General features: G+C 42.4%; 2 protein-coding genes across 6 annotated transcripts; both read right to left on the bottom strand.

The window, feature by feature from the left end:
• Positions 1-27,210: 27,210 nt before the first annotated feature.
• On the bottom strand, positions 27,211-29,934 carry lenep (lens epithelial protein). Its single transcript, XM_060920474.1, has 2 exons — positions 29,069-29,934; positions 27,211-27,793 (listed from the first exon to the last, which is right to left on the bottom strand). The coding sequence occupies exon 1, from the start codon at positions 29,391-29,393 to the stop codon at positions 29,103-29,105; it is 291 nt and encodes a 96-aa protein (XP_060776457.1). The 5' UTR covers positions 29,394-29,934; the 3' UTR covers positions 27,211-27,793; positions 29,069-29,102.
• A 517-nt stretch (positions 29,935-30,451) lies between these two features.
• Positions 30,452-111,983, bottom strand: shc1 (SHC (Src homology 2 domain containing) transforming protein 1). 5 transcript variants are annotated; one of them, XM_060921461.1, is made up of 15 exons: positions 111,654-111,983; positions 107,828-107,924; positions 62,526-62,568; positions 48,861-49,025; positions 46,293-46,363; positions 45,475-45,538; positions 44,204-44,323; positions 39,695-39,748; positions 39,319-39,370; positions 38,898-39,024; positions 37,943-38,102; positions 35,439-35,496; positions 35,181-35,294; positions 33,339-33,571; positions 30,452-33,112 (listed from the first exon to the last, which is right to left on the bottom strand). In XM_060921461.1, the coding sequence occupies exons 3-15, from the start codon at positions 62,535-62,537 to the stop codon at positions 32,984-32,986; spliced, it is 1,359 nt and encodes a 452-aa protein (XP_060777444.1). In that variant the 5' UTR covers positions 62,538-62,568; positions 107,828-107,924; positions 111,654-111,983; the 3' UTR covers positions 30,452-32,983. The 5 variants fall into 5 exon arrangements, with proteins under 5 accessions (XP_060777444.1, XP_060777443.1, XP_060777445.1 ...); XM_060921460.1 differs by having other exon boundaries at positions 111,711-111,983; XM_060921462.1 differs by lacking the exon at positions 62,526-62,568 and having other exon boundaries at positions 111,711-111,983.
• Positions 111,984-127,586: the final 15,603 nt, after the last annotated feature.

Here is a 127,586-nt window from a genome sequence, read left to right as displayed (position 1 = left end):
ATCTAAGATATTTGGTATACTCTATAAGGTGCCATAATGTTTCGTGAAAAGTGATCGAAATTTTGTCATAAAAGTCATAAAATAGCAGCTTTTTCCATAACTTTGAGCTCCTGGTGCCACCATTAAACTTTTGAATTTTGTCAAAATATTTCACACAGTGTGTTTTCTTACCAAAAGGAACATAAAAACAAAAATGCATCATGATCGGAGGAACTTTTCATTTTTAGGGGGCAACTGATGCACCCTATTCAGCATTGGGATTCAGCATGCAGCTGTATGTATGCTTCTTGTTCTGCCACAGGGGTGCCAGATCTTTTGAACAAGGAAGATGCTAAAGAGAAAGCGAGTTCACGTGGTCAAATAGACCAGTCTATGCAAATACCAGCCTGTAGCTTATTTGCACTGAGCTTGTGAACAAATGTTCCCAGAGCCAGTATATAAAATCTAAGTGTATGTGTTAACCAACACCCACACACATACACACACACACACACAGAGAGAGACACACACATTTTGCTTATGATCACTAATTGCACGCTATTATCTCAACCTAAGTGACATCCAAAGTATATGCAGTGGGTTTGGAAAGTATAAAGTATCCCCCTTCACTTTTTATTGTCTTTGTATATTTCTTTGAGAAGGTGAAAACATGACCAAGACTCTTCTAGCACGGTTATTGAGTTTGGCTGGACATCCAGCTCTAGGAAGAGTCCTGGTGTTTCCAAAATTCTTCCATTTCACAATCATGGCACACACTGTTCTAGTGGAAGCATTCAGAAGTGTGTAAATCCCTTTGCTCAGGTCCATGTTATGACACAATTTGATCACAGATGTCTACAGAGAGTTCTTTGTACTTCATGTCTTGGTTTCTGGTCTAACATGGAAAGTGAATTGTGGGATCTGATATACACACAGGCGTGTGCAGGCTGACTCCCATCAAGCTCTGGAGACATTTCCAGATGATCAAAATAACCAGGATGCACATCATCACAATTTGGAGTGCCTTAGTCAAAGGTCTGGAAACTTTCATTTTTTGATACATTTCCAAAAATGTTTTAAAAGCACAGGGTTTGTTTTTTTTTTTTTGCTATGTCATGATGCACTATAGGGTCATTCCACGTCAATTCAACCGGGGCCCGCGCACTTAGGTCTCAAAAAATTCTGAAAAAAATCACCAGATGTACCCATGTTGCCTAGGAGAAACATTGTAAATTTATTTGAATGTAAGATGTATACTTTCCATGTTACAGCCAGTAATTTTGTTCAGACTCTTTTTTTTGTCAAAGTTCACAAGCCCATAGCTCAAGAACTAAACCATGTAGGAGGCTCAAATTATAGGAATAGTATGTTGCAAAACTGTCATTTTGGGTCTGGATGATCCTGCATGGTCATAGCACTCCCGCAAAGATGATCAAAATTTTATTGAGAGCAATATGTTTTCTATAACATTAATGTAAAGAGTAAATAACCAAAGGCCAATTTTGCCCTGACATGATCACCTGAGAGTGCCTGTGCAGGGGTGGAGGTATCCTTTTCAATTTCAATGATTCAGTGATTTTACTCTCAATATTGAGAGGAACCACAGGTGCTGAATCATTCACTGAATCATTGAAATTGAAAAGGATACCTCCACCCCTGCACAGGCACTCTCAGGTGATCATGTCAGGGCAAAATTGGCCTTTGGTTATTTACTCTTTACATTAATGTTATAGAAAACATATTGCTCTCAATGGTGCATTTTGCCCATGTTCAGGGTAGAAAATAAAAAAGAAAGATTCGAGTAAGACAAGCCAAATTGGTGTTTTTAAAAAGAAGGGATCATGGAGAATAAAGAAAAAAACACTTAAAAAATCTGCGCACATTTCCACAAGGGGCAGCACGGTGGTGTAGTGGTTAGTGCTGTCGCCTCACAGCAAGAAGGTCAGGGTTCGAGCCCCGTGGCTGGCGAGGGCCTTTCTGTGCGGAGTTTGCATGTTCTCCCCGTGTCCGCGTGGGTTTCCTCCGGGTGCTCCGGTTTCCCCCACAATCCAAAGACATGCAGGTTAGGTTAACTGGTGACTCTAAATTGACCGTAGGTGTGAATGTGAGTGTGAATGGTTGTCTGTGTCTATGTGTCAGCCCTGTGATGACCTGGCAACTTGTCCAGGGTGTACCCCGCCTTTCGCCCGTAGTCAGCTGGGATAGGCTCCAGCTTACCTGCGACCCTGTAGAACAGGATAAAGCGGCTACAGATAATGAGATGAGATGAGATTCCCACAAGGTGTTACGGTGCTCTGAAAATTACATCCAAAATGATTTGTCAGACTTGTGAGGTCTTCTGTTCAAACACTGATAGAGTTTCCTTTCTGTTTATTGCTTTTTTTGAGACTGTTTCTACTTATCTCAATAAGGGAAAAAAAATCAAGAGCCTATGTTGGGTAAAAATATGTCTTCTGAAGGCCTAAACAGAGCACAGCCAAAAACTCCAATAAAATTTGGATCATCTTTGAGGGAGTGCTATGACCATGCAGGATCATCCAGACATAAAATGACAGTTTTGCTACATACTATTCCTATTTATGTACCAGCATGCAAAATTTGAGCCTCCTACATGGTTTAGTTCTTGAGCTATGGGCTTGTGAACTTTGACAAAAAAAAAGAGTCTGAACAAAATTGACCCCCCCCCCCCAGTAAAACTGGCTGTAACATGGAAAGTATACATCTTACATTCAAATAAATTTACAGTGTTTCTCCTAGGCAACATGGGTACATCTGGTGATTTTTTCAGAATTTTTTGAGACCTAAGTGCACGGGCCCCGGTTGAATTGACGTGGAATGACCCTATAGTGTGTAGATTAATGGCCAAAAATGTACTTTTAATCCATTTTAAATTCAATCTTTTACCTTTACACTTTTACCTGTTTTGTATATGTATCTGCCATTGCTCCTATTTTCCATTTTTATTTTATTTATATGAATAAAAACATAAGGCCGGGGCGGCACGGTGGTGTAGTGGTTAGCACGGTCGCCTCACAGCAAGAAGGTCAGGGTTTGAGCCCCGTGGCCGGCGAGGGCCTTTCTATGCAGTTTGCATGTTCTCCCCGTGTCCGCGTGGGTTTCCTCCGGGTGCTCCGGTTTCCCCCACAGTCCAAAGACATGCAGGTTAGGTTAACTGGTGACTCTAAATTGACCGTAGGTGTGAATGTGAGTGTGAATGGTTGTCTGTGTCTATGTGTCAGCCCTGTGATGACCTGGCGACTTGTCCAGGGTGTACCCCGCCTTTCGCCCGTAATCAGCTGGGATAGGCTCCAGCTTGTCTGTGACCCTGTAGAACAGGGTAAAGTGGCTACAGATAATGAGATGAGATGAGATTTTATTTATATGAATACAAACATAAGGCCGGGGCGGCACGGTGGTGTAGTGGTTAGCACGGTCGCCTCACAGCAAGAAGGTCTGGGTTTGAGCCCCGTGGTCAGCGAGGGCCTTTCTGTGCAGAGTTTGCATGTTCTCCCCTTGTCCGCGTGGGTTTCCTCCGGGTGCTCCGGTTTCCCCCACAGTCCAAAGACATGCAGGTTAGGTTAACTGGTGACTCTAAATTGACCGTAGGTGTGAATGTGAGTGTGAATGGTTGTCTGTGTCTATGTGTCAGCCCTGTGATGACCTGGCGACTTGTCCAGGGTGTACCCCGCCTTTCGCCCATAGTCAGCTGGGATAGGCTCCAGCTTGCCTGCGACCCTGTAGAACAGGATAAAGCGGCTAGAGATAATGAGATGAGATGAGACATAAGGCCTCTTAGAGGGGCCTTTAAAAAAATCAAACAATCCATACTAATTTCAGAGTCTTCATGAAAGGCTGAATAGATCCTGATCCTGACACAGAATGAAATTTTCACCTGCACTTCGTTCCCAAAAGCCCCTATAACAGCTTGCTGTGATGGCACACTTAATGAGACACGATGACAAAATCTCAGAGTGAAGTTTCTTCTTTATTCAGGGCCAGGAAAGTGTATACATAAATCTTCCAACTTTCTGAATCCAGAATTCTGAAATTTTTTAGTCACACATACAGACGTGGACAAATTTGTTGGTACCTTTACAGCTTGTTGAAACAATGCTTTATTCCTCCTGAAAAGTAATGAAATTAAAAGCAATTTTCTCGTGTATACTTGCTTGCCTTGGGTAGGTCACAGACTTAGGTCTTCCAGTGGCTATTGGCACATTGGGCAGCAAGTTTCCGCCACTTGGATTTGTCAGCGGCAGCTTCAACAGCCTTCTCCCAGGGGATGTTCATTCTCTTTAGATCCTCCTGGAAAGTCCTCCTCCATGTGATCTTTGGCCTTCCCCTCCTTCTCTTGCTGACTGGTGGTGTCCATGTTATGGCTGTTTTTGTATGGCGGTGGTCTGGCAGGCGCAAGATGTGGCCTGCGAGCCGTAGTCTTCTTTTGGCGACAGTTTCACTCAAAGGTTGTGATCTGGCCCTCTGCAATATTTCCTCATTTGTAACATGGTCCTGCCATCTCACTTTTAGGATCTTCTTCAGGCTTCTTTGGTGGAAGACATCCAGCTTTTTGCTTACATGGACTGAATGTTTCCAGGTCTCACTGGCATAGATAGCTGTGGGGATAACTATGCTGTTGTAGAGTCAGAGTTTTGTGTCACATTCTATGGTGTTTGCTGTCCAAATGGTGCTCATTCATTTGAATACCGTAGCTGCTTTACCAGTTCTGCATTTGACAGCAGGCTGTACTTCACCGTATGTCACAGAGTAAAGCAAAAAAAAAAGTGAGAAAAGAAATGATTTTTTGATTATTTTACAAAGATATTCGAAAATAGCCTGGACAAATTTGTTGGTACCCCTAGAAACCCCCTAGCTTGATGCTCTTTTGATTACAGTTGCAAATATTATTAAGAAGTTTAAGTTCCATGGGACTGTAGCCAACCTTCCTGGATGTGACTGCAAGAAGAAAATTCATCACAGATTGAACAGAAGGATCGTGATAACAGTAGAAAACGAGCCGAGGACAGCTTCTAAAGAGATAAAAGTTGAACTCCGAGGTCAAGGTACATCAATGTCTGATTATACCATCCACCACTTTTTCAGCAACAGCAGGCTCAATGGAAGGACTCCATTGTTGAAAGAAAAACTTTTTTAAAAAGCCAGACAGGAATTTATTAAAATGCAGATTGACAAGCCACAGTGCTTCTGAGAACGTGTCCTTTGGACAAATGAGACAAAACTCAAGCTTGGTGGTAAGTCACATCAGCTCTGTCCACAGAAGGAAAAATTAAGCTTTCAAAGAAAAGAACACCATACCTACTGTGAAACACAGAGGAGGCTTGGTTATGATTTGACACTGCTTTGCTGCATCTGGCACAGGGTGCACGGCACAATGAAATCTCAAGACTATCAAGGCATTCTGGAGTGAATCATACTACCCAGTTTCAGAAAGCTCTGTCTAAGTTGCAAGTCATGGGTCTTCTAACAGGATAAAGACCCAAAACACACAGCTAAAAACACCCAAGAATGGCAAAGAATAAAACACTGGACTCTTCTGAAGTTGTTAGGACTAGGACTGTTTTGGCCTCTAGAGGCCGCTGTTATTTCCTTTTCATGTCATGTTTATTTTGGCCTCTAGAGGTCGCCACTGTTCCTGTGTTTTGTGTTTGTGTTAATTGCCTGTTTAGTTCTGATTATCTTCACCTGTGTTCAGTTTAGTTTGTGTATTTATACCCCCTGAGTTCAGTCCTCTTGTCACGGAGTCTTTGTGCTGTTATGTTTATCTCCAGTTTCCTCTGTACCGTGTTCTTTATTTTGCATTTTGCTTTTCTTTTGGACCTAGTAGTTACTGTGTTTTTTGGATCTTCTGAGCTTTGGTATTTTTGCCTTTTCTTTTCTGTTTTTTTGGCTTTTGTTTTGTACTTTTGGATTTTTTATTTTTTCCCTTATATCTTCTGAGCGTTTTTGTATTTTTACTTTTTGGATATTTTTTGTACATATTGTAAATAAACCTTTTTTGATACTTTTTCTACTTCCGCCTCACATCTCTGCATTTGAGTCATCCCCCTGGTGGCCTAGTGGGGGTTTGCTGGATTATCACACCAACGAACCAGGTTCGAATCCCAGCCAAACCCTAACAGAAAGACTCCATCATGACCGACTCAGCAGAGGCTGCTTCAACTGTCTACCCGGCCAACCTTCAGGGAATTACGGCAGCTTTGACACGCTTCGGAGCGACCATGGACGCTCATGGACGTACGCTCACCAGCCAACGTGAGGCCCTTGCTCGCCACGAGGAACTGCTTCAGCAAATTGGGAAAACCCTGGCACAGCTGACATCTCTGCCTGCATCTCCTGATCCAGCTCCCGCTCCTGCTCCTCCTGCCATGCTGCCTTCTTCACCTCGCGAACCCAGCCTTCCTGCACCACAGAGGTATGACGGCAAGCACAGTGAGTGCCGAGAGTTCCTTACCCAGTATCAACTCACCTTTGAGCTTCAGCCTACCACCTACACTACGGATCGCCGCAAGATTGCCTTTGTGATCACCTTATTAGCTGGTAAGGCGCGAGCCTGGGCTACTGCTATCTGGCAAAGACAGGGACCTGAGTGCCTTGATTTCCAGCTGTTTTCTGAAGAGATGCTTCGGGTCTTCGATCAGGCGGACATCAGTACTGACGCAGCCCGAAAGCTCATGTCCATCCGGCAAGGAGGAAGCGTCGCAGATTACGCCATCTCGTTCCAGATGCTCGCAGCAGTAAGTGGATGGAACGAGACTGCCCTGGTGTCAGCCTTCCACCATGGTCTGTCTGACCCCATCAAGGACGGTCTGGCCTCTATTGGATGCCCAAGTGACCTCGAAACCCTCATCTCACATGCTATTCGTCTGGACAACAGGATGAGAGAACGCCACCAAGCCTTGAGCCCCCCCAGCCTCCCTACCTCTACCTGGAGACCGTCTACCTCCTTCAGTGACTGTCCAGAACCCATGCAAGTGGGTCGTACTCGCCTCTCCGCATCTGAGAGGGAGCGCAGAAGGAGGGACAAGTGCTGCATCTATTGTGGCAAGCCTGGTCACTTCCGAGCATCATGTCCCGAACTCTTGGGAAAAGGACCACCCCGTCCAGCCGAGGGAGGGTTGTGATGGGGCCTACCCTCTCTCCCGGACTCCCTGGCCAAGGAATCTACATCCCGGTCTCCATCTCCTGGGGTGAGTCTGTCCACTCTTGTCAAGCTTTGTTAGACTCAGGGGCGGCTGGGAACTTTATGGATATTCACTTCGCCCAAAGCATCAATATTCCGACTGCGCCTCTTGAAGTCCCACTGTCTGTGTCTGCCCTCAATGGCCAAGCGTTAGGTGATGGAAGAGTCACCCAAGTTACTTCTCCAGTCTTCCTCCAGTCTCAAGGTCACAAGGAAGAAATATCCCTGCACCTGATTCCTTCACCTGAGTTCCCAGTTATTCTAGGCCTTCCTTGGCTTACTCGCCACAACCCTCGCATAGACTGGGTAACAAGCCAGGTTGTGGAATGGGGCCCTGCATGCCATGCCTCTTGTCTGCTCTCTAGCTCTCCTGTGTCTCCTGCCAAGCCCCCTGATCTCACCGAGTTATCTCAAGTTCCCACAGAGTACTGGGATCTCAAGGAGGTATTCAGCAAGAGCAGGGCCGCCGTTCTTCCTCCGCACCGGGCCTACGACTGTGCCATCGACTTGCTCCCTGGGACTACCCCTCCTCATGGCAGACTGTTTTCCCTCTCTCAGCCAGAACGCAAGGCCATGGAGGAATACCTCAAAGACACCCTGGTCTCTGGGTTCATTCGACCCTCCACCTCACCTGCTGGTGCCGGCTTCTTCTTTGTCGGCAAGAAAGATGGGGGGCTCCGACCATGTATTGACTACAGGGGCCTGAACAAGATCACTGTGCGCAACCGATATCCCCTTCCGCTGATGTCCACTGCTTTCGACCTGCTCCAAGGCGCCACCGTCTTCACCAAGTTGGACCTACGGAACGCATACCACCTCATCCGTATCCGACAGGGAGACGAGTGGAAGACTGCCTTTAACACCCCGTCTGGGCACTACGAATACCAGGTGATGCCCTTCGGACTCACCAATGCACCAGCTGTTTTTCAGGCCCTAATCAACGACGTCTTAAGGGACATGATTAACCTGTACGTTTTTGTCTACCTCGACGACATCCTTATCTTTTCCAAGACCGTGCAGGAGCACCACCACCATGTCCGCCAGGTTCTCCAGAGGCTGCTACAGAACAATCTGTTCGCCAAGGCCCAGAAATGCGAATTTCATGTTCCCGAGGTCTCCTTTCTGGGATTTATTGTACGGACAGGCCAACTCCAAATGGACCCTGCCAAGACCCTGGCCGTCCGGGACTGGCCTACTCCCAAGTCCGTTAAGGAGGTTCAGCGGTTCTTAGGATTCGCTAACTTCTACCGCAAGTTCATCAGGAACTTCAGTTCTGTAGCAGCACCCATGTCAGACCTTACCAAAGGGACAGGTTGATCTTATGTCTGGTCTCCTCAGGCGGAAAAGGCGTTCAAAAACCTCAAGGACCGCTTCTGCATGGCACCCATTCTGGTCCTCCCGGACACCTCCCAACCATTCATCGTGGAGGTGGACGCCTCGGACAGTGGTGTCGGCGCGGTGCTCTCTCAACGTTCGGAAGGAAAGCTGCACCCCTGCGCTTACTTCTCCCACCGCCTGAGTCCTGCGGAGTCCCGGTACGATGTGGGGGATCAAGAACTGCTAGCAGTCAAACTGGCCCTTGAGGAGTGGAGGCACTGGCTGGAGGGAGTGCAACATCCATTCCTGGGTTGGACTGACCACAAGAACCTGGAGTACCTCCAGCAAGCCAAGAGACTGAACCCTCGACAGGCTAGGTGGGCCCTGTTTTTCAGTCAGTTTGACTTCACCCTCTCGTACCGCCCTGGCTCCAAGAACACCAAACCTGACGCACTGTCCAGGCTGTTCTCTGCCACTAACAGGGAGAATGAAGTCGGGCCTATTATCCCTGTGTCCCGGATTGTGGCCCCTGTCTGCTGGGGTATTGAGGAGGCTGTCCGACGAGCTCAACGCCAGGACCCCGGTCCTGGGACAGGGCCACCGGGCCTCGTGTACATCCCACATCAAGCCCGGGCCAAGGTTCTCCAGTGGGGTCACTCTTCCCCTCTCACCGCCCACCCGGGAGCTCGGAGGACCCTGGACTTCCTGAAAAGACGCTTCTGGTGGCCTAACATGGAGAAGGAAGTAAGGTCATTTGTCCTGTCCTGTGAGGTTTGCACCAGAACCAAGAACCCATGACAGCGTCCCCAGGGTCTCCTGCATCCTCTGACCATTCCCCGGCGTCCCTGGTCCCACGTGGCAGTCGACTTCATCACGGGTCTCCCTGAGTCACAAGGTAACACGGTCATTTTGGTCATAGTTGACAGATTCTCCAAGGCCTGCCGCTTCATACCACTGTGCAAACTCCCCTCTGCTCTTGAAACAGCGAAACTTATGTTTAATCATGTCTTCCGAGTCTTTGGTCTTCCACAGGACATCATCTCAGACCGAGGGCCCCAGTTCTCCTCCCGAGTGTGGCACGGGTTCTGCAAGGTCATTGGAGCCACTGCCAGCCTCTCCTCTGGGTTTCACCCACAGTCCAATGGTCAGACGGAGAGGCTCAACCAGGACCTGGAAACCACCCTGCGAGGCCTGGCTATGGATAACCCAACATCGTGGAGCACCTGGCTGCCATGGGCAGAGTACGCCCACAACACCCTGCAGTCATCGGCCACCAAGCTGTCACCATTCCAGTGCCAATTCGGGTTCCAGCCACCTCTGTTCCCAGACCAGGAGGAGGACGCGGGGGTGCCCTCGGTCAACCAATATGTGAGATGGTGTCGCAAGACCTGGAGCAAGGTCAGGAAGACCCTCATACAGACCTCCAGAACCAACCAGACTCAGGCCAACCGCCATAGAAGACCTGCACACGCTTTCCGCCCTGGGCAGCGGGTTTGGCTGTCCACTAAGGATCTTCCACTGCGGGTGGAGAACCGCAAGCTTGCTCCTCGCTACATTGGCCCCTTCAAGGTGGTGCGCAGGGTGAACCCTGTCTCCTACCGGCTCCAGTTGCCCTGGACTCTGAGGATCAACCCCACTTTCCATGTTTCCCTGTTGCGGCCCGTACTGACGTCTACGTATGCCCCTGCCCCTAGGAACACCCCCCCCCCCATCTTCCAGGGTCAGACTGTGTTCACTGTGCATCGCCTGCTTGACTCCCGCCGGGTCCGCGGCGGGTTGCAATATCTGGTGGACTGGGAGGGCTATGGTCCTGAGGAGCGCTGCTGGGTTCCTGCTCGGGATGTCCTAGATAAAGAACTGTGTCGGGACTTCCATTCAGCCCATCCGGATCGCCCTGGGAACGTCAGGAGACGCTCCTGGGGGGGGGGGGGGGGGTCCTGTTAGGACTAGGACTGTTGTTATTTCCTTTTCATGTCATGTTTATTTTGGCCTCTAGAGGCCGCCACTGTTCCTGTGTTTTGTGTTTGTGTTAATTGCCTGTTTAGTCCTGATTATCTTCACCTGTGTTCAGTTTAGTTTGTGTATTTATACCCCCTGAGTTCAGTCCTCTTGTCACGGAGTCTTTGTGCTGTTATGTTTATCTCCAGTTTCCTCTGTACCGTGTTCTTTATTTTGCATTTTGCTTTTCTTTTGGACCTAGTAGTTACTGTGTTTTTTGGATCTTCTGAGCTTTGGTATTTTTGCCTTTTCTTTTCTGTTTTTTTGGCTTTTGTTTTGTACTTTTGGATTTTTTATTTTTTCCCTTATATCTTCTGAGCGTTTTTGCATTTTTACTTTTTGGATATTTTTTTGTACATATTGTAAATAAACCTTTTTTGATACTTTTTCTACTTCCGCCTCACGTCTCTGCATTTGAGTCATCCCCCTGGTGGCCTAGTGGGGGTTTGCTGGATTATCACACCAACGAACCAGGTTCGAATCCCAGCCAAACCCTAACAGAAGTGACCTGATCTGAATCCTATTGAACATCTCTGGAAAGAGCTGGAACATGCAGTGTGGAGAAGGCACCCTTCAAACCTAAGACAGCTGGAGCAGTTTGCTCAGGAAGAGTGGGCCAAACTACCTGTTGGCAGATGCAGAAGTCTTATTGAGAGCTACAGAGATCACTTGTTAGCAGTGATTGCTGCTAAAGGTTGTGCAACAAAACAGGGGTGCCGCTAGGGGGGGAAGTTAGGACGATTCTAAGGGCCTGGCACTGACAGGGGGGCCTGTGAGGGATATTATCCTCATCCCCATTCTCATTATCTCTAGCCGCTTTATCCTGTTCCACAGGGTTGCAGGCAAGCGGGAGCCTATCCCAGCTGACTACGGGCGAAAGGCGGGGTATACCCTGGACAAGTCGCCAGGTCATCACAGGGCTGACACATAGACACAGACAACCATCCACACTCACATTCACACCTACGGTCAATTTAGAGCCACCAGTTAACCTAACATGCATGTCTTTGGACTGTGGGGGAAACCGGAGCACCCGGAGGAAACCCACGCGGACACAGGGAGAACATGCAAACTCCGCACAGAAAGGCCCTTGCCGGCCACGGGGCTCGAACCCGGACCTTCTTGCTGTGAGGCGACAGCGCTAACCACTACACCACCGTGCCACCGTGAGGGATATTAATACTATTTTAATAGTATTGCCTTGTGTAAGTTTTTGAAATAAAATATTTCATTTCATCTGTTAAAATATGCAAATTATACATGATTATGATTTGCTATAACATTTTCCTTGAATTATTTATGATATTGTCATTTCACCTCCGATTCTGGGAGCAGGACACGTGAAATATGTAGCTCCGTGTATGCACAGCGCCGCTATTAGCGCAGCTCACATCAGCTGGCAGTTTTTCTACGTGCGCAACAGAAGTGTACATTCTAGAAGTGTGTGTGTGTGTGTGGGGGGGGGGGGGGGGGGGGTTATTTTAAGAATTTTGACTTTTCCATGTTTTACCCCCCTAGAAATATGGAGATGGTCCATCTATGTGGGAAAATGTCAAATTTTATTAAATTGAACCTTGCTAACCCCCCTGTACATACCCTCTGAAAGTTTCCATTCTTACAATATGACAAAATACATTACAGTGCTGTTTGATATTAGAATGCTGCTTTTTTTAATGTGTTTTAAAGTTATCGATGAATGCGAACCTCTTCAGGTATGCCACTAGGTACGACTACAACATTTTTAGTGCAGATGATCATTATTTTAAGCTTAGTGGTAAGTAACCTTACATTCAAGTAAATTAAACATATGGTAATTCTGCTCTTTTTCAGCAAGTTTTAAAGTTATTGATGAATGTCACACTCTTCAGTAATACCTCAAATATGAACTATTTTTAAGCACAGAGGATCATTACTTAAGGTTACTAATTTAGTTTTAAGAACCAGTATGCACAAATGATTCATATCTGAATTATATCTCCCAATGTATTAAATAGTCATTATTTGTATTCTTGCAGGTAAGTAATGGCTTCTGTTGCAACACGGTCAAAAGCTAAGAAGATACTAGGTGTAGTAGAGTACATAGAGCAGGCTGAGTTCCCTTCTGGGATGCTTCCAACAGGGAAGGACATCATTCAGAATATGCTCTATCTGCTGTGGCCGAAGCGTGCTGGTCAAGCACAGAGATCCAGGGATGCTGCTGCTCAGTTGCTGGCAAAACTTGTTCAAGAGCACTGGTTATTTTGTAACTTATACACCATCCACACCAGACATATAAAGAAGCATATCTTGAAACTTTATGGAGAATTTGTTACTCTGATTCAAACCCATAAACAGAGACAAAATGAGGGTTTCTAACAACTCTTTTTGTGAGAAATAAATGTTATTACTGTGATTTTTGATATTATATTTAAGAGTTATTTCCATTAAGGAATGCTTATATTAGTGAAAAAGGCAGTTTTTGACTATTTGGAGGGGTTATTAACTTCAGAGGGTATGTACAGGGGGGTTAGCATTTTTCAGTTGGCCAAATATTGGTATTTCCATACTTAGATAGATCATCTCCATATTTTGGAGGGGGTAGAAAAAATTTTTTGGTCTAACACCCCCCACTAGAAATTGTTAAGCAGGAGCAGGTGTGATGGTGGTGAGATAAATTATGAAGTACGGATATCAAAAACGGAAGGAGAAGCAGCAGAAAGCTGAAAGGGAGAAAAAGGGTCGACAATTGGTGACTCAGTTTTTCCCAAAGACACTTGATGCCATTACAACGTGCTAGCTAATGATAGACTAGCAGATTTCATTTTAACCTAGTTGGAATATCAAGACAACACTTTTCAATAAGCAGTGCAGTGTCATTTTATTTAAATACTTCATGTTTATTGCCATGGAAGAGCAGATGAATGTAATGTAGAAGGTCTGCACAGAACTAGCTAAACTTGTGCAATAAACTAGCCTACTGGGCTAATACGTGAGATAAAATATTAGGCTAGCCTACATGATACTGGTGCTAATAACTGGTTTCAAAACTAATGAAGTGCCCTCAACATACACAGATTCAGCCTCAGGAATAGGACCCCAGCCCTCAACCCAAATCCCAGTTGAAGGAGGAGGTGAGCAATACATCCATGAATAAAGGAATTAGTGTTAAAAGCTATTTTAATTGCTAGGCTACAGTAAGCAGCATTAGACTATTAAGACTTGCATTAAAATGAAAAGACATTTCTTTTCTTTTATGAGCAACTATTCTTAGGTGACTTAGTATGGAGTTCATTCAATCAAAATGTTCATGTGTTGAGAGAACTTGCATGCATTACTGTCTCAGTAGTATCTCAGTGGATTTATAACAGATTCTGTATTATGCACATTATGGATACTTCAGAGCCAGGGCCCTCTTCAGGCCATGATGCAGCAGCCAGAGAGGAGGCCAGAGGTGTTCAAATGCAGGAAGAGGAGAGGGCGAGTAACAGCAGCTCAGGTGATGATGAGGAAGAAGCAGCAGTGAAGAGTAAGGAACAGGCTGAGTTAAGGGACACTGCAGAGACTGAGCAGCATGCAGAATCAGAGGATCTGCTGTCTGCTGATCCAGGGTTGTGGCCATCTAATTTAAGTGATAGTGACAGGGCAGCTATTGTCAGAAAATTAGCTTTTACTGATGAAAAACAAATGCAGAAAGATTCAGAGGGAAAGCCATTTCCAGATTACCTGAAGTACACCAAAGCAGCAAATGGCAGAGAAAAAATGAAAAGGGATTGGCTGATTTACAGTGAGAGTGCAAATGCACTGTAAAAAACTAGTGTAGATATTACGGTGCATCAGTTGCCCTCACTTTCATAAAATCTGATGCATTTTTGTTTGGGTGTTCCTTTTCACCAATAAAGACATCCTGTAAAATTTTTTGACCATATTCAAAAGTCTAATGGTGGCACCATGAGGTTCATTTTTTGCCAAAAAAAAAAAAAAGCTTACCATATTTTATGTTTTTGCGTAAGGTTTGAATCACAATATTGGACTCCATTTATTGATTTCTTGTGACCCAGAGATCATGTTAAGAACCTTTGCAAGGCATTAATGTGATTCATAATACATTTGTATTGTTTAAAAGTAGTTGAACAATGATTCAATGAACAGCTAAAACTCAAACTGTGCTTGATAATATATTTAGAATATGTACTAAAAATGTGTATCTAAGATATTTGGTATACTCTATAAGGTGCCATAATGTTTCGTGAAAAGTGATCGAAATTTTGTCATAAAAGTCATAAAATATCAGCTTTTTCCATAACTTTGAGCTCCTGGTGCCACCATTAAACTTTTGAATTTTGTCAAAATATTTCACCCAGTGTGTTTTCTTACCAAAAGGAACATAAAAACAAAAATGCATCATGATTGGAGGAACTTTTCATTTTTAGGGGGCAACTGATGCACCCTAGTAGTTATTCATCAAGGCATACATTTGATCACATACAGTAAGTCAATAAATGGAGGAAACAAAGGAATACATTTTGTAATCCTGATTTCTCTCAACAAAAACATTTGGATTGAATGAACTCCATAGGCTACTGAGTGGCCTAAAAATAGTTGCTCATAAAAGAAAAAAAAAAAATATATATATATATATATATATATATATATATATATATATATATATATATATATCATGGAATTTTCATTTTAAGGCAGCAGTCTATTCAGTTGAATTCTGACAGTTCTGCATTTAAAATGTTCATATACCAAATAATTGTATCACCTAAACTTGCTAGGTAGCTGATCACATGCATAGTAAAGTAAAAGTCCCAGCCCAAAACAGACTTCAAATTCAGTTGCTTGCGCTTGAAAATTTTACCGGGGGGGCCCTAAATTGTAATCTTTCATAGGGCCCAAGATTTCTAGTGGCGCCCCTGCAACAATTTTTGTTGATGCCATTTTCATTTTTGTTATGTAAAATATTAATCCATCCATCATCTGTAGCCACTTTATCCTGTTCTACAGGGTCACAGGCAAGCTGGAGCCTATCTCAGCTGACTATGGGCGAAAGGCGGGGTACACCCTGGACAAGTCGCCAGGTCATCACAGGGCTGACACAAAGACAAACAACCATTCATGCTCACATTCACACCTACGGTCAATTTAGAGTCACCAGTTAATCTAACCTGCATGTCTTTGGACTGTGGGGGAAACCCATGCAGACAGCATGCAAACTCCACACGGAAAGGCCCTCGCCAGCCGCTGGGCTCGAACCCAGGACCTTCTTGCTGTGAGGCGACAGTGCTAACCACTACACCACCGTGCCACCCTGTAAAATATTAATTTGAAGCAAAAAGTAAAGTCTGATTTGTGTTAAACATGGAATAAACAATGATAGATGCCATTAAGTTTTGTCAGTTTCCAGTTATTTTAGAGATAGTTGTGGGGTTTTTTTCATGGAAGGGTACCAACAAATTCATCCACATATGTATTAAACACACAAATTACATGATTTATTTTTACTTTGTTACAGTGCTAGAAATCACAAGATCCATCCATCTATCCATTATCCATAACCGCTTATCCAGTGCAGGGTTGCAGGCAAGCTGGAGCCTATCTCAGCTGACCATGGGCGAGAGGTGGGGTCCACCTTGGACAAATCGCCAGGTCATCACAGGGCTGACACATAGAGATAAACAACCATTCACACTCTTATTCACACCTACAGTCAATTTGGAGCCACCAATTAACCTAACCTGCATGTCTTTGGACTGTGGGGGAAACCGGAGCACCCAGAGGAAACCCACGCAGGCATGGGGAAAACATGCAAACTCCTCACAGAAAGGCCCTCACCGGCCGTTGGGCTTGAACCCAGAACCTTCTTGCTGTGAGGCGACAGTGCTAACCACTACACCACCATGCTGCCTGAAATCACATTATTATTATTAGTCTATTTGACCGGTCGCTTATACAGAAGCTGAATAACTCAAAAGCAAATAGGTATGTAGGTAATGCCAACTTGGACCTAATGTGTTCCATGTTCTGAAATTTTTATTGTCTGTAATAAATAGCCAAAACATTATTGTACATGTTTAAATAAGCTTAATATCTGAATAATTTTATGATCAGAGGAGCTTTTTAAAATTTATTTTACAGTTAAGAGTCCGGGCAGCACAGTGGTGTAGTGGTTAGTGCTGTCGTCTCACAGCAAGAAGGTCCGGGTTCGAGCCCGGTGGCTGGCGAGGGCCTTTCTGTGCGGAGTTTGCATGTTCTCCCCGTTTCTGTGTGGGTTTCCTCCGGGTGCTCCGGTTTCCCCCACAGTCCAAAGACATGCATGTTAGGTTAACTGGTGACTCTAAATTGACTGTAGGTGTGAATGTGAGTGTGAATGGTTGTCTGTGTCTATGTGTCAGCCCTGTGATGACCTGGCGACTTGTCCAGGGTGTACCCCGCCTTTCGCCCGTAGTCAGCTGGGATAGGCTCCAGCTTGCCTGCAACCCTGTAGGACAGGATAAAGTGGCTAGAGATAATGAGATGAGTTAAGAGTCCCTGGCTGCAAAAAAGTATGAAAGTTTTAATATTAAGCAAGGTAAAAGAATAAAGAATAATAATCACAGCACAAAGGTGTGGCAAGCTGTGCAGAGCCACAGCCAATCACAATCAATATTGCTGTGCAGAGAAATTGTGTTTTTAATTAAATAAATGACTAATAGGGTGCATCAGTTGCCCCCTAAAAATGAAAAGTTCCTCCGATCATGATGCATTTTTGTTTTTATGTTCCTTTTGGTAAGAAAACACACTGGGTGAAATATTTTGACAAAATTCAAAAGTTTAATGGTGGCACCAGGAGCTCAAAGTTATGGAAAAAGCTGCTATTTTATGACTTTTATGACAAAATTTCGATCACTTTTCATGAAACATTATGGCACCTTATAGTCTCGTCTCGTCTTCTTCCGCTTTATCCGGGACCAGGTCGCGGAGGCAGCAGTCTAAGCAGGGAAGCCCAAACTTCCCTTTCCCCAGACCTTTCCCCAGTGTCTGGGGCACCTTATATACAGTAGTATACCAAATATCTTAGATACACATTTTTAGTACATATTCTAAATATATGATCAAGTACAGTTTGAGTTTTAGCTATTCATTGAATCATTATTCAGCTACTTTTAAACAATACAAATGTATTATGAATCACATTAATGCTTCTTGCAAAGGTTCTTAACATGATCTCTGGGTCACAAGAAATCAATAAATGGAGTCCAACATTGTGATTCAAACCTTACGCAAAAACATAAGCGTTTTTTGGCAAAAAATGAACCTCATGGTGCCACCATTAGACTTTTGAATATGGTCAAAAAATTTTACAGGATGTCTTTATTGGTGAAAAGGAACACCCAAACAAAAATGCATCAGATTTTATGAAAGTGAGGGCAACTGATGCACCCTAATGACTAATTATTTTTATAGGGCCCAGTTCACCTGTCCCAGAATCCTCTGTACCAAGTAGTGAGTCGCCATTTTCTATGCAAGCCATATTCCAAAAACAATCCGTAACAATTCAATGACATCCTAGGCCATAACTCTTAAAAACATGAAATTGAAGATATTGTGTCCAAGTATCTATATTTTAAATTCTTTCGAGTGATTCATTCCACTTTTGTATGGTTATTCTGTTGTAATGGACCTGAACCAGCCTCATCCGTTTTGCTCACAGCGGCGAAGAAAAGAAAAATGAAGGCATATATTCAAGCTACCATGTATGACATGTAGATTAAAAAATTTTGAAATGGGTTTTGAAGGGATCACTAACAGTGAATTTGTGGTGGTTTTGCTGTACAGAGAGCTAACAGGTAGTGGCCATGTAATTTCAAAACAAAAACAACAAACTGGATTCTGGGAAGGGTGAGCTGGTCCCTTTATAGGGGACCTACCATGAAAAACTCACTTTTTCAGTGCTTGTGTACATACATTTGGGTATCTGAAGAGCCTACCAACCCATAAATTCTGAAATAAGACACCCAGTCAGTTTCTTTTGGGCTCCCTATTTCAGAAAACATGTATCTCAGCAAGAGGTGTCACGGTGGTGTAGTGGTTAGCACTGTCGCCTCACAGCAAGAAGGGTCTGGGTTCAAGCCCAGTGGCCGACAGGGGCCTTTCTGTGTGGAGTTTGCATGCTGTCTGTATGGGTTTCCTCCGGGTGCTCCGGTTTCCCCCACAGTCCAAAGACATGCAGGTTAGGTTAATTGGTGGCTCTAAAAATTGACCGTAGGCGTGAACGTGAGTGTGAATGGTTGTTTGTCTCTACAGTATGTGTCAGCTCTGTGATGACCTGGCGACTTGTCCAGGGTGTACCCCGCCTCTTGCCCATAATCAGCTGGGATAGGCTCTAGCTTGCCTGTGGCCCTGTAGAACAGGATAAGCAGCTACAGATAATGGATGGATGGGTGTACCTCAGCAAGCTGTTCAAATTTAGCTCCCCTTTCTACCTCATAGGGGACCTCATTAGCATGATACTGCCCTATTTGCATATCTCCACCCACAGCTTCAGAAAGATGCACCATTTTTTTCTCAAGAAAGCACTTGTTCATGTGTGGTAACCACTTTGTGTCTGTCTGCTTTACCAACATGACATGGTAATGTGCATTGCAGGACCGGCAATGAAATTGTTCTTAAAAGAGTGATCACTAACAACTGTCCTTGGCGAAACTGCAGATGAGGGAAATTAAAAAATACTTATGCAATGTTTCCTTTGGCCGTAAAGCACATGAGGTAATAGATGTATGCTAATTTTGTAAAGTTATTGCCTTTACTTGCTGCAGGATCCACAGGACTGTTAATGCTATTAGTTTGTTAGTTGAATGACTGTAAGATGAACTTTATTTTATCAACACTCTTAAATAACATAAGAGTAAAATGAGGGAATGGGTGTAGGGCCAAGGTCATGGCTTAGAAATCGGCCACTAAGGCTAGAAAAGCCGCAACGCTGAAAATAGAAACACTGTCAAAATGGAATAATGCTCAATAATTTATTGGTTCTAGGAATGGGTCTGGACCCAGACACCATCCTACCCAGACCTTTAACTGATAAAATATTGAGAATTATTCAATTTTGTTGGAGCATTTCTATTTTATCGACACAGATTTTAGCAGTGGAAAATATGCTCCGTCAAAACATCATAATTCTGAATGATTTATTGGACTGATAAGTGAAATTACCCAAACTGATAAATTATTGGGCGGCACGGTGGTGTAGAAGGTCCGGGTTCGAGCCCCGTGGCCGGCAAGGGCCTTTCTGTGCGGAGTTTGCATGTTCTCCCCGTGTCCGCGTGGGTTTCCTCCGGGTGCTCCGGTTTCCCCCACAGTCCAAAGACATGCAGGTTAGGTTAACTGGTGACTCTAAATTGACCGTAGGTGTGAATGTGAGTGTGAATTGTTGTCTGTATCTATGTGTCAGCACTGTGATGACCTGGCGACTTGTCCAGGGTGTACCCCGCCTTTCGCCCGTAGTCAGCTGGGATAGGCTCCAGCTTGCCTGCTTGTCTAGGAATCATGGTGCAATTTGAAACTCAGCCAGTGAGTGAGATAACTTTGCTCAGATTGGTTAACATCCATCTGATTCTGTTATCCAACCAGAGTGAAGCTATTTACATATTTAAATTTAAAGGCACACCCCCAAAATCAGCCTGTTTTATTCTAAGGGGTTTTTATGCCATGCTAAAATGACATGAGAAAAAAGAACCAAAGTGTTTTTGTTTCTTTTGTTGTTGTTTTTTCAGTTAAAAAAATATCACAAACTTTACAAAAACATCCCAGGGAGTAATATAAAGTAATTGAAAACTGTATTACATGGGACCTTTAAATGGCTTTAATCTTTAACAGACCCTCTGTGGACTCTCTGTAGGAATCTGGGGCACATGGCTTCAAACCCTGGGTGTTGTGTTCAACAGAGTGAGACAAAATGTTCCATTGAATTCCATGGAATCTAAAACATGTGCTCATGAGATGAGTGAAAGTATTGGGTAGAAAGAAATGGCTTTTTTTTTTCATTGTTAAAGAAGGAACAGGAGGAGCCGAGGGACAGCCCAAGCAACACGGCTTACTGAGACGGACAGAGAGAGGCAGACTAAAGAAAAGGCTTTTGTAAATGAGCTCTTTTTAAGGACAGGGGTAGTATCTAATATTGTGAGTATGTTACAGAAATGTGTGTTTATACTTTTGGGCATACTGTCTGACATTACTCTTCATATACACGTACCATCCACTTTATTAGGAACATCTGTACACCTACAGATTCATGTGATTATCCAATCAATACAATGTGTCTCATCTCATCATCTCTAGCCGCTTTATCCTGTTCTACAGGGTCGCAGGCAAGCTGGAGCCTATCCCAGCTGACTACAGACGAAAGGCGGGGTACACCCTGGACAAGTTGCCAGGTCATCACAGGGCTGACACATAGACACAGACAACCATTCACACTCACATTCACACCTATGGTCAATTTAGAGTCACCAGTTAACCTAATCTGCACGTCTTTGGACTGTGGGGGAAACCGGAGCACCCGGAGGAAACCCACGCGGACATGGGGAGAACATGCAAACTCCGCACAGAAAGGCCCTCGTCGACCACGGGGCTCAAACCCGGACCTTCTTGCTGTGAGGCGACAGCGCTAACCACTACACCACTGTGCCGCCCCAGTACAATATATATAGTGCATCTCAAAAAATTAGAATATTGTGAAAAAGTTCAATATTTTCCATCAGTTATTTAAGAAAGTGAAAATGTTATATATTATAGACTCATTACACATAAACTAAAATGTTTCAAGCATTTTTATATTTTAATTTTAATCAGTATGGCATACAATACAAAAACATTTAAAAAAAAACATCTCAAAATATTAGAATATTTCATTTCGAGTTTGAGTAAAACAGGATGAACACAGTGTATCTCTCGGTCTAGTTCAGTACACACAACCACAATCATGGGGAAGACTGCTGACTTGACTGTTGTCCAGAAGATGATCACTGATGCCCTCCACAAGGCGGGTGAGCCACAAAAGGTCATTGCTGAAAAGGGTGGCTGGAAAAGGTGCACAAGCAACAGGGATGGCCGCAGTCTGGAGAGGATTGTCAAGAAAAGTTGATTCAAGAACTTGGGAGAGCTTCACAAGGAGTGGACTGAGGCTGGTGTCAGTGTATCAAGACCCATCACGAACAGACATCTTCAAGAAAGGGGATACAACTTTCACATTCCTAATATCAAGCTACTCCTGAGCCAGAGACAATGTCAGAAGTGTCTTATCTGGGCTAAGGAGAGAAAGAAATGGACTGTTGCTCAGTGGTCCAAAGTCCTCTTTTCAGATGAAAGTACATTTTGCATTTAATTTGGAAATCACGGTTCTAGAGTCTGGAGGAAGAGTGGAGAGGCACAGAATCCAAGGTGTTTGAAGCTCAGTGTGAAGTTTCCACAATCTGTGATGATTTGGGGTGCCATGTCATCTGCTGGTGTTAGTCCACTGTATTTTATCAAGTCCAAAGTCAACACAGCCATCTACCAGGAGATTTTAGAGCACTTCATGCTTCCATCTGCTGACGAGCTTTTTGGTGATGCTGATTTCCTTTTCCAGCAGGACTTAGCACCTACCCACAGTGCCAAAACTACTACCAAATGGTTTGCTGAACATGATATTACTGTGTTTGATTGGCCAGCCAACTTGCTTGACCTGAACCCCATAGAGAATCTATGGGGTATTGTCAAGAGGAAGATGAGAAACACCCGACCCAAAAATACAGATGCGCTGAAGGCCACTATCAAAGCAACCTGGGCTTCAATAACACCTCAGCAGTGCCACAGACTGATCACCTCCATGCCACACCACATTGATACAGTAATTCATGGTAAAGGAGCCCCAACCAAGTATTGAGTGTATAAATTAATAGAAGTTGGACATTTCTGTATTGTAAATCCTTTTTTTTGATTGATCTTAGGGAATATTCTAATAATTTGAGATACTGGATTTCTGATTTTCATGAGCTATAAGCCATAATCATCAAAATTAAAACAAAAAAGGCTTTAAATATTTCACTTTACATGTAATGAATATAGAATATATGAAAGTTTACCTTTTTGAATTAAATTATGAAAAAAAGGAACTTTTTCATGGTATTCTAATCTTTTGAGATGCACTAGTATATATTTTTACCCATTCTGATGTTTGATGTGAACATGAACTGAAGCTATTGACACTATATATATATATATATATATATATATATATATATATGCGCTATCACCACTGCTGTTCTGCATAGGCCTGAACCCCCTCAGTCGGATCATCACGAAGAGTGGCTACGGGTACCAATTCCGTAGTGGGGCAACAATCAGCCACCTGCTCTACATGGATGACATCAAGCTGTATGCCAGGAACAAGCGAGAAATAGACTCGCTGATCCACACCACCCGGATCTACAGCGATGACATAGGGATGTCATTCGGATTGGACAAGTGTGGCCGGATGGTCTCAAAGAGAGGCAAGATGATCCGGACTGAGGGGATTGACCTACCAGAGGGCAACATAGGTGATATTCAAGACAGCTACAAGTACCTTGGCATCCCACAGGCTAATGGAAACCATGAAGAGGCCACAAGGAAGTCAACCACAGCCAAATACCTCCAGAGAGTAAGGCAGGTCCTGAAAAGTCAGCTGAATGGTAAGAACAAGGTCCAAGCCATCAACATGTACGCACTACCAGTCATCAGATACCCCACTGGTATCATAAACTGGCCAAAGGAGGAGATAGAAGCCACAGATATCAAGACTAGAAAGCTCCTCACCATGCATGGAGGGTTCCACCCCAAGTCCAGCACCCAGAGACTATACACTAAGCGGAAAGAGGGAGGCCGAGGGCTAGTGAGCGTCAAGACCACGGTCCAGGATGAAACATCGAAAATCCGAGAATACATCAGAAAGATGGCCCCAAAGGATGAACTGCTAAGTGAATGTCTCAGGCAGCAGAACCCTGATAAGAGTGCAGAGGAGAAGGAGGAACAGACAACCTAGAGGGACAAACCCCTACATGGCATGTACCACCGTCAGATAGAGGAAGTGGCTGATATCAAGAAATCCTACCAGTGGCTGGATAATGCAGGACTGACAGACAGCACAGAGGCACTAATCATAGCAGCACAAGAACAGGCCATAAGCACAAGAGCCATAGAGGCCAGGATCTACCAGAGTAGATCAGACCCAAGATGCAGACTGTGCAAAGAAGCCCCTGAAACAGTCCAGCACATAGTAGCAGGGTGTAAGATGCTAGCTGGATCAGCGTACATGGAGAGGCACAACCAAGTGGCTGGGATAGTATACAGGAACATCTGCAACAAGTATGGAATAGAAGTACCCAAGTCCCAATGGGCCATACCACAGAAGGTGGCTGAGAACAACAGGGCCAAGGTTCTGTGGGACTTCAGCTTCCAGACTGACAAACAGATCCTGGCTAACCAACCGGACATAGTGGTGGTGGACAAAGAGCAGAAGAGGGTGGTGGTGATAGATGTGGCGATCCCAGCTGACGCCAACATCAGGAAGAAGGAACATGAGAAACTTGAGAAGTATCAAGGGTTGAAAGAGCAGCTGGAACAGATGTGGAAGGTCAAGGGTTGCGTGGTCCCCGTAGTAGTGGGGGCACTTGGGGCAGTAACCCCCAAACTGGGAGAGTGGCTCCAGCAAATCCCAGGAACAACATCTGAAGCCTCAGTCCAGAAGAGCGCAGTACTAGGAACATCGAAGATACTGCGCAGAACCCTCAAACTCCCAGGACCCGAGCTTGAGGATGACATGGATACCCCCCCCGCCGGGGGTGAGAAGGAGATTTTTTTTTTTATATATAGTGTCAATAGCTTCAGTTCATGTTCACATCAAACATCAGAATGGGTAAAATATATAAATGGGTAAAAATAATGGGTAAAATGGGTAAAAATGGGTAAAAATATACTCCTAGCACTAGTCCTCACTACTTACCCAACTCTCACCTATGGCTCCAAGAAGTTGTTTTTGCACTGCAACAGCCACACCCCAGTACCCCGTGTTGGCTCACAGGCGAAACTAGATGAGGGTAGCACACAGAGAGTCTCTGTGTGTGATGGATTATGTTAGACTCCAAAACCTTATGTGCATGAAGTCAGCTCATCTATGACTAGTAGATGTGGACCTCACAGGAAAGATGAGAACTGGAAAATGGATGCAACCACCGAGAGGAGTCAGAGAACCAAAACAACAGAGTGGATGCCAAGGCACTACTGTGAAACTCAGCATGGGGTTCAGTGTCGGCTAACTAATAATTGCTCACCACAGTAGTTGTAGTTTAGTGTTCCAAATGCTATGTAATAAGCCCCACATAATATAGCTAGTATATTAGTTAGATAGCCACACCTGAATGGACAGGACATGCCAGCATGGGAGAGCCGAGCCAAGGGTACCGGGGCTTCAGTTGCCTGGATGGTGTACAGACTGCACAGGACTTAAATGGCACTGGATGAATGATCGGGCTAGGTGTAGGCCATTTGTATGTCCAAACCTTATCATACGGTGTTAAAGGTGGTAAAAGGATAATCCTTTCAACAATGACAGTTCAACAAAATGGTAAGTTCAGATCCAGTGCAATCTAAATGGAAAACAGAGTGGAGCAAATGTTGCCTTTGCCAAGAAGAGAAGAATGAAGATTTCAAATCCATGTGAACAAGATGGCCCAGTGAATGGAATTCTATGGTAAAATATACAATTTTGTACCAAAAGGACGGCCATCTTGAAAAAAATGGTGGCCATTTTGGAATTTTGACTTGCCTGTGGGATTTTTTAAATATATGGCCCCTGAAGGATATCTGTACAAATTTTGGTGCTTGTATCACCATTTGAAATATTTTCTCACTTATCTGCTCCACTACTCTGGAGCAATGGAAAAAGGTCATGTGGTCTGATAAGTCCAGGTTGACCCTATTCCTGATTGATGGGTGTGTCAGGGTAAGAAGGGAAGTACATGAAGCGATGCACCCATCATGCATAGTGGCCACTGTACAAGCCTCTGGAGGCAGTGTTATGATCTGGGGTTGCTTCACTTGTTCAGGTCGAGGCTCAGCAACGTTATGAGGCAATAAAATGAAGTCAACTGACGACCTGAATGTACTGAATGACCAGGTTATCACATTAATGGATTTTTTCTTTCCTGATGGCACGGGGATAAAATTAGGGCTCAAGTTGTGAAAGAGTGGTTCAGGAAGCATGAGGAATTATTGTCACACATGAGTTGGCCACTACAGAGTCCCAACCTTAACCTCATTGAGAATCTTTGGGATGTGCTGGAGAAGACTTTACGCAGTGGTTCGACTCTCCCATCCTCAACACAATATCTTGGTGAAAAATTAATACAACTCTGGATTGAAATATATGTTGTGACACTGCATAAGTTTATTGAAACAATGCCATGGTGAATGCTGTGATCAAAACTAAATGCGGTCCAACCAAATATTAGAGTGCGCAACTTTTTTTTTTTTGGGCAGGGCAGTGTACTAGAAGAGTATTTTTCATTGTATTACTCTATTTTACTGATTTACTGTTGGTTTGCTTATTGGCTTTGTATTTTCTTGGAATAAATAATATTTTTATTAATATGGTGTCTTGTGGCGGCACGGTGGCGTAGTGGTTAGTGCTGTCGCCTCACAGCAAGAAGGTCCGGGTTCGAGCCCCGTGGCCGGCAAGGGCCTTTCTGTGTGGAGTTTGCATGTTCTCCCCGTGTCCGCGTGGGTTTCCTCCGGGTGCTCCGGTTTCCCCCACAGTCCAAAGACATGCAGGTTAGGTTAACTGGTGACTCTAAATTGAGCGTAGGTGTGAATGTGAGTGTGAATGGTTGTCTGTGTCTATGTGTCAGCCCTGTGATGACCTGGCGACTTATCCAGGGTGTACCCCGCCTTTCGCCCGTAGTCAGCTGGGATAGGCTCCAGCTTGCCTGTGACCCTGTAGAACAGGATAAAGCAGCTACAGATAATGAGATGAGATGGTGTCTTGTTTACAGTGTATTGACTGAAATTAAAATTGTACACTGAGAATGGTATTATGTTTCACTGTAATCCGTTTTAGCACAGCTAAATCTATATCCTAAACTAGAAAAGCACTTGGAGAGCGCAGACCTCCGCCAAGAATCTTTTAAAAATTTCAAAATTTAATGGATTGTTACTTGTGCCCAGTCACACCTCTGGAAAAAATTTCAGAGCAATGCGTTCATAACTTTTTCCGTAATGTTGCTAACAGACAAACCAACAAGCAAACAAATTAATGGATTGTTACTTGTGCCCATTCACACCTCCTGAAAAAATTTCAGAGCAATCCGTTCATAATTTTTTCCGTAATGTTTCTAACAGACAAACCAACAAACAAACCAACGCTACCGAAATAACCTCCTTGGCGGAGGTAACAAACCAATGCTACCGAAAACATAACCTCCTTGGCGGAGGTAATCAATGCTTGTTGTACTATTCACACGATATTTGCTTGCTAAAGGTAAAATTGGTGCTCTATAAAGGTGGACATCACAATTTTTCTGAGCTAATGTTACAGCAGTACGACAAAAAAGAATTTGCCCCATCTGTTTTGTACCCAATACATGTCATGTGTTAGGGTTAACAACAGTATTGTGTGCTTTGCATGTGTGTTGAATTCTGATAGGAGATAAAAGCAATGAGTAAATGAATGACTGACCAAATCGCACTCTTGCTCTTTTATTTATTTAAAAAAAAGCCACCAATATAACACTATCCTCAGGAGTTAGGAAGTTCAAACCCCGACGATACCAAAGCCATCTGTGGATCGGAACCAAGAGAAATTGGCTGGGCTCTTTGGTTGGGAGACTTGCTCTCTTCTGTCAATCACAGCAACACTAGCCAATCGCAAGTGTCTGTGAGTTCATGTGTGCAGAAGAGGGTTGATAGCGCTTTCCTCTGTGTGTGATACAGCATAAGCAACAATTTGAAAAGATACAGTTGGCTGGTTTCATATGACTCACGTGTTACCCTTCACCCTACCTGGTTGGTAGCTGTCTTATGATAGAGATAGCGCTAGCAGATGAGTGAGAATTACCAGATAACTAAACTGGGGGGCTAATATAAGGGTTTCCTGTTGTTTCTTTAAGACAAACCCAAACTTTATTGCATTTGGAGCTGAACACAACACAAAGCTGTTTCTTTACGTCATGGTTAAAGGCCTCTGTGGTCACAGTTCTGACAAGTCAGTTATCCTTGATGGATCTGCTGAACATTGCTGGGAACATGCCACTTCAATCAGGGACACTGGAAAAGAAGCAGAGGTCAAATCCAGCCACACAGCTCAATTTATACATTTACATTTTTTTTAACTGGCAACATTTTTATCTAAAGCATCTAAACAGCTCAGGAGAAGCAGAGTTACAAAATACAGAGCTGAGCAATTGTGGGATAAGGATAGTGTTTCAAAAGCCCTGTAGTGGCTCTCTGGCAGTCCTGGCCTTTCAACTCCCAGAAATGTATCCGCTCTTACTGGTAGGCTACAAAATTATTTTTCACTCCCAGAACAGTCTCTCTCTTCATTTTACAAGAGCTCCATCTAGTGGAACAGCCAGAACCTCAATTTATTTTGTTAAAGAACTATTCAAAAGTAAAATATGTAATTTGTACAGTCTTGGGGAAAACTTCGATCTTATCACCCCATTGGGTTCTTTGGCTTGTCTCACTGGAGGGACCCTATCTCTAAAAGCTCTGTGTGAAACCTACATTAGAGGTCCCTTTACAGACAAGTACAAGCTTTATCTAAAGCCATTAACCATCCAATGACCCCTGGGAACCATCCAATGACTCTTGGGGGGAACCCCCCATCCCCGAGCATAAGTAGTCTGTTGGAAGAAGCCAGTATTTTGGATTTTATAATTGGTTAAAACAAACAAACAAACAAACAAACAAACAAACAAACAAACAAACAAAAAAAAACCCTAAGCTCATAGTAATAGAGTTCAATGCCAGGGCTCCAGTGTGGGTATAGTAATTACGATACCTTCCCAGACCTGAAGAACTATGGGGAAAACACTAATGTGGGAAAGAGTCCAGATCAAGTTAGCTTTTGGATCATTAAGAAAAAGGATTTGAAATGTTACCTGAGGTGATAATTTGCTTATAATTATTTCCCTGGTTAGTCAAATTTCATCATGTTGCCTTAATGACAGAGTAATAGAGCAATACATGCATCAGGCAAGAGATTTCTTCATAATGTGCATAGCAGATTGCCACCAATTGATTTTACCTTTAAAATAGTTTACTTAACAATTCTAGCTAATCTGTACCCCCAAAAATGACAGATTTCAAATGTATTATTTTAAAAAATGGTTTAAAATATAGTTGTCTTTTTTTAACAGATGATTGATACATTCTTTAAAATCCTGTTAGTGGCTTTAAAATATGGATTATATTATGGAATGTTGTCATTTGCACTTTGCTTACCTCCAACAATGTCACAATCATTCTCAAAAAACAAACAAAAGAACCCACAATGCTATTAAGAGGCAAAGGAAAAAAGTAGAAAAACAAAGCCCTCACTTTTCATATCATCTTGGATTCTATTTCCTTTGTTTCAGTCCAGGATCTCTTTTATGCACCAGCAGCAGAGCAGGAAGTAAAGACACTCTTTCAAAGATTGGATGACCCCGTAAGCGATGTTCCCTCCCAGCAGGTTCTTACCACGACCAAAGCCGTATGCCAGGTCTCTCAGATTCTGGCCCAGTGTGGGAGGCACAGCCTGTGCCATGGGGCGCTGAGGATACATCTTGTCTTGATTCCCTGCTGAAGACTGGGAGGGATGGCTGAAAAAACGGGTAAAAAAGTTGCGAAGTGTAGTACGGGCATGCGTGCGATCCTGCGTCATAAAGTTCCCCAGTGTGCCGCTGTAAAGGGCTTAAGGGAGTCCAAAATATGTGATTTTCTTTTGTCTGCTCTTCAGTAGCTGCTGCAATCTACGCACACGCACACAGTCCCTGAGTGATCTCAGCACTCTTCCTGCCTCTATATGTTATATTCAGCTCTGGAACATACCAGGGTACCATGCAATTTCTACTATTCTCTGACATTGTACAATATAATCATTAAACCTTTAATCTCCCTATTGTGCATCTTTGGTTCCTCTTTTGTTGTGGGAAAAGATCCTGAATGCTTTTCTCAAAACATTTCCCCACACACATGATTGGTCCATTCTGCCCCCACTGGAACTGCTGCCTTTTGTTCTAATGTGATTTGGGAAGCCATTTATGGGCATCAGTGGCACGTCCACTGCATCCTTTTCATGACTCGTGCAAAAGCTTTGAACGCTCACATTGTTCTGTCCTTCCTATGTGAGGAGGATGTTTAAAACGGAAGAAAACCTTAACCATACACATAGGGGAACAGCAATTTTATAAAATTAGCTCCAGAATTATTGGCCCCCTTCATGAAAATGGGCAAAAGCAAACATGAAAGGAGAGATATCTGAACCTGAGCATAAGGGAACACTACTGTTTGAATAAAACAGCATTTTTCAGACCTGTTTCAAAATTATTGACACTCCAAGAATTAATATTTGATGTAGTTTTCCTCAAAGAAAATAAAAAACACTTAGCCTGTCTAAAATATACTGTAGGTGTTGATCATTTATTATTAATATTTATCTGTCTTCATTAGAAGGATGTGTGTTGTAGTGAAAGTTAAGTAGTTTTCCCATATTGTTCCAATGGGGGGGGGAATATCACTGAATAATAATATATATGTTTTATACAATATTTGCGCCCATTCTGATGAAGGGTGCCAGTGATTTTGGAGTTAACAGTTTGAGAAATAATAATAGCAGAATAATGTAGTGCGTACGCATACTGTAACTCATATGAAATGTGAAGAACTGCAGCTTTAGAAGGAAAACATGATCCACGTTATAAAAGACACTCGACGTCTAAATTGTCTGATAATGCATTTATATATGCAATCTAGAGTTCCAGATACATATGTAAACATGTACTTTCCCCCAAAAAGAACATTAAAGGCATATTAACATAAATCAAAAAGAAAAGGCAACATAGAAAAAAAAAAGTCTTGTGCCGGTAAGGCAAAATAAACCTTTGGCCTAGAAAAAAGTCTCACACACACATGAAAAAAAAAAAACGAAACCACTGTCACTTTAACACGAAGACTGCAGAGGGTTTCCATGCAACAGTGAGGAGGAGTCAATGAGGCAGAGCAGGCCAGACTGTTCCAAGATTTTCTATCACACCCACACACCTGGGTAAGACCGCACTTGGCACTGCACCAGTCACTTTCTTGACCACACCCATAGAGTGAAGAAATAATTTAAGACGGCAAACTGAGCTGCAGGCAAGAGTCCGCCTGCCCTACACATCAATACCAACGGCCTGACATTACTATCTAGTACAGATCCAACTAATTATGATGATATGTTTCCAATTACAGAAATCTTTGCACTTGAGTGATACATTTGGAGATAAACTCAAACCCTGCAGTGAATGAATATATGCTTTAGTAACTCTATAAAAGGCATAAAACTCACATCATTTTAATTTGTTTCTTGCTTCTTCAATTGATGCTGACATTCATAACACGGCTGTCTAGCCTTATCCAGTCTGGGTCTTGGTTGCACTTATAAGAATTATGAACATTGTGACGTGATACCTATGTACATTTTATGAAGCTGGAAAGCCATTTCTGCACAAGCGGTGAAAAACTATTTCACAAGCAGGAAATGTAATAAAACGCCATCTAGACATTTTAATTAAAGTCACAGCACAGCACTAACACACGATCACTATTTACCAGCAAGATTAAGAGACTGTGCAAGAAAACAACTAATATTGCCATCAACTAAAACCTGGACCAACCTGAACTACACTCGTGTAGGAATTTTGGCAAGAAAACCTTATGAACTCTGAACACCAGTGAAGTTCTTGAGTTTTCATTCTTACTTCGACTGCATCCTAATGATGTGTCTTTGTTGAGTGAAAAGGCACAATTCAAATCGGAACATAAAACAGGAAAAGATGGAGTGTACGTTCTCTTCCTTGATTATAGGGCGGACGTGATATAACATTTCATATTAATTGAATGTTACTCTAGTTCAGAAATGTGCATTAAATGCAACAGTGTCATATTTTAATTCATTTTAACATCCTTATCTTTTTTTTTATGTCTATGTCTCCTCGCTCTTTATGAGTCTCATCATTTTTAAACTTCAACTCAAGTACACGAGGAGACAGATTGTCAAGGCGAACACAGATAAAAAGTGAAATATACAGCTTGAAAAAAATAAAGTTCATGATACAGGTGCTCTCGAAGATGACATCGCCACAAAAGGATACGACTTTCTTTTTAAGATGCATTATGGCGAGGACTGAATTTATTTCCCCGTTTTTTGAGTCCTGATAAGCTTGGAGCAACTCTGTAGACAGTCTATCGTTCTTTCAACATGTCCATTCTTTCCAGGTTGTGGAGAACTGGATGTAGGTTGTGTTTCTTTTGAATCTCATCTCTGCTCCTTGGTGGGTTCATCAGTTCAATGAAAGTAAATATGTCTCTCCTTCTTGTTTACATCTGGTGCTCTCATTTTTACAACATTACATCTATAATCTACAGTATATAATCTATTCCTCTTTGCGTATAGAATGATATGTGGCCTTAAAACACTCCCAAACGGGAAAAGGGAGATTTATAGGAACCACTAGGGCAGATTTCAAGCACAATTCCAAGTAAGAGCTTAGAACTGGTCTACCTGTTGGATCCTGTTTATTCTGAAGAAAATGTTCAGTCTAATGAATCTACTAAAGCAAGTGGTTGAATGAGTTCCCACTACTGTAATGTTGTATATCTACTTTCTGACATCAGCATCAGCATTCTATGTGTGGTATATGTACGCAGTGATTCTGCATGATTAGGCTTTACAAACCAGCGCTTTGACATTGAATGAATGAATGAATGAATGGAGGAAGGAAGGAAACCAAACTACCAGTCTTTCCAGTCTCTGATTCACTTCATTTCTCTTCTGCAGTGGATGACCTTTGGAGTGTTACTGAGGGATAATTCAGCTGAACCCTCAAATGCCCAGACACCTCAGGCTTAACTCACACATGCCATTTTGTAGGGGAAGTGACATCACATTACACCATACATATCCTACACCAGTTTGTTGGATTTTCTTTTTTTGGCTCATTTTTTCCCATTGGAGTGTCGCTCTTATTCTTACAGCTTAATATGATGGCTGTGAATTTCTCTTGGTCCATGAGTCCAATGGTTGCATCACTTCCAAGCTTCATTAATGGATTGACAAAGTAGAGAGCTGACTTTTGGTACTTGTTTGTTGCTCATCCTCGCTGCAAAAAAAAGTGAAACGATCTCTCTATTCTTTCTTCTGGAAAAGTCTAATTACAAGAGTTTGAAAAGGAAGGAGACACCATGGCGGAAGAAAAACAGTGTGTGTGACACTTAGGCTCTGCGTTCCACCGGCTGCTGCAGGCACACCTCACTTCCGGCAGATACGATTGGCAGCCGGTTGTCCATGTGATAACTGATCAGGTGACTGACGCTTTCAAAGCGATGGTCTTTGGTACGAACCTACGAAGAGAGACGAGACAGGCAGCATGAGACAGTCAACCTCGCTGGTATAGTAACTACATCCACAATAACAATCCCATATGCTTTAAATTTTGCAATATATCATGTAACCTATTGTCACATGGCTTCTAATAAATACACAAAAGCTCTGGAGGATAATTATCACTTCCCCACCCCTCAACTCATTCCTTCTCTAGCTGTCACATGCCCCCCCCTCCATTCTCACCACTCCCTCCGGGTCCACCAGCAGCAGGTGTTTGGGCTGGCCTCCCTGCTGTCCTGTGAGCACGTACTGGCCCGGCGTGGTACCCGACTCACGCACCAGAAAGTCACCGTCTTTGCTCAGTAGCTTCTCGGCCTTCTTGCGGCTCAGGGGACCATGAAACCAAGGCTCACTCTGTAGCTGCTGAGCCAGAGGGGGCACTGTGCCTGACACGCTGAGGGCATCATCAAATGGCTCTGTAGATATGGATAATACGTAAACAATAAAGCAGGACAGCATGTGCTTTCATAGGAAAATAATGAATGATGGTGTGGGGTGATGAAGCAGAGTTATTGTTACCACCCTGACATTGATTCTTTTCCTGTAACAGCACGTCCTATAATGGTGTATTCCTCTTATACCACAGTATTTGCCAGTGCTTACAACGTGGAATGCCCATGAGACAAGTTTTCCCTTGTTATAGCAGCTCTGAATAGTCATTCTCTCAAGAGCCTTTCTTTTTCTCTGTCTCTTGACGTTAGCTGTTCGCCCCCCCCCAAAAAAAAGGGAAAAAAACCCCAGAAAGCACAAAATCCTCTGTCCTGAAGACTCCGATTATGGAAATGTTTGCACAAATCAGGAACACCCGAGACTCCTTCCATAAATGTTAACTAAATTTCTCAGAACAGAAAGGCCCACTGGATCAACGATTACCTGCTTTTATTTACTAAACAACAAAAATCTTTTTAATCTGTTCATTATTAGCCTTTATTCTTAAATTATATGGCACATCTGCCAGACATGTCCCTGTGAATTAGTTGTTGCTATAGAAACGATAATGTAATATTATTAGTGCATTAAAGGTAGACTACCTTTCAGATTTTTCAAGTGTAGTTCATAAAAAGAACTTTCCCCGACACTCAATTATTTTTGTTTAGTGGATCGAAAGCTACTGAATTCGAATCACAGACTTCCAATTTTGTTAGTTTTTTTAAATAGAACAATTACTGAATTTAGGGCCACGCGGCCCTAAATTCTCTGCTATTTTTTCTTGCTTCACCGCGACCCAATTCAAGATACTACGTCATCATGCATCACGTGGTGGGCTTTCCCTGTTCGTGCAAGGTATTGTGGGATACAAATTTGAAACAGGAGAGAAAAATGGAGGACGAAAATGAAACGTGAAAGACCGACTACTGTAATGGAAAGCGAGAAGAAAAGACATTATGTTGCGAAGGAAAGGAAACGCAGGACCAAACTAATAAATATCAGCAGTCAGCGAGCACCTCGGTGTGATCAGCTGTTCGTTTAGCGACAAGATGGTGTAACTGTCAGTGCATGGCCAGGGTAAACCTGTAGATGGCAGTAATGCAAAACTGGATGCCAGCTGCCGTAAAACCCAAGAGAAGAAAAAGAAGGTAAAACCGCGCATGCGCACACAGACATCCTCTGTCTGCTTGACTGCACAAAGTGAGCGTTTCATGCACATTATTTGCTAGGGAATCCCCTCAAATTAAACAACTTCCCAGCCACAGAATGGTCTGGTTTTTTTTATTTTTTGAGATATTGCAGAAATGAACATGTATCACAATGACCAAATTTCAGAGGGAACTAAATTTCACCGATTTTATGAAATCGAAAGGCCGTACAGCGTTAATCCATGCCTGTGATTTGCATTCCGGTCAAAACTGTCAGATCAAATTAATCAACATCAACTTCTGACCAATCAGATTTGAGCAAATAGCACTGTGGTATAAACACCATTCATAATAAGTCCACCAGATCCCACTGATGAATGGTTCATAAAGTAAAGCTATAAAGTCCAGGAAAGCCAGAAGCTCAGCATTCAAGGGTAATTTTACTCACTCATGTCGAACGCATCTCTGTGAGCGCTGCCATTAGCTGCAGCCACTTGGGGACGGGATTTATCCACATTGACATATGAGGGGTCATCAAACAGGCCACCTTCTTTTGCTCCCACTGAATGAGATGTGACGAGAGAGAAAATAAGGGAAGTGGAAGTAGTCATTAGAGCAGTGACCTTCACAGCAATACTGTGAGCACAGGTAGCATTTAGAGGACACTGATGGCAATAGTGACAAAAATAGTGCAACAGATACAGACCTGGTAGTGGAGGCAGAGGTTGCTTATGAATGTCGTTTATTCCAGGCTGGCCATAGGGCTGCAAACACATAGAAAGTAACAGCATATTAGCGCTCTTAGTTGCTCATGTTTACATATGTGACATACCTCTTTCCTTTAATAATAATCATGAATAATCGTGAGCACTATTAATTGGTCTCCTAACTGTAATCATGTGCAGCTACAACCCCGATTCCAAAAAAGTTGGGACAAAGTACAAATTGTAAATAAAAACAGAATGCAATAATTTACAAATCTCAAAAGCTGATATTGTATTCACAATAGAACATAGACAACATATCAAATGTCGAATGTGAGACATTTTGAAATTTCATGCCAAATATTGGCTCATTTGAAATTTCATGACAGCAACACATTTCAAAAAAGTTGGGACAGGGGCAATAAGAGGCTGGAAAAGTTAAAGTTACAAAAAAGGAACAGCTGGAGGACCAAATTGCAACTCATTAGGTCAATTGGCAATAGGTCATTAACATGACTGGGTATAAAAAGAGCATCTTGGAGTGGCAGTGGCTTTCAGAAGTAAAGATGGGAAGAGGATCACCAATCCCCCTAATTCTGCACCGACAAATAGTGGAGCAATATCAGAAAGGAGTTCAACAGTGTAAAATTGCAAAGAGTTTGAACATATCATCATCTACAGTGCATAATATCATCAAAAGATTCAGAGAATCTGGAAGAATCTCTGTGCGTAAGGGTCAAGGCCGGAAAACCATACTGGGTGCCCGTGATCTTCGGGCCCTTAGACGGCACTGCATCACATACAGGCATGCTTCTGTATTCGAAATCACAAAATGGGCTCAGGAATATTTCCAGAGAACATTATCTGTGAATACAATTCACCGTGCCATCCGCCGTTGCCAGCTAAAACTCTATAGTTCAAAGAAGAAGCCGTATCTAAACATGATCCAGAAGCGCAGACATCTTCTCTGGGCCAAGGCTCATTTAAAATGGACTGTGGCAAAGTGGAAAACTGTTCTGTGGTCAGACGAATCAAAATTTGAAGTTCTTTATGGAAATCAGGGACGCCGTGTCATTCGGACTAAAGAGGAGAAGGACGACCCAAGTTGTTATCAGCGCTCAGTTCAGAAGCCTGCATCTCTGATGGTATGGGGTTGCATTAGTGCGTGTGGCATGGGCAGCTTACACATCTGGAAAGACACCATCAATGCTGAAAGGTATATCCAGGTTCTAGAGCAACATATGCTCCCATCCAGACGATGTCTCTTTCAGGGAAGACCTTGCATTTTCCAACATGACAATGCCAAACCACATACTGCATCAATTACAGCATCATGGCTGCGTAGAAGAAGGGTCCGGGTACTGAACTGGCCAGCCTGCAGTCCAGATCTTTCACTCATAGAAAACATTTGGCGCATCATAAAACGGAAGATACGACAAAAAAGACCTAAGACAGTTGAGCAACTAGAATCCTACATTAGACAAGAATGGGTTAACATTCCTATCCCTAAACTTGAGCAACTTGTCTCCTCAGTCCCCAGACGTTTACAGACTGTTGTAAAGAGAAAAGGGGATGTCTCACAGTGGTAAACATGGCCTCGTCCCAACTTTTTTGAGATGTGGTGTTGTCATGAAATTTAAAATCACCTAATTTTTCTCTTTAAATGATACATTTTCTCAGTTTAAACATTTGATATGTCATCTATGTTCTATTCTGAATAAAATATGGAATTTTGAAACTTCCACATCATTGCATTCTGTTTTTATTTACAATTTGTACTTTGTCCCAACCTTTTTGGAATCGGGGTTGTACATTGTTTGCAGATAAATTCAAGTTTTATTATTTTAGCGATTAGAATGATCGCTCACTTCCACTTCACAGTGTTGTATGACACAGTATACTTCTCTGGAGGTTCGATAAAATTCGATAAAGGTTGCTTTGATTATTTTTTTTTCTAGCTCTACATTCTATATGTGCCTGTTCAATGCTGTTGATAATAAGGCTTATCAAATTTAGCATTTGCAGTGAATTAGACTGCAGGTAACTTGGTAATGGAAAGTGTTGGGTGGAAAAGTGCTGTAAGGGATGGGAGGAGCACAAACTAATTACTCGATGAATACATTCACACTCATTACCACTGTGAGGTGCTGTTAAGTAGCTGGAGTAGTGGGTAAAGAAAAAAAAAAAAGACAGTGAGACAGATGGTATTGAAACAGGCCAAGTGTTCTTCAGTAGCTGGCAAATATTTCAGACTAGTTGAAGCCAATGTATTGTGTAAGATTCCGCTGGGAAAAGCCTTTCTTTTAATTAAAAAGGTGACCGTTTTAATGTTTTGGGTTTTTGACTTTCATGGTTAATTGTAGAGGTATGTGCAGTGCAGGACTGTGTTTTTTTCCAGACAGAATTTGTAGCCTGCGTATGGCTGTTAATTGAATAACAGTCACTCTCATAGTCTACCGCATGCACATGAAAACACACAGACGCCAAATAGGACAGAAAGTCTCACTAGTGTGGCCCCTGTGCTGTGTCCAGGACGAGTTCTCATGTCCACCAGGCCTCCTGGGGGTGGCTGTTTCCCGGGAAAGTTATTATAGTACGGAACCTCTGCGGGAGGAGCAAAGTCCTCTTCTTCCTCCTCCCATGCTGAGCCATCGAAAGGAGCCATCCTGGGACAATGAGAGAGAGAGAGACAGAGAGAGAGAGATTATTTTATGGGTTGCATGCTAACATTTATTTCTGTCTGCTAAACTGCTTTGGTCTTTGTGTTTGGCTTGCCATTGGATTAACTTGCCTCTGTAGTAAAGCATGTAATAATAATAATAATAATAATAATAATAGCGGCACGGTGGTGTAGTGGTTAGCACTGTCGCCTCACAGCAAGAAGGTCCTGGGTTCGAGCCCTGGGGCCGGCGAGGGCCTTTCTGTGTGGAGTTTGCATGTTCTCCCCGTGTCCGCGTGGGTTTCCTCCGGGTGCTCCGGTTTCCCCCACAGTCCAAAGACATGCAGGTTGGGTTAACTGGTGACTGTAAATTGACCGTAGGTGTGAATGTGAGTGTGAATGGTTGTCTGTGTCTATGTGTCAGCCCTGTGATGACCTGGCGACTTGTCCAGGGTGTACCCCGCCTTTCGCCCATAGTCAGCTGGGATAGGCTCCAGCTTGCCTGCGACCCTGTAGAAGGATAAAGCGGCTAGAGATAATGAGATGAGATGAGATAATAATAATAACAACAACAACAACAACAACAACACCAAGGTACAATTAGAGTCCCTGAGGAAATTTCAGTACTTTCAATAGACAATGACACTATTCACTGTGCATATTTACAGGTTACATAGACAAAGGCTGGTGTGAATATGCAGCTGTGAATACAGCTGCATACTATCCATCTCAGCAACATAGGGCAATCTTGTGCTTACGCACACATGCACGTGCGCAGACACACACACACACACACACACACCTGTCGTGTGGGGTGACAAGTTTAGGGGGGTTCTTCAGATACTGCTTGAAACGTAGCTCAAAGGCCTGTCCAATGGTGCTGATCACTTCCTGGGCCAAGCCTTCAGAACATTCCAAAATGTGACACGCTACCACAAAGGAAGTGAGGACAGGTCATGACAGGATCAAGACAATAGGATATGCAACAGCATGTGTCATACATGTGAGCTATGAGTGTAATATCTAGGATACAGATAATAATTAAAAAAAAAAAAAAACAGGTCATACAAGGACAACAAATATGTAGATTTCTACTTTTTCCCTATAATCATGGCATTTACTTTTAAGCTGCCCTGGTTGTCTCTGAGGTACAGTTGCAAAACTGCCAATATGCATAAAATAAATTAGAAAGGAAATATCCCCAGATAACCGCTCAGGCTTACCTCTCTGGTTGACTGGGTCTTTGGCTACATAGGCTACATATTCTGCTGTATCCTGAAAACAAGGGAGGAAGACAAGCATGAAGAAGAGGAAGTGAGGAGAGGATTTACTCTACGGTGAGATAGCTTTAGTTTGTATAAAGTATACGTAACAGGAAGAAGGACAAAAGTCAGAAGCAAATGAGGAACGTTAACTTTGAGTCGCAGGAGAAACTAGTCATCACGAGGGAGAGAGAACCTACACGTGAAGGAGAAGGGATGAGCGCAAACCGCAGGACAGGAGAGGAGCACAGAACGGGTAAGGAGGAGAAAAATAAGATGCAGGAGAGAAAGATGGACAAGAAAGACAAAAGACAAGAGTGAAGGGTGTGTGACTCACTGGATCTCCTCCCGATGCAAAAGAGATGGACTGCATGTGATGGTTGGCGATAATCTGCAGGGAGACAAAAAGGTGAAGACGAAGGGAGAGAGAGAAAATATGGAGTGATGGTAAAAAAAAAGTATGAGAGGTGAAAATGGAAATATGGAGACACGAGAAGAAAAAAAGGGAGGGCACAATGAGTGTGTAGGGAGTCTGGGGTTTAAAATAGCAGACATTATGGATCAGATGCATCCATTTATCCCAATAATTCACAACAGGCAACTGAGACACTAGAGACATTCAATCAGCTTCTGTCTCACTGCTAAACTAATCTGGGTCTCAGGTTTGCTCATGAGCCTGGGAGTGAATGTGTGTCTGCTTCAGTGAGATGACATTCATGAAGAGCCACACCACACGAACACTGACAATGTATGAAACCTGACAAATTTGCTCAAAGGCACCCATTTGTATACTCCACAAAGGCAAAATGACAGGAATTACAGAACTGGTTTTTTTTTTTCCACTTACCGTATTTTCCGGACTATACGTCGCTCCGGAGTTTAAGTCGCATCAGCCAAAAAATGCATTATGAAGACGAAAAAAACATATATACGTCACACCGGACTACAAGTCGCACTTTTTTGAAGGGTTATTCTATCCATAGAATCTGTGATTCTATCTGATAAGCGGCGCGTGGTTACTGCGCGACTGCATTGTTTATTTAATAAACGAACAGCTGAGCAGTGATAACGTGCCCTTTGCCCTGTAAGTAGCCTAGTCTGATTATTTTAAATATCTACTACTATCTTTAATACTATCACTATCGTTATTACTAATAGCCTATATTATTATTATAACTAATATTAGTAGCCTATTACTGATGCATTAATCAGTTTGCTTTTAGAATATTTTTACCGGTAGGGCTTATTATCGCCCCATGGCTCTTTCATCTTTGTTATTAAAGCTGTAGTCATCATCGAGGAGTGTCATTCTTCATTTTTGTTGAATTTTATTTCATCAAATCAGAGGCCAAGTAGGCTATAGGTATATCATCTCCAAAGACAGGTACGGTAGTAAAAACAACCGTCTAGTGAAAACAACAACAACAACAACAACCGCTCAGAGAAAAAAACAGGCAGAAAGCTACATAGCGCCCTCTCGCGGTGAAAAAAAAAAAAACCATACGTCGCACGGGAGTATAAGTCGCATGGCCAGCCGAACCATGAAAAAAAGTGCGACTTATAATCCGAAAAAATACGGTACATAGGCATTACAAATTTGATAATCGACACAGTCAGATACATAATAGAGATATATAGGCGCTGCCTAAATGCGGAGCTCCTGATGAGTGTATGAGCAAAATATTTGCAAGGGCACAAAATCAACTTGAATCGAATAATAGCATCTGGACCACTGAATTGTGTAGTGTCGTGTATTTCGCATCAATAAATTGCTGCATTGTCTTGTAACAGTGATACAATCATGAGATACACATCACAGTTACGAATACATATTTATTCCTTTCTTTGACACCGCGTGCCCTGCACCAGAAACAACACCACGACATTTATTATGGTGAGACTCTGCTGGGTGCCTGGTGGACAGCAGTGAACCAGCGCTTTCACTTTACATCATTACTGTATAGTTACAATCCAATATCAAACTTGATATGTCAAACAGTTGTCTGGTGACATCTCTCACGGTCCATGCGCTTTGGAGCCCGGAGTGCAGCCAGACTGTAAAGTGGCACACGACTAAATAAAGGAGAACTGAAGTCATTTTTAAACTTGCGGTATTTCTTAATTAACATGTTATTCAATTACATTTTCAGTTTTAGTAACCTTATATCGTGACTCGTATTGACAACTAATTGCAATTAAACATCATACTTATCGGCCTGTTTGTTTTTTAGCCATGTTGAATTTAGTTCGTTTGGTCCACGGCAGGCGTCGCTTATCCGCGCGATCTTCACGAGACTTGTGCGAGACTTCGAAATGTGATGTGTCAGCCAGGTGTCAGTGCTGCCATTTTGAAAACTGTTTTCCAAGCGAAATATTGCACAAAAACGAGTTTAAATGACAATTACTGCCTGCTTTTTTCAAACTTTCCTGATTGCTATCAAAACAAACAAAACTTCCGGCTTGATTACATCAGCATTCGAAAGAGGGCGCGCTTGTCTTTTGACAACGTTGGCAGATGTTGGTCACTTTGATTTCCGCTGTACGTTTTACTTCCGTCCTACGATGTCTCGCACAGGTCTCAGCGAATCTCGTTTACGGCCATTGCTTTGACATATGGACTGATATATTACAGAGCATATTTCAAACACTCATAACTTGCTATAGCAGTGACAAAATAGCGATCAAAAATGCATTCCGATATTTAATAAAATGAGATAAATAGAATTTTGATAATAAACAATTTGCCTTCAGTTCCCCTTTAACATGCCCCGGTTCCTAATTAGAGCGCAATCATATAAGGACTCTCAGTAACACACAGACTTTGCCAAAGCCTTGTACTTTGTATCACTTTTCTGGTTTTGACCCCGTTTGTGTTTTTGAACTTTAAGTACTGTATTACCTCTGATATCCTGTCTGTGCGTCACTCGACCACTGCCTGTTTTTCGACTCTGCCTCTGTCTAAGTTTTGGATCTGTTTGCTCGCGAGTTTTCAATAAAACCCTTCCTGTACTTAGATCCATCTATCGTCCTTCAGCCAGTATCTCACTGAGCTGCGACAGCTTGCGAACGTCATTTGCGAGAGAGTTTCAAAAGTGTCTTGAAACATTTGCGGAGCTTCTCAATTTTCTCGCATGAGTTGCTCCTTCGTCGCTGAAATTTTGAACACGTTCAAAAAATTCGTGCGACAAAATTTCTCTCGAAATAGCCGCAAATGCGTTGCTGGTGTCGCAAAGCCATCACGAACCCTTCTCAAGTCAGTTTCTGTGAGACAGGAAGTGCGAGAACTGAATTTGCATATTTTATCGCAATTGTTGTGTCTCCAACTAGTCGCAGGCTGTTGCAGCCCAGTGAGATACTGGCTTTACATGACAGAAACTGTCAATTGTCCAACAAGCGAGTGAACTAATAAAATAGTTTGAACTAGTTTTATATGAAACTGTCATGAATATTTTCTGTTAAACGTATTAGTAAATAAACCCATGTTATTTTTTAAAAAGCAAATTAAAAATAAGCACTGGATAAAAACCCATTTACTATCTTATGAAAATAAAGATACAAACTTTGTTGTCCGGTGGTCAAATTTTTATGAGATATGTTGCCTTGCACTTATGATTGGGTTCTATCAGTAAAGGCATTGAGGGTGGCACGGTGGTGTAGTGGTTAGCGCTGTCGCCTCACAGCAAGAAGGTCCGGGTTCGAGCCCCGTGGCCGGCGAGGGCCTTTCTGTGTGGAGTTTGCATGTTCTCCCCGTGTCCGCGTGGGTTTCCTCCGGGTGCTCCGGTTTCCCCCACAGTCCAAAGACATGCAGGTTAGGTTAACTGGTGACTCTAAATTGACCGTAGGTGTGAATGTGAGTGTGAATGGTTGTCTGTGTCTATGTGTCAGCCCTGTGATGACCTGGCGACTTGTTCAGGGTGTACCCCGCCTTTCGCCCGTAGTCAGCTGGGATAGGCTCCAGCTCGCCTGCGACCCTGTAGAAGGATAAAGCAGCTAGAGATAATGAGATGAGATGAGATGAGTAAAGGCATTGAGAACGACAATGCTCAAACTACAAGCATGGCTACTCAGGACTACAACGCCGAAAAGAGCACAGCGCCCCCGTCACCGGCCTATTGAACTCAGCCGTCGCTCATTCACAACTCATCAACAACACTACTTAAGCCTCACTCACACGCCCCCTCATTGCGAAGTATTGTTCTGTTTTCCAGTCCATACCAAGCCTTTCTATCTCTACCTGACTTTAGTTATTCTGACCCTCGCTTTCTCTCTTTGTCTACGCTTCTTGTCTCTTCTGTATTGCCCTGTTTGCCGACTGACCGACCCTTGCCTGCCTTTTGACCACGCTTCTCGTTTTGCGATTTGGCTTCGTTACAAGTTTGCTCTCCGCTCTCCCCTGCACATACATCCGTAAGTGCCTGCACTCTGACAGGTTCCCTGTGGTGGTACATGTTTGTCGTTCGTATGTACATACATTCGTACGGACATCGTACGGTCAAAAGCCATCAAAAATCAGGTCGATGCATTACCATATTCTCTTAAGTATGGGGCTCCACTCCGCGCGCTTTGCACGCATAGAGCTCTGCTATGATATTACCTTTAAATATGATCAGAAATAAGTAATCCAAGTGGGCAGCTGGCAACTGTTTGGAACACGCCTTTGCCCATAAATATGCAAATATATTGTGCAAAAATGCTGCCTAGCCAAAGACAGCTGCCTAATGATCATAACACACAAATTAAGAGCTTGCAGTTCTTTATCATAGGCTGGAAAGAGAAAACAGGTGTTGGTAGTGGTGGGGCCCACCTTAGTTGGCTTCCACCATCTTATTTTTCTTTGATTACTGACCTGTTTGCAGTCGGTTGTCAGTAGATTTAAGCTGTTCGTTGACACGGTGAGATTGATTGTCATTCCAGCAAACCGGAGGTTACTCTTTCCTAGGATAGAGCTCAGACTCCGAGATGTAGGCTGGAGACAGATACAGATACAGACAGAGAAACACACAGAGAGAGAACGAAAGACGATCACATAGATAATGAATATTTGCCGTATTGCTTTGCCACACTATTATTCACACTTACACCACAGCACTTGAATCTCCTGCTCAGGTGTTGCTCCATTTTCTACAACAGCACGAATTTAACAGTAAACGTGTTGCAGCTGCGAGGTTTAGATTAACGTGCTCACTCTAAAACTCTATTTGTATGCCAGATTCTCTCCATAAACAGATTGAAATGCAGAGGTTTTCAGAGAAGAGACGTTTATTGTGCATTTCTGGAAGGTGCCTCCAGAGGTAAAGCTATATCTAAGTTGTCCTCTACATGGAAGTCTTGAGAATGGACAGCTTTGCGTTTTGCTGGTTCTTGTTAACATGACAAGCTACGGGTTTTTTTTTTAACTTCACGTGAAAAAGAAAGAGAAGCTGTTGAGGAAATGACTTTACGCCTGATATCATGCAAGTTACACAACTTTAAATGTAACTATAAATGGATTAAAAATGTAAGATGCACTGTGAAATAAAAAAAAATGTTAGTGCTGCTAAATATTACACAGAGTCAGAGCAAAAGAACGAAAGAACAGCTGCAGAGATTACTCTGGGAGTGTCTGGATCACATTCTGGCTCTTTTCTCTCACAAGCTTTTTCTCTCTGGATGGAGAAAGGGTCAGTTTGACCCAAACGCCACAAAAATGTAGTCAGTGCTATAAAAATGCACAGACAAATAGACTCTCCCTGAGAACAAACTCCAAACGGAGCACAAAAACAGATACAAAATCAGGTGAACAGACTGTGGAGCATGATTGTTCAGTGTGCGTGTGGTGTGTGTGGTTCTGTACACACTGTGCTATGGTGTAACAATGCATTCATTGACAGTACAATTGCCTTCCTTTGTATATCTACCTGCGATGCACCTTGTTCCTTTTTTTAAACTATAACTGACGAGCCACGTGCTTTTTGCTGTTTTAATGATCTAACCCTGCGACATGTATTTTATAAACGTTCTGTTCAGGTCTTGTCTGACACTTAGAAACAGTGTGGGCATCGGCTACTGTATCAGCACACTGCAAAGAAGTGATACGGTGATTAAATGCTGGGCGAAGATTAGTTTAGGGCTGAATACCTTCCTCCTGCGTTGAGCTCCTTTGGCACCTGGTACCGCCTCACACACCACTGAGATTGCCTCCCTGAAACACACAGAACGAACGCAGAGTTACTCACACACAAACAGTGGCAGGCGACGTGTGTATGCGTGTGTGTGTGCATGCGTGCACGCTAATCAGATTATTAGACATGGATTTCCATCATGCTTTTTTTTTTCCATTCCCAGATTTCACACTCTTGCACAATATTACATTAGAGCTCTCTTACACACACGCACGCACGCTCTCTCTCTCTCTCCTTCCATTTAAATTAAGTAAACAATTTGAAAACAGGATCATGTTTGCATTTTAAAACAGCCTGGTTTATTCGGTAAATAGGTCTTTGTAACCAGACACACAAACTATAGAGCTATACAAAGAGCACTCGAATGGTAGGACAACTAAACAGAATGGGAGAAACCACAAAGATTCCAGAGGCTTCCAGATGCTTCTATAATAAGAGTATGTGGCAGCAAGGCAGGGATGATGGCATTCAAATGCCTCCTCTCTCCTCTCTTTCGAACACACACATCCGCTCAGTTGAGGATATAAAAAGAGTAGTTAAAAGGGAAAGACGTCTCCTTCGCTTTCTCTCTGTCATGGTCCCTCCCTTTCCATCCCTGACCACAACATGAGAGGAGAAGCTATGAGAGCAGGACATTAATATTTAATTAAAGGAGAGTCTTTTATCCACCATAGTCGCAGTGTGTCTGCACTGATGTGCATGTAATGAACCCGATGCTTTTGACACAAAACACGCAAACCTGAATGTGTGTGTGCGCGTGAGTACGAGTTTTACCTGGTAACCTGAGTTCTGGTGTTGAAGTCCAGCGCCCTCATTGACTGCAGCACCTCGACACAACCCATGTACTGCAAGAAGAAGATGAAAAATACAAAACGCTACACATTAGTCCAAACCACTTCCTGTATCTACCCACACACAAACCAAGCACGGAGATAAGATAAACAGCAACTACAGCTCAACGGCAACTAAAGATCAACAATGACTTATGTCTTACTGTGCAAAAAATGTATATACTGTATCTAGATACAATTAAAAAATAAAGCAAACACAAAAAGACCAGAGCTGCACCATAAACATACCTAATTACAGGTTAAGGTTAGTCATGGATTAAACCATATTATTCTAGCCACATTCACTGGATATGAGCAATCGCATGCTCTGATTGGCTGCTCTACTACTAGGATATCAGCTCATATACCGTGAGTAGAGAAAAAAACAAAATGGCGGAGCGTGTTGCTGAACCAACCGAGGATGAAATAGAAACTGTACTCGAAAACAAAACCCCCAAGAAGTATTAAACCATATTATTCTAGCCACATTCACTGGATATGAGCAATCGCATGCTCTGATTGGCTGCTCTACTACTAGGATATCAGCTCATATACCGTGAGTAGAGAAGAAAACAAAATGGCGGAGCGTGTTGCTGAACCAACTGAGGATGAAATAGAAACTGTACTCGAAAACAAAACCCCCAAAAAAGTATTTGATGGTAAAAACTTTTTTTTTTTCTTTTTCAAGAATTATCATCATAGCATTTTTCACAAATTGCTACAGTCATTTTGCCGGTTTGTTTACATTCTAAGCGGAAATGATTTTGTTGGACAAGTTTTTATTTATCGAATTTGCAAAAAATAACAATACAAATGCTCTGTTTCTCAAAATCCAGAGAATGTGGATAGAATAAAACAGTTATTCTACTCAACTCAGTGCTACGCTCCTCGTCGACTATCAGCTCATGTACGACTCGATTTCATGGAATAACTGTTAAATGCACCGAGTCACCACTCAAAAGGTTTTGCTGTGGGTTTAGGCTTGATTTGGGCCTGACTACTACTGACTAAAGAGGAAAGAAAATATTTCTAATATTATAAATACTTTTCAGTACAATAATTTCTACAGTTTGGTAGCTAATTCATAAAACGATTCATTAACACACTTCAGCTTCGAATTTTCTTACACATTTTTTCACATCCGTTTTCTCCCTAAATTGATCTTAGCCAATTCGCACCCACCAGCCAGCCCTCTCCTATCATACAACAGCTACCAACTGGGGAGGATGAAGGCCAACATGTGCTTCCTCCAAGGCACATGAACAAGATCTTTTCAAACAGCTGCTCTCCACCGTCTTCCGCATAGCTCACTGATGCACATGATTGGCTGGTGTTGCTGTGATTGACAGGGGAGATAAAGTATGCCATTCCTCACATCCCCAGCCAATTTTGCTCTCTTGGACTCCTGAAGGACAGATGGCTTCGGCATCATGGGATTCAAACTTGTGATTTCCAAATGATGGGGACAACGGTTTTGTTGCATTACTCAGGAGATCATTTAAGATTGCTAGTATTGTTATTATTTCATAATATAATACACCAAGTCAAATAATATTCAAAGTCGAGCGAGCTGCGTGATCGGTTACTCCCAGTGTTAAAGAAAACGGTGCTCTAACTATGAGCGATTTTCAGCTTACGTATTGAATCCAGTCTTTCTGGCTTCAGCTAGGTTTTCAGCAGATTAGATTTTCGAGTGCCATCCTGACTGCCCCCCAAAAGGAGTTTGTACTATCTTAAACGATGATGACCAATGAAACCACTCATTCAACAGGTATTTGAACTGCAGCTGAATTTGACCAGGGAAGAAAGTCAAGCTGCTTGAAAATACCCCAAATCTGAAAGCAAGTAGGACGAATCTTATAGGATCTTGTCCCACATCAAGCTTGAATGGATTATCAGAAGTATTTTACGGAGCTCTGAGACATTACACGTGCCATTCTCTGCCTTCAGTTATATGTGTGAGGGGATGCATCACCCTGTTTCAGAGTAATGACACAAAGCCAAGTTTCTGTGCAGCTGCTGTCTGTATATCATGAGTCAGAGGATCAGTAACACACAAAAAATGACACAGAATTCCAGGGACTTATGATACTGTATGGGAAAAGACTTTCAGAGTTGAGAAAAAGTAGAGGAAATCGTAAGAACTACTCTTAATAAGTAATTATCATACGAAAAGCTACTAAAATGTCTCATATTACTGATTGACATTAGAAGGAAATATTCTTGTTTTGCAGGAATTGTAAGACTTCTTAACAGCTTAACTTTTCAACGTCTCAGAGGTGTGGCGCTAATGAGTGTTTATTTAAGTTTTAGATTTTAGTGATATAATCAGAATCAGAAAGAATTTTATTGTCCAAGTAAGATTTCATTTACAAAGAATTCGACTTGGCAATTTCTCCATTAGCACGGTCTAAACAAATAATTGAAATAGGGATAGACCAAGAAAAAAAAAACAACAACAAAGGATAAAATAAAATATGTATTCCATCAAAGTTCTTAGCTAAAATCTTACCCTCACGGTGTAGCTGACGCCAGTGGTGCTGACCACGGTGTCCGAGTGCAGCCATCCTCGCGTGGGCTTGTTGACGAAGGAGCCATGGCGCGTCCACTCGTCGCCCCCGAGCTGGCCCCCTTCCACACGGGCCCTCCGCGACGCGCCACCCAGCCGGTTCATGTCCTGTGGGGGACGAGGAGGAGGAGAGGGAGCCATTAGAGGAAGGAGAGTAGTAGTAGTAGTAGTAGTAGTAGGAGGAGGAGGAGGAGGAGGAGTAGAAGCGGAGGAAGAGGAGGAGGTGCTGGGTGTCTCCTGGGGCCTGCTGGACGCCTTCAGGCCTGGGAGAAGGGTGGCAGACATGCCCAGGCGCAGGGAGCCCATCCTGGGAAAGAAGGAGCACAATGTAGTGGGGCTGTTCTCAGCTGGTCGAGGGGACGTCGGAGGCAGGATAGGGGCGAGCGACGAGGAAGACAGAGATGAAGCAATACTCGGAGGAGTAAGAGGGGTAAGGGGAGCTGAGGAAGGGAGAGAAGGATTAGAGGCTGTCTCATCTGTAGAACTGAATGAGTCACTCCTGAAGGGGGTGTATTTAGTTTTGGGGACGAGTTCCATTTTCCACTCGTCTATTAGTTCAACTCCCAATTGAACAGGTTTTAGGTTCTCTTTAGGTCTCTCCAAGTGTCTCTTTCAAATAAATTGCAAACAGGTCCTCCCTTTTCCGTTACACTTCCTTGTTTATCTCCATCTACTGATCCCTTCATCTTTGGACCAAAGAAACGACAGCGTTGTTGTTGTTGTTCGCTCAGTTCATTACAAAAGAAGAATGTGACAAATGGGGAGAAGGACAAAGACTACAAAGTATAGAGAATAAAAAGTGTTTCCTGTCAAGTTCTAGATCACGCAGACTGTGACATCAGTGTAATCACACAGTGTGTTAACGTCTGTGTGAGTGTTTGCATCACATCATAGCCTGCATAGAGAAACATAATTCACATTTTATATTCGCATCATTAGTGCACCGTAAGCTCCACTGAAGAACCTAAGCGTGATTGTCATCTTAATGTTAGTCGCTTGGTGTCTTAATGGCCGTGCACTTTATAGTAAAATGTGCATGACTCAATGAAAGCAAAGAAAATTCTTTGATATTTTGGGTGTGTTTGGTTTCTGTCAGTGAGGCTAAACTATAATAGCTCTTATCTGAAAGAGTCCCATAAAAAACTATTAGCTGCAGCTGAGACTCTAAGAGAAGAGACTTCCGATAGACAGACAGATCAATACTGAAAGAGAGCGAGCGAGCGAGCGAGCGAGAGAGAGACAGAGAATCACCAAACACTGTTGTATATTCTACCTCAAGGTTGAGAAGATCCCGATTAAAGAATTACACACATCCAAGTTCATAACTTTGCAGTGGTTTAAAGACTCCTGCTTCATGTCCTGGTTAATAGTGCTATATCCAAGTCATCTCAATCAAATCCTTAAGAACGAAATGATATACACCAGTCGTCGTGGTAACAGAACACTGGAGATCTTACAGTGCAGTGTAAAGGAACGTAGTAGAGTATTATCAAGAACACAGAGAAACACAAAGCACCAATTCTAGTCTGGATCAAGTTCACTCGGCTGATCTCTTCCCTTCTCTTTCGCCTTTTTGCTTCAAGTCACTGACATACATATTCCTTCTTACTTCTCCTTCTCTTTCCTTCTTTCTCCAGATGATTCTGGGTCCCCTGTCTTCCAGCTGTATCCTCTCTCTCTCTTTCTCCTCTTCCTCTCGTCTCTTCCAAATCACTTCTGGCTGAGGTTCTCTCGCTCCTTCTGGACTCTTTCCTTTTGGTTGTTCCCCTTCTCTATCCCTCCTCTCCTGGAATCCCTCCCTTAGCCTCCAGACTGTGTACTGGGGCCCGTTCTTCCTTTCCTCCTCCTCTCGTTCTAGCTCTCGTTCCCTCTCCCTTGCGCGTTCCCTTTCGATCACGCTCGCCCGCTTCTTCCAGATGATCTCTCTCTCCCCCGTTCCCCCACCCACGTATTCTTTCCCGTTCTCCAGGCTGACTCTTTGTCCTTCCTTCCTTTTTGGTTAAAAAAGTACAGCAATGTTCAATTATTCACTCTCACTGATTGTTTCTTGCTCATCAATAACCGAATTCTCTTACGCATAGACCGAGACTAAAAACAAGCCCCAAGTTACATAGCTAGACTGTTAAGATAATTACAGACATAGAAATATGACTGATTTAGAAAAAGATAATCATTGAGAGCCCTGAAACTGTTCTACCAGTGTTCTAGAAATCAGATCAAAATATGGCTATTATAAAAGGTAACACAATTAGAGCACCAATAGTGACTTTGTACATCTGTGTGAGCCTAAATCGATAGTTTGATGTCATCTTCCAACATGTGGAACGTGACTTCCCAAGGTACTGACGACCAGCGGCTTGTTGGTGTGACTGTAATGCGATGTGGTTGGTTCGAGCCAAAGTTCTGCCCAAAGAGATCTCTTAGGAGATCATCTGACGAGAGATTTCTTGCTCATTGTCCTAAATGACACCTCCCATCCGAGAAACGGTTCCCTCAAATGGAGCAGGTCTTAATAAATCAGTTTCCTGAGAAAAATAAAACCATGCTGAACATAGCAGGACTCATAACAGGGTCACATAAACCCTTATGAAACCACTGGCAAACAAACAACAGTCTATAATTGCCAACTATTCTGAAAAGTTGGGAACAGTGCGTGTGCACATGCAGAACAGTCCTACGAGCACGAAGCGCAGTCCAAGTCCACTGTATGTATTACCAAAACCTCAGAAGCACTTTCAGTGACTGTAAAAGTATCCAAGCTTCAGAAATCAGCTGGCTGATTTCTACCTCATGTCATCCGAGACTTTCCCCATTCCCACAGAAAAGCGTCAAGCATCCGCTCGATGATACATCCACATCACACATCGCATTCAGACCACACTGTTTTCTCAGTGTAAGCTTCAGATTATAAGTCAGATTACTGTAGCAGAGCACCAATGGCTGTAATCGGTGACATTAATTATTTAATTGTTACAAGTCCGTATTCATTAGAGACAGTACACGTGAACAGACGTGGATGGCAAGGCAACAGCCACGTGCACTGCCCCAGAACCTTGAAGTCCTGTGATATCTGAGACTGCACTACACTGCTCGAGGAGTGCTCTGACGTTGCTGTGGAGTGTAATAAAGTTGAATGAACAAGCTTGTTACTAAGCTTGTAGTGTCTTCAGTGCAGCTCTAAAGAGGTCCACTAAGTGCAAAAGCTTACGGGACCTCGCTGAGAGTTGATTAAATGCACCATCGCTTACAAATACACAGCACGTATTATGAATTGATGCAGTCCTGGAGTGCGAGCTGGACTTGGCACGCATATAGAATCCACACTCGCTGTATCTGTGCAAAGATCAGTGACAAAACGTTCTTAGTTTGTGAGCAAGTGTGGCAGGTGCAAAGTGTATACAAAAGGGGGGAAAAGTTCACAAGGGTTAAACGATAACAATAAGATTACAAAAAACAGTACGTAGAGCCGAGCGTTGAACAGCGTCAAGCCACGGCGACTCGGCTGTAGCACCTGATCATCAAGAATATGGCAGAATCCCTGTTCCAAGATGAAGTTGTTGAGTTGTTGGCCAGCAAGATTAAGGTGGATGAAGTCCCAGTAGGCCAGCTGTTAAAAGATGAGTAAGCGATAAAGAGATATCAAGTGTCTATATAAAGTGTTAGTTAAAGAAGGCTGCAACTATGTGAAGCTGCAACTGAAAAAAGCACCGTTCTGGTTCACGAGAGCATGAAGAACAGAATTGCATCAGAAAAAACAAAACAAAACGAGGATGGAAAGTCGGTTGGATGTTATCGCTAGCACAGGGAGCAGCTTATGGGACAGTTTCAGTATAAGCTTGGTTAATAAGCAGCCCAGTTTGTTTGTCTTTACAGGCCTCTGCTAGCAGGGGTGGACATTGTTGGCACTCCAGAAAAAAGATAAAACCTGAGTTTAACTAGAATACAAGTAAACACTGCTCTATAATGAACTTTAAGACCAAAATGTTTGCACCAGTAGAATAGAAGATGGGAAATGGGCATAAATCCTGACAATCTGTCCTTAATTGCCAGTGATGACAGATATGATCTAAATAAATTGAAACAAAGAGCGCCAGAGATGGTGAACAGACAGACAGACGGAAATCTGCTTGTTGGCGCTTATCTAAAAGTGTGAGACAGAGTGACCTTAAAAGTTTACAGCAACTTGAAACAGCAATGTTAGACTTCACGGTTGCTAGCTTGTTGCCATGGTGAGAGAAGGCAGCGCAGATCTGTGCCAGACGAAAGCTTGAAGGAACCCAAACAGAAGGCTGCGAGTTCCGCCGACACACAACCTGTCGGCCGCGGCTCGCCTAATTGGACAGTTGCGAGACTTTACACACTGCGTTAGTTTAATACACACTCACTGACAATCAATAGTCTGCCGAATGCAACACCATGAGATGGCAAAGTCCCGCCACTGCCTCTGCTGCCATAAAGTTAATCAATGTTGACATCTCAGTGAAGACAGCACCAGACACTCGCAGAGACACAGACTCTGTTAGAGCAGCAGTCCAACGAGGAAATCAAATATTGCTCACGAGTACGCACGCACACATCCTTCCAGCTAAAACAGAACATTGCAATAATACCAAGAAGAAGAATAAGACGAGGAATAATAATAATAATAATAAGAAGAAGAAGAAGCAGCGCAATATAGGCAAAAGTCTCCACCACAATGAAATAAATGACTATTTAATTAACACAGAAAACTTTTGCATAAGAAAAACCTGATTTTTCTGCATATTAGCTGCAGAGTAACACTAATAATAATGATAAGAGTGATGCCCGTACAGTGCTGAAATTACATACAAAAAAAAGAGACTGATTTCCCTCCTGTTTAATTCTCTTGGGATGCTGAAAAAAGTGAAGGGAGAATGTCAATTCTTGAGTCAATTCCAAAAGGAAAGTACTAATTAGCTACGGTTTTGCAAAACAACAACAACAAAAAAATCTTTTATGTTCATTTAAAATTCTCTCCCCCAGTTCCCTCCCTGACAGAGGAAAAGGACCTCTTGCTGTTATCCGCTGACTTGCTTCCTCTGGCTGAAAAATGACAGAGTCATGGTTGGGCTCTCCTTCCTTTCTCGTTTCCGTGTAGATCCCTCTCTTCCCTCTTTTCTCTGGAACAAAAACAACGATGTGATCTCCCTTTGTCTCTTCTCCTTCCCCCACGCTCACTCATCCTCCTCGCCTCCCAACCTCCAACTGCATTTGAGCAGTGCAGCCAACTGTCCTCTGTTCTCCTCTCTCTCTCTCTCTCTCTCTCTCTCTCGATGCACGTTCACACACTGATGCTGCTGCTGATTCCTTTTTCCACCTCCCTGCCTCATTCCCCCACCCCTCCCCTCATTTCCTCCCTCACAGACTCCTTGCAGCGTCAGTCATTTATGCATTTGTGTGTGTTTGCACGCGTGCGTGCGTGTGTGTGCCCTCTCTAATGCACATACTTATGATGGGGGTCGGGGAGAATGGGAAATATACGGACGCCGCCACTGATGGTTGGATGGAACAAATGGAAGGAAAAAAGTCGATGCTCCTCCCTTGGTAGCCTAAGAGCTAGAAGGACAAAGGAAGACTCACTGAGGATGAGTTCATTCCTCTTTCCTTCCTCTCATGTTCACATTTCCTGTTCTCTTGTTTTCTCCACTTAAAACTTCCTTTGACCTCTTCCATACCTTGAGATAGCACATGCCCGTAAATGAAGCAGAATGTGTTAGTCACTTCCTAAACTGAATATAAAACCCACGGATTCTGACATAATCCCAAGGTTAAGGAAAAGATTTTCCGTTCGACTCTTGCAAAGTATCTACACACTTGCATACAGTTTCTCTCACACTGCTCTCTCCAGCAGACCACATGCACCACATCGGTATTTCGGATAAGCAACTTAAATAAAGGATGATCTGAACTACGTCTCCCAGGGTGCACCAGGTGAGAGTCTTCACACAGCATGTAGGAATGTGTATGGAGCTGTCAGAGGGAGTCGTGTCAGTTTTCCTTTGGCTCTCTGACGTCACTATGAAAAATCCCACAAGACTGCCAAGGGGAAAATAAAACACACACACAGAGAGCAAGAGAGAGAGAGAAATACAGATACAGATACAGTCAGTTACATAAATATTTGGACATTGGTAAAGTTACTGTTTGGGTTTTTTTATACTACCACAGTATATCGGAATTGAAATTAAGTAATATGACCTCAAAGTGCAAACTTTCAGCTTTAATTTATGGGTTTTCACAATCAAATTTGGTAAACGGGGCAGCACGGTGGTGTAGTGGTTAGCGATGTCGCCTCACAGCAAGAAGGTCCGGGTTCGAGCCCCGTGGCCGGCGAGGGCCTTTCTGTGTGGAGTTTGCATGGTGTCCTCGTGGGTTTCCTCCCCCACAGTCCAAAGACATGCAGGTTAGGTTAACTGGTGACTCTAAATTGACCATAGGTGTGAATGTGAGTGTGAATGGTTGTCTGTGTCTATGTGTCAGCCCTGTGATGACCTGGCGACTTGTCCAGGGTGTACCCCGCCTTTCGCCCGTAGTCAGCCGGGATAGGCTCCAGCTAGCCTGCGACCCTGTAGAACAGGATAAAGCGGCTACAGATAATGGATGGATGGATGAAATTTGGTAAATGATGTAGGAATTACAGCAATTGGACAAACTAGCAATCATGAATTAAACTGTCATTTTTAATACTTGGTTGAAAATCCTTTCAAGTCGATAACTGCCTGAAGTCTTGAACTCATACACATCACCATACACTGGATTTTCTTTCCCCTGGTGATGCTTTACCAGGCTTTTACTGCAAATATCATCAGTTACTGCTTGGTCTTGGGGAAGTTTACCTTTGGTTTTTGCCTTCAGTGAAAGTGAAGTGCAAGCTTAAAGGGGCCAGCTCACCCTTCCCAGAAGCCTCTGGGCCACGTAGCAAGTTTCGATGCTAGCGATAGTCCAAAAACATTCCGCAACAATTGGGTGACATCCTGGGCCATAGATCTTAAACTGTAATGTGAACTTGAAAATATTTTGTCAAAGTATGTCCATGTTAAATTATTTCGACTGATCTATTCCGTTTTCATGCGGTTATTCCGTTGTAATGGACCTGAACCTACCTTTGGTGTCTCGCAGGTGGCTGCGAAGGAAAGAAAAGATAAGAGCCATTCCACCAAATCGGTGCCATTTCCGTCCCTAGAAAATTATATGTATAAATGCACATAAAAATGTACTTTAAAATACATTTCCTTATTACGCAGAATGTCCTGCACATTGATCTGCTTTCAAATTTAAGATATATAATTGTAAGGATTAATAAAAACTACCTAAAACACTGAAAAATAGCATGTGTTACCTGTCCCCGCACTCTATACTTAACTATGAAATATTATGATTAAAATCCTTCAGAAACAGTATTTCTTTTGCACTGTTGTGTGACTCCATATCCTATCCATGGTTTAAATATATTTTTTTCATAAGAAATCCACAATATCTTAGTTAAAATACACATTTTAGTCGTGCCCCTGGGTTTTCACTCAGTCCTGTTACCCAAACATATTACCCCATCTGACAAATTTGGAACATTCCATAAATCACATGCTCAACAGGAAGTTACATCAGTTGTGTCTTCTGAAGGCCATGGGAAGACCAAAAGTTAGTTCTCTCATTTACTTTTCTGTATATTTGATTATTTTTTAACTTTGACTGATAAGGTCAATGTCAACATACTGTCCTGTTAAATTATTTCTTAATTATATTTGTTTATTTTAAAAATGCAGATTTTTGGTAAATCACTAGAATGTGCCAAGTGTGGTCATGCCATTAGTGATGACGCCATGTGGCTTAATTCCATGTATTAGCTAATCCTAGGCTAAAAACTCAGTCCTGTTACTTTCAGAGTTTTGGTAACAGGACTGAAAAAAATGCAGCCATCTTTGACTTCCAAACCTTGTAACATAGCCTGAGATTGGCCAATACACATTTTGAATAGTTAAATATGTGTGTTATTATAATCAGTGTTGAAAAGATAGAACAAATTAAGTTTAATTTGGGAGTGGTACAACAAGCAAATGGCACCCATTCAGTGGAATGTCCCATAAGGCATATTTTGTTCAAAGCCTCCACATACAACACATAGACGGAGAAAAAGTTCAAGATGGGTTTCGAAGGGATCGCTAATAGCGAATTTGCAGATGTTTTGCTGCACAGAGAGCCAACAGAGTGGCAATCACATGCTTTCAAAACGCAGTAAGTAAACAAAACTGAGGAATTGGATTCTGGGACGCGTGAGCCGGCCCCTTTAATTGGCTTCAGCTCAGGTGGAGATACTTTTGAGCCTTAAAAAAGTTTTGGATTATTTTCGAAGTATGCTTTGGGTCACTGTCCATCTGCTGCTGTAGTGTTTGGCTGAATCTCAGCAGATAATAAGCCCTCTACGCTTCACTTCACAATTCATCCTGCTGCTTTTATCAGCAGTCACATCAATAAATACAAGGGAACCAGTTATGCTGGCAGCCATACATACCCATATGCCGTAGGATCTGCGATATGCATCGGCTCACGAACAGCTCCTTCCCTTCTCCATACTCTTCTCTTCCTGTTGCTGTGTTCTGTTACAAGATGAACTTTTCCTCATCTGTCTATAAGACACTGTCTCAGAACTGTACAATTTTTAGATGCTTTTGCCACAAGCTAATCTGTTCCTTTTTCTTTCTAACGTGGGTCTGAGGCTTCCCAATGGTTTAGATCTTGTGGTAGACCCTCTGTATGCACTCTAGTGAAGCTTGATTGTTGACTTTGACACAGATGCGCCTGCCTCCTGGAGGGTGTGCTTGATCTGACCAACTGTTGTGTCGGACTTTTTCTTCAGCAGGGAAAGAATTCTTCTGTCATCCTCCACAGTTGTTTTCTGTGGCCTGTGGTGGTCCTGAGCTCAGCGGTGCATTCTTTATTTTTCTCTCGGATACATTTTTTGTTTTCAGCCTAATGATGGTTTGCTTCACTGACAGTGACAGCTCTTTGGACTTCATATTGAAAGTTGACAGCAACAGATTCCAAATGACACACCTAAAATAAACACTCAACCTTTTAGCTGCTTCCTTGTAAATGAACGAATGAGGGGAAAATACACACCTGGCCATGGAACAGATGAAATGTCGACTGTCCAATTACTTTTAGTCCCTTAAAATGGGGGACTGGATATAAAAAAAATTGATGTAATTCCTACGCCATTCACCAGATTTGGAGGTAAATACCATCAAATTAAAGCTGAAAGTCTGGACTTTGATATTATTTAATTCAATGTCCATATACTGCAGTAGACAGAGAAAATAACAATAAATGTCTAAATATCTATGGAAGTGATAGATAGATAGATAGATAGAGAGAGAGAGAGAGAGAGAGAGAGAGAGAGCGATGGGCAGAGAGGGACAGAGAGAAAGAGATGGCAGAGAGAGAGAGAGAGAGAGAGAGATGGGCAGAGAGGGACAGAGAGAAAGAGATGGCAGAGAGAGAGAGAGAGAGAGAGATGGGGAGAGAGAGAGAGAGAGATGGGCAGAGAGGGAGAGAGATGGGCAGAGAGGGAGAGAGAAAGAGATGGCAGAGAGGGAGAGAGAGAAAGAGAGATGGGCAGAGAGAGAGAGATGGGCAGAGAGGGAGAGAAAGAGATGGCAGAGAGACAGAGATGGGCAGACAGAGAGAGAGAGATGGGCAGACAGAGAGAGACAAAGAGAGAGAGAAAGATGGACAGAGAGAGACAAAGAGAGAGAGAAAGATGGACAGAGAGAGAAATAAAGAGAGAGATAGAGATGGACAGAGAGTGAGAGATGGGCAGAGAGAGATGGCAGAGAGAGAGAGAGATATGGACAGAAAGAGATGGGCAGAGAGACAGAGAGATGGACAGAGAGCGAGAGAGACAAAGAGAGAGAGAGAGATGGGTAGAGAGAGCTGGCAGAGAAAGAGACAAAGAGAGACAGATGGGCAGAGAAAGCTGGCAGAGAGAGAGAGACAGACAGAGATAGAGAGAGAGAGATATGGACAGAAAGATGGGCAGAGAGAGAGATGGACAGAGAGCGAGAGAGACAAAGAGAGAGAGATGGGTAGAGAGAGCTGGCAGAGAGAGAGACAAAGAGAGAGAAAGATGGACAGAGAGAAATAAAGAGAGAGATAGAGATGGACAGAGAGTGAGAGATGGGCAGAGAGAGAGATGGCAGAGAGAGATGGACAGAGAGAGAGTTGGGCAGAGAGAGAGAGAGAGATGGACAGAAAGAGATGGGCAGAGAGACAGAGAGATGGACAGAGAGCGAGAGAGACAAAGAGAGAGAGAGATGGGTAGAGAGAGCTGGCAGAGAGAGAGAGAGAGAGAGAGACAAAGAGAGACAAAGAGAGACAGATGGGCAGAGAGAGCTGGCAGAGAGAGAGAGACAGAGATATGGACAGAAAGATGGGCAGAGAGAGAGAGAGAGAGATGGACAGAGAGCGAGAGAGACAAAGAGAGAGAGAGATGGGTAGAGAGAGCTGGCAGAGAGAGAGAGAGAGAGAGAGAGAGAGAGAGAGAGAGAAAGAGAGACAGAGATGGACAGAGAGAGCTGGCAGAGAGAGAGAGAGGGAGAGAAAGATGGACAAAGAGAGAGACAAAGAGGGAGAGATGGCCAGAGATTGAGAGATGGGCAGAGAGAGAGAGACTTGACAGAAACTGACCAGTTCCACTGCAGCAAGAATTAATACAGAAAATGATTTAGAACCTACAACATTAATCCACACATACATGAAACTGGATCACAGAAAATAATGCAAACAAGAAGAAGAGTATGGCAGGAGAAACACTATTAACAAATACAAGATGTCGTTCAGATTTCACCTTTGGAAATAAGCATTCATTTATAGAACATTATCAGGAGTACAGTGATGAGAAACAACAATTCACAGGGCTTCATGCAGTGAATAAGTTCTGCTGCCTACAGTCAGTTTCAAACAGCAGCAGTCCCATGTGGAAATGAGACATTGCTAAAGATGGAACCAACGATGATGCACCAGCTAACCAGTTAGAGACTTCATGCTTCATAAAAGAGGAATATACTGTACAGCTATGGGCTTTCCTGGTTGACAAGAGCTGAATATCCCCAAAAAAGTCAAAAGAAAAACTTTTTTTTTTAAATTGATTTAGATGATTTCTCAAAGGAGAAAGGATCCTGTCCAGAATCAGAACAAAACCAAAAGGACCAACACCAGAACAGAACAAGACACCAGTAAACCAGCCCAAGACAAGACTCTGGATATAAACCAGAAACTGGGAAACTGAGAAGAACAAGTGAGGCAGGAATGAGGATACACACAGGTGGGCCGCTTTCGGACGGTTTCCCTCCACCGGGTGCATGCAGGGGTGTGACTCTGGGCATCGAGGCTGATTTTTACTCTAATGCACGGCTAAAATGTGTCGACTGTATTGTGTCTGTGCTGTTTTGTGAGGGCCTGATCTCACAGGAAGTAGCTCACAAAGGCATTGTGCATCGCACCCTATGATAAATCATGGTCTGCAATGACCTATATTTTTAGCTCCCCACAACACTTGCAAAGTGTGTTTATATTTCAGAGAAGAGTGTGCTGTATTGACATAAAGCCATTTGCAAGTGATTCTCTAGCTTCTCTAGATCAGCTCTCATCTGATAGCCTCTTTAGTTTAAGTTTATGAAACTGGTTTACTTTCCTTCACACAGCAAAATTCCTTCGTGTGAATTATGAATGCTGAACAGAAAGTACATCATGCTGTTTTAAAACAAGAGCAGTGATGTGAGCTGATTTTGCATTCAAACCCACAGACAGTAATTATATACGTATATAATTTAAAGAGGCACGTTTTAGTTGATACTAATCCGCTTGCTTATTAAAATTTTCTGCAAATTTTCTTCGGACTAACCACGCTAAAATTTCCTGCCAGGTTTTCAAAAGTTTTGGTAAGGCTGATTTTCTTCATCTTCACATGCATAGTGCCAGGCTTGTAGTACCTGAGTCCGACTCGTGCCCTGATTTTAAGGACTCGTGACTTGACTTGGACTTGAGCACTGATGACTTGGACTTAGACTCGTGCGTTAACTGCATTCGGACTTGTAAATTGGAGACAACGACTCTGATTTTTTCTTTATTTTTTGTCACATGCCATAATAATTTGCATAAGATATTTATATCTACCTTAATTTGTATATTAATTTTGTGCAAGATGCACATTCACCTGTTCATACATCATGTTCAGGAACAAACTAACGTTAATGGCGCTAAAATGCCTGGAGAGAAGCTCCTAGGATTGTCCGCTTTGCTTATACAGACTTCTCATGCAGTGGGAAAAAATGCACTGCTATGTGTTCCATATGTAGAAGAACTATCGAGGAAACGACGGGGACGACCTCGAACTTCAATCGTCATTTGGTAAGACTCCACCGAGAGAAGGAAGTGACACGCTGTGTTCATTGCTCTGTTGATAGCGGGGCTTGCTTGCTGAGCGATGAACTAGCTTGTGTTAACCCTCATTAGGGGTGTTCACACGGCAACTTTTACTCCGGTGTAGCACCGGGGCTGCCCCGGTAGAGCGTTCACACGGTACAAAGTTATACCGGTGTAGCCCCTGAAAGCTGCTTAAACCGGTGCAAATCTAACCCTGCTCGAGAGGTGGTTTAAGAAATTTACTCCGGAGTAAATGCTAGTTTGCGGGACAGCACCGATATAAAATGGGACGTCTGAACGCTACAGGGGTAGACTCGCTACGCATGAGGAGAGTTGATTACATACGGGCATTGCATAATTTGCATCCTGGTATTTTGCGCTTCCAAAATGGCGAATATCAACAACAACAGAACTGCGTGTCTTCCAGTGTTGCCAGATTGGGCGGTTTTAAGTGCATTTTGGCGGATTTGAACATATTTCGGGCTGGAAAACGTCAGCAGTATCTGGCAACACTGGTGTCTTCATCCACGTTGTTTTCCCGGCGCTTGGTGATGCCATGACAACCGGGAAAAGGAAGTACATTTTCACGCATGCGCATATTTCAGTTCCGCATTATTACTATCGTATAGCACGGTCGCAAAAACTGCCGTGTGATCGCAAGTGGGGCTGCACCGGTGCTAACACGTTTCTCTCTAGTAAGCAGGGTTGTGACGTGTGAACGCTCCACAGAATTTACACCGGTGTAAGATATATCGCAACAAAATACATCGGTGCAGCATCGATGCAAATATGTGCCGTGTGAACACCCCTTATCATATTATTTGCCCTGTTGATAGTGGGCGGGGCTTGCTGAACGATGAACAAGCATTTACTCTGTAGCCTGTTAACTAAAATGGGGCAGTCGAGCAGTAACGTTAGTCCAACACGCTTTCACATAAAGGCAGCAACAGCCACCGTCAAATGGTGCTTTTGGAGTCTTGTTCTCGGACTCGACTCGAAATTTTCTTTAATGACTTGGACTTGAACACTGGGAACTTGAGACTGGACTCAGACTCGACGTTTAGTGACTCAACTACAACACTGCTACATACTGACTAAGACATTATCAGCCTCTATGCCTCAGGAGACCTGTGTGGCTGTGTGAGTGTAAGTGTGTCAAAAGCTTACCACATAGTCCATCGGACAACTCTGCTTTTGTGTATCTGTTTCCCTAAAAACACCACAAAGCGCACACAAACTCATTAACATACATACATAAACACACATAGAACCTACTACCCAGACACACACTTTTGAACATCTCTGACCCATAGCAAACTTATCATAATTCATTAGAATTGGTCTACAAACACTCTTTACAGGAAAACAAAACCAGTTTCCTACAAGCGCCATCCAAATGTTTCGCAAATCCAAGAGTCCCCCTTTCTACAAAGTGTGAATAGCTGTGTGTATAATGTGATACTATAATGAATCACACAATACTCACCAGGTTATCATGTGACTTTCGGAAAGCAAGCTGACAGTCAAAACAGTGAGCAATCACGGACAGGCTGGAACCTTATCCACTTCCTACGTCACCGTTACAAGGAGAAAAGCACCTCAGAATGCATGACTTGTCAAATCTTGAGGTGGATGGGCTATAACAGCGTTTCTCAACCTTTTTTCAGTCACGGCACCCTTAAGAAGTATGCAAATTCTCAAGGCACCCCCATATAAAATATACACAGTCATGCTGACCATACGCTGACCCCGGCAGTGACGTTGTGACATGGGAAAGGGGGCCGTGAGACAAATTTTGATGATGCATGAGGCGGCGATGATCTGCATTAGTGTAACTATCGTTTTTTGGAATTTTAATTCATTTTATTTATTTCAATGTTAGAATATATAATTTTTTGACGGCACCCCTAACGAAGCCAGACGGCACCCCAGGGAGCCACGGCACCCCGGTTGAGAAAGGCTGGGCTATAATAGTAGAAGACCACATCAGGTTTCACATCAGGTGCAGGCTGATGAAAGGAAAAACACCAAGCAAACTGCTGTGCATTCTAAGATGCTTTTCTGCTCACCATGGGTGTAAAGAGTGGTTATTTGAGTTACCGTAGACACCTGGTCAGCTCAAACCTCCTCCCACACCCCACTGCAACATGACACGTCGATCAGATAACACGTGTTCCTACTGAAGTTGAGATTTTGAGAACCAACCTAAGATGATCGTGTTCAAAAAAAGTTAGAGAAGCAGCTTTGGGACCAAAAGGTCACCGGTTTGATTCCCTGGACCCGCAGGAATGGCTGAAGTGCCCTTCAGCAAGGCACCTAGCTCCCAACTGCTCCGGGTATGTGGTACGTCGCTCTGGATAACAGTGTCTGCTAAATGCCATTAATGTAATGTAATGAAGTGACTGTATATGCATTGAAGCTAGAGTATACAAAACTTTTGAAGTTATGAAGTGTAGTTATAAATGTACTTTCATAGTCCTTTTATGAAATCCTCAAATAAAAAAAGTAATACTGCTTTGTTGGAAATTCGCTCCATGCTAGTCGCTTATTGTTTACAAATGGTAAAGACAGGTACTGATTTGTGAGGGCTTGAGTTAGAGAAAGGAATTTCACTCATCACTATTGTACCTGCATGTGAAAAATAGAATAGAATGCCTTTATTGTCACTATACACATGTACAATGAGATTAAAGCATCTCCAATAACAGTGCAAAATAGGGCTGGGTATCACCAGATACCTCACGATACGATACTATGGCGATATTTTGCCCACGATAACGATAATATCACGGTACAGCGATTCTGCGATAATCGATATATTGCAAGAAATTTCAACCACATCACGATATCTGTGTCACTGAAGAAAATCAGAATTTATTGACCACTGTAAAATTACATTTCACATACATAACTACACACTCTTGCCAGACATATATTTGTCTCTATTCCACTGCTGGCAAAACCAAGAGTTGCTTCACTACAACATACAGAAAATTCCCATTTCTGTGCTAGTATTCTCAACTTTTCTGTAAGCATGGACACATCAGTGCTGCTTAACAAGCAGAATCAAATTGTTTTATGAAAACTTAAAACTTGCACTGCAGACTGCACAGACATTTCAGTGCTAACACTATCAATTTGTTCTTTGTAAACTTGAGATCATATACCTGAGAACATTTAACTTGTGCTTATTTTGCAGGAACAACACACTGTCTGAAACACATTGAAAAGTGCAGTGGGCATCTTAGTCTCCTACTGCGCATGCGCGAAGCCTACTGCACATGCGCAGAACACATGAATTAGCAAGTTCTCATACAGACCGGTTTATTATTCAAAACAAGGCATTACAAATTATTTGACTCGGCCAAAGACTCGACCAATACGCACAAAACATAAAAATCGGCAAATGCGTGAAATACTCACCGATTTTCTATCAACCCAGCTGATCGGTAGGACAAAACTACTGTTGAATTTTCCTACCCTCCTGGATTTCGCTCATGCGCAGTAGGCTTGGTAGGACAAATCCAAGAGGTAGGATAACTTTACAGAACACCGGCTCACTGTTTTTTTCTCCTTTCCTTTGGAATCCAAAGTGCCTCCAAACATCTGCCTTAAAGTTCGGCGGCGTCTCTAGGTTTACGTTAACAGCCATGCTTGCTTGTTTTTTTTTCCTCACTGCAACCGCCGGGGAAAAAAGAGAAGACGAAGAGTGCCTTGCAGTGAGGGAGCGGCACAGCGACACCTCGCGGAGCGGAGGTGTGGAAGTCGTACTGGATTTACAACCCGTCTGAAACATGATTTATTATTTGAAAAAATATCGATATTCAAATTTTGAGTATCGATATTGAATCAGAAGACAAAGTATCGCGATATATCGCCATATCGATATTTTTGCACACCCCTAGTGCAAAACAGCGTATAGAGTGAGAGAGAGAGAAAGACAGAGAGGAAGGGGGGGAGGAAAAAAAATACAATAAAAAATAAATAAAGGGTGTGTGTGTGTGTGTGTGTGTGTGTGTGTGTGTCAGGGGGGTAAGGTGCACAGTCCTGAGGCGTGTTGTGTTACACATTATGGAGTGAGGTATTGCTCATTGCACATATAAATTATTGCATGAGAGATTCACGTTATAAAATAAAATATTACACATTTATGAAGGCCTCACAGCAAGAAGGTCCGGGTTTGAGCCCCGTGGCCGGCGAGGGCCTTTCTGTGCGGAGTCTGCATGTTCTCCCTGTGTCCACGTGGGTTTTCTCCAGGTGCTCCGGTTTCCCCCACAGTCCAAAGACATGCAGGTTAGGTTAACTGGTGACTCTAAATTGACCGTAGGTGTGAATGTGAGTGTGAATGGTTGTCTGTGTCTATGTGTCAGCCCTGTGATGACCTGGCGACTTGTCCAGGGTGTACCCCGCCTTTCGCCCGTAGTCAGCTGGGATAGGCTCCAGCTTGCCTGCAACCCTGTAGAACAGGATAAAGCGGCTACAGATAATGAGATGAGACATTTATGAAGTATTGCAAGGCAAGGTAGTTGCACAGACTTGGTGTGTGTAAGGTGAAAAACAGGTTGACAATACATGCATGCAAATACGTATTCATACACGTGTGTGTGTGTGTGTGTGTGTGTGTGTGTGTGTGTGTGTGTGTGTGTGTGTGTGTGAGAGATCACTCTCTAACCCAGGGGTGGGCAATTATTTTTTCCATGGGGCCACATGAGAAACAGAAAATTTTGTGGAGGGCCGGACCAAAAGGCTGAACTAAATTCTGCATAATATTAATTGTATTTCTTTATATAAAGCAGTAAATAACATTGTTTTTACAAGCTGCTAAGACTGGTAAGAGTATGGAAAAAAACGAGGTTGCCTTACAAAAAATGTCATTTATTCAATCAAATTTCCCAAAACAACGGTTAACAAAATGTGAACGTTTGTACCATTTTTTTTTCAGTCACATTCACCCCAAAACACAATAAAGACATCACAATATTGTCTTTCTACTCCAAATATCAAGCAAGATACATCATATGATAATAATGATGCCCACATTTGTAGTTTAATCACCTCATTTGGTGTTTTTCGCCGGAGATCGGCTCGGGCTCCGGCGCCTGCTGGTGACGTCACACTATGTGATTGGCTGGACCGTTTGAAGGATGACGTACAAGTTTGTGGTTGGTCTGGACAAATTACGGAAGTAGTTATCGCGGGATTAGGTTTCGTGGGATTTCATGTCATGTTCATGTCGCGCGTATTGCGCTTTTATTGAACACAACTTCAAAATAAAAGCAATGCACATTCAGTCCATGCATGAGGTAAAATTAGAAAATACGTTTATTTTGTAATTTCTAATTAACCTTACGCGGGCCGGTCAGAATGAACCAAAGGGCCGGATGCGGCCCGCGGGCCGTAAAATGCCTAGGTCTGCTCTAACCTGTACCCACTGGCGTCTAATATGAGAGTGTATAAAATATATGGAGACAGAAGCGGTCATGCTCAGACACACCATGGTATGAGAAGAATGATCAGATATGAGGGGGAGGTGTGTGTTTGCCTGCGCTTGCCTGCCTTTCTGTCTCAGACACAAAGAATAACAAGAAACTCATGCTTCAGACTGGGAGCTCAAGCCGAGTCCACTCAGTACACCGTCTCTAAAGACAGTTACCAACAGCAACACTTCCGGAACATTCTGCGCCCCTTAGGAAAGAGTGCATTTCTTTTCACTGGACCAGATGCGTGTGGTTTACACGGCCAAGTGTGAGAGACAGAAACAATCTTTAAAAAGGAAGAAAAAAAAAATCAGGCACTGACAATCACCTCTTTCAGTGAACGATCATAGGAAAACCAGTCATGACAGAGAATTAGCATAACGTAATAACGTGATCAGTCAGTGCAAAATACTCCATATATACATAAAACGATTTGCAGGACGAGACCCACCAAGCCATTTAACAATTTATCGTGTCTGCGCAAAGTTTGTAAAGACTGGATCGGTAGCGGACAACTACCAAGGAAATGTGGGACGGCCCAGAACAGGTAGAAGTGCCCTGAACAGTGCTGTTGTGCAGGAACCCATATGGTTTTTGTGTGCTGAACACGATAGCGAACAGGTTGAGACCGCCCTGTAAATCATCTTGCACATATGATGTATGGTTTGTGAATAAATGGTTTCTACCATTTAAGTGTTAACATAATTTTGACTAACCCTATCCTATATGTTTTTTTTCTGTCTACATTCAGTGGATATGAGCAAGCACATGCTCTGATTGGCTACTCTACTACTAGGCTACCAGGTCATATACCATGAGTTAGAGAAAAACAAAATGGCGGCGCATGTTGCTGAACCAACTGAGGATGAAATAAAAACTCTACTTGAAAACAAAACCACAAAAAAAATAAGCAACAAAATACAGAATAAAAGTATTCGAAAGTATCTTTTTTTATTTTTTCAAGAATTATTATTACAGCATTTTTCACAAATTGCTCCTGTCATTTCGCCGATTTGTTTATATTCTAAGCGGAAATGATTTTGTCAGACATTTTGTATAAAGTTGTTATTTATCGAATTTGCAAAAAATAAAAATCCTGTTCTCAAAATATAGTGAATGTGGATAGAATAAAACAGTTGTTCCACTCAATCTCGTTGTACATGGCTTACAGCCGACTTGGCGCTACGTGCCTCGTCGGCTATCAGCTCACGTACAACTCGATTTCATGGAATAACTGTTAAATGTATACAGCTTACAATAATGGATAACGCACAGACTCAATATCAGGTGTTAGCAGTACTTGTGCTGGATCGTCCAATAAGGCAAGGTCAGATAAAATACGATCATTTTAATGAATGTTAAAATTCTGTACTGTATGTGCATTCTTGATTTCTAAACGGCACCAGCCTTTCACGTTCAAAATCTTCGCGCATGTTCTGCAAGAAAACAGCAGCTGCAAAAACTGTAGCCTTGAAAAAGTTTAAAAATAGTTACGAGGTCAGTGAATGAGTTGGATGAAAGAATCAGCTACCAACTAATATTTCGTGATACCTGCACTCTATAATACAGGCTACATCCCAGACTTCAAGCACAGATGATAAAAAAAAGAGAATTTGTACAGAAAATACATATCCTTGCATGGACTATGCCTCACTGGCAGCATGTGCTTTCACCCGGAGTGGGCAGAACATCAGCATGGCCTTCATTCTTTTGTGTGCTCTACAATTACAGGGTTCAAAGGAGGAAGAAGAAGTCTGGCTGGATCTGGTGCGAGGCGGAATTTAAAAATTCAGAAACCATAAGGGTCAGAGCTTCTGGAAATGAACAGCAATGCTCTAAACACAATGTTAACCTGCTAGCTTTAACTTTTAAACATTCGATATCGGGTGGCATGGTGGTGTAGTGGTTAGCGCTGTCGCCTCACAGCAAGAAGGTCCGGGTTTGAGCCCCGTGGCCGGTGAGGGCCTTTCTGTGCGGAGTCTGCATGTTCTCCCCGTGTCTGCGTGGGTTTCCTCCGGGTGCTCCGGTTTCCCCCACAGTCCAAAGACATGCAGGTTAGGTTAACTGGTGACTCTAAATTGACCGTAGGTGTGAATGTGAGTGTGAATGGTTGTCTGTGTCTATGTGTCGGCCCTGTGATGACCTGGCGACTTGTCCAGGGTGTACCCTGCCTTTCGCCCGTAGTCAGCTGGGATAGGCTCCAGCTTGCCTGCGACCCTGTAGAACAGGATAAAGCGGCTAGAGATAATGAGATGAGATATTTGATATCAAAGGGTGTGGTATAGTACTCGGCGACAACAAAAACAAACAAAAAGCAAGCACATACAGTGGTGCTTGAAAGTTTGTGAACCCTTTAGAATTTTCTATATTTCTGCATGAATATGACCTAAAACAACATCAGCTTTTCACACAAGTCCTAAAAGTAGATAAAGAAAACCCAGTTAAACAAATGAGACAAAAATATTATACTTGGTCTTTTATTTATTGAGGAAAATGATCCAATATTATATGTCTGTGAGTGGCAAAAGTATGTGAACCTTTGCTTTCAGTATCTGGTGTGACCCCCTTGTGCAGCAATAACTGCAACTAAACGTTTCCGGTAACTGTTGATCAGTCCTGCACACCGGCTTGGAGGAATTGTAGCCCATTCCTTCGTACAGAACAGCTTCAACTCTGGGATGTTGGTGGGTTTCCTCACATGAACTGCTCGCTTCAGGTCCTTCCACAACATTTCGATTGGATTAAGGTCAGGACTTTGACTTGGTCATTCCAAAATATTAACTTCATTATTCTTTAACCATTCCTTGGTAGAACGACTTGTGTGCTTTGGGTCGTTGTCTTGCTGCATGACCCACCTTCTCTTGAGATTCAGTTCATGGACAGATGTCCTGACATTTTCCTTTAGAATTCACTGGTATAATTCAGAATTCATTGTTCCATCAATGATGGCAAGCCGTCCTGGCCCAGATGCAGCAAAACAGGCCCAAACCATGATACTACCACCACCATGTTTCACAGATGGGATAAGGTTCTTATGCTGGAATGCAGTGATTTCCTTTCTCCAAACATAACGCTTCTCATTTAAACCAAAAAGTTCTATTTTGGTCTCATCTGTCCACAAAACATTTTTCCAATAGCCTTCTGGCTTGTCCATGTGATCTTTAGCAAACTGCAGATGAGCAGCAATGTTCTTTTTGGAGAGCAGTGGCTTTCTCCTTGCAACCCTGCCATGCACGCCATTGTTGTTCAGTGTTCTCCTGATGGTGGAGTCATGAACATTAACATTAGCCAATGTGAGCGAGGCCTTCAGTTGCTTAGAAGTTACCCGGGGGTCCTTTGTGACCTCGCCGTCTATTACACGCCTTGCTCTTGGAGTGATCTTTGTTGGTCGACCACTCCTGGGGAGGGTAACAATGGTCTTGAATTTCCTCCATTTGTACACAATCTGTCTGACTGTGGATTGGTGGAGTCCAAACTCTTTAGAGATGGTTTTGTCACCTTTTCCAGCCTGATGAGCATCAACAATGCTTTTTCTGAGGTCCTCAGAAATCTCCTTTGTTCGTGCCATGATACACTTCCACAAACATGTGTTGTGAAGATCAGACTTTGATAGATCCCTGCTCTTTACATTAAACAGGGTGCCCACTCACACCTGATTGTCATCCCATTGATTGAAAACACCTGACTCTCATTTCACCTTCAAATTAACTGCTAACCCTAGAGGTTCACATACTTTTGCCACTCACAGATATGCAATATTGGATTATTTTCCTCAATAAATAAATGACCAAGTATAATATTTTTGTCTCATTTGTTTAACTGGGTTCTCTTTATCTACTTTTAGGACTTGTGTGAAAATCTGATGACATTTTAGGTCATATTTATGCAGAAATACCGAAAATTCTAAAGGGTTCACAAACTTTCAAGCACCACTGTACAGTATTTAGACAGACATTGATGTAGGACGGCATGTAGGCCGTGTTGCTTAATTCTAAATTCAAGAACATGTCAATCAATACGAAAACGATCCTGACGTCATTATTAAACCTGCTTTATTACATTTTTTGACTCCATCTGTGAAACCTGTAAACCGAGTAAATAGCGAATGTGGAGTCGTTTTATTTCTCATGCTGCCTGCCATTCTGTGGAAATTAGGATTGCACCAGTTCAGCACTGACACAACACATCTGATATTTATGCCTGTCAATGATTAACAAAGTTGTTCTGAACTCTGTGTGAACTCCAGTTGCAGGAGTTTCCCATGGTGTACGAGAAGATGGTGAGAGTCTGAAAACGGTCTAGCGTAGACTTCAAACAGGTTTGGCTTTTAAATGTGGGCTGCTTTGTGCCCTCATTGTCAGGAAAGCGGAACAAAAAAAAAAAAAAACACTTGTGTAAAGAAGATGCTGTATGAGCTCATATACACGCCAGACTCTTGCATGAATACAACGAAAATGTCTACCTTTTCCAACACCTTCACGACTCTCATACAACGTGACCTGATTCATACACAGGTTCGTGATGGCTCTGTGAAGCCCTGGCGATGCAATGTGATATTGAACAAGCATGAGAACTGCTATGGGAGAACTTGCTTTTGTAAACTGATGGTATAATAAAATTCAGAGTCTCCCAGAGCACAAACACCAGTTCTATTTTAGGCTCTCTCCTCCCTCCAACTCAGACCCGTTACGTTGCACTAAAACAGCCTCGCTCCATTCCTTCACCTCTCACTCTTCACGCTCTCTCTTCAAGCAGAGAACAAGCTTTGAATTAAGGAACTCGAGTTGCAAAAGTTTTCTCGGTAGGCTTCTGTTACTGATGAAAAGATTATTTTATCAGACATTAAGTATCTCTGCTGTATCTTGTGTTTACTGGAACGTTTAAAACATCTGTCTCAAATAGCGCAATCATTTTCCAAATCTGACATATAGAGAGAAGCTGAGCATTTCTAATTCCTTTACAAATGTCACACCTCCACCTAAATGACTTGCATGCACGCTAGTTTTTAGAATTAAAGGAGAACTGAAGGCAAAGTTTTAATTATCAAAATTCTATTTCTCTCATTTTATTAAATATCGGAATGCATTTTTGATCGCGGCGGCACGGTGGTGTAGTGGTTAGCGCTGTTGCCTCACAGCAAGAAGGTCCGGGTTCGAGCCCCGTGACCGGCGAGGGCCTTTCTGTGTGGAGTTTGCATGTTCTCCCCGTGTCCATGTGGGTTTCCTCCGGGTGCTCCGGTTTTCCCCACAGTCCAAAGACATGCAGGTTAGGTTAAGGTGACTGTAAATTGACCGTAGGTGTGAATGTGAGTGTGAATGGTTGTCTGTGTCTATGTGTCAGCCCTGTGATGACCTGGCGACTTGTCCAGGGTGTACCCCGCCTTTCGCCCGTAGTCAGCTGGGATAGGCTCCAGCTTGCCTGTGACCCTGTAGAACAGGATAAAGCGGCTACAGATAATGAGATGAGAATATATCAGTCCGTATGTCAAAGCAATGGCCGTAAACGAGATTCGCTGAGACCTGTGCGAGACATCGTAGGACGGAAGTAAAACGTACAGCGGAAATCAAAGTGATCAACATCTGCCAACGTTGTCAAAAGACGCGCGTGCCTTCTTTCGAATGCTGATGTAATCAAGCCGGAAGTTTTGTTTGTTTTGATAGCAATCAGGAAAGTTTGAAGAAATAGACAGTAATCGTCATTTAAACTCGTTTTTGTGCAATATTTCATTTGGAAAATAATTCCTTTGTTGGAATAAATGTGACACAAGATGCCGAGGACACCTGGCTGACACGTCACGTTTTGAAGTCTCGCACAAGTCTCGTGAAGATCACGCGGATAAGCGATGCCTGCCGTGGACCAAACAAACTAAATTCAATATGGCTAAAAACCGAACCGGCCAATAAGTATAATATTTAATTGCAATCAGTTGCTAATACGAGTCACGATATAAGGTTACTAAAACCGAAAAAGTAATTGAATAACACGTTAATTAAGAAATAACGCAAGTTTAAAAATGACTTCGGTTCTCCTTTAACATGTGATCATCTGTGTTGTTAATGACGTTTTACTTTCAGCTTCTTTCACTGAAATTTGTCAAATTTCACAAATGGTTTCCTACATTACCCAATATACCACCAGACGACTTCACAATTATGGCCCTTTTCCACTACCCTTTTTCAGCTCACTTCAGCTCGCTTCAGCTCACTTCAGCCCGACACGGCTCGTGTTTCGACTACCTCAGAGCAGCACGACTCAGATCGCTTCAGCCCTGCTTAGCACCCAAAACTCGCACAGTTTTGGAGTGGGGCTGAAGCGAGCCAAACCGAGCCGAGTGGGGCTAGGGGCGTGAGGAGACACTCCCCTGTGCACTGATTGGTGAGGAGGAGTGTCCTCACATGCCCACACACGCCCCGCGAGCATGCTGGGATCTGTAAACACCGTAAACCCGGAAGAAGAAGAATTACGAATTACGAGAATTTCTGAAGCCTTATGCGCCTCGCCTCATCTATACGCTCTTGCCAGCATCTGTTGGCGTTGTCGGTGACAACAAGCCACAGCACCAAGACCAGCAACACTAACGACTCCATGTCCTCCATGTTTATTGTTTACTATCCGGGTCGTGAGAATACCGCTTAAAAGATCACTGATGTCACTGTTTGCGCCGCCTAACGACATCACGTGACGTCCACCCACTTTCGCTAACTCCACCCAATGTGTCCACCCACTTCCAGCCAGCACGGTTCAGCGCGGTTGTAGTCGAAATGCAACTCCAACAGCCCCACTCAGCTCGACTCAGCCCAACTCAGCACGGCACGGCTCAGCCCAACTCAGCCGCGTTTGTAGTGGAAAAGTGGCATTATTCCACAAAATCGAGTTGGATATGAGCTGATAACTGACGAGGCGCGTAGCTCTGAGTCGGCTATAAGCCATGTATGATGAGACTGAGCAGAATAACTGTTTTATTCTATCCACATTCACTGGATTTTGAGAAACAGAGCATTATTTTTATTTTTTACAAATTTGATAAATAAAAACTTCATACAAAACGTCCGATAAAATCATTTCCACTTCGGCGGACTTCTTAAAAGCCTATCGATGGCTGCACGGATTGACTTTAGTGTTGTTTTTTTGTAGAAAGTGCCGTCTTGCTGTCGTGCCGAGATATAGGATCGCTTTAGACATTTATTTAATTCTTCCTTGGACGTTTCGGTCATGGAATTTTCAAACTTCTTTGAGCTTTTGAACCAGTCTTAAAAAAATTCAACAAATTTTAATACTTAAAGATCAAGAATGTAAACAAGCCCGCGAAATGACAGGAGCAATTTGTGAAAAATGCTATAATAATAATTCTCGAAAAAAAAAAAATTATACATTCTTACCACCGAATACTTTCATTCCATATTTTGTTGCTTTTTTGTATTTTTGGGGGTTTTGTTTTCGAGAAGGTTTTTTTTTTATTATTATTTCATCCTCGGTTGTTTCAGCAACACGCTCTGCCATTTTGCTTTTCTCCACTCACGGTATATGAGCTGATATCCTATTAGTAGAGTAGACAATCAGAGCACGCATTTGCTCATATCCAGTGAATGTGGATAGAATAAATACTGACAGTCCTATTACCAGGATTTAGCCACTGCTTCATCTCTACCTAGAGACTGCTGCAGCGGCACTTTAGTCCTTCATTCTGTCTGTCCTGCCGTCTCAGCTCCTTATCTGTACGCTCTGCTCAAACAGGTAAGAAGAAGAATGTAAAGCTTGAACTTTAATGTTCAGACTGCCACCAACGCCATCTCTTCGTCATCTCGGCATAAGGCCATCCTTAAAAAAAAATCCGTTTCCTGTCCACCGGGTGAGCAAAAAAATTTTCAGTCGGGAGGGAGGGATTTTTTATATATATATATATATACATATATATATATATATATATATATATATATATATATATATATGGATGGATAAGAAATCGCAATGCTGTGTTTGCTTTTTCTTTCAGTACTTTTTTATTACAAAAGCAGACACATTTAATAAAATATGACGGTTTAATCAACTGAAACTTGTACAAAATCTTTAAGTTAGCATTTTAAATGCTGACTGCAACATTTGCAAAACTTTTACAAAGGTACTTAAAATGTCCGACACACGGACTTTTTGTAGTTCTAAATCGACCGTTAGGCCTAGTTCGGATGAAATTACACTATTAAAAATGACCACTGAATGATTTGTTTTTCTGAATCTTTACTATTTTGTTGTTCGCTAGAATACCATTTTGCGATTTCACACTTAAGCAAATGTTTGAAAACTCCGGATCTCCTTCCTTCATGGTGGCTGCCGTTTTTTTGTGCCGCACGGCGCATGCGCAGAGCTGATTCAGTTCTATATTCTGCGCGGAATGCAGGGCTTTCCACAAGCGCCGGCTGCCGGCCATACAGCCGACTACACAATTAAGTCCAGCCGGCTACTTTAATGACTATTATTTTTGTAGCCCACAGGCTCTAAATATTAATTTTCAATTTTAATAAAATTAAAATGTTGATCTAAAGGACTGACAATAATGTCAAACTGAACCGCACTCATTTAAGTTGTGATTCGCGCTGTTTGTACCGATAATAACCACAAATTCCCCGCCGACTTCGTTGATCAGGGGAGAGTAACTCATCCGCGGCCCCGACATGCGGTGTGTGCGCGCGCACTCGGCGGAGGCAGTAGTGTGTCCGGGCCGTCGGAGGGAACAGAAGCAGAGATGACGCTTATTCTGTCTCTGGTAAACCAGTCTTCTCTCGTTCAATTACGTGCTGGCATCAAAAGACCCCGTTGGTTGTAAATAAAACCAAACTGAGTGGTTGGAGTGTATTTTCATACACAAATGGAGAAATGTTCGCTGAGTGTTTAATTGTGTAGCCCCACTGCAGACCGTTGTCATTGTTAATTCATAGCATGCTCAGCTGCGTGAATGTGTCATGCACCGAAAATAAGAGATTTACAAGCCAGGAACGCCTCATGATGCAATACGCAAGAAAAGGAAGAAGATTTACTGCCATTTTACTTTGTATTTGAGTAAAGTGAATAAATAAATGGTCTGTGGAAAATACATTTAATCCTGGGAACTGCCTGCACAGGAGTTTATTTTGTGTTTACTCTCCCCCGGCTGGCTACTTATTTGTCATGGCTGGCTAGTATGAGCCTTAGTGGAAAGCCCTGGGAATGCGGAAATGTCAAGTTCGATTTTAGATTTACGAACCCGAAAAAAATGTCGAAAAACCAGCGTTAAAAAAAAAAAATTTTGTGGCAGCGGGGGCGTGGTCAAGCGCCGGTCTGTGACAGGAGGGCGGAGCCAGGGAAGGTGAGTGGCAGAATCACTACACCTGACGGTAATTAACCTGTGTTTGTGTGTCTTCCCAGTAACTGCGCCCTATTTAAGGAGACAGAGGGAGAGCAGAGGAGAGCTCTTCCCGGGACGAGAACACAGCGTGTGTGTGTGTTTTGGGAAATATTGTTAAACTGAAAAGTCTGGCAATAAAGCCTGTTCCTTACCTAAAGCTTTGTCCTGCCGTCCTCTGTGCTCCACCTACACCTAAGGGACATTCTACATTTTCAACCGCACAAACGGCACTCACCCAGCCGGTGGACCGGAAACAGAACATTTTTTAATAATGGCCTAACGGCACTGTTTACTTTCCCCCTTACTGCTTCCGTGGATTTCTCATGCACATTGCTAGAAAATGGTGAGTGAGAAATGAAGCTCTTGTTTTTAGAAACCAACAGTGAAATTTGACTGTTTCAGATCATTTAAATGTTTTTTTTTCCCCATTAGATGCCACTGTAATTACGCAAGCAATGTCCTTGTGTAATATCAGCACCAACAAAGCAGCCTCAAAATCTCTAAACACATCACAAATATTTCAGTATGAGCACTTTTAAATGGGTTTCACTGTCAAAACCCGTTTAACAATAATCTGATAATCTTGCTTCTTCTTAACTGTCTACAGGAAAAAATAAATAAATAAAACATTCCTAGGTACAGTTATAATAAGCATCTTAGTAACAGTTTCCTGTCCTTACATGTTGCAACAGAAAGCTCAGTAAAATAATAGATCATTATGGAGGAAAAAGTAGCTCAGAGCTACAGGAAGGATGCAATGCAAGTTAATTCTTAAGCAGCTGGAACACAGAGTCTGTCAGAGTTTCAGAAAGCAGGCTGAGAAGATCATTAAGATGGTGTATATTTATCTTTCCTGATGCAATAAGGGGTCAATGCTTAGATAACAGTTTTAGCACTTGGTAGTTAAACCGCCTACAGCCCTCACAAAGTTTTCAAGTTCACTTGTTTCTTATTACTTTTGTGGTTTGCTTTTAGGCTTCTGCAGTGCACACAATGTGCTGCTTGATGATCGTGTGGGCATCACAGCATTTAAAGGTCTTCTCACAAGGCTGCACTGCCCAATATATGACAGAAGACTCAAGTATGGATGAAAGGTATTTGGAAAAAAAAAAGAATCACTTAGTGACCTCGCAGCTGGCAAAGTTGGAATCCACATGGATGAATTTTCTCAGAAAACTTGTCCGCAATGGCTTTGAGCGTGTAAAAAAAAAAAAAAGACCAAGAAGTCAGTGCCGTATTAAGCCAATGCGGTGCCCCTGGGCACTATACCTCAAGTGCCCCCCCCCAACCACCACCACCACCCTGCGCGCACGCGTTCAGTAACCTCCTGCACACACTCGCAAACCTTGCCCTTTGCTGTCAAAAATAGTAGCATATACATAAACAATAGTACACATAAACAAGGTCATTCTTCCTCATTGAAAATGTATTAAGTAGGCTACATCAGCCCATCAAAATCACTGAAAACAACCAACGATATGCATGTAGGCATATTGAAATGTCTTATGCCGCTTTTCCACTACCAACGCGGCTGAGTTGGGCTGAGCCGTGCCGTGCTGAGTTGGGCTGAGTCGAGCTGAGTGGGGCTGTTGGAGTTGCATTTCGACTACAACCGCGCTGAACCGTGCTGGCTGGAAGTGGGTGGACACATTGGGTGGAGTTAGCGAAAGTGGGTGGAAGTCATGTGATGTCGTTAGGCGGCGCAAACAGTGACATCAGTGACCTTTTAAGCGGATAATAAACAATAAACATGGAGTCGTTAGTGTTGCTGGTCTTGGTGCTGTGGCTTGTTGTCACCGACAACGCCAACAGATGCTGGCAAGAGCGTATAGATGAGGCGAGGCGCATAAGGCTTCAGAAATTCTCGTAATTCGTAATTATTATTCTTCCGGGTTTACGGTGTTTACAGATCCCAGCGTGCTCGCGGGGCGTGTGTGGGCATGTGAGGACACTCCTCCTCACCAATCAGTGCACAGGGGAGTGTCTGCTCACACCCCTAGCCCCACTCAGCTCGGTTTGGCTCACTTCAGCCCCACTCCAAAACCGTGCGAGTTTTGGGTGCTAAGCAGGGCTGAAGCGAGCTGAGTCGCACTGCTCTGAGGTAGTCGAAACGCGAGCCGTGTCGGGCTGAAGTGAGCTGAAGCGAGCTGAAAAAGGGTAGTGGAAAAGGGCCATTATTCAAAAATGAGCAGCATATATTTGTATGTCTCAATAAAAACCTTCAAAGCATCCATACTCTATTCTATCCATATTCAAATGTCTCAATTCAAAATGTGTATCAATTCAAACAGCATCAGCAATTTAAACAGCATCCATCTATATACAATACAGCATATTCAAATGTGCCAATTTAAAATGTGTATCAGTTAAAATAGCATCGATCTAGGCAACATATTCAAATGTCTCAATTCGAAATATAAATTCAAATAACATCCAGTACGGCATATTCAGATGTACAATGTACATATGTGTATCGATTCAAAGAGTATCTGTTCTGTATGAACCTAGACATGTTCTCCCCATAGCGCAGGATCAGTTGAAATAGATAAGTGTTCTACTGGCGTCGGCTGCGCTGGGTTGACATCCATAACACCCTCGTCTTCCTTCTCGTCACCATGGTGTGAACTGATCTCTACCTGACTTAAAGTGGCTTCGCACATCCCCTCCTCCCCGGCTTCAGCGCTGGTACTGACAGCAGTTGTCGATGTCTTTATAAAAAAACGATCTAACACTGGAACATTTTTAATTGCAGCTACACGCCTGGAGTCTCTCTCTTTTTTTAATTTTCTCTTCACACAACCACTCAATTGATGTCTGTCCATTTTTCATTTCTACCACGGTTTTTAAAAAATTGATACATTTCACCGTAGGTGGACTGGCTCAACTGACAGGTTGAGGAAAGGGGGGTTAATGGTCACATAGGCCACTCTTGCTCAGAATTATGATTATTGTTGTTGTTCTTATGAAATCAGTGTTCATAATGAATTATATATGACTATTTAACAATGTCAAGTGTATAACCATTTTAAGTGTACAAACATTCACGAAAAATATTTTTAAAAGTTTCTGTCAGGCGGCACGGTGGTGTAGTGGTTAGCGCTGTCGCCTCACAGCAAGAAGGTCCTGGGTTCGAGCCCCGGGGCCGGCAAGGGCCTTTCTGTGCGGAGTTTGCATGTTCTCCCCGTGTCCGCGTGGGTTTCCTCCGGGTGCTCTGGTTTCCCCCACAGTCCAAAGACATGCAGGTTAGGTTAACTGGTGACTCTAAATTGACCGTAGGTGTGAATGTGAGTGTGAATGGTTGTCTGTGTCTATGTGTCAGCCCTGTGATGACCTGGCGACTTGTCCAGGGTGTACCCCGCCTTTCGCCCGTAGTCAGGTGGGATAGGCTCCAGCTTGCCTGCGGCCCTGTAGAAGGATAAAGCGGCTAGAGATAATGAGATGAGATGAGATGAGAAGTTTCTGTCATGTGGTGCCCCCCCCACTGGCTGTGATTGGTTAGTGCCCCTGGGCACTGTGCCACAGGCCCATATAGTTAATCCGGCCTTGCAAGAAGTAGCGGTAGAATCCCAGTTGTAGAGGAGGACAATGTCGACTGGCGCTACAAATACACCAACAACGATATACTCTTCCTCACCCGCTCCTCGTCAATCCGTACTTTCTACCTTACTCAACACCTGAAGTATATTGCTCATGTTACAAGACTTTCTAATTCTGCGCTGCAAAAACAAATACTGTTCCGTTCTAACAGCAAGCCGTGCACTCGTAACATCTGGACAACTATAGGAGGAGATGCAGAACAAACAGAGGGTCCTGCCCTTATTGGATGAGATCCTGGGCACCCAACCTGCTGGAGCAGCAGATGGGGAACACTGATGATGATGATGATGAGTGACAATTTATGACATAACACTACAGCAGAACTGCAAGTAGCGATACGTCAAGACCGATCCTCATTTCATGACTGCTATCAGTCTGATACTGTCCTCATTTACTCTGATGCTAAAAAAAAAAAATGCTCTGATACTATCTGACATACGTCTAGTGGACTTCGTCATGCTTCTGAGCATGAAACACAAAATTACAGACAGCTAGACTTATTTCATGATAAAATTCTTCAATCAAAGAAACCTGCGAACTGAACACCAAGAAAATATCAAGAGAAAGAGCTACAGTGTCTTCCTATAATACAAGTAACCTGATTTAAAAATAAAAAATCTTAACCATAAAACTCAACAGGAGGAGTTTATGCAAACAGCAGCAACCAATGTTGCAGGAAAAAAACAACAACAGTGGTTGAGTAAATACAACAAAAATTTTGATTTTTTTTTACAAAAAAGTACATTCGATTTCTGTACTAAATTAATTCATGCAAATATGCGGCTAAAACCCAACCGTTACATATTTTACATACTTTACCGGGTTAAATTTACAAGTACTTTGCAAGTACTTACAAAAGGTAGAAAAGACGCAATGTTTAGTTGAACTGCATACTAATGAAGGGGTGTGGCTTTTGAACTCGATTTGCATTTGTAGAACTTTAAACTGATTGAAGTTTGCATGTTATGGATTGGTTGTTTTCAGTATTTCTTGCTGGCTTTCAGGCGCGGCACAGTGGTGTTGTGGTTAGCGCTGTTGCCTCACAGCAAGAAGGTCCGGGTTCGAGCCCCGTGGCCGGCGAGGGCCTTTCTGTGCAGAGTTTGCATGTTCTCCCCGTGTCCGCGTGGGTTTCCTCCGGGTGCTCCGGTTTCCCCCACAGTCCAAAGACATGCAGGTTAGGTTAACTGGTGACTCTAAATTGACCGTGAGTGTGAATGGTTGTCTGTGTCTATGTGTCAGCCCTGTGATGACCTGGCGACTTGTCCAGGGTGTACCCTGCCTTTCGCCCGTAGTCAGCTGGGATAGGCTCCAGCTTGCCTGCAACAGGATAAAGCAGCGAGAGATGATGAGATGAGATGAGAAGTGTTTTGGTAAAATTTCCTTGGTCCACCCTTGTTGTGTTTCTCAATGCGTATGCGTTTGTTTGTGCATGTCAGTAATTTAGTAGCTAAATACTAGTCACCCGCTTCTTCTCCGCTGAAACCCTACTGCTTCCAAGGTAGCTCCACTAGCTCAGGCAGTTCATTTAAAATCTACTTGCTAAAGTTATAAAGAACATGCATACTAGCCTCAATCCATGAACGCGCACCTGTACGAATTTCATGGTCGCTATGTAAAGCAGGGAAACGCAAACATACAGTGGTGCTTGAAAGTTTGTGAACCCTTTAGAATTTTCTATATTTCTGCATAAATATGACCTAAAACATCATCAGATTTTCACACAAGTCCTAAAAGTAGATAAAGAGAACCCAGTTAAACAAATGAGACAAAAATATTATACTTGGTCTTTTATTTATTGAGGAAAATGATCCAATATTACATATCTGTGAGTGGCAAAAGTATGTGAACCTTTGCTTTCAGTATCTGGTGTGACCCCCTTGAGCAGCAATAACTGCAACTAAACGTTTCCGGTAACTGTTGATCAGTCCTGCACACCGGCTTGGAGGAATTTTAGCCCATTCCTCCGTACAGAACAGCTTCAACTCTGGGATGTTGGTGGGTTTCCTCACATGAACTGCTCGCTTCAGGTCCTTCCACAACATTTCAATTGGATTAAGGTCAGGACTTTAACTTGGCCATTCCAAAACATTAACTTTATTCTTCTTTAACCATTCTTTGGTAGAATGACTTGTGTGCTTAGGGTCGTTGTTTTGCTGCATGACCCACCTTCTCTTGAGATTCAGTTCATGGACAGATGTCCTGACATTTTCCTTTAGAATTCACTAGTATAATTCAGAATTCATTGTTCCATCAATGATGGCAAGCCGTCCTGGCCCAGATGCAGCAAAACAGGCCCAAACCATGATACTACCACCACCATGTTTCACAGTTGAGATAAGGTTCTTATGCTGGAATGCAGTCTTTTCCTTCTCCAAACATAACGCTTCTCATTTAAACCAAAAAGTTCTATTTTGGTCTCATCCGTCCACAAAACATTTTTCCAATAGCCTTCTGGCTTGTCCACGTGATCTTTAGCAAACTGCAGACGAGCAGCAGTGTTCTTTTTGGAGAGCAGTGGCTTTCTCCTTGCAACCCTGCCATGCACACCATTGTTGTTCAGTGTTCTCCTGATGGTGGACTCATGAACATTAACATTAGCCAATGTCAGAGAGGCCTTCAGTTGCTTAGAAGTTACCCTGGGGTCCTTAGTGACCTTGCCGACTATTACACGCCTTGCTCTTGGAGTGATCTTTGTTGGTCGACCACTCCTGGGGAGGGTAACAATGGTGTTGAATTTCCTCCATTTGTACACAATCTGTCTGACTGTGGATTGGTGGAGTCCAAACTCTTTAGAGATGGTTTTGTAACCTTTTCCAGCCTGATAAACAACAGCAATGCCTTTTCTGAGGTCCTCAGAAATCTCCTTTGTTCGTGCCATGATACACTTCCACAAACATGTGTTGTGAAGATCAGACTCTGATAGATCCCTGTTCTTTAAATAAAACAGGGTGCCCAGTCACACCTGATTGCCATCCCATTGATTGAAAACACCTGACTCTAATTTCACCTTCAAATTAACTGCTAATCCTAGAGGTTCACATACTTTTGCCACTCACAGATATGTAATATTGGATCATTTTCCTCAATAAATAAATGACCAAGTATAATATTTTTGTCTCATTTGTTTAACTGGGTTCTCTTTATCTACTTTTAGGACTTGTGTGAAAATCTGATGATGTTTTAGGTCATATTTATGCAGAAATATAGAAAATTCTAAAGGGTTCACAAACTTTCAAGCACCACTGTAACTAAGTAAATGTTCTACGACATCCCTGTCTGATTAATACTAAAAAGGATACTAATTTCTCCATTCCAAAAACCATGTACTTGTCATGGCTTGAAAAAAAAAAAGGTATGGATTCATTCCTAAATGCAAGGATTAAATTATTTAGATAAGAAAGCAGTCAACAATTTTGATGAAGATAGCCAAAGCAAGACATTTTCAAAATCAAAATACAAACAAAGCTTAGAACCAAACTATAAGACGAGTGATCCCTTAATAAGAATTTCTCAAAACAATTTAGTAATAAATTCTCTAAATTCCCACGTGACATTATGATCATGACATACAACCATAAAATAAAAAAAAATTTAAAAACTGACAGGTAAAGTTAATTACATTATGTTGTTACAGTGGCACCTGTCGAAGGGTGGGATATATTAGGCAGCAAGAGAACAGTCAGTTCTCGAAGTTGATGTATTGGAAGCAGGAAAAATGGGCAAGTGTAAGGATCTGAATGACTTTTGACAAGGGCCAAAAGTTGTGATTGTTAGATAATTGGGTCTGAGCATCTCCAAAATGGCACCTCTTGTGGGGTGTTCCCAGGTATGCAGTGGTTAGTACCTACCAAAAGTGGTCCAAGGAAGGATAAGCAGTGAACCGGTGACAGGGTCATGGGAGTCAAAGGCTCATTGATTCGCATGGGGCAAGAAGGCTAGCCCATATGGTCCAATCCCACAGAAGAGCTACTGTAGCACAAACTGCTGAATAAGTTAATGCTGACACCTTTCTGTTTTAGCCAGAATCAACTTTTTCAGCAGTTTGTGCTACAGTAGCTCTTCTGTGGGATTGGACCAGATGGGTTAGCCTTCGCGCCCCATGAGATTCAGTGAGCCTTGGCCGCCCATGACCTTATCACTGGTTCACCGGTTGCCCTTCCTTGGACCATTTTGCTAGGTACTAACCACTGCATACCGGGAACACCCCAGAAGATGTGCCATTTTGGAGATGCTCACACCCAGTCATCTAGCCGTCGCAATCTGGCCCTTGTAAAAGTGGCTCAGATCCTTACACTTACCCATTTTTCCTACTTCCAACACATCAACTTCAAGAACTGACTGTTCTCTTGCTGCCAAATAAACCCCACCCTTGACAGATGACACTGTAATGGTAGAAAATAAGCAATGTAATTCACTTTACCGCTCCTTTTTTTTTTTCATTTTATGACTGGTGTATATTATTACATCTATACTCTGCACAGTTTTACTTGGAGTGAGACTGCTAGTGCCACTAAGGCTGCCAGGAGTAGGCAAAAAAAAAAAAAACTCAAACCCCCCACACATACACAAGTGGGATGGAAAATAACCGAGGATGTTGTGTTCTTAAAATGATCCCACACATCCACTGAAAGGAAATGAAGTCACTTCACACTTCTGACCATTTGGATACAGCGAAAACGTTACGAGAGCACATTTTCACAGCCACCTCATCAACATGGATTATCTGGAACTAGGAATGTGCTGATAATCAGTTACACGGTATATCATGGTAATCAAAAAATGTACAACACTAGCATCGGCAAAGGGTTCTAGGACAACTATGTGTTTTTGTTTTTTGTATACATTTTTGAAATTGATTTTATTTAATGTTACTTTTTAAATAAAACATACATGTGAAATATGTCAGTCATTGCATACATTATGTTTTAACATCGTATCTTAAGCCACAATAAAAAGTAAATGACATCAAGTTTTTAACCAAACTGATGTTCAGAAAGTCACTCGTCCTGAGTATCACAGTTTACATTTGGGTAAAGCGCCATTCAAACACAACCATTTTAAAACATGCTGATTAAGCTCTTCAAATGTCAGAGAGGCATTCGCTCGACTGAAATCTTGCATACGAGCTAAAACCACAACGAGCGAGGGACAGACAGGAAGAGTGTCTTATACTGTATAGCTGCCTGCCGGTCAGGTCCCAGGTGACCCACTTACTGGTTAAGAATGTGTTTTTGGACCTCTGTGTGTTGAAAACAATGGTTTTATAGAAAATGGCCACTATTTTTAGGAACTAGCCTGATGAAGGGATGAGAAAGAAAGAGAGAAAAAGAAAAATAACAACTCAGTGATTGTGTGTGTGACAAAGTACATAGTCCAAGTGTGTCTTCCAAGGACCTACGGTATGAAATAAACAGCATTTATGGCACTGTTGTGCTGTATATATGCTGATAAAGTTGAATATAATCATGCAACAAGTGCACATATGAGCTGCTGTAGATTCTCTCAGCACATTATACTCCAACACAACATGAGCTGATTGGTTAAATTAGTAAGACAATGACATTTCTAAAGCACCATGTGTATATATACAGTGTCTTCCAAAAGTATTCATCCCCCTTGATGTTTGTCCTGTTTTGTCGCATTACAAGCTGGAATTAAAATGGATTGTTGGGGGGTTAGCACCATTTGATTTACAAAACATGTCTACCACTTTAAAGGTGGTTGTTTTATTGTGACACAAACAATAATTACAATGAAAAAAACACAAATCTGGAGTGTGCATAGGTTTCTCCCCCCCCCCAAAAAAAATGTCAATACTTTGTAGAGCCACCATTTGCAGCTGCAAGTCTCTTGGGGTATGTCTCCATTAGCTTAGCACATCTAGCCCCTGGGATTTTTGCCCATTCCTCAAGGCAAAACTGCTCCAACTCCTTCAAGTTAGATGGGTTGTGTTGGTGGACAGCAATCTTCAAGTTATCCCACGGATTCTCAACTGGATTGAGGTCTGGGCTTTGATTAGGCCATTCCAAGACATTTAAATGTTTCCCTTTAAACAACTGTAGTGTAGCTTTAGCAGTATGTTTAGGGTCATTGTCCTGCTGGAGTGTGAACCTTCGTCCCAGTCTCAAACCTCTGGCCGACTCAAACAGGTTTTCCTCCAGAATTGCCCTGTATTTAGTGCCATCCATCTGTCTTTCAGCCCTGACCAGCTTTCCTGTCCCTGCAGATGAAAAACATCCCCACAGCATGATGCTGCCACCACCATGCTTCTTTGTAGGAATGGTGTTCTCAGGGCGTTGGGTTTGCGCCACACATGGCATTTCCCATGATGGCTAAAAAGATCAATTTTAGTCTCATTTGACCAGACAATCTTCTGCCACATGCTGTTGGGCAAACTCCAAACGTGTTTTCTTAAGCAATGACTTTTTTCTGGCCACTCTTCCATAAAGCCCCACTCTGTGGAGCATACGGCTTAAAGTGGTCCTATGGACAGATACTCCCATCTCCTCTGTGGATGTTTGCAGCTCCTTCAGTGTTATCTTTGGTGTCTTTGTTGCATCTCTGATTAATGCCCTCCTTGCCTGGTCTGTGAGTTTTGGTGGGTGGCCTTCTCTTGTCAGGTTTGTAGTGGTGCCATATTCTTTCCATTTTGCTATAATGGATTTAATGGTGCTCCGTGGGACATTTGAAGTTTGGGATATTTTTTATAACCCAACCCTGATCTATACTTCGCCACAACTTTGTCTCTGACCTGTTTGGAGGCTCTTTAGTTTTCATGTTGCTTGCTTAGTAGAGTTGCAGAGTCAGGGTCCTTCCAGAACAGGTTGATTTATACAGACATCATGTGACCGATCATGTGACACTTTGATTGCACACAGGTGGATCTTAATCAACTAATTATGTGACTTATGAAGTGAATTGGTCGGACCAGCTCTTATTTAGGGGTTTCATACGAAAGGGGGTGAATACCTATGCACACTCCAAATTCCTGTTTGTTTTTTTTATCTTAATTATTGTTTGTGTCACAATAAAACAACAATTTTTACCTTTAAAGTGGTAGGCATATTGTGTAAATCAAATGGTGCTAACCCCCCAACAATCCATTTTAATTCCAGCTTGTAATGTGACAAAACAGGACAAACACCAAGGGGGATGAATACTTTTGCAAGACACTGTATTTGCTCTGTCGGCCACATGACTCTACAGCTGATTGCTTTATGACTACGTTGGAAACATGCTCAAATTTCATTCAAATGTCCCAATGAAATGTTTACCAATGTGTCTATATCATTCGCCAAGCTTCAATATTGAAACTCAAGATGTCTGGAAATCAAAATATGTGCAGTCTCTCACATTTATTCATTTAACCCAAATTGTTTTCGGTGGACAGCGCAGCCTGGCAAATGATGTATAGTTTCAAGGGGCTCCTATGACAGATTAAAGTATATTTTGTTTTAGTATAAACGCGCAGGTGATTATCGAAAATTGAACGCGCTGATTGGTCGAGAAATTCAGACGATTTCCTGATAATCGCCTTGAGTGACTGTGCAAAATATCAGCTAATTGCTTCGTTACCGTAAGTGAGGAAGAATTACAAATTAAAGCCGCAAGCGGCCTCGACGGGCCCTCGCGCCAGCGGCCAAGGGGGGCGGGGGCATGCGTCCCCGCGAAATACCTTCCACAGCTTCTTCGGCAAGAGACATTACTCCCGCAATGGCGACAAAGCACAGAATTGGACACATGGCAACGATAGGGTCTCGCACTGAACAGTGCTCGGGCCCTAATAATAATAGCGCCCCAATAAGGGTCTTGTAAAGAGTTTGCTTGCCAAGTTTGACAAATCAGAAGCTGCAATATAATTTCTGCCATAACCAGCACCCCCAGGGGCGAATGTGCACAAAATTTGGCACACATGTCAGGTGAGCTATGAAGAGTTTGCGTATGAAGTTTGATGACAATTGAGTAAATAGAAGATGAGATATAGATTTTTGAAGAATAAAATTTTTGGTTTTTCCCATGTCAGTAGGTGGCGCTATGCCGTACATGAGTGAGTATGAGATGGAGAAATAAGTGTCTACAACAGCAACGCACTAGCACAAGGTAGTGGTGTGAAGGAAAAGCATTATGGAATTATTTACCAAAAGCCCGTTTTGGAGCAAATGCGTCGGCAAAAAACAGTGCCACCCATGGACGAAAATTCCCAAAAGGTGGTATACATGACATGGGAGGTAGTAAGAGGGTGGCCGGGAAGTGTGACCAAATTTGAGGAAAGATTGGAATTTTAGCCCAAAAATAGCGCCCCCAGTGGCGAAATATCACAGAAAGTGGGTAACATGTCAGAAGCCCAATGAGTGATCTGCGTGTGAAGTATGAGCAGTTTTGAGCAAGTAGAAGATTTGTTATGAATTTTTAAGCAAGTAAAATGTAGCATTGAAAATTGATTGACGTATAACTTCTGAACGGTTTATGCTACGTGAAACCTATTTAGGAACTTTTGTCAGCCATGTCTGTAGATGATGTGTATCAATTTTGGTGACATGCCTATGAACGGTCTAGGAGGAGTTGCGCCGTCTCCGTGGCCATGCACTTCGCACAAAAGTGAAATTACCTCACTTCCTGTTGGGCGTGGCAAATGCATTGGCATTACATTTTTGTCCGGCTTAGTGAGATACATATGCGTACCAAATGGCATGCCACTACTACAAACTACATGGCAACCAGGCACCTTAATGCGGGAGGCCAAAATCACAACGAGTTAGGGGGCGCTGTAGAGGCCCTGAGGCCCGCCTGGATCTGGGCTTCTGGTTCTCAGTAGCGGTGGCAGTCTAAGAAAAAGGAGCCAAATTGCGTGCGTTGTCGACCATGACAAGCGCCCCAAAAAGGGTCTTGTAAAGAGTTTGCTTGCCAAGTTTGACAAATCAGAAGCTGCAATATCATTTTTGCCATAACCAGCACCCCCAGGGGCGAAAGTGCACAAAATTTGGCGGAGACGTCAGGTGAGCTATGAAGAGTTTGCGTATGAAGTTTGATGACAATTGAGTAAACAGAAGATGAGATATAGAATTTTGAAGAATAAATTTTTTGGTTTTTCCCATGTCAGTAGGTGGCGCTATGCTGTACATGAGCGATTATGAGTTGGAAAAATAGGTGTCTACAACAGCAACGTACTATCACAAGGAAGTGGTGTGAAGGAAAAGCATTATGGAATTATTTACCAAAAACCCGTTTTGGAGCAATAGCATCGGCCGAAAACAGCGCCCCCCATGGACGAAAATTTCCAAAATGTGGTATACATGACATGGGAGGTAGAAAGAGGGTGGCCGTGAAGTTTGACCAAATTTGAGGAAAGATTGGAATTTTTGCCCAAAAATAGCGCCCCCAGTGGCGAAATATCACAGAAATTGGGTAACATGTCAGAAGCCCAATGACTGATTTGGGTGTGAAGTATGAGCAGTTTTGAGCAATCAGAAGATTTGTTATGAATTTTTAAGCATGTAAAATTTTGCATCGAAAATTGATTGACGTATAACTTCTGAATGGTTAATCCTACGTGAAACGTATTTAGTAACTTTTGTCAGCCATGTCTGTAGATGATGTGTATCAATTTTGGTGACATTCCTATGAACGGTCTAGGAGGAGTTGCGCCGTCTTCGTGGCCATGCATTTCGCACAAAAGTGAAATTACCTCACTTCCTGTTGGGCGTGGCTAATGCATTGGCATTACATTTTTGTCCGGCTTAGTGAGATACATATGTGTACCAAATGGCATGCCACTACTACAAACTATATGGCAACCAGGCACCTTAATGCGGGAGGCCAAAATCACAACGACTTAGGGGGCGCTATGGAGGCCCTGAGCCCCGGCCAAGTTTGGGCTTCTGGTTCTGAGTAGCGGTGGCAATTCTCGGAACTGGTGCCAAATTTCGTGCGTTTTCGCCCATGGCAAGCGCCCCGAAAATGGCCCAACAGCGGAGAAAAATAAAGAAGAAGAAGAAGACGGAAGAAGAAGAAGAAGAAGAAGAAGACGGAAGAATAATAATAGTGAACTCTTACAAGAACAATAGGGCCTTCGCCCATAGGGCTCGGGCCCTAATTATGAAAGAAAATGCTGTTCCTAAAAGCACTAAAAATCCTACGACGTTTGGTCTAAAACTATTCAAAGGTAAGGTAGAATTGTGATTTATTTTATCTATTTCAAAACAAAAGTATTTTATGTGACACTGTATAGATAAATGACACAAGCCTGTGCACACTTTTATTACATCTGCATGCCACTTTTGAAGACTGAAATTAATTTTTTTTCCAAACATGATTTTTTAAAAATAATCACCTGTGTATTTATACTAAAACAATTATCTGCCTCAGGCTCAGTGAATATCGGTGAATAATAACCGAGACGAAGCCTTCGGCGAATAATTGTTAATTAATGAAGAAAAGATGAACGCTCGGTGGATACAGCTTCATTCAGAGTCAATGAGGCGACCGGAAAAAACTGCACAGGGAAAAAAAAATGTCAACATTTACTGGAGTGTTAGCCTTCATAGATGCATTTTTGTTTTGTCAGACGTACAGCTTCCCCATGTAATGACTGGGAGAACTCTCAAAGAGGCTGAGCCTTGCAACCAACTGCTAATCACTGAAACAATAAACAGCATGAGTGACAGCATTTAAAACGTTAACATACCAGCGCCAGTAAGTCAACCACAAACCAAACCCACGGAGCGTTCAGAGCTGTGGCAGTGGTTAGTTGAGTAACCTACTTCAGTTTTACACAACTAGAGCGGCGGCTACAATAATCAACACATGAACGATCTTTTGGCCATTAAAAAAGTAGAAAAGAATAATTACTCAAACTTCCTCTAGGAAAAAAAAAAGTTGATTCCTGATTACTTAGTGTCTCAAATCATGTGACACCATTCCACAATTATTGACACCTTTGTCCACAGTTATCGACACCGTTCCACAATTATCAACATCCAGATGTTTAAAAAAATAAGCCGTATGTGGCATTAAGTTAACAAAACAGTTTTTATTTAAAATTTGTTTTACATAGACTTATATTTAGTACAAAATATCTCATCTCATCATCTCTAGCCGCTTTATCCTTGTACAGGTTCGCAGGCAAGCTGGAGCCTATCCCAGCTGACTACGGGTGAAAGGCGGGGTACACCCTGGACAAGTTGCCAGGTCATCACAGGGCTGACACATAGACACAGACAACCATTCACACTCACATTCACACCTACGCTCAATTTAGAGTCACCAGTTAACCTAACCTGCATGTCTTTGGACTGTGGGGGAAACCGGAGCACCCGGAGGAAACCCACGCGGACACGGGGAGAACATGCAAACTCCACACAGAAAGGCCCTCGCCGGCCACGGGGCTCGAACCCAGACCTTCTTGCTGTGAGGCGACAGCGCTAACCACTACACCACCGTGCCACCCTAGTACAAAACATATTTTATATAAATATATTGATGTCTGTGTTTACATACATGAGGAAGTAATTTTGTTAATCATTTGTTGTTGTTTGTATTAATTTCTCGTTTTGTAGTTTACCAATAAATGTCAACAGGCAATCGACAGTGTAACCACATGAAAATCCCGTCAAAAGTCGCATGTCATTCCTTGAACCAAAATTGTAGGTATATTGTTGTCAATCTAGGTCATCCTAAACTTGTTCTGCTGTTATACTTTGGTACATTTTTACAGTGTTAAAACAGATATATTATTTACTAGTATTTACCTGATATGTGCTTTTAAAATATTCTTCAAATATCGCAAGATTACAGTTATGGCTGTTTTAAAATTTAATTGTCACATGCATTCACTCATATTTCTCGATGATGATCATATTTCTTGATTTCTTGATATTTCAAGTTTCAAGTCAAGTCAAGTTTATTTGTATAGCGCTTTTAACAATAAACACTGTCGCAAAACAGCTTTACGGAATTTGAACGACTTAAAACATGAGCTAATTTTATCCCTAATCTATCCCTATTCTATTGTTGTTGTTTTTTAAAGTAGACTACTTCATCTACTTCAACAATGTTACACACAGATCGATCCATAACAGTTATAAACGTCACTTAATTCCACAGGGTGTCGATAATGGTGGACACTGGTGAAAGTGATCACTATTATCGACACCTCACGTGACTTCTCAAACGCGCGTTTAGATGCAAAATGGCGACTGTCAAATGAAAGCGTAAGAAACAAAGTAGATTTCGACGAGGAGATCATGAAATATTGTTGAATTTGATCAGTAAAAACATGTCCATGAGCTTTAATAACTGTCGTAACTGAAACTCACCTTTGTAAAATTTATTTTTATTGGTAAATCTGAAAAGATGCCAATAATTATGGACTGTCGCTGCTCTAGTACAGCTTATTTTATGTCATAATTTATCTCATCTCATTATCTGTAGCCGCTTTATCCTGTTCTACAGGGTCGCAGGCAAGCTGGAGCCTATCCCAGCTGACTACGGGCGAAAGGCGGGGTACACCCTGGACAAGTCGCCAGGTCATCACAGGGCTGACACATAGACACAGACAACCATTCACACTCACATTCACACCTACGGTCAATTTAGAGTCACCAGTTAACCTAACCTGCATGTCTTTGGACTGTGGGGGAAACCGGAGCACCCGGAGGAAACCCACATGGACACGGGGAGAACATGCAAACTCCGCACAGAAAGGCCCTCGCCGGCCACGGGGCTCGAACCCGGACCTTCTTGCTGTGAGGCGACAGCGCTAACCACTACACCACCGTGCCGCCCTGTCATAATTTATAAATATTGTAAATGAATTGTAAGTTTTGTTTGATTATTTGTTTCCAAAATGTGTTTATTATTATTTATAGGTCTAGCTAGCTAATTTTCAATGCTAATGTTGTCGACCTTATTTTGTCTCTTGATGCTCTTCCTTAACTGAGAATGAAACAGGAGGGCAGACCAATACTTACAACTGATTTACGTCAGAAATGAGGGAGTAAAAACGGGTCCTTTCAGCTTTCAGCAAAGTTGACTGGCTAAATTGTTGTGCTGGGACCAGGCGCCTTGTAAGAAGCTGTGTTTCACCTATTTTAAAAACCATTAGCTGCCACTGCTGGTCAGGTGTTACTGATGAGAGCAAGAAGGCAAAAAATGTCAGATGTCAGAATAAATAGATGTTGCTGTTTCCAAAGCCATTACTGGGGATTTTTCCTCAGGTTACAGACTTAACACATCTATATTTAAAAAAAAAATTAAGAGAAAAATAAGGGATTTGTCTAATTTAAATACCTATCCAGGATTTCGTGCTTGGATTTCCAGCTATTTCACAAGGGTTCTTCTCCAAAAATAATTTGGCTGATATTTTTTTGTGATTAGCTTGTCTGCTGTTACTCTGACTGAGATTGGTGCGCACACATGCACAAAGTTAAATATTTTCTAATATGGTAATCTAATGTAAGGAAAAAAAGTGTTAAAATTGAATCTATAGGGGTGTTCACACGGCAACTTTTACTCCGGTGTAGCACCGGGGCTGCCCCGGTAGAGCGTTCACACGGTACAAAGTTATAGCGGTGTAGCCCCTGACAGCTGCTTAAACCGGTGCAAATCTAACCCTGCTCGGGAGGGGGTTTAAGAAATTTACTCCGGAGTAAATGCTAGTTTGCGGGGCAGCACCGATATAAAATGGGACGTCTGAATGCTACAGGGGTAGACTCGCTACGCGTGAGGAGAGTTGATTACATACGGGCATTGCATAATTTGCATCCTGGTATTTTGCGCTTCCAAAATGGCGAATATCAACAACAACAGAACTGCGTGTCTTCCAGTGTTGCCAGATTGGGCGGTTTTAAGTGCATTTTGGCGGATTTGAACATTTTGGGCTGGAAAACGTCAGCAGTATCTGGCAACACTGGTGTCTTCATCCACGTTGTTTTCCCGGCGCTTGGTGATGCCATGACAACCGGGAAAAGGAAGTACATTTTCACGCATGCGCATATTTCATTTCCGCATTATTACTATCGTATAGCACGGTCGCAAAAACTGCCGTGTGAACGCAAGTGGGGCTGCACCGGTGCTAACACGCTTCTCTCTAGTAAGCAGGTTTGTGACGTGTGAACGCTCCACAGAATTTACACCGGTGTAAGATATATCGCAACAAAATACATCGGTGCAGCATCGATGCAAATATATGCTGTGTGAACACCCCTTATCACTTTGCCAATGTGGAAAAATGAATCATTACAATATACAGTGCTCTCCACAATTACTGGCACCCCTTGTAAAAAGTAAGAAGTGTTAGAAAAAAAAAAATCCACCTTTTGGTGAAGTAGCTTCATCTCGCACTGAAAAAAAGAAAAAAAAAAACTTGAATTGAAATAACAGTAGAAATGGACATCTTCAGGCAAGTAGCTTTTTTTTAATACCCATTCCCTGACTTATGAAGGTCAACACACTTCTCCCTCATTTGGTTTGTGTGTTCTCTTATCTTTCCCATGTTGATGGATGACTAAGACTGTGTCCGAAATCGCTCCCTACTCACTATATAGGGCACTATATAGTGAGGACACCATTTTGTAGTGCTGTCTGAAACGATAGTGAGGATTATTTGCACCCTATATAGTGCACTCAAAGCATCCCATAATGCATTACGAAAAGTAGTGTGCAACTGATGGTCACTAAGCAAAGCAATATATCCCATCATGCATTGTGCTCGTGCTGAAAGAAATCAAAAGTCTCAAATTTGATTTAATAAAAGGCAACGGCAAAGAAGAAAGTATTCAGCCTTGATTTAAAAAAAAAAAACTGAAAGATGCAGGTACTTTGTATTGATTAATGTGGGAAATACGCTCAGTATAACATGGACTTATCACAAAAATACATGCATGTATTTATTATTTTGAAAACCAACCAGCCGACTGATCTGGCACGTTTTAATTGTGCGACAGTAATGACGTAAATAACGGCGCGACGGAGTAGTGTCCGAAAGCGTTTTTTGTTTTGTTTTTTTTTTCATTTTACCAATGAGCTCACTATATAGTCCTCTATATAGTAATTCCCTATATAGGGAGTAGGGAGTAGTGAACGAGTGAGCAATTTTGGACACAGGGTAAGGGAATTTGGCCTCTGATACCCCTTTTCCACCAAATCAGTTCCAGGGCTGGTTCGGGGCCAGTGCTGGTGCTGGTTCACAACTCGTTCAACTTGTGAGCCAGCTGAGAACCAGTTTGCTTTTCCATAGCTCGGGGTGCTAAGGGGAGCCACGTCATTACGTCGCTGTATACATCAGTTACGTCGCTGCGTTTGCATAAACCTTGGCGCGAACATCGAAGCAACAACAACACGGAGAAGAAGCAGCAGCAACAACAACAATAATGGATGACTTCGCGTTTGTACAGCTGCTGCTTCTCGTTGCTTAAAAATGGCGACCTTTCGCGGTCTTGCTATTGTTGTCGGTCTTAACAACTCCACCCCCCCACTGACGTAAGCGGTTCTTTCCTCTGGCCCAGCAGAGAGTTGGTGCTAGCCTGGAACCGGTTTTTCTGGCCCTAGAGCCAGTTCTTTGTCAGTGGAAACAGAAAACCCGGTTCCAAACTAAGCACTGGCCCCGAACCAGCCCTGGAACTGCTTTGGTGGAAAAGGGGCATGTGTCACCTTATATTTGTCCCCCAGTTAATCAGGAAGTCATGGATTACAGCTTGAAAGTTCCTACACACTCAAGTCAACTAAAAAATGTACAATTTAAATGGGAAACATGCTTCAAGTACAACGTGTTCACTATCATTTCCAGGGAGCCAATAATAGTGGCACATGCATTTTTGTTTAAAATAATTATTTCTTGATGAGGGATTTGCTTTGCTATGAATACATTTATTTCAATTAAACCTTGGCTTTTTCTCATTTTTCAGTGTGAGATGAAGCGACTTCACCAAAAGGTGGATTTCTTTTTTCTCACTCTTTTCACTAATCTTTACAAGAGGTGCCAATAATTGTGGAGGGCACTGTAGCTTATGTGCTATTAATGAGCAGCAGCCATCCTTGGTATATTAAATTGCATTAAGAATAATTTAAGCCATCTCTGCTGAAAACAATCCGGCTTGTTCAAGCAGAGCTGATCCAGGCCAACTTTGCTAGCTGGTAATTGCTTATAAAAAGGAAACAGCTTGGCAATGACCTCTATTAATGCGACATCACAGATCAAATAATTTTAAAGAAAACAGCACAACAGTACAGCAATGAGAAAAATCACAAACTTTTTTTTGATCAATCTGCCTCAGTAATAAGGAGGTGGTGAAGACAGTGTACCAGTCAGGTAGGAAGCGAAACCAATCTGGAATTTTCCACAGAGATGAATGAAATTATTCTTAATGCAACTTGATTGCATTCCCCTCAGTTTCAGAGTCCCTGAAACTTTCAGCATGGTAGAAAGCTCTTTGTGAACAATCTTCCTGGAAGTTTGCAATTTTAAGCTTAAGGTTAACGCTAAGGTTTAATGTTGTTAACTTAAAGCTAAGCATCAGGCTAAACTTAAGGCTTAATGCTTAGCCATGACCTCAACTAAGCTCTACAATATTTTGTGCATCTCCGTGAAAACTCTGTGAAGCGTGAACACAGAGGCTCGGTTTTTTAGCTGCAACCTCAACAGCTACTGCTTGTGAAGCAAAATGCAGGCTGTTTATTTCAGTCACCTGCTGTGGTGTGTGTCGCCAGCTGTTACTTAAGACTGCGTGCGCTGCGACAACCTGTGATTTCGGAGACACACTAATGGCTGCGTAGAGCTTTAAGAGTAACAGTGCTATTATGCTCATTGCCATGGCAAGGATGATTAATTTATAATGTGAAACTGTTTGGTTTCCCAAAGTATTTTGCTTATCTCATCTCATCTCATCTCATCTCATTATCTCTAGCTGCTTTATCCTGTTCTACAGGGTCGCAGGCAAGCTGGAGCCTATCCCAGCTGACTACGGGCGAAAGGTACACCCTGGACAAGTCGCCAGGTCATCACAGGGCTGACACATAGACACAGACAACCATTCACACTCACATTCACACCTACGCTCAATTTAGGCTACGTTTACATTAGACCGTATCTCTCGTTTTCTTCGCGGATGCACTGTCCGTTTACATTAAACCACCTGGAAAAGCCGGGAAACGGGAATCCGCCAGCGTCCACATATTCAATCTAGATCGTATCTGGTCCGGTGCTGTGTAAACATTGAGATACGCGAATACACTGTGCTGAGCTCTAGCTGGCGTCCTCATTGGACAACGTCACTGTGACATCCACCTTCCTGATTCGCTGGCGTTGGTCATGTGACGCGACTGCTGAAAAACGGCGCGGACTTCCGCCTTGTATCACCTTTCATTAAAGAGTATAAAAGTATGAAAATACTGCAAATACTGATGCAAATACTGCCCATTGTGTACTTATGATTGTTTTTAGGCTTGCCATCCTTCCACTTGCAAGTAGTAAGTGATATGCGCTGGGATCACACACACAGCGGCTCAGTCCCGAATCGTGGCTTGTGCACTTCACTCGCGCGCTCTGTGAGCTGCGCAGGGCCGGAGTGCGCACCCTCCAGAGGGCACTCGCTGTTCAGGGCGGAGTGATTTGGAGCGCAGGATGCCTGCGGAGCCGAGCGTATCCGCGTATTGGTGTTGCTGTGTGCACGGCTAACGGTTTTAGTGTAAACGCGAATCGTTTTAAGAACGTTAATCTGATGATCCGCTGATTCGACGTAATGTAAACGTAGCCTTAGAGTCACCAGTTAACCTAACCTGCATGTCTTTGGACTGTGGGGGAAACCGGAGCACCCGGAGGAAACCCACGCGGACACGGGGAGAACATGCAGACTCCGCACAGAAAGGCCCTCACCGGCCACGGGGCTCGAACCCGGACCTTCTTGCTGTGAGGCGACAGCGCTAACCACTACACCACCGTGCCGCCCAATATTGAGTATATGGTTGTTAAAAAAAAAAATCTTCATTATCATGTACACCTGAACTGTGGTCTATGTGGCTTTAACATTCTCTGTGAATTTACACAGAAGCCTATCATTATCAAATCTGACCATGGTAATCATATAATGAGTAATTTTTGTCTTTTTGTCACTTTTACAAGTGTAATACAGCAGGGGTTCTCAACCTTTCCTACTTTAAGGCCCACCTATTCATACTTGTAACGAGTCGAGGCCCGTTAAAAAAGATCCCCAATAATTTTGGCTCATCTACTCTATTAGAATCTAATAATCTATTGTAAAGTATATTAATGGGATGCGACATCATTCCCTGTTACAGATGGGAGCCCAGGAATTAAATAAATGCAATAAAAACAAACTGTTTTGAATTGTATGTATTGTATTTAAAACTGTATGGATGTGCTCGAAGCCAACATAAACCCATGCATGCGGGTCATTCTCAGTCAAAAGGGATTAATGATCCAAAAGTGGAGTCTGGTCCATTAACACTAGAACTTATTGCCATGTTTGTGTTCAGCAAACAAGCAAGTTATTACAACCAAGAAGTACACTCAAAAGAAGTGGATATAGAAACCACTCAATGGGGTAGATCCTTACACGCTAACAAAGAAGGATTTTTCCTATGAGTTGGAAAATTATCCATCCGTTGAGTTCCCCGACATCTCAAACTACCTGCTGCTGCAGGCATCGTTCTGCACAGACGCACAGATGAAAACCTGGAAGAGCATGGAGGCGTACAACTTTTTATATGTGGCTGAGTTAAAGATCTGGGGACCAGGACACTACAAGATAAATCCTGTATCGCTTTTACCCAGGTAAGTTGGCATTTTTGGGCTTTTGGTACGTGTCTTTGTGATAGTTGCTAGGACACTACAAGTTTTAGTATCGGGTGCGAACAAACCACATCCGCTCAATTCTCACTCCTCTCTGCTCTTCTCTCATCTCATCTCATTATCTGTAGCTGCTTTATCCTGTTCTACAGGGTCGCAGGCAAGCTGGAGCCTATCCCAGCTGACTACGGGCGAAAGGCGGGGCACACCCTGGACAAGTCGCCAGGTCATCACAGGGCTGACACATAGACACAGACAACCATTCACACTCACATTCACACCTACGGTCAATTTAGAGTCACCAGTTAACCTAACCTGCATGTCTTTGGACTGTGGGGGAAACCGGAGCACCCGGAGGAAACCCACGCGGACACGGGGAGAACATGCAAACTCTGCACAGAAAGGCCCTCGCCGGCCACGGGGCTCGAACCCGGACCTTCTTGCTGTGAGGCGACAGCGCTAACCGCTACACCACCGTGCCGCCCTCTCTGCTCTTCTCTTTTGGGTAAACCGTTCACAAAGAACCACAGAAACCCCTTGAAAGACCTGGGTATTACGTGTATTATACACGTGTTATGGCAACACAATATGGCAACCACAATCTAACAGTTAACAAAAACACATCTCCTGAACTTCAAAACATCACAAAATAATGGAAAATGGTGAGAAAAGTGATTTGCGAATCCAAATGAAATAAATCAGAGGAATTTATAAACCTTTCATGAAGTGATCGCTCTAAACTCGAGTGTTCTTTGACTCAGCTCCCTTCCATCAAAGCGAAAGGTTCAAGAGCCACCTTTCTTGTCATCTTTTGGTAAAATCCTTTGCCCTTTCACCCTTTTTTTTTATCACTTCACGGGGAACCCGGAAGAAACTTTTTATCAGTTTCACGGTTTGTTCGATTCAAACAGCGCAAAACAACGCAAGTGTTAAGCATTTTAATGACCAGTATGGGGTTCCAGCGATGAACTGACAGCGATGACTGAAAGCTTAGCTGACCACCACTTCATGTCTTGCATATCTAATGAGGCGAATCTGGGCTAAAAATTAACTTCAGTGCTTGGTCACCACTTGGGCCAGTATCCCTGAATTCTTAAGGCCAATTTATGCTGACAACGCAGTCTTCGCAGATGGTGTCGCAGATAGCGTCTGCGTAGCCCCCCCACCTTCGCAGACGCTCTGCGCGCACCTCCCAAAAATTGTGACCACCGCAGAAGCCTCGCAGACAGCGTCGCAGACAAGAGGGCTCTGATTGGTCCACTCTACATCCGCTGTACACGCACTTCCGCTTCCCTACTTTCCCGGTTTGGTTTGTTTTCACTACCGCCATTTTTAAAAACACGAGCGAAGATGGAACAGCACGAAGAGCGGTTGATCGAGGAAGTGAGGAAGTACGTACATCTATACGACTCCAGTTCTAGTCATTATAAGTAACCGGAGGATAAACACTCCACTAACCACACCCACCAACTACTCCTAGCGATTTCGCGACTTCGCGCCCCCTTGCGTTGTAGCGGTGAATAACATCGCGCATGCCTATTACTCCCCGCTCAACGATAAATTACAACTGTCTGCGAAAAGCTATCTGCGAAAGCCTTGTCGCAAGAGCATGCAGAGGCCTTTAGTGTCCCAGGCCAAAATAAAGTGGCCCTTAAATTTCCTCTAGTTGAACACAAAAAAATTTAAACCTTTTTTACTTGAAGAACACCCCACGGTGTTTAACTTATTAACTTATACCCCCAGAAACGGATTAATCAACAACATTAATTCTATGTAATTGTTTAGATACTGTACATTATTCAAACATTACACTACATTACAGTCATTTAACTGACGTTTTTATTCAAAGCAACTAACAATTAGTGCATGTAGCCTCGGTAGCCAAGAGAATCCAAAAGCAACCAGTGCTGAAGTACTAATGTAAACAAAAAGCCTACAAATACCATCCAATATCTGGAATGATCAGGGTAGTTAAGAAGTTTGGACAAATACATAGACAAGGAATCATTTAAGTATGGCATGTTTATTGTTTCCAAAGTTTGATAGCATCTGCATTAAAATGGTTAGCCTTCTGCTTCTCTGACCTAGCTTTTGCTTCTTGAGCCTATACGTACTGAAACTCAGCAGACGCTTTTGTCCAAAGTGACTTACAATATAGAAACACTACATTATTAGTAAACCAATACAATAATACAGTCGCTCTACTCTGACACAGCCTACCTTCTAGATGATAGCTGCTGCATGACTGCAGGATTTCCACTTTTTTTGCTCTGGCTCGGCTCAACCTCAGCCTTTAAGCAAACAAACGCCCTTTCTTTTACGCAATTTTTGCCAGTTTTATTATTGTGTAGGTAATTGTATGCCTCCATGTTTTTGTAGTTCCTTAGCTCCTCGCCATCGACGCCCTCGCTAAGAATAAAATAATTTACAAAGTCAACGTAGCTGACGTCGGGCCACAACTTCATGTCATCTATCCGTTCCGTGAGGGTAGACGGATGGGGCACTTTGATCGTATTATTCCCAGAGCACGTCAGAAAATCAGACCCGTGTAACCATCTTTTAGCCAGCCTACATTGCAGTTAGCGTTAGCTACAAACATCAACACAGTGGAGCGGAAGAAAGATACCAGCTCCTGCTATGACGCAGCAATGGCTCGTGGGAAAAGTCAGAGTTCGGGAAGGTTGTGGCTATTGTGGCACAATCTGAAAATTCACTAACGGCTTTGAATTTTGCACTTTAGAACTAAACTATTCCTAGAATTCACGAGTTTAGACTTGAGAAAAGGAAAGCAAAGAAAAGAAAGGTACTCCAAGGAAGGAACATTTTATTTAATTTTTATTGTGATTTTTTCGTACTTCTCAAATCATAGTGGGTGACCAAACCTCAACTTGTAGTGGCCCTGGTCAGTTTTTAGTCATCGCTGGCGACCGCGCGACCACCAAGTTTCAACCCTGGCGGATGTGATGTTGGATGCAACCCAGCAATTGTACCCTACTAAAATTAGCTTCAACTTGAAAAAAAAAAATTTGCGGCCCACTACATAATGCTTCGCAGCCCAGTGGTTGAGAAACACTGTAATACAGGAACATAATATTTCTCTCATTTACTAACAAAGATAATTTGAGGTTATGGTGCAACATAAGACTAATAATAATAATAATAATAATAATAATAATAATACATCCAAGTGAATATGCTGTTGTGGAATGCTGAAACACATCAAACTCACTACAGACACATGACTGTTTAAAAGTTTTTTTTGTAGGAAACAAATCGTAATGTGTGTGTGTGTGTGTGTGTGTGTGTGTGTGTGTGTGTGTGTGTGTGTGTGTGTGTGTGTGTGTTAAAGCTGTGCATCATTCAGCATTTGGATTATGAGAATATCCCCTAGCCACTAAACCTCTATAAACACTCAAAAGCATCAATAATTAAGAAGTCTCACACACACACACACACACACACATACACAGCAGCTGAATTTTCGAATCAGAAGGTGGGCATTCGACTCTGCCAGTCGTTTTGACTGTAACGTAAATCGTAGTTTTATATTAATTTGCTTGTTCGAATACATTCTAGTTTCTATAGTAACAATCACGTGTCCAGACACTGAAAACTCTTCAGGGAGAGGACTTTGTGCTTTCCGGCTTCTTTTCATGCTACGATGCGTTTTGTTCATTTTTGCCTTATGAGACACTGGTGAGCGAATCACTGCTTATAAAAGCTGCTTTAACAGGAACTAACTCGTCTCGCAGGCATTCATTAATAAATATAACAATCTAATCTGTTTTGCGTCAGGCTATATGACACCACTCAGGCATGGATTATTTTCTTATAACCGCATGATCCATCACATGTTATTCCTTACTTATAGGATTGTATTCTATGTATTCTAGCATCTAGAACATTAATTGAAATGGCTGCTGATGTGGTAAGACATGGCTTAGAACAAAGCGAGGACGTAAACCAAACGATGACTGATTCAACGTGGCAGGGGGATGAAGCTGGCATGCTAGTGGGGTAGTGTGGGGATACAATACTGCTTTAGTCATGCTCAAGTTTCAACTGACACCCATGAAAATCAGATTTTGTGATCCTGTCTGTGCCGATAAATGCACTGGGGATTCTCAGTGACCCAGACACTTGTTAAGTGACAAGTAAAAATCACGTCAAAAAAAAGATAATAAGGGTCAGCATTCTAGTTACAGTTACTAACCCAAATGCAAGATTAGTCCAGTTCCCCTTCACATAACACTAACTGCCGAATAATCGGACTTCTCTGAAGTTTGTGCGCGACTGGCAGACTCATGGGGTGCCAATAATTATGACACATGGTTTTCAAATGTAATATTTCCTAGTAAGTCTTTTGCATTTTGCCAGAATACATTTACTTTGATTAAAAGAATACTTTTCCACAACATTTTTTTAAAAACCCATTGCCAGTAATTCTGGAGGTGACTGCGTGTAGTGAGCACAGTGAATCGGAACCCTTTGCAGTTCGCTTTTGGAAGTAAAAAATGAATTTTTCTTGGATCACAGGTATGAAATATAAAATCAAGCTGAATACTGAAGACAGTAAACAGTACTGTGGGCAGGTAAGGAATAAAACAAGGAAAGAAGAAATCATGTTGATGGTGCTGTGCTGTTAAAGGAAAGTAATCCACAGTTCTTTTAACACCACGGTAATTTGCCAACAATTACAATTTATTTACTAATGAACTACAGGTCATTTAAAAAAAAAAAAACAGTTTATAGTTTCATTTAATCTTAGGGATCGTCCGTGAGACAAATTAGTTCATGTTGTCGATTACGTTAGAGCAGCTATAAACAGTTAATCCCTTACAGTCTCTTTTTATAGAGGTGTTCACACGGCAACTTTTACTCCGGTGTAGCAGCGGGGCTGCCCCAGTAGAGTGTTCACACGGTACAAAGTTATACCGGTGTAGCCCCTGAAAGCTGCTTAAACCGGTGCAAATCTAACCCTGCTCGGGAGGTGGTTTAAGAAATTTCCTCCGGAATAAATGCTAGTTTGCGGGGCAGCACCGATATAAAATGGGCCGTCTGAATGCTACAGGGGTAGACTCGCTACGCGTGAGGAGAGTTGATTACATACGGGCATTGCATAATTTGCATCCTGGTATTTTGCGCTTCCAAATGGCGAATATCAACAACAACAGAACTGCGTGTCTTCCAGTGTTGCCAGATTGGGCGGTTTTAAGTGCATTTTGGTGGATTTGAACATATTTTGGGCTGGAAAACGTCAGCAGTATCTGGCAACACTGGTGTCTTCATCCACGTTGTTTTCCCGGCGCTTGGTGATGCCATGACAACCGGGAAAAGGAAGTACATTTTAATGCATGCGCATATTTCATTTCCGCATTATTACTATCGTATAGCACGGTCGCAAAAACTGCCGTGTGAACGCAAGTGGGGCTGCACCGGTGCTAACACGCTTCTCAAGCAGCTTTGTGACATGTGAACGCTCCACAAAATTTACACCGGTGTAAGATATATCGCAACAAAATACATCGGTGCAGCATCGATGCAAATATGTGCCGTGTGAACACCCCTTTTGTTGTTCCCTTCAAATTAGTTTTGGCCGGGCACCACCTGAACTGATAATCACATCATCAGTTTTATTTTTGGCTAATCAGACACAAGGTACGCCACCACTCTTGCCAGAGTAGTTGAGGGTTAGACGCCTTGCTCGAGGACACTTCAGCCAGTCCAGGGAATCGAACTAGCGACCTTTTGGTCCCAAAGCTGCTTCTCTAACCATTAGGTCATGGCTTCCCCAAATGCATGGCTTCCCCTTCAAATTAATAAGACAAAAAAACCACACACATTGATTTTCATGTTACCAAAAAAAAAAAAAAAAAGTGTTCCTCTGAATGAGCTGTTACTATAGAAACAAGAATATATTAGAACAAATGCATTCATATTTCATTTAGTTTACAAATTAAAAGTGAAAAACTTCGGCAGAAAATCTCACACCACTACACTCTAGCCCCTTTTCCACAGCCTAAGGTGAGAAGCTTACGCCTTTATATTGCCTTACGTTCTGTGTAAAATATCTGAATGGTGTGTGTGTGTGTGTGTGTGTGTGTGTGTGTGTGTGTGTGTGTGTGTGTGTTTTTTTGAGTCAGAATGATTGATGGTAACAGAAACGGGATGGACTTCTATGTAAAAAGGACAGCTGGCATTGTGGAACAGGGGTGTGACATTTTTGACATTGACATTCGTTTTTGACATTCTTCTTTCTGAGACCAGCGTGAATTCAAATGTCTCTGTCTATGGCGTCTTTGGTCCGGCTGCCTTTCTGACTCAAACTGCTTCCTACTTCTCTTTACTTACTCCTCCAACATGGTTCTGATTGCTCGGCAACTTTGCTTGCTTTTGAAGAGTGGTATAAAATGTGAAGAGCTAATAAATCATCTTAACACTCAGTTCACCTGCGGTTACTGTTTTTCACCGGTACACTTGGCTTATTTGTATTTCTGATGCGTACTAAGTTATATGTCACCCTAGGCGCTGACAGTCTGGTGTGTTACACATCATGCCTCTGATTGTGGAATGCCAGCGCGCTGTGTAAAACACACACTGTCTTTGCTTTATTTGGTTCAGTATAAACAACCAAATCTGGAATATTCAGGAGTCTTCTTTATGGCAATAGCGCAGAATATCTGTATAAAAAGGGCTTTTAAGGTTAAGAGTCTACAGGATTCTTCTAAAGACTTTTTTGTTTTGCTTTGGGAAATACTTAAGCATTTTATATTGATGTTTCTGCTGACAGAACTAGAATCTTTCCAAAGAATCCTTTTTTCCCCTAAAAGTGCGCTGATAGCGAGCTACCTGCATGCAAAGCACATGGAGCAGAGCCTGATACTTAAGAGAATATGGTCATGCATCGACCTGATTTCTGATGGCTTTGGCATACGTACAGCATCCGCACAAAAGGCATACATACGTACGACAAATGACGGACAATGAACGTGTACCACTACAGCGTACCTGATCGTAAGTGCAAGGCAATGTATCTCCAACACCTGACCACGTGACAACAAAATCTGTATCTTTATTTACATAAGATAGGTGGGTTTTTTTATCCAGCGCTTATTTTTAATTTGCTTTTTAAAAAATAACGTGGAATTATTTACACTAAGATATTTTACGGAAATTATTCATGACAGTTTCATATAAAACTAGTTCAAACTGCTTTATTAGTTCACTAAATTTATTGGACAATTGACAGTTTCTGTCATGTAAGGACGGTAGACGGCTGTAAGTGCAGTAAGAGTTTTATTAAAAACATACTAACAAACAGATCCAGAATGTAGACAAAGCCAGAGTCGAATAGCAGGTAGCGGTCGAGTGACGCACAGTCCATAAACACAAACAGGGTCAAAACCAGAAATGTAATACAAAATAGAAGGCTTGGTAATGTTAGACGCAGGGTGCAGAGCATATACCTCATAAAGTCCGTGTGTTACTGAGAGTCCTTATATGTATGTGCTGTGATTGCGCTCTGATCAGGAACAGGTGCATGGTAATTAGTCGTAATGGTGCTGCGCACGTGCCAAAGCGTGTGGACGTAAAAGATGTAACCAGACAACTGTTTGGCATGTCAAATTTGATATTCAATCATAACTATACAGTAATGATGTAAAGTGAAAGCGCTGGGTCACTGCTGTCCACCAGGCACCCAGCAGAATCACGCCATAATAAATGTTGTGGTGATGTTTCTGGCACAGGGAACGCGGTGTCAAAGAAAGGAATAAATATGTATCCGTAAATGCGTCTCTCATTATTGGTCTCACTGTCACGAGACAATGCAGTAATTTATTGACGTGAAACACACAATTCGATGGTTCATATGCTGATATTACCCAAATTTCTATTCAGGTTGATTTTGTGCCCTTGCAAAGTGTATCTTGCTCACACACTCATCAGGAGCTCCGCTTTTAGGCAGCACCTATATATCTCTATTATCCTTACTGTTCAGGAGATTCTTCTAAAAGTGCATATCTTGGACCAATTTTGTTTTTTTATATGAAAGTTTACACACTCATCCAGAAGGGTAATTTTGCACAAGGCCATCTGTCTACAGCAGAAAAAAATAAAATAACAAAACGCGTCTGGAAAAATCCCAAGGGAGTCTGGAGCCAGATTCGTGGCGTTACCTGCGGAAGCGTCAACAGGCTGCGAGAGCTTGCACGATTTCAGTGCACAGCCTGTGTAGACCAAGTTTAGCAGCTAGCGATTTTGCATTGAAATATGGAATTGTCACCTGAGCGCAATGTTACTTCACCTTTGGATGAAGAATATAATGAGATGTCAGAATTATTTCTTACCCTGGCAACGGTCAACTTGTGAATTGCCGATTTTCTTGGTCTTTTTCTCGGCTCTGCTTTGGTCCTCGGCTTCCGGGTGCCTCGCATGAAGCGCTCCCATTTCTCTCTCATTGTCCGGTCTTTTGGAAAATGATTGAAAATCTTGGAAATCAAGATTGGTGTTGCTACACCCTCCTACGATACATCTGTTAACCATTTTAATAATTACGTGATAACGTTGAAGAAATTTGCAGAAAACCACCAGGTCGTTTTCTCATAAACAAACCAACACTGACATGGGATTCAGAAGGAGGCGTCCCGCAAGCGACGTCACGAAAATCAATGTTTGCCGGGAAATCCAAATGCCTAGTTTTTTCAGAGGCGGACCAATTCACCTCAAATGGCTTGATTTCAACTGAATTTTTCTGGTATTGCACAAGGTAAAAAAAATTGCACAAAATGCAAAATGTGACAGATATTTGACCAAAGTTTAATATAAAATAGGAGAATTACATTGATCTCGCTCCTGAATTTACCCGTGATACGCACTTTAACAGTCAGGTAGTCAAGTAATGGCGCATGATGATAACATTTGAGCAATGAGTGACCAACTTTCTCTTCTTGCCTTTTGGGTTGTTTGTGGCATTATGACGTCAAACTTCCTGAAAACTCAAACTCAGATTTCACAACAAGAAAGCAGTGAGATGGAATATCCAGATAAGTATGAGTGATGTGAGGAAAATAATCTCCCTTTACTTTGTTCTGGCAGTTCACTGTATAAAGTCAAATGCCTGCACGGTCTGACATTGAGCGTGTCCATGAGTCTGTGTGTGAGAAAGATCAGCTCATCTCAGACACTCACTTTTATGGCATCTAAGCTATCGTACCTGTAGTATGCTTGCAGAGAACACGGAGGTCTTTGCAACGGTGCCAAAAGCCAAAAGGAGTCAAACTGTAGTCATGCCTGGACCTGAAGGAAACGATCTACAGCACAGAAAAGAAGAGAGCAGAAAGCATGACTTCACACACATGTACCAGCAAATAAATGTTCACAGCTTTATTTCTTTTCATTCTATCAACATCAAATATGTCTATGAGGTACAAAAAGCAAATTTGGGTAATATCAGTGGAACGATTTCGAAGAGTCCATGTTGCGAGATGAACTGACAGAAAGAATCTGAACAACCAAAGGGGTGTTCACACAGCAACTTTTACTCCGGTCCGGTGTGACGTGTGAACGCTCCACAAAATTTACACCAGTGTAAGATATATCGCAACAAAATACATCGGTGCAGCATCGATGCAAATACGTGCCGTGTGAACACCCCTCAAAACTCAGTTTAGCTTAGTGCTGATACCGTGATACACAATCATAAGGAAATCATAAGCAGTTAGACTGCGAACATTATTGTAAAGTAAAGCTTAGTTTCTGGTATTTGAGCATTCAAAACCGCATTCACATCATCATAGCTACTCATAAGGATCATCATTAAAGTTGCTCACTGATAACAACAGCCTCATAATTTTGTATCTAAATTCATAATGTCGGCGACATTTATATACAGCTGCACCACACACACGCACGCACGCACACACACACAATTAGACATTTGTATTTATGATATTTCCTCATTCTCCTGCAGCTGAAAGTGCACTGCCCTTATATGCAAAGCACTTGGTATCTGACAGGATGACATTTAGGCGTCCTTGTTTAATAGCGGACTGTCTAAAACAAATTTTCAGTTAGTAATTCATTAAAAATAGGCACCCTAGGGGTACAAGTGGCTACTGCTTATAAATAAAATTGTTTTCTGATACCATGTCCATACAGTAAATATCGCATATATACATTTGAATCATATATATGAATATGAATCATATGAATCATACATCTGATTCAGCTGTAGTATAATTGTCCCTCTGGTAATGTCTGATGGATATTGTTACCTATTTAAAACTTAAATGTGAACATTTTGTCTTTGACAAATGCATAAATATTATGAAAAATCATACTGTAATCAAACATAAAAATGGTGTTGGGACACACTTTTCAGCAACGGAAATCAGTCAGTTAGTGAACAAATATGTTTTTTTTTTCTTGTATAAAAAGGCTCTAGAAGTTTCCTAAACAAATGCTGAGGTGCACCGTTGTGTTTTTGACACCATTCCTCTGAAAATTTACATTTCATTCATTTTCTCAGGTCTGTCTGGCCTGGCATGGGGATTAGTGGGCTACTTAACTTCCACTGAAAATCTGAACTCTTTATCATCAGATTTTGTCAGATTTTTTTTTTCCCTGAAGTGTCAGAGACATGTTCACTCAAAGGAGCTATTTATTACCTCTTATGTTTGAGGTTATGTTTTCACCTCACAGGTTATGTTTATTTTTTTCCATCGGTTCTCAATGTAACTCAAAAAGTAGTGAACAGATTTTGACAAAATTTGGAGGAAAGGTGAGCCATGGGCCGAGAAACAATCGATTAGATGTTGATGCAAATCCGGATATGTACGTGGATCCAGAATCCAGAAATGTATAAAGATCCAAGATTTATTTATTTTTTTAATCTGTTCTGAGTGTAACTCAAAAAGTAGTGAACAGATTTTGACGAAATTTGGAGGAAAGGTGAGCCATGGGCCGAGAAACAATCAATTAGATGTTGATGCAAATCCGGATATGTACGTGGATCCAGAATCTAGAAATGTATAAAGATCCAGGATTTATTTATTTTTTTCATCGGTTCTCAATGCAACTCAAAAAGTAGTGAGCAGATCTTGATGAAATATTGATGAAAAGTGAGCCATGAGCCGAGAAACAATTGATTAGATGTTGATGCAAATCCGGATATGTATGTGGATCCAGGCTCGATAAGGAGCCAGGATTTTTTTTTTTCATCTGTTCTCAGTGTAACTCAAAAAGTAGTGAACAGATTTTGACGAAATTTGGAGGAAAAGTGAGCCATGAGCCAAGGAACAATCAGTTAGATGTTGATGCAAATCTGGATATGTATGTAAACATAGTAAGCATCTGGAGATACTAATACGCGGCTTGGAGGAGGTATGCAGTCTACTGAGTGTCCTTCCAGTTTGCTTTCGGACCAGCGAGAATACAAATTGCTTTTACAATTCCAAAGTAAAACTGTAAGTCCCACCCAAAGTAATATACAAGAGAGTGGATTTAAAATAGACATCATTATTATTGTTGTCTTTATATGTACACTACCGTTCAAAAGTTTGGGGTCACCCAGACAATTTTGTGTTTTCCATGAAAAGTCACACTTTTATTTCCCACCATAAGTTGTAAAATGAATAGAAAATATAGTCAAGACATTTTTCTGGCCATTTTGAGCATTTAATCGACCCCACAAATGTGATGCTCCAGAAACTCAATCTGCTCAAAGGAAGGTCAGTTTTATAGCTTCTCTAAAGAGCTCAACTGTTTTCAGCTGTGCTAACATGATTGTACAAGGGTTTTCTAATCATCCATTAGCCTTCTGAGGCAATGAGCAAACACATTGTACCATTAGAACACTGGAGTGAGAGTTGCTGGAAATGGGCCTCTATACACCTATGGAGATATTGCACCAAAAACCAGACATTTGCAGCTAGAATAGTCATTTACCCACATTAACAATGTATACAGTGGATTTCTGATTAGTTTAAAGTGATCTTCATTGAAAAGAACAGTGCTTTTCTTTCAAAAATAAGGACATTTCAAAGTGACCCCAAACTTTTGAACGATAGATAGATAGATAGATAGATAGATAGATAGATAGATAGATAGATAGATAGATAGATAGATAGATAGATGACTTTATTCATCCCCAAAGGGATATTAGATTGTCATAACAGTCCAGTAAATTTGAATACAATAAAAAATACAATGAAATAAAATAAAATACTGAGGTCAAGAGAATAAAAAAAGATATAAACAAAATATACACATACCTTAAATAATATACTATGAATATGTACATAGAATGTATGATATGATGCGAATATTGCAAAAATATGATACGGATAATATTCCCACGTCACATGTCCCATAGTAAACACTAAGTATACGTTATACTACGTTATATGTAGTGCAGAGGGTGACAGGTAGAATTAGTCCAGATGTGTGATCATGGCTCTAACAGAGGTAGATGAGTTGTAAAGTCTGATTGCTGTGGGTAGGAATGATTTCCTGTATCGTTCCTTGGAGCAGTGGGGTTGAATGAGTCTGTTACTGAAGCTGCTCTTTAGTGAGAGTTGCTGGAAATGGGCCTCTATACACCTATGGAGATATTGCACCAAAAACCAGACATCTGCAGCTAGAATAGTCATTTAGCACATTAGCAATGTATAGAGTGGATTTCTGATTAGTTTAAAGTGATCTTCATTGAAAAGAACAGTGCTTTTCTTTCAAAAATAAGGACATTTCAAAGTGACCCCAAACTTTTGAACGGTAGTGTGTCAATGATGAATGAAGATACAGTTTGACTGAACAGCAGTATTTTCAGTAAGTGGACTCGGGAATGGAAGAGTCAATCCCAAATGGCTCCTCACTGAATAGAACAGAATAGAATAGAATAGTGCACGACATAACTCATGTAGGACGCACATCCAGGGCGCAGGGAACCATTTGGGATTCGGCCGAGTCAAGTTTGAAGAGCGGAATAAAGAAGTGAATAAAGACAGAGAAACTTATTAACGCTTTATAACAGCTGCACGCACCGTGGAGTTCCGAGTAAACACTGAAAGTCCTGCAACTCTGTATCTCCGCACACTCACCCGCTCTCTTCCTCTCCGCCGTCCTCGCGTCTCCTGCACTGGATCCTGTTTTCCCCAGCGCTTTTTTTAACCTCAACTTCCTGCAAAGTTACCCTGAGCACTCAGTCGCAGTCCGGGGCTGAACACGCACCGCCGGCTTTCTTCACATGTAAAAGTACATGAAAACTTTTTTTTTTTTTTTTACCCCCTGTCTTGTTTTTCCGAATCACTCTATCGTTTCCTCCCTCCGAAACTCGCCACCCTTTCTGAACACCAGAAAGACTCAACTTCCGCAATCGAGCGTCTGCGTCATGCGGTTTGGCGTAAGTCGCGAGCGCCTGCACCTGGCCCGGCCGAGCGCGCGGCCTTCACTTGCTTTTGCGCAATCAGGGAAAGAACAGTGAGTTGTGTACATCGGTTCGTGTTCTGTTGCTTTCCCCATGCGATTACACTTTAAAAATGCATCTTAGTAAACAAACACAACATTACATTACAGGCATTTCAGGGAGGCAGCAGCACAGTGATGCAAGAAGGTTCTGGGTTCGAGTCCAGTGGGCCAACAACAGGGGCCTTTCTGTATGGAGTTTCCCATCTCATCTCATTATCTCTAGCCGCTTTATCCTGTTCTACAGGGTCGCAGGCAAGCTGGAGCCTATCCCAGCTGACTACGGGCGAAAGGCGGGGTACACCCTGGACAAGTCGCCAGGTCATTATGGGGTGCCAAGTGTCACCGGGCCCATTTCGTGGACGACATAGACGTCGCCAGACCCATTTTAGGGTAGCTCCAGCCACCCTATCTTATGGCAAAGCCACCCTATATTTTTTGCCCTTTTTAAAATTATTTATATTTTTATTTTTTTTCCCAAAAAAAAACAAAGGCAGTAAAGCACTGAACATGAGCCATCAAGAACGCAAGTTAATCTGAACAACAGTTTCTGCTTGCTTATTTATTGTTTAATGCAATATTATTAATATCGTTATGATTCCTCCTCATTGGCTCTGTGTCAAGCGTCACGTCGAGTGGTAGGCTAGTAGGACTTAAACTATGCGGGCATTCTGCAGCAGGCGCGGTGCGGGCTTCCATTGAGTTGGGTTTGTTAGCTGGTGAAGTTGCTTCAGCAAGCAATTAAATGATGAAAGCAATTTTAAAATAGAATAGAAATGGTGGGAAGTGTGTCCCCAAGGTGTGATGCTCTTGAAATAATGAATTGATTGACAGCCTTAGTAGGCGCTCTGAAAAATGTTCGGCGCGCGCTGCGCGCGCACAATACCTTTTCTCCTCTGGGTGCTAAGCTACCCCTGTCTCTCAAACCTAGTGACGTCCCTGGTGGACGAAATGCATTTCGTCCATCACAGAATGCATTTCGTCATCACAAAATGCATTTCGTCAGACGAAATGCATTTCGTCCATCATGAAATGCATTTCGTGGGACGAAATGCATTTCATCCATCACGAAATGCGTTTCGTCCCACGAAATGCATTTCATCCATCACAGAATGCATTTCGTCATCACAAAATGCATTTCGTCTCACGAAATGCATTTCGTCCATCACAGAATGCATTTCGTCATCACAAAATGCATTTCGTCGGACGAAATGCATTTCGTCATCACAAAATGCATTTCGTCCCACGAAATGCATTTCGTCCATCACGAAATGCATTTCGTCCCACGAAATGCATTTCGTCCATCACAGAATGCATTTCGTCATCACAAAATGCATTTCGTCCCATGAAATGCATTTCGTCCATCACAGAATGCATTTCGTCATCACGAAATGCATTTCGTCGGACGAAATGCATTTCGTCCATCACGAAATGCATTTCGTCCCACGAAATGCATTTCATCCATCACAGAATGCATTTCATCATCACAAAATGCATTTCGTCGGACGAAATGCATTTCGTCCATCACCGGGCCCATTTCGTGGGATGAAATGCATTTCGTGATGGACGAAATGCATTTCATGATGGACGAAATGCATTTCGTCCGACGAAATGCATTTTGTGATGATGAAATGCATTCTGTGATGGACGAAATGCATTTCGTCCACGAAATGGGCCTGGTGATGGACGACGAAATGCATTTTGTGATGACGAAATGCATTCTGTGATGGACGAAATGCATTTCGTCCACGAAATGGGCCTGGTGACACTTGGCACCCCATAGGTCATCGCAGGGCTGACACATAGACACAGACAACCATTCACACTCACATTCACACCTATGGTCAATTTACACAGCAAATTCAGAAGTGTTAAATTTTGGGTGTTAGTGAAATCTGAGCAAAAGTAGAGTTAATTTTACTCTGATAGAGTTAAATCCATTATATTTGACTTCAGTTGATAAGTAGTTGGTGTCAAAATCGGGTGTAAAAACAAAGCATCACTAAATCAAACCTGTCAGTGTAATTGTATAAATACTAACTCTGAACTTCTAACTCTCAACTCCGATCCTGGGTTTTACACTCGAAGTGTTCATGTCACCCCGCCCACTGCATAGACACACATCGATTGGCTGAAGCCAGAAGATCTATGCGCGCTTCACCGACTGCTGAACAAAGTAATGAACATGCTTTGATTTTTGTTGACCAGTTGACTTACTTTAGACCATTTCAGAAGCAATATGCTAATGAGAGTGAAAGGACATGCTGTATATTGTTCCATATTGTTACATTTTTTAATGTGACTTCATTTTTTTGGGGTGCAAATGTTTAAAATAAATGTTTAATTGTAAAACACAAAATATGTCCACCTGTATTTCAGCAAACTTTAATTTGAAAATCATTTCCAGGAAGAGCTGTATTTACACCTTTTAAGTGTTATGGGGCTAACACTTTTATAGTCAACAAATGATCCTCTGAGAGTTAATGTCTAACACTACATATCAGTGTTGAGAAAAACTAACACTGGATGTTGTTAATAAGTGTTAACTTTTAACTCCAAAAAGAGTGAAAAATGACACCAAATTAGTGTTAAGGTACCAACACTGCAAAAAGAGTTAAATTAACACTCATGGGGTGGACCCATATAGACACTTTAAAAGTGCTGAAATTAAATCTGACAGTGTTAATTTGGGTATGCGGATTTTGCTGTGTAGAGTCACCAGTTAACCTAACCTGCATGTCTTTGGACTGTGGGGGAAAACGGAGCACCCGGAGGTAACCCACGCAGACACGGGGAGAACATGCAAACTCCAGACAGAAAGGCCCTCGCCGGCCACGGGGCTCAAACCCGGACCTTCTTGCTTTGAGGCGACAGCGCTGACCACTACACCACCGTGCTGCCCTGTATGGAGTTTGCACACTGTAAAACATTTCACATTGGTTTAACTTGGAAATGCAAGTGGCAGCACGGTGGTGTAGTGGTTAGCACGGTCGCCTCACAGCGAGAAGGTTACAGGTTTGCAGCCGGCGAGGGCCTTTCTTGCCCCTTTTCCACCAGGGCTGGTTTGGGGCCAGTGCTTAGTTTGGAACTGGGTTTTCTGTTTCCACTGACAAAGAACTGGCTCTGGGGCCAGAAAAAATGGTTCCAGGCTAGCACCAACTCTTTGCTGGGCCAGAGGAAAGAACCGCTTACGTCGGGGGGGCAGAGTTGTTAAGACCAACAACAATAGCAAGACCGTGAAAGGTCGCCATTTTTAAGCGACGAGAAGCAGCAGCTGTACAAACATGAAGTCATCCATTATTGTTGTTGTTGTTGCTGCTTCTTCTTCTTCTTCTCCGTGTTGTTGTTGCTTCAATGTTCGCGCCAAGGTTTATGCAAACGCAACGACGTAACTGATGTATACAATGACGTAACTGATGTATACAGCGACGTAATGACGTGGCTCCTCTTAGCACCCCGAGCTATGGAAAAGCAAACTGGTTCTCAGCTGGTTCGCAAGTTGAACGAGTTGTGAACCAGCCCTGGAACTGATTTGGTGGAAAAGGGTTATCTGTTACCCCTTTTCCACCAAATCAGTTCCAGGGCTGGTTTGGGGCCAGTGCTTAGTTTGGAACCACGTTTTCTGTTTCCACTGACAAAGAACTGGCTCCGGGGCCAGAAAAACCGGTTCCAGGCTAGCACCAACTCTTTGCTGGGCCAAAGGAAAGAAACGCTTATGTCGGGGGGGGGGGGGGGGGGGGGGCAGAGTTGTTAAGACCAACAACAATAGCAAGACCACGAAAGGTCGCCATTTTTAAGCGACGAGAAGCAGCAGCTGTACAAACGCGAAGTCATCCATTATTGTTGTTGTTGTTGCTGCTTCTTCTTCTCCGTGTTGTTGTTGCTTCGATATTCGCGCCAAGGTTTATGCAAATGCAGCGACGTAACTGACATATACAGCGACGTAACTGACGTATACAGCGACGTAATGACGTGGCTCCCCTTAGCACCCCGAGCTATGGAAAATCAAGCTGGTTCTCAGCTGGTTCGCAAGTTGAACGAGTTGTGAACCTGCACCAGCACTGGCCCCGAACCAGCCCTGGAACTGATTTGGTGGAAAAGGGGTATCTGTTACCCCTTTTCCACCAAATCAGTTCCAGGGCTGGTTCGGGGCCAGTGCTTAGTTTGGAACCAGGTTTTCTGTTTCCACTGACAAAGAACTGGCTCTGGGCCAGAAAAACCGGTTCCAGGGTAGCACCAGCTCTTTGCTGGGCTAGAGGAAAGAACTGCTTACGTCAGTGGGGGGGTGGAGTTGTTAAGACCAACAACAATATCAAGACCGCGAGAGGGCGCCATTTTTAAATAAGCGACGAGATATCATGGATGCAGTAAAGCAGCAGTCATCCATTATTGTTGTTGTTGTTGTTGCTTCTTCTTCTTCTTCTCCATGTTGTTGTTGCTTCGATGTTCGCGCCAAGGTTTATGCAAACGTACCGACGTAACTGACGTATACAGTGACGTAATGACGTGGCTCCCCTTAGCACCCTGAGCTATGGAAAAGCAAACTGGTTCTCAGCTGGTTCGCAAGTTGAACGAGTTGTGAACCAGCACCAGCACTGGCCCCAAACCAGCCCTGGAACTGATTTGGTGGAAAAGGGGTAACTGTGGAGTTTGCATGTTCTCCCCGTGTCTGCGTGGGTTTCCTCCGGGTGCTCCGGTTTCCCCCACAACCCAAAGGCATGTAGTTAGGTTGACGTGGGGCGGCCTTGGGCTGAGGTGCCCTTGAGTAAGGTACTGTACCTGACCCCTGACTGCTCCCCAGGCACTCTGGTGTGGCTGCCCACTGCTCTGAGTGTGTGTGTGTGTGTGTGTGTGTGTGTGTGTGTGTGTGTGTGTGTGTGTGTGTGTGTGTGTGTGTGTGTGTGTGTTCACTGCTTCAGATGGGTTAAATGCAGAGGATGAATTTCACCATGCTTGAAGTGTGCATGTGACAAATAAAGGTTTCTTCTTCTTCTTCTAAGTTAACTCAATTTGACGATTATCTTTGTTTCAACTCAGAAAAAGTCTCGATTAGTCAAGACAACAAAGACAACAGATTAGTTCAAATTATAACACTTTTCAGAGCTCATTGAGTTAAAGAGAAAAAGTAACTGGACATAACTAAACAACATTTACAATGAAATGTTTTACAGTGGGAGATGCTTCATAGCTAACAGCTCCATTCCTGGATCTGACTAGCGACATCATCAGGAGGATACCATACCAGCCAGCACTGTAAAAAACTAATTTGTTGTGTTAATTTAAAAAAGTGATTAACCTGGTTGCCTTAAAATTTCAAGTTTGTTGAAACTCATATAGTAAGTTAACACAATGCATCTTGATTGCATCATTATGCTAACTTACTATATGAGTTTTAATGAATTCAAAATTTTAAGGCAACCAGGTTACTCACTTTTTTAATTCAAAACAACAAAAAAATTTTTACAGTGAGTTTTGGCCCCTTATCCTCGACTGATAGCACTGGTACGGCGGGGCCCCACCATCAGGAGGTGTCATGCATTGGTGTTAACTACTTTCACCTAAGCCTCTACTTGGTCATCTTTTTTCAACCATAACCATATGCCTTTTCTACTTCACCTTGCACATCTGTGGTAAGCTTTCTGGTCTCTGTAGGACTAAAACAAAAGTCATATTAATTGGAGCATAGTTTTATGCCAGATGCCCTTCCTGACACAACCCTCCCATTTCTGGGCTTGGGAAACAACCATTCAGCGATATCATCAGGAGGATACCGTACCAGCCAGCACTGTAAAAAAAAATAATTTGTTGTGTTAACTTAAAAAAGTGATTAACCTGGTTGCCTTAAAATTTCAAGTTTGTTGAAACTCATATAGTAAGTTAGCACAATGCAACTTGATTGCCTCATTATGCTAACTTACTGTATGAGTTTTAATGAACTCAAAATTTCAAGGCAACCAGGTTACTCACTTTTTTAATTCAAAACAATTTTTTTTTTTTTACAGTGTGGGTGTTTGTGACCCCTTATGTGGATTGGTAGGGTCCACATGGACCCCAACCTGGCAATAGTGCTGGACAAGGAGGAAGAAGAAGAAGATTACAGGCATTTCAGCAGATGCTCTTATCCAGAGCAACGTACAACAATGGGGTGCATGACACCATGCTCCTGGAGCAGAGAGGTTTAAGGGCGTTGCTCAAGGGCCCAACAGTGGTGGCTTGTCAGTGCTGGGGCTTGAACCCTTGACCTCCAGATCAGTAAGCTGTTAGAGAAGCAGCCTTGGGCCCAAAGGGTCACCGGGTCGATTCCTGGGGCTGGCAGGAAAAAAAATGTGAGGGGAGTTGAGTGAAGCTTCAGATGGGTTAAATACAGAGGAGGAATTTCACTGTGCATAAGTCTGTGCTTGAGTGTACATGTGATAAATAAAGGCTTCTTGTTTGTTGTTAATTGTTGAACCACCACTGTTCTATATGCAGAGCTCCTGATGAGTGTATGAGCAAAATATCTGCAAGGACACAAAATCAACCTGAATAGAATTATTATATTATAGCATGTGAACCATCGAATTGTGTAGTGTCGTGTATTTCATGCCAATAAATTGCTGCATTGTCTTGTGACAGTCAGGGCCGGATTACGGACCGGGCCAGTGGGGCCGGCGCCCAGGGGCCCAAGGGGTCCAGGGGCCCGGGGGGGCCCATAGCGATGCCGATGCCAATTGTGACATCAGAGGGCCTCTATTATCTTGGATCTTATGACTACTTACACTGTTATAAGGCATATCTGAAGAAAACAGAGGGAAGGGGTGGGTTGGTGGGCAGCGGGGGACGGCAATCAGAGGGCCCCTGGCCCTGCTGTAGTGCCTCTCGTGAAAACTCCTGAGGCCGTAACGTCTGCCAACTAGGGGTTCAAGGAAGTAGGGGGAATGCTTTCAGAGGATCCTATGATTATGAAAGCCCCTGCTAAGGGTTGTGACTTCTGGCTATCTGGGGCCCTAGAGAGAGCCCTAACGGGAAAGCGTACTGTTAAGAGTAGCACCAAATTCTGGGCCCTATGGACCTAGCTCAAATGGACCCCCCCCCCACACACACACACAAAAAAAAACTGACTCCCTATGGGGCCCCCCGATACATAGGGCCCTGGTGACTGAGTCCCACTTTCCCGCCTACTTCGACGCCCCTGAAGAGAGCCCTCTGATTACAAACATCCTTACAAAGGGCCTCTGATTTACCAAGAGTTTTGGTGTTGGGGTTCAGTGTTGTAGAATGAATTATTCCTTAGGTATGGCTTAATTATTGACATATCCTAATCAGTTTCCTTGTTAACTTCTTGACACAATACATATATCTTTAATCACTAACATTGTATGCCTTAATGTTCTAAACATACAGTATGTTCACATGTCACTTTATTTACTTCATTCGCATGTTGCCCTCTGCTAGTTTGCGACCTCAGTAGCCTTTGTGTGTGTGTGTGTGTGGGGGCCTTTGCGAACTCCTGGCCCCGGGGCCCAGACCCCCCATAATCCAGCCCTGGTGACAGTGAGACCAATAATGAGATACACATCGCAGTTACGAATTCACATTTATTCCTTTCTTTGACACCACAGGCCCTGCACCAGAAACAACACCATGACATTTATTATGGTGAGACTCTGCTGGGTACCTAGTGGACAGCAGTGAACCAGCGCTTTCACTTTACATCATTACTATATAGTTACAATCGAATATCACACTTAATATGTCAAACAGTTGTCTGGTTACATCTGCTTGCTAGTGTGCTTTCAATCAAACTCTTCCTGCACTTACATCCGTCGACCTCCCTTACATGAGAGAAACTGTGAATTATCCAACAAGCTAGTGGACTGATAAAACTGTTCTAACTAGTTGTAAATGAAACTGTCATGAATATTTTCTGTTAATTAATTAATTAATTAATTAATTAATTAATTAATTAATTAATTAATTAATTAATTAATTAATTTATTTATTTATTTATTAATAGTTAAAAATGATCCCACATTATTTTTTAAAAAGCAAATTAAAAATAATGACTGGGTAAAAAACAGATATCTTATGTGAATAAAGATACAAATTTAATTGTCTCATGGTCAAGTGTTTATGAGATATGTTGCCTTTCACTTACAACTGGGTTCCCTGTCATGATACACGTACATCATTCGTATGGACGTCATACAGTCAAGCCATCAAAAATCAGGTCAATGCATTACCATATTTTCTTAAGTATGGAGCTCCGCTCCAAGATAATTAGTAGAGAACAGTGGTACACTTAATATCTCATCTCATCATTATCTGTAGCCGCTTTATCCTGTTCTACAGGGTCGCAGGCAAGCTGCAGCCTATCCCAGCTGACTACGGGCGAAAGGCGGGGTACACCCTGGACAAGTCGCCAGGTCATCACAGGGCTGACACATAGACACAGACAACCATTCACACTCACATTCACACCTACGGTCAATTTAGAGTCACCAGTTAACCTAACCTGCATGTCTTTGGACTGTGGGAGAAACCGGAGTACCCGGAGGAAACCCACGCGGACACGGGGAGAACATGCAAACTCCGCACAGAAAGGCCCTCGCTGGCCACGGGGCTCGAACCTGGGCCTTCTTGCTGTGAGGTGACAGCGCTAACCACTACACCACCGTGCCGCCCGGTACACTTAATAATTTTAATTAATTAACTGATTAATTAATTCTCATAACACTAGTAACTAGCATGGCACTTGGTAGAGTGCATACCTTCATCAAGCTACATATTCGGATTTGCATCAAAATGTAATCAACTGTTCCTTGGCCCATGGCCCACCTTTCCTCAAAATTTCATCAAAATCCATTTGCTACTTTTTGATTTATGTTGGGAAAAGGCAAACCAAAGCAAACAAACGAACAAACGGAGGCAAAACCATAACCTCCAAAAAAGTTGGCGGCGGTAATGATGACTTTGTTTGACCATTCATTTGCTCGGAATTTGTAATTATGATATTTCCTGTAGCACATGAAGGCTACATATGGACCCAAGTGGGTGGGATAAGTTTTAACATGGTATGGGGTCTAGTCTGGCCTGTAAGTGCAAAACTCCACAATAAATCAATGAAAAAGAAAATCTAAAACTCAAGAACAAATTCAGAAACATGTCCAAAACACAACCACACAATCAACAAAAGAGCATCAGTTTGGGAAAATGACATAAAAACCTATAATAGAGCAGCATTATCTCAGAACAGAAAGCCATCATGTTTGTTGCTGATTGGAGAGTGGGTATGACTATCAAAGAAAAAGAATTCTATGTTTTCATTCTGAATTGATTATCAAGTTAGCTTCGGGGAAAATGACTTAAATGAAAAGTAACTTCATGGTTTTATACAACTCTATTTTGAAAAAAAGTCGGGATGCTCTCTTAAATGTAAATAAAAAAAGAGAATGTAGTAATTTGCAAAACCGCTCTGTGACAGACTGCGTGGGCAAACAGTGCAATAATTTAAGAATAACATTCCTCAATGTAAAATGCAAAGAATTTGGAGATCACATCATCTATGGTACATAATATCATTAAAAGATTCAGAGAATCTGGAGAAATCTCTGTATGCAAGAGACAAGACCGAAAATCAACACTGGGTGCCCACAATTTTCGGGACCTGACACTGCAAAATAAGTAAACATGTGTCTGTAGTAGAAATCAGGAACACTTCAGAAAACCATCATCTGTAAAGACAGTTCATTACTGCATCCACAAATGCAAGTTAAAACCAGATATAAACAATATTCAGAAACATTGCCACCTTCTGTGGGCTCGAGCTCTTTTACGATGGACTGAGGCAAAATGGAAAACTGGCCTGAAGTCTGACGGGACCATCCAGCTTCTTATCAGTGCACAGTTCAAAAGCCAGCATCTGTGATGGTATGAGGGTGCATTAGTGTACATGACATGGGTAGCTTGCACATCTGGGAAGGCACCATTAATGCTGAACAATATATACAGATGACGCCTTTTTCAGGGAAGTCCTTGCTTACTTCAGCCAGACAATGCCAAACCGCTTTCTGCACATATTACAGTGGCATGATTCCATAGTAAAAGAGTCCAGGTGCTAAACTGGCCTGACTGCAGTCCAGATCTGCCACCCATTGAAAACATATGAAATGAAAATATGACAAAGCAGACCCTGAACTGTTGAGCAACTGAAATAGTATATCAGGCAAGAATGGGACATTTCACTTCCAAAACTATAACAATTTGTCTCCTCAGTTCCCAAATGTTTACAGAGTGTTGTTAAAAGTAGAAGTGATGCAACACAGTGGTAAACATGCCTCTGTCCCAACTATTTTGAAATGTGTTGCTGACATAAAGTTAAAAATGGGCATATATTTTTCAAACAACAATGAAATAAAATTTCTCAGTTTCAATATTGTTGTCTTTGTACTATTTTCAACAAAATATCAGGTTTCCATGATTTGCAAATCATTGCAATCTGTTTTTATCTATATTTTTCACAGTGTCCCAATTCTTTTTGGAAACAGGGTTGTAGTTGGGAGTAATTCTTTCTTCTAAATAACCCAGCTTCCTTTACGTGGGTTTAATAAATTCATATACAGTGGGGAAAACAAGTATTTGATCCCTTGCTGATTTTGTTGGTTTGGCCACTAATAAAGACTCGATCAGTCTGTAATATTAATGGTAGGTGTAGTCTAACATGCTGAGACAGAATATCACAAAGAAAATCAAGAAATCGACTTTAAAGAATTTGTATTAATTTATTTGCATTTTATTGAGGAAAATAAGTATTTGAACCCTCTTGCCAAAAGGACTTAGTACTTTGTGGCAAACCCCTTATTAGCAAGCACAGAGGTCAGATGTTTTTTGTAGTTGATGACCAGGTTTCTGCACATATTAGGAGGAATTTTGGTCCACTCTTCTTTGCAAATGACCTCTAAATCATCAAGATTCTGTGGCTGTCGCTTGGCAACTCTGAGCTTCAGCTCTCTCCATAGATTTTCTATAGGATTCAGGTCCGGAGACTGGCTGGGCCACTCCATGACCTTGATATGTTTCTTCTTCAGCCATTCCTTGGTTGCCTTGGCTGTATGCTTTGGGTCATTATCCTGCTGGAAGACCCATCCACGACCCATTTTAAGCTTCCTGGCAGAGGGGAGGAGGTTTTCACTTAGGATTTTACGGTACATGGCTCTGTCCATCCTCCCATTGATACGGTGAAGTAGCCCTGTGCCCTGTGCAGAAAAACACCCCCAAAGCATAATGTTACCACCTCCATGCTTGACAGTGGAGATGGTGTTCTTGGGGTCATAAGCAGCATGTCTCTCCCTCCAGACATGACGGGTTGAATTGATGCCAAAGAGCTCAATTTTGGTCTCATCTGACCAGAACACCTTCTCCCAGTCACTCTCCAAGTCATTCAGATGTTCATTGGCAAAGTTCAGGCGGGCCTGCACATGTGCTTTCTTAAGCAGGGGTACTTTGCGAGCACTGCAAGATGTTAGACCATTGCGGTGTAAAGTGTTACCAACTGTTTGCTTGGTGACTGTGATCCCAGCTGCTTTAAGATCATCCACTAACTCTGCCCGTGTTGTATTAGGTCTATTTCTCACCATTCTCATGATCCTGGAAACCCCACGAGGTGAGATCTTGTTTGGAGCCCCAGACCTAGGTCGATTGATGATCATGTTGTGAGTCTTGTACTTGTGCACAATTGCACCAACAGTTCTCACCTTAACGCCCAGCTTCTTGCTAATGGTTTTGTAGCCCATACCGGTCTTGTGCAGGTCTACAATCTTCTCCCTTAAATCCACAGAAAGCTCTTTAGTCTTTCCCATGTTGGAGAGTTTGGAGTCTGACAAACTGATTGATTCTGTGGCCAGGTGGCTTTTATACAAGTCATTAGTGATATCAGGTGTCTTCAATTTAGGTGACAAGGTAATTTGGAGAGTCTAACTTGTCTGTATTAACAAGAACTCTTGATGGTTACTAGGGGATCAAATACTTTTTTTTCTCAATAAAATACAAATAAATTAATATAGATATTTAAAAGTTATTTTCTGGATTTTCCTTTTGATATTCTGTCTCCACATGTTAGAATACACCTACCATTAAAATTACAGACTGATCAAGTCTTTCTTAGTGGGTAAACCAACAAAATCAGCAAGGGATCAAATACTTGTTTTCCCCACTGTACTTATATTAATGAGTATAAAGAGTAAAAAGTTGACAGCATATGCCCTTGTTAAAAAGACACAGAAATAAAAGCATCAGTAGATTAATTTAGGGTCATATTTCCTGTCGCTGTAAGCATCTACTAGCTCTCTGCAGTCTCTCAGAATAATGCATACTGTGTTCAATCAGCAAACAGCATGTTATGATCAAAAAGGACTGACTTTTTCTCTTTTCAGATAACTCTGTTATACTTTTGGGTTTGCTGTTGTGTTTCCAGATTTGATGTTGTGCTTTTGATTTTTCTGTTTTCCAAATTTTCTGGTGTGTTTTTGTTGTTGCATGATGAATAAACAGAGATTTTAATGATAAGCAAAACAGCATTCATAGCACACATTTAAACAAGCAGGAAATAGAAATATGACAAGAACAAATTGTTTGACGTTAACAAGGTAATAAAACAAGTAACACATTTGGAACACACACTTGGTCAACAGTACCATAAAAGAGGATGGAGGCCAAAGGGGACTCTGAGAAACAAACATTGTTCAGAGCTTGGACCAAGTGTACTGACATGCCAGACTGGTGATTTGTTTTCTTGGATAAAGATGAAAGATTGAGCAACTAAAGAAGCACATCATTTGGACAGTTACTGCAATTAGACACTTACACCAAGTCAGCCTGCTTTGTGTCAGACAATATCACACCAACCCAATGTGGATTATTTTCTTATAACAACACGTCCTGTCCTGACAACTGCTCAGGTCCAAGGCTGCCTGATAAATATCTAGGCCCTGTGCAAATACAGTCTCCATGGGCCCAATTTTAATTTCTAAAAATATTCCCAGACCCTTCTAAGAAATCCCTCTGTCAAGGAGGCCAGAATATAATCATAATCATTCCCAATATTCCACAGTAATTCCCCTGCACAATTCGCCAATAAGATATATACTAACCCAATTTCCAGAAAAGTTGGGGTATTTTCCAAAATGCAATAAAGACAAAAATCTGTGATTTGTTAAAGATTTTCAATAGTTTTACTGACCAACTTTTGTAAATATACTCAACAAAAATAAAAACTTTACACTCGTTTCAAAGTCAATAATTTGAACATTTTGGAAAATAGGTTTGAAATAACGATTGTATTCAATTATCTTGTCATTAAAGATGCTATAGCATACAGATCATGTTTGTCATGGAATCAGTTCCACCGGAAATGCGACGACAATGTCCATGATCAAAAACTGTGAGTCACAACTTAATGAAATCATGTCAATATCGCGTGTGTCCTCCATGGGCGTTCACAACTGCGATACAACGTCTCCTCATGGATTGGATGATGCGTCTGAACACAGCTTGGGGAATGCGCCACCATATTTGTACCAACATGGCACCAAGCTCCTGCAAGTTCTGTGGAGGGTGCCTTACAGTCGGCTGTGGTGCCAGTTTGATGGAGACGTGTCTGGAGATTATGGATGGTCTGTCGACTGCATCCCATAACCCTCACAACGTCAGTGACGGATGTTCCCGTATTCAGCATGCCAATGGCACGTTCACGCTGAATGTTTGACAGTCGTGGCATTGCAAATTAACGAATAATTAACCATAAAACCTTGTTTTTCTGAGATGACACTCTACTCTGCTACCGTGAGATCAATTGCACGTGTATCAATAGGTCACGTCACTTGTGTCACGTGGAAACGTGATTTTAGCGTGCAGTGCTCTCGCACGTGCTACGTAGGCCCGACCAGTAGAATGAATGTGTGACGTAATGCCCTTGACAATGCATTTAACCATAATCACAACAAGAACTCTTTCAAGAAAAGTTTCTAAACACTATTTGAAAAATAATGAGTGTCAAGTTTTTATTTTTGCTGAGTATATAAACAAAGTTAGAATTTGATGCATGCAACACACTCAAAGAAGTTGGGACAGAGGTATTATTACCATTGTATTACATCACCTTTCCTTTAATAACACTTTTTAATCATATGGGAACTGAGGATACTAATTGTTCCAGTTTTGAAATTGGAATTTTTGTCCATTCTTGCTTAATATAAAACTTAAGCTGCTCAACAGTCCGTGGTTGCCGTTGTCTGATTCTCCTCTTCATGATGCACCATACATTCTCAGTAGGAGACAGATCTGCACTGGCAGCAGGCCAGTCAAGTACAAGCACTCTGTGTCTACAAAGCCATGCTGTTGTAGCCCGTGCAGAATGAGGCCTTGCATTGTCCTGCTGAAATAAACATGGACTTCCCAGAAAGACACATTGCCTTGATGAACAAGTCTCTCTTAAATCCCAATATACACCTCTGCATCAATGCTACCTTCACACACATGCAACTCACCGATGCTGTGGGCACTGATGCACCCCATATCGTTACAGATGTTGGCTTTTGCACTTTTCTCTAAAGTGGATGGTCGTGTTCATCTTTGGCACAGAGAACTCGATGTCTGGTTTTCCCAAAAACAAGCTGAAATGTGGACTCATCTGACCACGGCATATGTTTTCACTGTTTTTCGGTTCATCTAAGATGAATTCAGGCCCAGAGAAATTGGCAGTGTTTCTGCATAGAATTGATGAATGGCTTCCTCCTTGCATAATACAGTTTCAGGTTGCATTTCTGGATGCAGTGGCGGACTGTGTTAAGTGACAACGGTTTTCTGAAGTACTCCCGAGCCCATGTGGCTATATTTATCACACTAGCATGACGGTTTCTCAGGAAGTGCCACCTGAGGGCTTGAATGTCATGCACATTCAACAGTGGTTTCCGACTTTGCCCTGTACACACTGAGTTGTCGCCAAATTCCCTGAATCTTTTCACAATATTATGTACTGTAAATTTTGAAAGACCTACAGTCTTTTGTTGAGAAATGTTCTTTTTGAATTGAATAACAATTCCCTCAGCAATTTTGACTCAAAGTAGTGAGCCACGACCCATCCTTGCTTGCAAAGACAGCCTTTGATTCATGTTCCTTTTATTCCCAGTCATGTTACCAGTTAACCTGCTTATTGTGGAATCTTAGAAAATGGGGTTCCATGAATATCCCGTAAACTTTTCAGTCTTATTTTGTCTCTGTCCCAACTTTTTTGTGTGTTGCAGGCATGAAATTCTAACTTTGTTTATATTTAAAAAATACAATTAAGTTGGACAGTAAAACTATTGAAAATCTTTTCTTGATAATTTTGTCAGTTAAATAAAGGCTCACATGAATTAACAAATCCCAACTTTTCAGGAAATGGGGTGTATGTATGTGTGTGTGTGTGTGTGTGTGTACACAGTTGTGGTCAGAAGTTTACATTACAATGACATGAATGCCATCTTGGATATGAATGT

This window comes from Neoarius graeffei, chromosome 5 (assembly GCF_027579695.1).
Source record: "Neoarius graeffei isolate fNeoGra1 chromosome 5, fNeoGra1.pri, whole genome shotgun sequence".
Lineage (NCBI taxonomy): Eukaryota > Metazoa > Chordata > Actinopteri > Siluriformes > Ariidae > Neoarius > Neoarius graeffei.
The sequence above is the reverse complement of the archived record's forward strand: the minus strand, read 5'-3'. Positions and strand labels throughout refer to the sequence as shown.

Bases quoted from the DNA above. Each gene is read 5' to 3' on its own strand.
- lenep (XM_060920474.1), bottom strand. From the start codon at position 29,393: ATGACGCAGGATCGCACGCATGCCCGTACTACACTTCGCAACTTTTTT.
- shc1 (XM_060921459.1), bottom strand. From the start codon at position 49,454: ATGGAACTCGTCCCCAAAACTAAATACACCCCCTTCAGGAGTGACTCA. The intron at 39,749-44,203 runs GTCAGTAATCAA...GTCTCCCTGCAG, and splicing joins TGACAACCGACTGCAAACAG to ATTATCGCCAACCATCACAT. The intron at 33,113-33,338 runs GTGAGAATGGAG...CTCTCTTCGTAG, and splicing joins TGGTGGACCCGGAGGGAGTG to GTTCGTACCAAAGACCATCG.